A 144179-nucleotide genomic window follows, 5' to 3' on the forward strand; every position below is an offset into this window, starting at 1 on the left:
TTTGTGATGGCGGCTTAAAAAGTTAATAAATTATTAAGAGAAATTATTTATTATAAATAATTATTTTTAAGAGAAATAAATTATTTATTAAGAGAAGTTACTTAATAAAACTTGTATGTGTTTGGGAAAGATTTAGAGAACTTTAGTCTGTCAAAATTATCAACTAATTGAGCATTAATAACAAGAAGTGAGGGTGGGTATTTTTAAAATTTTAATACAAAGTATACTTGATTTATAAATGAACTAAAATTTGTAAGTTGAGCATAAAGCCTTCTGACAAAGGCTGCTATTGATTTCAAGGTTAGTAAATGAAGTTAGAATATGAAGTTAAACACAAATAGCATATTGTCTTCTCCCTTTGCCTGGTTAATGTCTATTTAGTTTTTTGCTTTCAGGTTATGTATTTTTCCATAAGGAAAGCATCTGTGTTGATTAGAAATGCATTTGGCTGGGAGTAAAATAAAATCAACAGCAACTTAAGATGTAATTGTTTTATTTGTCTCTCAAAATAACAAATACAGGAATGGTATAGTTGCTTAAAGATATTTATAAGGACCCTGGGTTCTTCTCTCTTTCTGCTCTGTCATCCTTAGGGTGTGCCTTTTGTCCTTAAAATCACTAGTCGGGAAGCAGCGGTGTCTAAAAGCATTGTGCCCCACTTCAGGCAGAAAGAAAATGATAAGAGACAAAGGGCAAAGAACAAAAGCCTCTTGTGAGACTTTTGTCTTTTTTATTCAGGAAAGATCATGTTTCCCTTGGGACTTTTGTCTGCCTCTTCATTGGCCAGAAATGTGTCACATGGTCTTCCCAAGCTGCTAGAAGAAGGCAAAGGGGGAAGAGATTTGGAGTGGGTGCTGACTGACTTTGTATCTCTGATCTCTGATCTCTGAGACTGGCTTAGATGCCCCCTTTTTTATTTTCTTCATAGCACTCAGTAAACGAAGAGACCAATTAGAATACCTTTGAATGCTATAATTAGTGCAGATGTGAAGAGTGGTGGATAAAAAAAATGCAAAGAGTATGTTCTATTATATTTTTATCAACTTAGGTGCTCTTCATATATATTAATAAGTGACCAGATTGAAAACTCCTTGAGAGCAACATATTGCATATATGATGGTTGCCTAGCCCCTTTTCTTTTTTGTTGCATTTTCTGAGGTATAATTGACATATAACATTATGTCAGTTTCAGATACACAACAGAATGATTTGATTTTTTTTCTTGTGATGAAAGGATTTCAAAGATTCACTTTCTTCGTGACTTTCCCAGCAGCTTTCCTTTTCTTCCCTTTCCTTTCCTTTCTTGTTTGTTTGAGAGAGAGGATACATGCTTGAGCCAGAGGTGGAGAAGGAAGGGGCAAATGGAGAGGGAGAATCTCAACCAGCCTTCTCTGGAACCCGCACTGGGCAGGAGTCCAACACGGGGCTCCATCATCTGACCCTCCAGTCACGACCTGAGCCAAAATCAAGAGTCAGATGCTTAATTGACTGAGCTGCCCAGCACCCTTTCCAGCACCTTTTTTTTTTTTTTAAGGTTTTATCTATTTATTTGACAGAGAGATAGAGAGAACCAGAGAGCACAAAGGGGAAAATGGTAGAGGGAGAAGGAGAAGCAGGCTTCCCGTTGAGCAGGGAGCCCGATATGGGGACTAGTCCCAGGACCCTGAACTCAAGACCTGAGCCCAAAGGCAGATGCCCAAAGTGCTGAGCCACCCAGGGGCCCCACACCTTTTTTTTTTTTTTTAAAATAAAGACTTTATTTATTTATTGGAGAGAGAGAGTAAGTGAGAGTGAGCACAAGCAGGGGGAGAGGGTGAGGGAGAAGCAGACTCCCCTGCTGAGAAGGTAGCTTGACATGGGGCTCAATCCCAGGACTGTAGGATCATGACCCAAGCCAGAGGCTGCCGCTTAACCGACTGAGCTACCCCACCACTCCTCTAGTACCTTTTCTTGAGGAGCTTGCTACTCAGAGTGTGGTCATGGACCAGTAGTGTCAACATCAGGGGCTTGTTAGGAATGAGGGGACTGTTGGAAATGTAGAATATCTGGCCCTTCTCACATCTATAAATCAAAATCTGTATTTTAAAAAATCTCTAGGTCATTTGTTTGGACATTTGCTCCCTGGACTTCCAGTTACTTAAGCCAATACATTTCTTTTGTTCTTAAACTTGTTTCTACCATTTGCAGTTGAAAGAATCCTGAATGATCTAGACAGTCACCATACACCATTAGGTGCTTTATTCTTTTCTGTGATTCATACATTATTGTTGATTTGGATTTATAATGGAATCAATCATTTATATGCTCTTGGATCACAAAACAGATACGTAAAGAATAGCAAACGCATTTTAACACTCATGCTAACCTTGGTCAATAGTTCATGGCTCCCTGGCCACACTCATTGTGTTTGCATAAGGGGACATTGATGGCACATTTTTTTTTTTAAGGTTTTATTTTTATTTATTTGACAGAGCACAAGCAGGCAGAGCAGCAGGCAGAGGGAGAGGGAGAAGCAGGCTCTCTGCTGAGCTGAGTGGGGCTCAATTCCAGAACTCCAGGATCATGACCTGAGCCAAAGGCTGTTGTCTATCTGACTGAGCCACCTAGGTGCCCCGATTCCCCCTTTATCTCAGGGAAGATTCACATTTCATAGTGTAGTGAGGGGTGGTAGTGATAGGTCAGCTTCAATGTTGCTCCTCATTCATGGATTCAACAGTTCATATATTCTCGTCCTGGACAGACAGGTAAAGCCTGTGCGTAGAATTGTAAAATGTGAAATCTGGAAGTAAACTTAGGACTCTTCTAGTCTAGTATTCTTCTGCTACCTGGATTTAAGTATTCTACCACTAAAGGTAAAAAATAATGTCATAATAAAAAGCTTTAAGCTAGTAGTCATCATCTTTCAATTTTATGTTTTTCTTCCTCCAAATGTTTACACAATTTGTGCTTCCTATTTTAAAAAATAGAATCCAGATAAGAGAACATCTGAATTAGAATAAAATTACATATTAACTGTTAAAATTATAAAAGAATTCTTTTATGGTGTTCTGGTAGGAACATCTTGATTTCCAGGTGCTGTGTCTCTTACATAAGTTTTAGCTCTCAACTCCTTACTTTCATGGGTAAGGAGGCTGAGACTTCCTTGGTTATGGGACTTGTCCAGATGGAAGCCTGTAAACTGTGTTCTGAATATGTTTCCTGCTTTTCCACTCTCCAGAGGGCTTCCTCTCCAACCCTCTTTTTCTTTCTTTTTACTGCCAGATACACATCCCCAGATAAAGACATTGTCCTTTACCATTTTCTTTGCTAAGGTCAACTGGTCAGAAAACACAGATGAGAGAAAAACTTCATTGAGAAAAGACTTGGATGAGAACCCAAGATGACAGGGAAAGAAAACAAAGTGATATAAAGGAATAACATGAAAGAGCTTGTTGGGGGTGATGGAACTCTTCTGAGTTCCAATTGTGTTGTGGCTACACAGATACTACAGGTGCTAAAATTATTAGAACTGTATACCCCTCCCCCAGTTTTACTGTGGTAATTTAAGATAAAAATAAATAAATGAAATCAGAAAACAAAGTGTTGGGGCACCTGGGTTGCTCAGTTGGTTAAGCATCCGTCTCTTGTTTTCAGCTCAGGTCACGAGATGGAACCTGCTTAAGATTCTCTCCTCTCCCCCTACCCAGCTCTCTCTCTAAAAACAAAAAAGAAAAGGAAACAAAGTGTCAAACAGTGCATAGAGGCCATGCCTTCAGTCTTTCCTATCTTCCTAAATAGTCATAAAGGAAATGTGATGATCTAGGCTACAAGATGAGTAACTAATTATAAATAGTATAGGTTACAAGATCTACTAAATTTACACATATGCTGATTTCTAAGACTATATATTGTGAATGTTTCACTTTTTAAAAAAAATTTTATTTATTTATTTGGCAGAGTGACAGAGAGAGCATGGGAGGGAAGAAGGTCAGAGGGAGAAGCAGACTCCCTGCTGAGCAGGGAGCCCGATGTGGGACTGGATCCCAGAACTCCGGGATCATGACCTGAGCTGAAGGCAGTTGCTTCACCAACTGAGCCACCCAGGCGCCCTGTTTCACTTTGTCTTTTTCTTTTTTTACAATATCTTTTTGTACCAAAAGTACATCTTTTTGGTAGAGAGAGGTTGGTAACTTTTTTTTAGTTTGGTGTGATATATGAATTGCTTTTAAAGTATGTTTTATTAAATAGTAAACTATTTTGCGATTCTTACTATAGTGTTAGTCTTATTTGCTTTCCACAGAGATCTGGCCAAGTAAATCATATGTTAATAAGGGTGTTTTTTGTTTGTTTGTTTCTTTGCTTACTTGACTCATGTATGCTATTTATTGGAAAAGGCATTGATGCCCAGCTAAGGCTCTTAATCTTGCCATACCTCAATACTCTATTTTAGAAATCTGGTTGCATAATCTTGCATAGTTCCTCTTTCCAACATTGATGCTGAACATGCTTAAACATTTAGGACCCACTTGCACAAATTAACAGTACTGATAGACCACCTTCCTTTGCCTGAAGGCTGTGTTGTTTAGCCCATCTACGCTTTCTCTAAATTAGCTTGCTTCCAGACTTGCCACATTTGATTTTCTCTGCTTTCTTTGTCCCTTTGTACTCAAATGGGATGGCCTACATTACTTATTTTTATTACGTCGCAAGTTCTCTCATCTCCATCACACTTTTTTGGGGCGGATCATGATTCATGTTCTACTCTTAGTGACATATGTATTTTTGATATGAGCTAACACTTGAGGAAAATGTCACCTCTCCTTCTTTCACCTATCACATATTATTTATTGTAATCCATTACTCAGATTCACTCTCCGATTCTGAGAAATCACCTTCTTAAATGTACTATCTCAAATCATGAAACTGAGTATTTCTGTAAAATGAGCTTTTAACACAGCTTTGTTCCTGTTAAATTACTTGTCCTAATGTGACTGCAAAGAAAATATAAAGGATTTACAGGCATTTTTTATTTTTAAAATTAAAAGAGAATGCTTTTTCTTTTTTTCTTTTGATAGCTTTCAACCAGAATTGTCTAAGGGAGACAAAGATATAACCTGTTCATCTGGATCCATCCTCCCATACAGGGATCTTACAGGCTCTTAGCTCTTCTGATTAGAAACCCTGTACCTTTTTTTTTTTTTAAGTGTACAGTTGTATGAGTTTTTTTTCAATTGATAGGCTTTTTATTTATTTTTATTTTTTTTAAAGATTTTATTTATTTATTTGACAGATCACAACTAGGCAGAGAGGCAGGCAGAGAGAGAGAGAGAGAGGAGGAGGAAGCAGGCTCCCTGCTGAGCAGGACCCTGGGATCATGACCTGAGCCAAAGGCAGAGGCTTTAACCCACTGAGCCACCCAGGCGCCCCTTGATAGGCTTTTTAAAAAAAGATTTTATTTATTTAACAGAGTGAGAGCGCACAAGCAGGGGGAGAGGCAGAGGGAGAGAAAGAACCAGGCTCCCCGCAAAGCAGGAGAAGCCCGATATGGGACAACCGGAGCCGAAGACAGTGGCTCAACCAACTGAGCCACCTCGGCACCCCATGGGCTTTTTTTTTTTTTTTCTCAATTTATTTATTTTCAGAAAAACATTATTCATTATTTTTTCACCACACCCGGTGCTCCATGCAAGCCGTGCCCTCTATAATACCCACCACCTGGTACCCCAACCTCCCACCCCCCCGCCATTTCAAACCCCTCAGATTGTTTTTCAGAGTCCATAGTCTCTCATGGTTCACCTCCCCTTCCAATTTACCCAAATTCCCTACTCCTCTCTAACGCCCCTTGTCCTCCATGCTATTTGTTATGCTCCACAAATAAGTGAAACCATATGATAATTGACTCTCTCTGCTTGACTTATTTCACTCAGCATAATCTCTTCCAGTCCCGTCCATGTTGCTACAAAAGTTGGGTATTCATCCTTTCTGATGGAGGCATAATACTCCGTAGTGTATATGGATCACATCTTCCTTATCCATTCATCCGTTGAAGGGCATCTTGGTTCTTTCCATAGTTTGGCGACCGTGGCCATTGCTGCTATAAACATTGGGGTACAGATGGCCCTTCTTTTCACGACATCTTTTTTTTTTTAAGAATAGTTTTAGATTTACAGAGAAACTGAGCAGATAATAGAGAATGCCTATATAACCTCTTCCCCACACCACCCCCCTTCAGTGTTCCCTGTGAACATCTTACATTGGTATGGTATGTTTGTGACAATTAATGGATCTATTCTGATAGACTGTAATTAACTAAAAATCTATATGATTCTGATTTCCTTAGATTTTCCCTAATGTATTCTTCTGTTTGAGGATCCTCTGCACGATACCACATTATCTTCAGTGGTCATGTCAACTCTCGGCTGACAATTTCTCAGCCTTAACTTTTTTTGATAACCTTAACAGTTTGAGGAGTACTGGTCAGGTATCTTGCAGAGTGCCCCTCTAATGAAATTTCTGATAATTTTTTCATGATTAGACTAGAACTGTGCATTTTGTGAAAGAAAATCACAGAAGTGTAGTGCCATTCTCATCACTTCACTCCAAGGGAACATACTACCCACAATGAGTTATCTTGTTAATGTTGACTTTAATCATGTGGCTATGTGGCATTTGTCAGGTTTCTCTACTGTGAAGTCATTCTTTATTTTTTGGAAGGAAGTCAATTTTATGGTACACAGCCAAAAAGTGGGGAGTCATGCTCTCTTTCTTTTAGGTGGACTATCTGCAAAATTTATTTGGAATTCCTGCATGAAGTAAGATAATTTCTTCTCCCCCATTTATTACTTTATTCCATCATTTTTTATATTAGTATGAATCCATGGATATTTATTTTATACTTTGTGTTATAATCCACTAATACTTTACTTTCTTGCTCAAATTGTTCAGGCTTTGGCCATTGGAAATTCTTTCACTTGGCTCTTGTGCCTTTGACATACTCCAGTCAATGTGGATGTTTTATTTTTGAGTTCTTCCTTCCTTTCTGACATGACAAGGTGCTCCAGGCTCATCTTGTGCATTTTCTGCCCCAGTCCTCCAGTCAGATATTTCTCCAAAGAAGAGCCTTGCACTTTGTAAGCACAAAGTAGCTCCTTAATCAGCCACTCCAAACATGAAAACTGTTCTCCAAGATCTCATGTTTTCTTATTTGCTAAAAACAAAAGGTGTAAAAATATTTAATAAATTATATAACCAGGAAATGCATATTCCCAGTAAAGATTTAAGGAGGGATGATTCAGATTGAGTATATATAATGTAAAAATGAGACAAATTGTTTGAAATAATAAATGTCCAGGAATAATAAGGCCTCTTCGGGTTTTATGTTATAAAGGAAGCTTATAAAGATAGAAGATGATTCTGGTTGGGCTCCTCAAATACTAGGTGCAGAGGGATTAGAAGATGAACTTGGAAAAAATTTTTTTAAAGATTTTATTTATTTATTAGAGAGAGAGGGAGAGCACAAGCAGGTAGAGCAGTAGGCAGAGGGAGAGGGAGACTCAGTCTCTTCACCAAGCAGAGAGTCCAATGTGGGGTTTGATCCCAGGACTCTGGGATCATGACCTGAGCCTAAGGCAGCAGCTTAACCGACTGGGCCACCCAGATGTCCCAGAACTTGGGAAATTTTGAAAGAGAAAATTATGTGCACTCACAATTGGGAATTGAAATAGACATACTTTTTTTTAAAAAACTGATTTATGCAATGACATTTTAAGATATTCTACCTAAAATATTATTCATTGATTTTCCTCTTTAAATACTAATTTATAAATCACTTTATCTAAGAATTATTTAATGTTCTCAGACCAAAATCAGAAAGATTTTGAAGTTTTCACTTTGTAGCTGCCTACAAAATAGCACATCTATAATATGATCTGATTTGCATAAACATTTTTAATTATATTCATGGAAAGCATTTTGAAGAGTATTTGTCAACTTAAATATGGTACTCTATTTCTGCAGTATTGGTAGGGCTTTTTCCTTTCTCTCTCTCTTTTTAAACATTTTCTAAAAATTTTTAGAAATCAAGAAAAAAATAAATGAAATCAACAAACATTTTACAAAGCCAAAACATATTTTTAGTGATACATGTAATTTCTGTTAAAAATTAAAACAGAGAAAGGATTCACAGATGACCTAGGGTTTGAGTTAGGTTTGAGGGTAAAGACCAATCATTGGTTGGCCAGAAACAATATCTTTTTTTCTGGAAGGAAGAACTAATCTCAATTTAGTATTAAAAGGCTTAGATACTATAAGTTTTTTCAAAATGTATTTCCCTATTATATAGGTTGGATAGCTCTAAAGGGTTGAGAGGTCTCTGGAATTTAGAAATTGTGGGTGTTAGGGGTGCCTGGGTGACTCATTTGGCTAAGCGTCTGCCTTCAGCTCAGGTCATGATCCAAGAGTACTGGGATCAAGCCCTGCAGGGGAGCCTGTTCTCCCTCTTCTTTTGCGGCTCCCTCTGCTTCTGTTCTCTCTCTCTGTGTGTGTCAAATAAGCAAATAAAATCTTAAAAAAAAAAAAAAAGAAATAGGGGGTGTTATAGTGATTCATGTTTGGCACCCTTCACGGTAATTCATATCTCCAGCTAGAGTTTAAAAGGAAAGTGGAAGGACGGGGAAGTTCATGACTTAGGGCATCTGTTCTCAGTCTTCTTGGTCTCTGGATCTCTTAACACTCTTCCAAATTATTGAGGGACTCAAAAAGCTTATATTTATGTGGTTTATATCTAGCACTAGTTACCATGTTAGAAGTAAGAAGAAATTTTAAAACCCCAATTATTAACTTAAAAAGTAGTAAATGCAAACAGTTTAACATACATCACATGTTTATATGAAAAATAACCATTTTTGGGCACTGGGTGGCTCAGTTATTAAGCATCTGCCTTCAGCTCAGGTCATGATCCCAGGATCCTGGGTGGGGCTCCCTGCTTCATGGGAAGCCTACTTCTCCCTCTCCCACTTCCCCTGCTTGTGTTCCCTCTCTTGCTGTGTATCTCTCTATCAAATAAATAAATTAAATCTTAAAAAAAAACAGAAAAAGAACTATTTTAAGATATTTAAGATATTAAGAACTATTTTAAGACTTATCTTGACATGGCTTTACATTTTTTGCATATGTCTTTAATATCTGACTTAATAAAAACTTCCCTATGATTCAAGAATATGAAAAAAGTAGGAGGCCTTTAATAGTCTTTCCCGTTAAATGTGGATATTCTTCTCTGATGTTACAGAACATTTGTTAAGTGGTAATTTCTTAAAGGTAATTTGCAATGAAGAATCTGAAATCATATAAGGGAATCTTTTGTACTTTGTTTCTATGTGTGTGCAACACGCATACACACATGCGTATATTGATCTATCCATTGGTCTACCTGGCACTTTGAATGCATCCTTTATCCATGCATGACTTTTTAATGGCCTGCATTGGTCATTTGGAAAATATTGGCTCACTGTGTCATGTAGACCTTTCGTATGGTGACATCTCATCATACATTAGCAAAAGGTCCCATTTATTAATAGAACTAAAGTCTTTAAGCGATTGTTAATCTTACAACTCAAACCGCCAGTTACTTTACCAGCAAAAGATAGGTTTATTTGATAATATCAGAGAGATGCAGTCATGGGCAAGCAAGCAAACAGGATTTTTAATGGACCTTAAAGGGTTGGTACAAATAGTTTTGAAAAAGAGGGTTGGAAAGGAGGAAGTTTGAATAACAAGACTCTAAGATCTTGTGGATATGAAAGCAAATAAGGAATAAATCCAGGCTTTTGTTTTCTGTGGCTCTGTGTATATGAGGAGGAGATAGGTGAACCTACATTTTTTTGAACATTACTTGTTAAAATTAAGGAATTAACACCTTTTAGACTGATGTGGTAGGGGTTTTGGGGAGGTGGGGACTCAGTGGTGAAGACTGTGAAGAGAAGTTCCTTTATTTAAAATATATTTATGTCTCAGTATTTATCTATAGACAGAAACCCACTAGAAAAGATGTATATCAGAGGGGAACATAGTTTTGCTAACATATTTTTGACAATTTGAAAAGCCCATGGTAGTGTTGGCAAGGAGGTTGTAGGTCTCAGAATATTCACATGGATTTCAAACAACTCAAAGGGAACGCACTTTTGTTGAAAACACCTTTCTGGTGTATTGTTACTAGTAGTGCCAAAACTTGGTAGGTATTGAGTCTCTTGGGTTCAGCGAACCGTGATTGTCTCCTTAACCGGGAATACCGCAAGAAGTCACTTTGAATACTGATTTCCGCTGCCCTTAGCAATCGCACTAAATCGGGCTCCCAGCGCTTGCCGTAACGCGGACTCTACCATTGCTTTCTGAGGGGGGATTTGGAGGTAGCGGAAGAAGGAGCCCGAAGGGTGTGTTGTGGGGGGAAGCCGGGTCTAGAGGCCGGTTGTTTTACGGATCCCGTAACCAGCCCGTCCTACTCCCTTTTCCCCTCTCCCCGCCGCCCCTGTCCCGTCCGGGAGCGGCGGCGGCCTTGAGCTTTGCTGTGTTCCCGCTGTGGCAGGTGAGCGGCCGGCGCGCGGGCTCCCCAGGCTTCGCTCCCCACCCCCGTGTCTCCTGGGCCGGTGGCGGCGGCCGGCCGGGGAGGCGGCCTCGGCGCACAGTAATGGCAGCGCTGTGAGCAGGGGAACGCGAGCTGACAGCCGCCGCCGCCGCCGCCCACCTTCCTCGCCGGGGGCTTCGTCCTTCACTCCTTCGGGCTGCCTCCCCCTCCCCTTATCCCCTGTCCCTTGTCCCGCTTCTGCAGAAGGTAACCCCGCTGAGGGTCGGGGAGCCGGGCTGCAGGCTCCGGGAAACTTCCCTTCCCGGTTAATGGGTGGCGGGGATGGGGCGGAGGAAAGGAGTTGGGGGCGAAGAGGGGGGAGGGGAGAGGGATGGAAGGGGGGCGGCGGGGGAAGATGGTGTCCCGTAAGTGACCCCGGCTCCCCGGAGCGCTGACCCCTAAGCCCGGCACCCCCTGGACTGGATCCCGGGCCTCCCCTACCCGGCCTTGGCCGCCCCTCCCTCGGCCCCATTTTCTTCCGAAGGAGGGAAGGTGAGAGTGCGTGTACTCTTCTGCTTGTTTACGAGCTCACACGCATACACAACTCTGTGTTTGGGGGTGTGTGTGGGGGCATCAGTCTCTTACATCCTTGCCACGAGTATTTTCACTTTTGTTTCCGCAGACAGCGAAGATTGATAGCTATGGGGAGGAGTAACCTACGTGCACTCCAGACCTGTCTCTACACTTAGGGTCTGGTGAAATAAGATCCTTAGACTTCTCAGAGCACTTACACTCTAGGGAGTCTGGACCATTCCCTACAACCCCACCGATATGTGCATGTAAATAAAACATCCGTGAATTGCACACTGTTATTGTCAAATCATCTCCCTTTCCCTCAGAGATTACTATTTCCAGTTGATGGGTGGTACCGTGTAAGTTTACATTTTGAACATAATTAGATTAGTAACTAGAATAGATAACATTTGAAGATATTAACATTCACTGTAGGAGCTTTGACTTGACAGTATAAAATTCTTTGAACTACATCTTTCCCAAATGTACATTCAGAGTAAAATATGGGAAATAATCACTTTGTTCTCATTGACTACTGACTACCTAATAGGTATTTAAAACACTCAAAAGGCTATACCCTGTCCTTTAGAATCTCAGATTCCTTTCCAAGGCAGACAGATTGATTATACTTTGCCTCTCTTACCCAAATACAGTGTTTGAAAGACCCTTCCGAAAGACTCAGAGGTGAAATTACAGATGTACACAGTGTTTTGAGTTACCCTTTTTTTCTTTTCAGATGCTGTGTATAATTTAGTTTCCCTGTAGCAGTGCCACAGTGTGCATGCACATAGTGTGTGAAAAATACCTTTTCTGTGTATTTGAATGTTCAGAAGCATCTGAAATAATCTTATTTCACTCTAGCCTCTGTTGATTTTCGGTATTTTATGGAAGTTAAGATGGTTTATCCATGTCTTTTATCCTCACCAGTTTGTTATTAAATTAAATATTGTGGACCTTCTTTAAAGTCAGTTTGCCTTCTCTATCAGTTAAATATTTAAGTACCTGGTTCATATATCAAGTATTATTGTGGGCATTAGGGATACAACAATAAGCAAGACAGGTGAAGTTTCTGTCCTTCTAGAGCTTCAGTTCTGGTGGGGGAGGAGAGACTGATAAGACATAAGGAATAAAGATAATTTCAGAGAATCATTAAGTGCAATAAAGGAAATAAAATGGAAAGTTGTGGTAGTGACTGAGAGAAGACTACTTCAGATGCTGTGGTTGGGAAAAAGACCTGTCTGAGGTGAGCTTTGACCTAATACCTGACAAGTAAGTCAGAAGGGTTTAGCCTTTGGAAGTCTGAGGGGAGAGTATTCCTTTCTGAGAGAACAACACAGGGAAGTTCTCAGAGGTGTTGTCAAGCTTGGGGTCAGTAAACTGAAGAAGCTCAGTGCATGTGGACCCTAGTGGGGGATAAGAAGCCAAGGGCCAGATCTGGTGAGGTCTTATTGTCCAAAGGAGTTTGGATTTTATTCTTAAAGTACATGGAAAAGCTATTGGAATTTTTGTGAAACTGAAATTGCTCTGATCTGATTGACAATCTGACTGCAGGGAAGACTGGATAAGAGGAGAAAAGAAGCAGAGAGATCAGTTAGAAGGCTATGGTAGATTACTGACTAGCATGTTAGATCAGGTTAAAGATTTTTGAGGTACATTTTGGAGCTAACGGCATTGATTGAACTTGAGGCTTGCATGAAAGTGTAGTTGGTTGGGACAGGGGTGATTCCTGGGGTTTGGACTTCAGCTAGAGGGTGGTGATGCTGGTATGGAGATGAGAAAGTGGTGAGGGAAGCATGTTATATGGGGAAAAGGTTAGATAAGACATGTTAAGTAGGACATGTTAGATGTTCAAGTGGAGTTAAGAAGTAGGCAGTTGGATATACCATCTGGAGTTTACTGAAGTGATTAAGAAGTCATTCATTCAACAAATGTTTTTCAAGCACCAGCAGTGGACCTGGCAGTGGGAATGTAGTAGTGAAAACATAGATAAAATCTCTGTCTTCATGGGACTTAAATTCTGGTGAGGAAAGAAAAAAGAGATCGGGCATCATCAGCACTTATCTGTTGGTTTATTTATGTTTTGATAAAAACTACATTCACATGATTCAAGACTTAAAATGTTTGATGAGGTACAGAGTGAAAATCTCCCCTATTTCTTGTATCCTGTAACACCCAGTTTTTGTGGTGCTAAAAAGGGTTCATGTTGTCTTACATACCTTTCCAAAGATATATTTATTTTATGTACATATAAAGCAAATATGTATATATTCTCCCCACTTTGTCAAAATGGTAGCATACTTCACCTGCCTTGACCCCTTGTATTTTTTTTAGAGTATGAAATGGTGTTTAAGTTAGGAAACAGGTTGAGACCAACTAAGGAAAGAATATAGAGAGAAGTGGAGAAAGCCCTGGAATACTGCAGCATTTTCTAAGTTGGTCCCTGCTGAGTTTTGGACCTACAGATGTGGTGTTGTTTAAAGAGCTGTTACTTTTTATGAGACTTTTTACAAAAGTTTGCACTGTTTCTTTTGTGTTCCACCTTTCTTATCTGCCTGTTCTCTTTATATATCGGAAAATGTCTGATTATAATTGAAGGCAGTGTTTTCATGTATCTACTGTCAATTAAATTCAAGAACATTGATGACAGGATCAGCCCTGGAATCTTAATATTATAAAGACTTTTAACTGGTTGTTGTTATGTTTAGGAAAAAAAAGGCAGAAATTTAGAATGTTAGAGATTTATAACAAGTTATTGATACTTGAGATGTGTGACTGAATCCTTGCTCAGTAATCAGCTAATCAGTGTATCTGTTCAGAGTGATCTGGCTCTTTGCCTGGGTTTGAATCTTAACAGTAATGTTTCTATTATATTGCAGATGTTAGCATAATCCTTGTATTATTATCTTTAAGAATATTTAGAGTCCTCCTCTGTTACCACTTTGTGTTTGGGAAGGCTTATTGGAGAGACTAGAACAGTGTAGGTCTTTTGATCCTTAGAAGTTTTGAGACTGAGTAGGGTTAAGATCATTAGCATCTGCTATAACTTTTGGGGTGTAGTTGAACCCTGTTGATTGACCTACCCAGAGGAGGAGAGAGGGAATATTTTTTAATGAATATATAATTATAATGCTTTATATGTTGGTTGACATTTTGATTTTCAGTTAGCTGTCTTTATTAGCCAGTCCCTTGGTATATAAATATATCTGTTTTTTTTTCTGAGATTGTTCTTTTTTTTAAAGATTTTCTTTATTTACTTGAGAGAAAAAGAGCACAGAGAGGGTGGAAGAAGCAGGCTCCCCTTTGAGCAGGGACCTGTTCATGCAGGGCTTGATCCCAGGATCCTGGGATTATGACCTGAGTCAAAGGCGGGTGCTTAGCTGACTGAGTCATCACCCAGGCGCCCCTGAGATTGTACTTGATTTAAGAATTGTTTTGTTCAGTTTGATTTTTGAGGTAATTTTTGTTATCTTTACTTCTCTTTTTTTTTTTTTTAAAGATTTTATTTATTTATTTGACAGAGAGAAATCACAAGTAGACAGAGAGGCAGGCAGAGAGAGAGAGAGGGAAGCAGGCTCCCTGCTGAGCAGAGAGCCCGATGCGGGACTCGATCCCAGGACTCTGAGATCATGACCTGAGCTGAAGGCAGCGGCCCAACCCACTGAGCCACCCAGGCGCCCTCTTGTATTTTTTTTTTTTTGCTGGAGATTAAGCTACTAGCTTTTTAGGTTGAAGAAATAGAATCTTTAATGGAAAATATTTAATAGTACTTTTTGAAGCATTAGACACTAATTACGTATAATACTACCATTTGAAATATGTGTAGTGAGTGTGTTAGGCTAACAAATTCTGTAAATGTATAGGTGTTAATGTTTTATTTGAAGATTTTAGTTATCTAAATTATTTTCATTTATATACTTTAACATCATAAATGATGTTACTCTTGTTATTTAATCATTGGATTGTAGCCTGATTGTGTGTCAGAATTTATCAACGAAGTTGACAATTTATTGTTTTTGTTTCTCTTACCAGCTATAAGTTTCTTGAAGATAGCATCTCTAGCACCTATAAATACATAAGTATCTCTTAATGACTAAAGTCTTGTTTCAACATAGATTGCTTTTCAGATATTAAAATGTTGGATTTACTTACTCTATGTAAATACTTATTGAGTTTCTCAACTTTGTTTTAACTCACTTGAGGGAGAAAATGTATAGGATACTTGAACAATTTTTTTTTTTTTTTAAAGATTTTATTTATTTATTTGAGAGAGAGACAGTGAGAAAGAGCATGGGCGAGGAGAAGGTCAGAGGGAGAAGCAGACTCCCCATGGAGCTGGGAGCCTGATGCGGGACTCGATCCCGAGACTCCAGGATCATGACCTGAGCCGAAGGCAGTCGTCCAACCAACTGAGCCACCCAGGCGTTTTTTTTTTTTAAATTTTGAAATCTGTACCTTCACCCAGGTACTTTTCACCCAGCTTTCCCTAATGTTAATAACTTATGCAACCAGAGTACAGTGATTAAAACTGGAAATTAACATTGGTACAATACTGTTAACTAAACTATAGACCTTATTTGAATTTTACTAGTTTTTCCAATAATGTCCTTTTTCTGTTTCAGGATTCAGTCCAAAATCTTACATTGCATTTAGTTATTGTGTCTCCTTAGTCTTATCTATAATAGTCTTTTTTTCTTCTATGACCTTCACACTTGTGATGAGTGTGTGGTCATTTATTTTGTAGAATGTCTCTCAGTTTGGTTTTGTCTGATGTTTTCCTGATTTATTGAAGTTTTGCATTTTTGACAAAAATACTATAGAAGTAATGTGCAGTGTAATGTTGAGTCTTACATTCAACATTGCTGATGTTGAGTGCAGGATGTCAGTATATCCTGTTGGAGGTGATGTTAATTCTCATATGGTGGATGCCATGTCTTTCAGATTTCTCTACTTGTAAAGTCTTTGTAATTACAAGGAATTTTTGTAATTTTTGTCCTCGTAATTTTTGTCTTTGTAATTACAAGGAATCTTGGGGAGATTCTTTGAAACTGTGTGTTTATCCCTTTTCTCCTCAAACCTTTGCCCATTTGTTTTCAGTATTCTTTGGTAGATCTTGCCTGTAACAATTACTATAATGGTGTTCACCTGATAGTGATCTTGTTTTTCTCATTTCCTTCTACATTCATTAATTGGAATTTTTCTATAGGGAAGACCTGCTCCTTCTTGTTTATTTAGTAATTTGTTTATGTTAGTATTGAGTCATAGATACTTGTTTTATTCTATGGTTTATAATTTAATGCTGTCATTATTTTGTTGTCAGATGGTTCCAGGTGTGGTCTTCAGGTTGACTCTTTGTTTTTTCACCATGCCCCCATTCTCTTTTCTTTAGGAAAGCATTTTTTTTCTGACATGATAACATTTTCTAGGTTTATCTTCCATTTTTCTGCTGAGACCTAGAATCAGTCATTAGTCCTAGGAGCTCTGGTTCTTGCTATTGGAGATGATATTTAGAAACCAAGATCTGGATGTGATGTGTGCTTATTGCTACTGAGGTGTGTCTTTGCTCCTGTTAGGCCTTCTTAGCAGACAGAGCTAGAGATATATGTGTATATATACACATTAACTCACACATACACAAACATCCATGTTTATTTGTGTATCTTTTTAATCCATGTGTGCATTTATTAAAAGCTATGAGTTCATACCGATAGCTCTGATTCCAGACACTACAGAGTTTATGCTAGCTGTCCCCTTTTGTTTATAATTACTATTTTCTGACATTGAGAAATAGAGCATACTTCAGTATGAAGTTACTAGAATAATGAATTATAGTGATGTTCAGGAAGATTCCCAAATAGTCCTGAACCTTAAAAAACATGTTAAGCTATCTTTCAGAATATTTCTTTTATTTGGTAAAAGTCTGTATAAACCAAAATTAATCATATTTTATCTTTGAAGTTCTAAGTATTGTTTAATTACATTTTAAAAATTTTTAGAAATCACTTTGCACTGAGATTTAGATATTTCTTTTGCATCAGAACTTTGTTGTCCATATGATCTGGATTTTAAACACTGAGAAGGACAGTACCTTTTTTTTTTTTTTTTTTTTAAGATTTTATTTCTTTATTTGACAGAGAGAGAGATCACAAGTAGGCAGAGAGGCAGCCTGAGAGAATGGGGGAAGCAGGCTCCCCACTGAGCAGAAAGCCCAATGCGGGGGCTCAAGATCATGACCTGAGCTGAAGGCAGAGGCTTAACCCACTAAGCCACCCAGGGGTCCCAGGACAGTACCTTTTTTTTTTTTTTTAATTGTGGTAAGATATACATAAGAAAATTTCCCATTTTAACCATTTTTAAGTGTACAGTTCACTAGCAGTAATTGTACTCAGAGTGTCTTCACAATGATCACCACTATCTGTTTCCACAACTTTTTCATTATCCCAAATAGAAACTGCAACCATTGAGCAATAACTCACCATTGCCTCTCCTGCCAGCACCTAGTAATCTGTTGTCTACTTTTTGTTTTTATGAATTTGTCTCCTTTGTTACCATATAAAAGGAAGATCATATCATATTTGTTCTTTTTTGTTTGGTTTATCTTATTTGACATACTGTTTTTGGGGTTCATCCATGCTGTACCTGGTATCAGAATTTACTGCTTTATTCTGAATTATTAATAATCCTTTTATGTGTATTGCATTTTGCTTATCCATTCTTCTGTTAATGGGCATTTGAGTCCTGTCCACCTTTGACTATTGTGAATAATGCTGCGGCGAATGTTGTAACAGAAGTATCTTTCCCATTCCCTGCTTTTCGTTTCCTTTGGGTAAATACCTGGAAGAGCAATTGGTGCTCTCATATGGTAATTCTGTAGTTAGTTTTTTGAGAGCGTACTGAAATGTTTTCCATGGTGGCTGCACCATTTTACATTTCCTACCAGCATTACACGAGGATTCCAATTTCTCCACACCCTTACCAACATTAGTTACTTTCCATTTTTGGCTTGTTTGAGTGCTGTGATAATAGACATCTTACTAGGTGTGAAGTGGCATCTCATTGTATTTTGGATTTACATTTTGCTAATGACTTGTGAAGTTAAAGATCTTTTTATGTGCTAGTTGGCTATTTGTGTATCTTTGGGGGGGTATCTATTCAGGATCTTTGCCCATTTCAAAATTTGTTATTGTTGTTAAGGTATTCTTTATATAGGATATTAATCTCTCTTCAGTCATATGAGATGTAAATGTTTTCTCTCATTCTGTGGATTTTCCCACTCTTGATAGTGTCCTCTGATGCATGAAAGTTAAATTTTGATGAAGACCAATTATCTGTGTTTTCTTTTGTTTCTGTTTTTGGTATCATATCCAAGAAATCATTCCCAAATCCGATGCCAAAGCTTTCCTGCTGTGTTTTCTTCTATGAATTTTCTATTTTTATGTGTTTAGATCTTAAGTATAGGCCTTTCTTCCATTTTGAGTTAAGGTTTGCATGTAAGTAAGTACAGTGTATTTTGTGTGGGTTATCAATAGATGGCTTTATGTTGGCACTTAGATATGTCCAAACTTTGGCTAGTTTGGAAGTTAAATTTTAGAGGGCTAAAAACTAGTTATAAAGAAGGTAATCAAGGATTAAGGAAATGGTGTGGCATTATGATGAAAGGAATTGCATTTTTTCCTATCTGAAATAGGTAAACATTAAAATGAACTGCTTATAAGAAAAATAGAGTGAAAGAAAGCCTGTTTAATTGATATATGGGAATAAAGTATGAGAAAGAGTAAAGGCATAAAGATTTCAGTAATGGTACAGTTTTGGTCTTCATTAGATTCAAAAACATGGGTGGAAAACTTAAATTACAGAAAACAGTAGAGAATAATACTACCTAAACTTAGCATTACCCAGCAAACTTGGAAAGTATTTATAAATATTGCCTTTTTATGTTGTGCAGATGGAGAAAATGAAATAGCAACTAGCCTGGGAGCACACTGTCATTGACAGAACCAGTTTAGCATACTAGTTTCTGGATTCACACTTTTTCATTTTTTGAGACCAGTGTTTTCCTTCCTTCTTTCCTCTCTTTCTTTCTCATGGATGGCGTGTTTGTTTTGTTTTGTTTTTTAAGTAAACTCTATTCCCAATGTGGGGCTTAAACTCTCAATCTGAGATCATGAGTTGACCCTGAGATCCAGAGTCACATGCTCTACTGACTGAGCCACCCAGGTGCCCCTCTTTCTTCATGTTTTGACATCTGGCAGAAACTTCCTCCACCATCTTAAGATATTCAGCCTTTTAGGTGGGACTTGCCTACTTCTAGAAGGCTGAACTGTCATCTCATCCACTTCCTCTGAGCCAACTCTAGTTTTTACAATGGCAAATAATAAATGCAGTAGAGGACAGGGGTAAGAGCTTCATCTTAAAGCCAGATGGATCTGGATTCAGATTCAAGGGTTGCTAGTTAACAGTTATGTATGTATTTTACCCAAATTTTCTAAATCTCTTCTTCATCTTTAAAACAGAGGGAATTATAGTCATTTTAGAGTTATTCTATGGAATTGATGAGATAATGTATAAAATGTGTTTAGCATGGTTTCTGGAATATATGCAAGCCAATAAAAATTTGCTATTATTATTATTAACAACTCTGTAGTTAGATGCTGTTATGATGATTATAAGTCATGGGCAAAGTACATCCTGTTTAAGGTCTCTCCTGTAGGAGAATTGGTATCATTTTTATTTCTTTTTTATAACTTGTGTGTTGGATTGTCTTTATTTTTTTTAAAATATTTATTTATTTGAGAGAGAGCACGTGTGCAAGCATGAGCAGGGGGAGGGGCAGTGGGAGAGGGAGAGAGAGAGAGAGAAGCAGACTGCCCACTGAGCACAGAACCCGAAATGGGGGGCATGGGCATGGGACTCAGTCCCACGACCCTGTGATCATGACCTGAGACCTGGGTGCAACTGACTGAGCCATCCCGGTGCCCCTGGATTGCCTTTATTCTTTACCTTAATGGACACTTAAGTGAAAGAATGGGATTGTAAGAGGTTGTGTTGTCCATGCTGTTTTTGGAATTTTAAACAGGAGGTAGTCAGCAAAGTTGTTGTGTACCCGCTGTAGCCGTATCACCTTTTCTTTTCTTTTCTTTTTTTTTTTTAAGATTTTATTTATTTGTTTGACAGAGAGAAATCACAAGTAGACGGAGAGGCAGGCAGAGAGAGAGCGAGGGAAGCAGGCTCCCTGCTGAGCAGAGAGCCAGACGCGGGACTCGATCCCAGGACCCTGAGATCATGACCTGAGCCGAAGGCAGCGGCTTAACCCACTGAGCCACCCAGGCGCCCCGTATCACCTTTTCTTATTCTCTCATGTCTGTGTCTTCTAGAGCTGTGTCAGGATTTAAGTGGGAATTAATATATAGCAGCTCCCAGGTATATTAATTTGAATGGAAAAAAAGGACCAGTTGAGAAATAGTGCTAAAGTTGGTAGGAATTGGGAGAGAAGCAAGGAATCTGAATTTTATTACAGCCAATAATAAACCAGTAGAAATTGATTAGTATGTGATTCCATCCTCCATAAAAACTATGTAACCCATAACAAACAACTCAGAAAAGCAAATTACTATTAATCTTAACATCTTAGCCTGTATTTGTGAGAAAAGATTTAAATCCAAGATTTTTAAATATATGGGATTTAATTTAGCTCTCAAAGAATAGGATAACAAATACTGCAATTCTTTGGGTAGTGCGAAGACAGAATGATTAGGGTAACCCTTTTTAATGTTTGGGTAGAAGATCAGGCCTAGGAAAAATTGTGCCCTGGATCATGTAATTATTTGTGAAAAGGCTGGTTGGTCACAGCTTTGTCTAGCATGCATGGCAGTGTGTGAGCTTGCCTGCCTTTGAGGGAATTAGACAAACTTAAGTTTTGTAACTTATTTGAGATAGGTATATGAGAATGGTTTTCTTTTCTTTTCTTTTTTAAAGGCTGGTTGGTGTCTTAAATTCCTTGCCTAAATATTAAGAAAAAAAGAGAAAGCAAGTAAAAGGGACATTAAACTGCATACTAATGAGAGCAGTGTGAAAAATTGAGATGTACAGTCTGTAGAGACTTGGGAGAGAATCTCAAGTTTGAAGAGAGAATGGACTTTAATTCTGGTCAGATGGGTTTATTTTGGAAGCATTTGCCTTCTACAACTTACATATTGTAGTATAAATACATTACTTACTCCCCATTGTCCTTCCTTTTCTTTGAGACTTAAGGGTTTTCTTTCTGCAATATACTTTTTGCCACCTGAGATTGATGAGAGTCTACTGTATTTCTCTTTACTGTTTTTCCCCTACTTCTGTCTTGTCTTTTTTTTTTTTTTTTAAACAAATGATGGAAATGACATTTGTGGAGTACTAAGAGCTCCATGGATCAAATCTTGTTGCAACAAAAAGCATTGTACCCCATGCCTCATCAGATAACAAAGATATCTTTTGACTCTATTGGTTCACTCATTTGAATACAGTAAGATGAAATTGTTTAGATGCAGCCTTGGAGCTTTTTTTTTTTTTTTAAAGATTTTATTTATTTGACAGAGAGAGAGATCACAAGTAGGCAGAGAGGTGAGCAGAGAGAGAGAGAGAGAGAGAGAGGAGGAAGCAGGCTCCCTGCCTAGCAGAGAGCCTGATGCGGGACTCGATCCCATGACCCTGAGATCATGACCTGGACTGAAGGCAGAGGCTAACCCCCTGAGCCACCCAGGCAGCCTCATGGAGCCCCGGAGCTTATTTTAATATGAAATGACAGAAGCATTTTTAGTCAGTGTGTAGTAGAGGTAGCATTTTCTATGCAAATGAAAAATACTGCAAGTTAATAATGTCCAGTATGGGGCCTTAAGTATTTTCTTTCAAATTATATTAATTATAATGATATTAATTAGAATATAACCTGCTCTAAGCCCACTAAATATCATTTGAAAAGCTAATTATGATATATTGAGTACCTGAAATTAATTGAGGTCCTAGTATTGTAATTTTTGGACTGGCCAAATTTTTGGCAGTAGTGATTAATACTGAAGTAAAAAGTCATCATTTGGTAGTTTCGTTTTTCTCTCTCTCTCTCTTTTTTTTTTTTTTTTTTTTGCTGAAAAGAGAGTTACAGGGCGCCTTCGTGACTTAGTTGGTTAAGCATCAACTGTTGCTTTTCACGCAGGTCGTGATCTGAAGATGGTGAGCTCGAGTCCTGCACGGAGCTCTACTCTCAGCGCAGAGTCCGCTCGAGACTCTCTCCCTCTCCCTCTGCCCCTTATTTCTAATGTATAAAGAAATACACCACCATGTATGTGTGCATGCACGTGTGGACTCTCTCTCAAACATATCTTTAAAAAGAATCACAATTTTAAGTGTCTAGCCTTTTACATTATTCGTAAATTATACTTTTGGAAGTCAACTGAAATGTGGCATACTAAAGCATTTATCAGTAATTAAAGTGTAGTCACCTTCATCAACATGTTAAACATGGTTATATGTTTTACTAAAATAGTTTATACTTCAGGTAAAATATTTATCCAATTGTGTATATCAGTTCTCTACCTAAAATGGAAAGTTTTGAGAATCTTTTACTGCTTTATCTGCTGAAATGTAATTATCCAAATCAGTTCTTTATATGAAAAATGTTCATGGGTGCCTGAGTGGCGTGGTTAAGTGTCTGTCTGGCTCAGGTCATGATCCCAGAGTCCTGGCATCAAGCCCCACATCAGGCTTTCTGCTCAGTGGGGAGCTTACTTCTCTTTCTCCCTCTGCCTGATGCTCTACTTGTACTCTCTCTCATCAAATAAATAAGTAAAATCTTTAAAAAAGAAAGAAAGAAAGAAAGAAAGAAAGAAAGAAAGAAAGAAAGAAAGAAAAATATCCAAATGAAGAACAATAATGCTTCAAATTAAGATCCAGCCAGCTTGGCAAAGTTATGCTTTTTATTTCTGCTATTATTTGTAAATTTGTTTTTAAAACAGTTTCGTCAGGCTGTGTTAACACATCGTACTTTTGGTAGTAACATGCTCTTTTGGAGCTCTCTTTCAGCCTCAGAAACCTAAAACTCACTGGAAAGTTAAGTGACAGGTCAGCTTTTAGTGTTCTGAGGAATGAGGTACGTGTAGTGAGGAGAAAAACTTAAAAAGAGATTTTAGAACATTTTTTTTACTTTTAAGATTTTATTTATCTGACAGAGAAATGGAGAGTGAGCATAAGTAGGCACAGCGGCGGGGAGAGGGAGAAGCAGGCTCTCTGCTGAGCAGGGAGCCTGATGCGGGGCTCCATCCCAGGATCCTGGGATCATGACCCAAGCTGAAGGCAGACACTTAACTGACTGAGCCACCCAGGTGCCCCGAGATTTTAGAACATTTCTATTGGAAATCTAGATAGATTAACAGTTTGATTTTCCTGGTTACTTTTTTATTCTCATCTTTACCGTAGGCTACTTAGCTTTTCTCTTAAAACTGATAACTTGTTTTAAAATCTTTGTCATCAGAATATTATTAAAATATTTACCAACTTTTATGGGAAAGATGTCAGAGTGATAAATTAGCACAGAATTTTTTTTATTAAACTATAAAATATAAGATACATGCTAAACATTGTAAGTTAGAGTCTTTGGAGGATTTTAAGCCAAGTGTATGAAGTAATCAGATTTGTGTTTTGGAAAGTTTACATTGGTCGTGGTATGTGACATGTATCAAGGGGTCAAAAGAGGATACAGGCAGGTCACTTAGGAAGCTATGGCAGTGATCAGGTAAGAGGTGGTGGGTTGGATTAGGGTGATATTAGTGAATTCATGAATTGGCTAGAAGATAAAGACAGGACTTATTGATTGGATTGATTTGTAGAGGAGAGTCAGATATCAAGAAAGAATAAAATTTCTGGCTTGAACTCTGGATGTTAATATTTGCTGAGATGTGGGATACTGCGGAAGGATGAACATCTTGTGTTTGAGAGGTTGGGTTTATGGAAGAATAACAGACATGGAAAAATGTTCTTTGAATTTTTCTTGTGTGTGTTCTTTGAATTTTGACAAATTTTTATGGTCCTGTAAGTACCACCACAATTAATATCACCCCAGAAGTTTTCTATTGCTCTTCCGTAGTCTTTCCTGAACCTCTGACAATTGGTGATCTGATGTATGTCCATGTGTTTTTGCCTTTCCCAGAATGTAATGTAGATTGAATCAAATATATTTAGTCAAATGAATCCTCCTTTCACTTAGCTAAAGCTTTTGAGAATCATCTATTGTCCATATATCAGTAATTTATACCATTTTATTGGTGAATAGTACATCACAGCGTGGAGGTACCATATTTTGTTTTTCCATTCACCAGTTGATGGGCAGTTGGGTTGTTTACAGTTTTGTGCAGTTACTAATTAAGGTGCTATAAAAATTTGTGTTTAGTTTAGTTTTTTTTTTTTTGTAAATCTGTATCTTTATTTCTAATGTATAAATACTCAGAAAGGGGATTACTGGTTAAACGAAAGGTGTATATTTAAGAGAAACTGCCTAAGTCGTTATTTTATTTTAAATTTCCATTTGCACAAATGAGAGTTTTTGTTGCTCCATGTCCTCATCAGCATTTGATTCTGTCGGATTTTTGACCCATTCCAATAGGTGTGTAGTGGTATCTTGTTGAAGTTTTATTTATTTTTTATTTTTTTAATTTTTTTTAAAGATTTTTATTTATTTATTTGATAGAGAGATCACAAGTAGGCAGAGAGGCAGGCAGAGAGAGAGGGGGAAGCAGGCTCCCTGCTAAGCAGAGAGCCCGATGTGGGGCTCGATCCCAGGACCCTGAGATCATGACCCGAGCTGAAGGCAGAGGCTTAAACCACTGAGCCACCCAGGTGCCCCTCTTGTTGAAGTTTTAATATGCATTTTTCTTTTTTTTATTTTTTATTTTTTTATTTTTTTAAAAGATTTTATTTATTTATTTGTCAGAGAGAGAGGGAGAGAGAGCGAGCACAGGCAGACAGAGAGGCAGGCAGAGGCAGAGGAAGAAGCAGGCTCCCTGCCGAGCAAGGAGCCCGATGTGGGACTCGATCCCAGGATGCTGAGATCATGACCTGAGCCGAAGGCAGCTGCTTAACCAACTGAGCCACCCAGGCGTCCCGAATATGCATTTTTCTAATGACTAATGAAGTTGAACATCTTTTATGTACTCATTTGCTATCAGTATTTCTCAACGCTTTGAGTCTTTTGGCTTTTTATTTGGATTGCGTGTTTTATTATTACTGAGCTTTGAGCATTCTTTATAGAGTTCTTTGAGAGTTCTGGGTAGTATTCCTCTGTGTGCGTATTGTGTATCTGTCCTATATCAATGTTCTATATCATACAACATAGTGCCAAGTGATTATCACAATATGTATAGTTAACATCTATTATGTAATCAGAAAAATTTGTTTTCTTGTGATGAGAACTTTAAGATTTACTCTCTTAGCAACTTTCAAATACATAACATTTAGTATTATTAACTGTGGTCCTCATGCGACACATCACATCCCCAGGACTTATGTATATTGTAACTGGAAGGTTGGTCGTTTTGACCCCTGTCACTCATTTGGTCACTCTTTACTCCCCATTTCTAGTAGCCCCCAGTCTGTTCTCTGTGTCTATGAGTTTGTGTTATTTTGTTCCATACAGATTTTAGCATTGTTTTTCCTATTTTTTTTTTTAAAGATTTTGTTTATTTATTTGACAGAGAGAGATCACAAGTAGGCAGAGAGGCAGGCAGAGAGAGAGGAGGAAGCAGGCTCCCTGCTGAGCAGAGAGCCCGATGCGGGACTCGATCCCAGGACCCTGAGATCATAGCATGGAATATCTTTTCATGTGTTTTCTTCAATCACTGTCTTATAGTAAGGTGTCTTAAAGTACAGGTTCTCCCAACTTTTTTTTTTTAATTTTTTAATTTATTTATTTATTTGTTTATTTTCTTTATTTTTTTTTAAAGATTTTATTTATTTATCCGACAGAGAGAGACTACAAGTAGGCAGAGGCGCAGGCAGAGAGAGAGAGGAGGAAGCAGGCTCCCCGCTGAGCAGAGAGCCCGATGTGGGACTCGATCCCAGGACCCTGAGATCATGACCTGAGCCGAAGGCAGCGGCTTAACCCACTGAGCCACCCAGGTGCCCAGGTTCTCCCAACTTTGTGGTTGTTTATTTCTAGGTTTGGGGGTTTTTTTGTTGTTGTTTTTTAATTTTTTTTTTTTTTATTTGACAGAGAGGGATGGAGAGAGAGGGAATACAAGCAGGGGGAAGTGGGAGAGGAAAAAGCAGGCTTCCCACTAAGCAGGGAGCCTGTTGCAGGGCTCCATCCCAGGACCCTTGGATCATGACCCTATCTGAAGGCAGACACTTAATGACTGAACCACCCAGTCACCCTTATTCCTAGGTGTTCTTTTTGATGCATTTGTAAATGGGATTGTTTTCTTAATTTCGATTTCTGGTAGTTAGTTATTGGTGTATAGAAATACAACAGATTTTTGTATACTGATTTTGTGTCCTACAACACTACTGAATTAGTTTATTCCTTCAAATAGGTTTTTGGTGGAGCCTTTAGGATTTTCTGCATATAATATTGTTACCTGCAAATACTGACAGTTTTTCTTCTTTTGTAATTTGGTTGCTTTTTACTTATTTTTCTTGTTTAATTGCTGTAGCTCAAATTTTCAGTAGTATGTTGAATAAAAGTAGTAAGAGTAGATATCCTTGTCTTAAAGCTTTTAGCTTTTCACTATTGGTTATAATGTTAGCCATAGGCTTTTAGTATATGGCTTTTATTGTGCTGAGGTACATTCCCTTTAAGCCACTTTGTTGAGAGTTTTTTTTATCATAAATGGATGTTAAATTTTGTTATGCTTTTTCTGCATCTATTTTGATGATGATATAATATTTATTGTTGATTTTGTTAATGTGGTTTATCACACTGATTGAGTTGAGGATGTTGAATAAATTTCACTTGATCTTGCTGTATGATCCTTTTGTATTGTTGAATTTGGCTTGCTAATATTCTGTTGAGGATTTTTGCATCTATGTTCATCAGGGATATCAGTTACAATTTTCTGTTCTTGTGGCATCCTTGTCTCATTTTGGTATCAGAATAATACTGGTCATATAAAATGAGTTTGGAAGGTTTCCTTCCTCTTCTGTTTTTTGAAAGAGTTTGAGAGCAATTGGTATTCATTATTTGAATGTTTAGTAGAATTCACCAGTGAAGCTGTTTGGTCCTGGACATTTGTTTGCTGGGAGGTTTTTGATTACTTGTGCTACCTCTTAACTAGTAATCAGTCTGGTTAAATTTTCCATTTCCTCGTAATGCAGTTTTGGTAAGTTTTATGTTTCTAGGAATTTATCCATTTTTTTATATGTTGTCAAATTTGTTTACATATTATTTATTCATAATCATTTCTTTAAAATCCTTTGTGTGTCCATGGTACCAGTTGTAATGTCTTCTCTTTCAATTCTGATTTTGAGTTCTTTTTTTCTTCTTGGTGAGTCTAGCTAAAGATTTGTCACTTTAGTTTATTTTTTCCAAGAATCAGGTCTTAGTTTCATTGATCTTTTCTATTATCTTTTTCTTTATTTCACTTTTTTCCACTCTGATTTTTGCTGTTTCCTTTCTTCCACTAACTTTGGGCTTCCTTTGCTCTTTTTTTCTTAGTTGCTTGAGGTGTGAAGCTAGTGTTTGAGATTTTTCTTGTCTCTTGGGGTAGGCATTTGTTGCAGTTTTCCATCTTAGAATTGCTTTTGCTGTATCCCACAAGTTCTGGTATGTTGTATGTTCTGTTTTCCATACTTTTCAGTCTCTTTTTATTTCTCTTTTGATTTCTTCTTTGACTCTGGTTGTTCAATAGCATGTTGTTAAATTTGTGAATTTTCCAGTTTTCTTCCTGTTATTGATCTCTAGTTTTATGCTATTATGGTCAGAAATAATGCGTGATAGAATTTCAGTCTTCTTAAATTTATTAAGATTTATTTTTTGGCCTACTATATGATCTGTCCTGGAGAATGTTCCATGTGCACTTCAGAAGAATGGGTTCTGTTGTGTTTGGGTGGAATGTTATGTATATATGTATTAAGTCCACCTGGCCCAACATGTTTAAGGTTGATATTTGCTTATTGATTTTTTTCTAAATTTAACTATCCTAGCTTTCTTTTTGTTTCCGTTTGCAAGGAGTATCTTCCATCCCTTCACCTTCAGTTTGTGTATATCCTTAAATCTGAAGTGAGACTCTTGAAGGCAACATATAGATGGGTTTTGTTTTTAAATCCATTTTGTCACTCTTTGTCTTTTGGTTGGAGAGTTGTGTCCATTTATGTTGATAGGTATGCACTTAACTGCCATTTTTTTGGTAAATTGTTATTCTGGCTGTTTTGCAGCTCCTCTTTGTTCCTTTCTTTCCTTACTCTCTCCATTTGTGGTTTGAGAATTTATTTACTGGTGCACTTAAATTCCTTTTTCTTTATCTTTGTGTATCTTTACCATTTGTGTATCTTTTGTTTTGCTTTGTGGTTACCATGAGGCTTACATATAACAACTGTATTTGTAACTGTTTAAATTGATAACAGCTTAAGGTTGAATGCATTCTAAAAAGCTTTACATTTTTACTCTCCCTCACATTTTATATTTTTGAAGTCATGTTTTACATCCTTTTGTGTATTGCTTAACTAATTATTATATTTATAGTTATTTTTACTACTTTTGTTTTCTACCCTTTATAACTAGGTTTATATATATTTATCATATATTTACCATTTTCTTGCCAGCATTATTCCAAGATCAGATGTTGTTAATTTTGAGGAAGTCCAGTTTTTTCTTTTATGATTCAGGCTTTTTGTGTTATAACTAGAAATATTTTCTTAAACTTTTCTTAGTTTTTAATTTAATCTACCTAAGTTATCCCCTGATTCTCCACCAGAGCTGCTAATTCCTTGCAGTGTCCAAATATGTTATGCAGTGAGAGGAGGGGTGAGAAAGGAAGGAGTCCAGGCAAAATATGGCCCAGGGGCCAAATCCTTTCCTCTCCCTGTTTTTGTAAGTAAAGTTTTATTGGAACACAACCATGCTCATTCATTTGCTATTGTCTGTGGCTGCTCTTGTGTTCCAATGGCAGAATTGAGTTAGTTGTAACAGAGGCTGAATGGCTTTCAAAGCCTAAAGTATATATTATCTACTCCTTTACAAGAAAAGTTGATTGCCACCAGAGACAATCTATTAGTTCCTCCTTCCCCTTTTCTTGGGGCAACTCTCCTGCAGCCCTTTATTCTTAAGTGTCTTTCTGGACAAATTGTTTTTAAGCTCTGCATAGTAGCTATTCTGAAAAATTCCTATTTCTCCTTTGTTAGATCCTTCTGTTTCTGGGATCCCAAGTCTTTCTTAATTTGTTTCATTCCCTCTTGATAGAATATATCTTCTATTTCCCTGTTTAACAAGGCTGCATGGGAAGTAAATTGATATCACTCTTAATAGAGAATTCTAGGTGGGTAGTCAGTTTCCTTGAGAATTTTGAAGGCATAGCTTTATATTACCTTCCACCTTCCAGTGTTGCTCTTGATAAATCTAAAGATTTCCAACTTAGGGTTTGCTGTAACCTGTTCTTCTTTTCTGAAAACTTTTGGAATCCTTTCTTTTTCCTCAATGTTTTAATATGGCAAAAAGAGGCGCCTGTTATTTATTTATTTATTTAATTTTTAGTAAAAGATTTTTATTTATTTATTTGACAGAGAGAGACCACAAGTGGGCAGAGAGGCAGGCAGAGAGAGAGACGGTGGAAGCAGGCTCCCTCCCCGCTGAGCAGAGAGCCCGATGTGGGGCTCGATCCCAGGACCCTGGGATCATGATCTGAGCTGAAGGCACCAAGCCACTAAGCCACCCAGGCACTGCTTGTGCTGATTTTCTTAGGATGCATATTGATTGCATGTTGGATCTCTTAGATTAGTATCTCTCAGAAACCGAGTTTTCTTTTTCTTTTTTTTTTTTTTTAAAGATTTTATCTATTTATTAGAGAGAGAGAGGGAGAGAGAGCAAGCACAGGCAGACAGAATGGCAGGCAGAGGCAGAGGGAGAAGCAGGCTCCCTGCCAAGCAAGGAGCCCGATGTGGGACTCGATCCCAGGACGCCGGGATCATGACCTGAGCTGAAGGCAGCTGCTTAACCAACTGAGCCACCCAGGCGTCCCAGAAACCGAGTTTTCTTAATTCTTTTATGTACTCCCCTCACCCCATGTTTATGATGATGAGGAGAAGGATTTTTATCCCATTCCTTTGGAAAATTGCAAATATATACAGAAAAATGAATAGTATAATAAACCTGCTTGTACTTGTCGCTCATCCTAAATATTCATAACCAAGCTGTTAATTTTTTTACTTTTTATTTAAAAATTTTTTTTGTTTGTTTAAAGATTTTATTTCTTGTCAGAGGGTGCATGCATAAGCAGGGCAAGTGGCAGGCAGAGGAAGAAGCAGACTCCCCTTTGAGCAAGTATCCTGATGTGGAACTCCATCCCAGGACCCTGGGATCATGACATGAGCTGAAGGCAAATGCTTAATCAGGCAAGCCACCCAAGTGTCCCACAAGCTGTTAATTTTGAAGCCTATCTCAGATTGCATTTCATTATATTCATAAATATTTTGGAATATGACCTAATAGACAGGACTCTCAATTTAAAAAACCTCATTTTATAATTATCATTATAAAAAGTTAAAAATTACTTATTTAAGGTTATCAAATATCCCATCATTGTCCAAGTGTCCAGGGGTGTCATAATTTAATACAAAAGATCATCTGCATCCAAACAAGTTCATTCATATTGTTAATTGATTAATGTGCTTTTTAGTCTGATTTAAATTCCTCCTCTATCTCTTTCCCTCTCTTTCTTTTCTTTCTTATATGTGTGCATATTTATTGATGAAATCTGATTATCCAGTATATATATACAGTCTGGATTTTGCTGACTTGTAGATTGAATAATGCTTGAATATATAATATATAAAGCATAGAATGCATTCAGATGACCTCTCTTTTTTTGAGCAACTTCATTCACTAAGTCTGGTTTTGTTGTTCATCCATTTTGTAACATCTATTAGTACTTCATTCTCTTACATTGTGGAATAATAATCCATTGTGTGGATATACTTCATTTATCCATTTATCTGTTGATAGACATTTGAGTTAATTTCTTCTTTTTGGCCTTTATGAATAATATTGCTGTGGACATTCATGTACAAGTTTTTGTGTGACCATGTTTTCTCTTGGGTATATATGTGGGAGTGGAATTTCTGAGTCATATGATGACTTTTTATGTAAATTACTTTTGTAATTATTTAATTTACTGTTGATAATCATACATATTTACAAATGGTTCTGAGAAAATCTAGTTAAATTGTTTTCATATATAGTGAAAATTTTGTAGGTATTAAAATTAATGTTGACATAATGTTATTTGGAAATGTAATGACACATGAATATTTTTTGCAATGCTTGCTTTTCTTTCTTTCTTTCTTTCTTTCTTTCTTTTTAGTATTTAGAGCCTGTGATTTGTTTTTAGGGTTCATAACACTCATGCGCCTTAGGCATAGTACCTGTGTACTGCCTAAGTGTTAAAAGTCCTAACATTGGGGTGCCTGGGGAGCTTACTCGTTAAGAAATCTGCCTTGGACTCAGGTCATGATCTCAGTTCTGGGATCGAGTCCCACATCAGGCTCTTTGCTTAGTGGGGACCTTCTTCTCCCTCTGCCTGCCACTCACCCTGCTTGTGTTCTCTCTCCTTTATCTCTCAAATAGATAAAAAAAATCTTTAAAACAAAACAAAACCCCAGATCCATAATGTTGCCTGGGTGAAACTCAGGAAAAAGCTAAGGTGGTAATATGAGAACTTTGTGGACACTCAGTGGGATGTAATCTAAGTGGGAATGGAAATTGTCTTGGCAGAATGTCAGGCATAGGACCATGATGGGGTCTTTAGTAAAGCACAGGGAAGAAGAAGACTCATTTATTTTTACGAATTACCAGACAGCTTGGGAGATGTAGAATAGTGAGGTGATCATGGTCCTATTTCTTTACTTGCTCTGTATCATTCTTATATAAATTCCTCATGAATAATTACATGTAAACAATTTTAATAAGACAAAGGAACTTAGATTTTTAATTATATGGGCTTTCTATTGTGTAAGCAGAGAATTGAGGAGATAAATCTAAAGATTTCCAACTTAGGGTTTGCTGTAACCTTTTCTTCTTTTCTGAAAACTTTTGGAATCTATGTTTGAATCTATGTTTCAACATACTTTCAGCTATTGGTTCATTAAATTCTAGTATGTTTCACTAAGCTAGCTCACCTTGACTTCCATATTTTCCATCCATCTAAAAATGGATTATCGGGCACCTGGGTGGCTCAGTGGGTTAAGCCGCTGCCTTCGGCACAGGTCATGATCTCAGGGTCCTAGGATCAAGTCCCGCATCGGGCTCTCTGCTCGGCAGGGGCCTGCTTCCCTTCCCCTCTCTCTGCCTGCCTCTCTGCCTACTGTGATCTCTCTCTGTCAAATAAATAAATAAAATCTTTAAAAAAAAAATGGATTATCACTGCACATATACCCACTCTACCATAAACCTGTTGGTTTTAGCAAAGAAGTCAGTGTCACTCTAATTCTGTCAAAATTTGAATAAAGGTAAAAGATAATCATGTAGCCATTAAAATAATTTACAGGTAGTGGGCACAATACCATTTTTATAAAGGGAAAAAACTATTATAAAGGGGACATTGACAACTTTTTAGTATACAGTAACAAAATAGGCCTTATCTTTAAGAAACACTCCAGTAGGGGTGCCTGGGTGGCTCAGTGGGTTAAAGCCTCTGCCTTTGGCTCAGGTCATGATTTCAGTGTCCTGGAATTGAGCCCGCATCGGGCTCTCTGCTCAGCAGGGAGCCTGCTCCCCTCCTCCCCCGCCTACCTCTCTGCCTACTTGTGTTCTCTCTGTCAAAAAATAAAATCTTTAAAAAATAAAAATAAAAAATAAAAACACTTCAACAATTACAGTTCAGGTTGGGTAATGCTCTAAGAGTGGTAAGTCAGAATTTTCTCAAGTACTACATAAAATAGGGCACCTAATCTGGTTTAACTGGGCGTAGGGGAAGTTTTTATTTATTTATTTATTTAAGAGAGTGATAGAGAGTTGAGCACAGAGGGAGAGTGAGAACGAGAAGCAGCCAAGCGGAGGGCTGACATGGGGCTCGATCCCAGGATCCTGAGATCATGACCTGAGCTGAAGGCAGATGCCTAACCTACTGAGCCACCCACGTGCCCCCCCAGGGAAAGTTTTTTAACGGCAGGTATACTACACCAAGGCTGTGATATCAGTAAGTTAGGTGAATGGGTAGAAAGAGGGAGGAAGAAAAAGAGAAGAATTTTAGGTAAAGAAAACAAAGAGTAAAGGCTGGGTGTGTGAATCAGCCTGCCGAGTTCACTAACCTCAAAGCAGAGAGAAGTTACTGGATTATGATGTCAAGGAAAGGAGTCCCATGAGAAGAGGAAGCTGAAAAGATGCTTATAAGGTCAAATCATAGAAGCTTAGTATGCCAGGTTGTCAGTGAGTTTAAACTTTGTGCTATCTATAGTGGAAAATACCAAATGGCTTTTAAGTATGAGTGACCGATTAACTTTTTGGTTTAGGTAGGTTATTTTTGTCTTTGAGTGCCTGTTCTGAGATTATAACTTTGAAGGTCATGAATTTTATTTATTGACCGCTGTATCCTCAGAGGCTAGAATAGTGCCTTGCAAGTATTTAAGATTCACCAAAGATGCTAGTAAGGCAGTGTAGTTGCAGATAGCAATTAGGAGGAAGGGATCCAGCACAGGTGAAAATCCTTTTGAGGCCACCATTAAATAGTGCTGTGACCTTAAGCAGGTTCCTTAATCACCCTGTGACTCAGTTTTTTTACGTGGAAAATGGAGACAATAGTTGGACCGACCTAATCAGATAGTTCTGAGAATAAAATGAGTTTGTATAAAGTACTTAGACTGATGCTTGGCTCATAGTAAGTACTACATAAATATTATAGGAGTAGATAAATTTAAGAAGTAATTCAGGAACACAGTTGAATAGGATGTAGTAAATAAGGGTGTGAAGTGGTTAACATTGATTCCCTTTGTAGAGCTAGTGCTTTAGGTCCTCCCTGTTTCTCCCCTACACCTACTCACAACATACATGCACTCAAACTCACCCACTCTTACTCTCACAGGTAACTGCTCATCCATTCTAGTTAGTACTGGAAGTTTAAATAAGTCCTGGTGGTTAGTCTGTGGTATGTTGAGGAAAGGGAGGAAAGGGTGGCACATCCTCCTGGATTTTGTTTGGTTTCCCACTGATTCCTTTTCTTTCTCTTTCTTGAAATCTCTTCCTTGGACTCCTTGAGTTCTTTACTTCTCAGAACAAAAATGTAAGCCACTTCGAGTTGGTGGGCTGGTGGTATGTAGCCACTTTCTTCCCCTTGTCTCCTTTTTCTCTTTATGCTTCTTCCCCTTCTGCCCATTGTTTACCTACTCCTTATTTTCCTACACAGTAGGAGACAAGAGAAAGGATTTCCTCCTTATTTGGCCTTGCCTACAAGGCTAGCTTGGTGTTCACAGTTCTGTGAAAAAGAAAGCTTTGGGGAGAATGTTAAAACACATGTCAGAAAAGTACTCTCTTCTTCAATTAAATTTAACTTTAAAAGAGTTCTCTTTTAATCTGTTTTTCTGATGTGATATTGCGAAGCATTTGGAATCTAGACTTAAGCCAAGTTTCTCTACCCTTTTGTTTCAGAAACTGGCTGACTTCTAGAATAGAGCTTGTCTGCTAGGCAAAGAAATCTTTTAGTTCACTTCTGGGCTGGTCAAGGTCACCAGAATCAGAGGTTTCATGCTAGAGCCATGCTTTCATTAGGTGTGTGGGACTGGATACTCTGAGAATCTAAGATGGAGCCTTAGCTCTCTGCTGGAACCCTGATGGTCTTTGAAATCTATACATTTTAAAAATCTTTTTAGGTTCATGTGGATTTTGTGTTCTACTCTGTGGTTCATTTGTTTTGATAGAAATGTAAATTTTCTCCCTAATCTTTTACCTAAACTAAGGCTCTGGGAAGATAAACCCTTTTACTTTCTTATGTCTTTTCATATTCCCACCTATCTCATTCCCTAGTTTAAAGAGTACATACAAGGATTTGGAGCCAAAACCTTTTTATTGAGTGTCTCTTGCATATTTCTTATGATGGGAGTTGTGTTTTGGCTAATGGGGCCTCAGCTTTTTTCCCTCAACACACTGAGTCTTCTAAATCCTTGGAACAACACTCTTGATTATAAATAACTTGTAGTAAAAATTTTCCATTTCCTAGAGTTTGTAATGAATGTAAATATTCTGTGTAATTCCTTGTCTGGATAGTCATGAGAAGATAGTGGCCAGTGTCTATTGTGTTTTTACTGTGCGCCAGGTTCTGTTCTCACCCCTTTTGTCTATTGTGCTGGTGAATTTTGTGATGCTTTAAAAACAAGTAACTTGTTTGTAGAATTCTTGCTAACGTTACTGTTGTTTTTAATTAACAGATTTCAACACTAAACTTGCACAATGTCTTTGAAACCAAGAGTAGTAGATTTTGATGAAACATGGAACAAACTTTTAACGACAATCAAAGCTGTTGTCATGTTGGAATACGTGGAAAGAGCAACATGGAACGATCGCTTCTCGTATCCTTTTAGTGGCACTGATAAATGTTCTTGTATTGATAGTGATATTGTATTAGTAACTCTGTCAGTGAACATTGGTAAATGCCCTAAAACTGATAAACTTGTTGAAAAGTGAAAACAGGTTTATGCTTATGTAAATGGAAGAGAATGCCATGTGACTGCTTTCACATATATTGTTTACGTTTCCAAGTTCACCTCTATGTGTCAGTCAACAATCTGAGAACCTTTCATTTGACCGTACTAATTGAGCACTTATGTGTATGTCAGGTACTACTTGAGGCTTTGGGAATACAGTGTATACAAAACTACTTTCCTTTCATTCTACTAAGGGAAACAGACAATAAACAGGTATTTTTAAAAAATATAATGCCAGTGCTTCTACTAGCAGGTAGCAATGGACTCTCTAGGGAAAAATAAAGCAGGGTAAGGGCATGGAGAATGGTTAGAGTATGTATGTACTCTCTTAAGTGGGATGGTCATGGAAGATTTTTCTGAGGAAGGTGGTGATATTTGAACAGAGACTGGACCAAAGTGAGGGAGCAAATCCTATAAATATCTGGGGGAAGAATGTTTCAGGTAGAGAGTGAGTGGCAAGTTTAATGACTTGACAGCTAGAAATGTGTTTTTTAGTTAAGTTTTCTATATTTGTGAATTATCAGTTTTATATGAAAATACATTTGTGGTTTCTCTAGAACAATCTGAATCATGGTGTTCTGCATTCCCACATGACAGCAACCCTTTTTAAAATATATACATACTGTATATATTAATTATATATAAAAAACACTATGTAACCAGGGCATTATGTATATAAACTCTGGCACCAAGAAAAAGCCCCCCAATATTAAAATACTTCAGCTTCTTAGTATTTGTGAGGTTAAAGGGGGTTTCTAGGAACCCTCAGCCATAGGTACCTGGGGCAAACTCATGGATGGCAGTCTTACCAATTCTGCCATTGTCTTCCAGGGACCAAGGCTGGGTGGGCATGGGACAGTATAGGTACATTGGCACATGTTCACTGGCAGACTTCTGAACTGTCTCAGTCTGCCATAGGACACACCATACATGTCCTTTCTTAGGGTAAATAAAGGGGATAGGATTGAGGCCTGGTGTCTCTGGGTCCAAATGGCAAGGTAGTGCCAGGGCCTTGCAGGAGGCCTTGAGTACTAGCTGGATGCTGTAGGAACCAGAGATTCTTTCTCCAGAAAGGGAAGTTAAGATGTGAAGATATTAACCAAAATGTGTGTGGAGATTTAGTTTTTTCCAACTCTGTGCTGCCCTCTAGCAGTCTTCTGGGACTAAGGGATGGCTACCTTCATCCTGTGGGCATATACGCTTTAGAAAAGCTTGGATTTTGGAATTGGTCACTTGTAAGTGACCCAACTTGTTCTTAATGCCTAATTCAGGTTTTTTTTTTTTTTTTAAGATTTTATTTATTTATTTGACAGAGAGATCACAAGTAGGCAAAGAGGCAGGCAGAGAGAGAAGGGGAAGCAGGCTCCCTGCTGAGCAGAGAGAGCCCCATGCAGGGCTCAATCCCAGGATGCTGGGATCCTGACCTGAGCTGAAGGCGGAGGCTTTAACCCACTGAGCCACCCAGGCGCCCTGCCTAATTCAGTTTTTAATATTAAGCTGACTGTTGATGTTGACCATTCTTAGGTAAGGTTCTTTTAGACCAACAGCAGACCATCTCATTCATTACATTTGCAGTCATTACTAAGAAACATACTAGGTTACCCATGTTCTAGCCACTAAAGATAAATAAAATGATAGTAACGTTTCTGGAAGCCTTCATAGTTTCCAAGGGTGTTTTATATTTTTTTATATTGTTTAGTACCTCAAATAAGCCTGTAAGATTGGTGGGGCAAAAAATTGTCTTTATTTAACAAAGGAGGAAATTGATACTCACATCATGCAGGTAGTAATTGAAGTAGCACAGACTTGAATATGAGATTTCTAACATCTAATTCCCAATACTTGCCAGTGTATCTAGAGGATAATTGATATAGATTCTGCCTTTGAAGAACTTATTATTGAGTTAGTCTAATTTTTTTTTTATGGAGCATCATTGATTGTTTTTGCAAAGGACTCTTTTTCTTTTTTGCATAGTAATCTTAATAAAATGGAAAATGTTAAGTTACTTGTGTGTTAATGAGGTTTCACTAAACAAGTACATAGGTAGTTTTAAGGCTATTTCAACTGAAATATGAACAGAGAAAGGAGTTGGTCGTAGAAATACCTTCCTTGGAAAGTGTCGCTTCAGTCACTGTTATTTCTAAGATGTTTATTGTTTGATTTGTCCGAGATGGTCCAGTATAATACCTGCTCACATATTTTTTCTTCCCTTTAAAGTAAAGAATATCTGCAAAAACAATAAAATTAAGAATGGAATTTCTTACTTTAATTTCTATTTTGAAAAATGAAGTACTGGTTACTAATTATTCTGAAGTAAAATCCTTTTCCATGTTAATTTGTCCAAGAATATGAGGTTGACTTCTGAGCCTTAGGTATCTTAGATAGAAATTTTAGAGGCTATAAAACTTGAATCTTTTGAAAATGAAAAGAAGCCCCTCCCATTGTGTATCACCGTATGTGATAGTAATTGATTTTTTTTTAAAGATTTTATTTATTTATTTGACAGAAATCACAAGTAGGCAGAGAGGCAGGCAGAGAGAAAGAGAGGGGGAAGCAGGCTCCCTGCTGAGCAGAGAGCCCCTTGCGGGGCTTGATCCCAGGATTCTGAGATCATGACCTGGGCTGAAGGCAGAAACTTATTAAAGCACTGAGCCACCCAGGCACCCCAGTAATTGATCTTTTATAAAGCATTTTTTTTGGGTGTGTGAAATGTAATGTGGTTTACCCTTGAACACAGTTGTGAACTATGTGTATATAAAAAAGGTGTTTTGGGAGTGCCTGGGTGACTCAGGGGGTTAAGCCTCTGCCTTCGGCTCAGGTCATGATCTCAGGTTCCTGGGTTTTCTGCTTGGCGGGGAGCCTGCTTCCCCCCCACCCCCCTGCCTGCCTCTCTGCCTACTTGTGAGCTCTCTCTCTGTCAAATAAATAAATAAAATCTTTTTTTTTTTTTAAGGGTTTTGTTTTGTTTGGAAAGATTTATTTTATCTATTTTAGACATTTTAGGGAGCGAGAACTGGGGTGGGGAGGGACAGAGAGGCAGAAGGAGAGTAGAGAATCTCAAGCAGATTGCCCACTGAACATGGATCCTGACATGGGGCGCTATATCAGGACCCATGAGATCATGAACAGAACCAAAATGAAGAGCCAGATGTCTGACCAACTGAGCCCCAGGCACCCTTTTTTTAATAAATTCAGTACTGAAAATGTATTTTCTCTTCCTGATGATTTTAATAAGATTGTCTTTTCTCTAGTTTACTTTATTGTAAGAATACATTATCTAATAATATACAGAAATGTGTTAACTATTTATGTTTCAGGTAAGGTAAAGTCAACCCTAGGCTATTAGTAGTTCAGTTTTGGAATAGTCCAGTTATACGTGGATTTCCTTCTGCTGGGGGTTTGGCACCCCTCACTCCTTCGTTGTTCAAGGATTAACTGGTACATATGTGGAAAAGTTGGTAAGGTGTACATATGGGGTTAAACAGATAATATTTTTTATTTTTTATTTTTTTTAATTTTAAAATTTTTTAATAAACATATAATGTATTTTTATCCCCAGGGGTACAGGTCTGTGAATCGCCAGGTTTGTACACTTCACAGCACTCACCATAGCACATACCCTCCCCAATGTCCATAACCCCACCCCCCCTCCCAACACCCCTCAGTTTGTTTTGTGAGATTAAGAGTCACTTATGGTTTGTCTCCCTCCCAATCTCATCTTGTTTCATTTATTCTTTTCCTACCCCCCAAACCCCCGCCCCCCATTGCATCTCCACTTCCTCATATCAGGGAGATCATATGATAATTGTCTTTCTCCAATTGACTTATTTCGCTAAGCATAATACCCTCTAGTTCCATCCACTTCGCAAATGGCAAGATTTCATTTCTTTTGATGGTTGCATAGTATTCCATTGTATATATATATATATATATACCACATCTTCTTTATCCATTCATCTAAACAGATAATTATAAAGCGGACACCTGTATAATCAGCACAGGTTGAGAACCAGAACACTGCGAGGATCCACCAACTCTCCCCTCACTACATGTCCTTCTCAGTTCACAAGCTCACTCCTTATCTTGGAGGGAGCTACTATTGTGACTTTTTTTTTTTTTTAAGATTTTATTTATTTATTTGACAGAGATCACAAGTAGGTGGAGAGGCAGGCAGAGAGTGAGAGGGAAGCAGGCTCCCTGCTGAGCAGAGAGCCCGATGCGGGACTTGATCCCAGGACCCTGAGATCATGACCTGAGCCGAAGGCAGCGGCTTAACCCACTGAGCCACCCAGGTGCCCCCACTATTGTGACTTTTGCATCTATTATTTCCTTGTGTGTGTGGTTTTTTTTTTTCTTTAATAGTATAACTGCTTATGTATACAGCCCTAACAATAACTGGTTCTTTCTGTGTTTGGAACTTTATATCAATTGAATCATGCTGTGTATATATTTCTGTGTCGTAATTTTTTCCTTCAACATATATATGTATGTGATTATAACTAGTGACTGTAAATATGTATTATTAGTCCCATTTTATAGCTGAGGATGTCATGGTTTATTGATGGTATAAGATGACTTACCCTAGTAGGACTGAATGCTGAAGTAAAATGCTCAAGTCTGCTTATACTCTTGAAGTGGACATTAAGAAAGCTTGTTCGGTCATTTGAAGTGTTTAACGTGTATAAGTACAGAATTTATGGAACCCTGTCCACAACATTTTTTACTAAATATAAACTCCGTAAGGGGCAAGGCAAATACTTGGGGGAGTGAATAGCTACTATCAACTAAATGTCATTAAGCATATTGTACAGATGGAATAAATAACATTAATATTTAGCTAGTTCTCTTGTGTTGATAAGCAGGTTTCTTAACACTGATCCTTCATAAACGTACTGCATCCAGGTACAATGCAGGGCATTCTGGTTGATAGGTAATGTAAATAAAAGACATCAGTTTTTTAATACATAAAAAATTACCACAAATTTTTGAGAGATATCCTTTTATTATCTCACAGTTCTATGGATCAGAGGTCCATGATATGACTGCATTCTTTCTTCAGGATCTCATAAAGCTGAAATTAAGGAGATGGCTGGCTAACTCATCTAGAGCTCAGGGTCCTCTTCAAAGCCCGTTGCTGTTAATTGGGAAAATTTAATTCATTGCAGTTACAGGTCTTAGGTCTCCATTTTCTTGTCTCTCTCTTGGTGACTTGGTACACCTCAGTTTTTGCATGTGACTCCCATCTTCAGTGCCAGCTGTGGCATGGCAAATCGTCCTGTGTTCTCTCAGACCTCCCCCTCTGCAATTAGTCACAGAGGGCTGGAAGCAGATGGGGATCTGCTTTAAGAAGCTCATTCGATTGGGGCGCCTGGGTGGCTCAGTGGATTAAAGCCTCTGCCTTCGGCTCAGGTCATGATCCTAGGGTTCTGGGATCGAGCCCTGCGTCAGGCTCTCTGCTCCGCAGGGAACCTGCTTTCTCCCCTCTCTCTCTCTGCCTGCCTCTCTGCCTACTTGTGATTTCTCTCTGTCAAATAAATAAAATCTAAAAAAGAAAAAAAAAGAGGGAAGCTCATTCGATTGAATTAGGCCCACCTGGAAAGTCCAGGCTACTTTCCCTCTTGCGGTCAGCTGATGAGTAGTCATAATTCTGACTTTTTGCTCTGAGTTCCTTTTGTCACATAAAGTAGCAGTCGCAGGTATTAGGGTGGAAAATCTTAGCAGGTCATTTTTAGAATTCTGCCTAACACAGGTAATAATATTTCTAACAAAAGCTTTACAACAGCTTAGTGTGGTTTGGGATTTGCCCTTTACTAAGGATTTCTATCAAGTGCAATGAGGTTTGGTGTAGATCTAGATTTACTGTTGTTTTTTTTCTGGGTTGGAGTTTTTTGGCTGTTTTGTTTTACTTTTATTCATGGTTTTCTGCTTTTTGGCGGCTGTTAGGACAATTCCCAAACCCTGCAGTATAATATAGATGCTCTCCTACTTAAGGGCAAGTTAGATTCTAAATAGTTTTATGTAAGTCCAAAGTGATTGAGGGGAAGTCTAAAATGCCTTCATGAATGTAAAACCAGGTTTTAAAACCAGTTGTACCATTGTCCTCACTTCTAATATATCTTTTCAAACATAGACCAGTTTTGACTACATTGAAAAATATTTAAGTAAGTCATCTCCATCCCTGACGATCCTCACAGATGTTAGTAGAACTTACTAACCTTGGCGCCTGCATTAGTAGGCCATCATCTTTTCTTTGATTGTATAGATTGGGAAAGGTTTTATCTGTAGTTTTCTCTGCTTGAAGCATCAGTAACATTTTCACTCTGCTCCAAATTAAATCAGACAAATATTTGATTATTGTAATTCTGTAGCTATACACTTTAAAGTTTTTCCATTTAACCAATAATTTGTACCCTTGCTTGCTAGTTGATGATTTCATAGATACTGCATCTTTTACATGTTGCATGTTTATTCTTTTTCTTCAGAAATGTCAATAAAGATCTGTATTTTTTTATTGTCAATACTTTTTTGGTCATTGTACCATTTTCAATTTTAAGATAACCTTTCCTTTTCTTTTTTTTTTAAACTTACCAGCACTGTTTAAAATTTGTTTCCTCTTAGATGTAATATACATAACTTAAAAGCACATCCATATAAATCTCCTGCAAGCTATACCCTCATAATAAGAACCCATAAATATACAATGTATACTTCTTTTCCCATGGCTTGGTTTTCTGCCCCTGTTCCACCCCCCCCCTTTTTTTTTCCTTTTTGCTTGTTTGTCTTAAAGATTTTATTTTTAGGAAATTTCGACACCCAACATTGGGCTTGAACGCACAACCCTGAGATCAGGAGTCTCATGTTTCACTGACTGAGCCAGCCAGGTCCCCCTCTTTTTCTTGTTTCTAATGAGAGGCATCTGCAGTGACCCTCAGCAGGACCAGGACACACAGGATGAAGGCCTAGGGTAGTGGAGGGGAAGACGAGAACCCAGACAGAAAAAGACTAGACAGGAAGAGTTGAGGGACAGCAGAGACAGAAGAAAAGAAGGTAGATTTTGTAGCCTGGTGTCAAGACACCCAAAACAATAATACTGTGTTACTTCTCATTTCTGAAGGGGGAGATTTCCTAGAAAATGGTTGATGGTGTATGTCCTGCTGCTGTGGATAATCTTTACATCCCCATTGTAGAACTCATTGTTTTAGAACCACTATACAATAAACTTGATAATGTTAATATTCAAAATTAAACCCAAGCATAGGTAACACCTTTATTTATTTATTTATTTATTTTAAAGATTTTATTTATTTATTCGACAGACAGAGATCACAAGTAGGCAGAGAAGCAGGCAGGGAGTGAGGAGGAAGCAGGCTCTGGGCTGAGCAGAGAGCCTGATGTGGGGCTCCATCCCAGGACCCTGGGATCATGACCGGAGCCAAAGGCAGAGGCCTCAACCCACTGAGCCACCCAGGCACCCCTAGGTAACACCTTTAGTAGAGAAAATAAAATAAATGATTTTGCTTCTGGCCAATACTGTCTTTTGGTTGTAACAGAGTATAAAACTTTTGCTCTGAACAGTTTTGTTTTTTGGCTATGAGAGTTTTTATAAGTGGAAAGTTCATAATAGAGGAATTTTTATATCCTGGCTCCCTAAAGAGTAACATAAGGAAAAGATGACTTTGGAAAAGAAAGCGTTTAAATCTAAAACTGGCCTTCTCCAGTTATTTCCCATTTTTTGTTTTTTAAAGTGCCTTCTCTAAAACCAAATCATAATTGGATCATAGAGGGTTGGGTGCTCTTCTCAAGGCTTAAGTATTTCCAAGGTGGTTAGATATTTGAATAGGTTAGAGAAAAACAGCACATTTAGGAATATGTTTTAGATAGTTAAGTGACATTATACAGTGGTTAACTGAGACCCCAAACTGTGGTGAGTTAAAAAATTGAAAGATTTATTAAGGCACACTCCATTAAAAAAGACACAAGTACATCCTCATTCAGGATGTCAAACAGTATATAAATCCTGTATATGGATTGAAATGGGAAAGTCTCCTTGTATTCCCTGCCCTGCACAGATCCTTTTTCCCTAGGTGGAAGGAAGGTAAATCCTGTAGCCTGAGTCCTTTTAGCCAATTTTGTTTACATGTGCATGCAGGGGATATTTTGAGATACTAGGTTTGGTGATACAGAACGTTTGGGCACATAATTTAGCATATCATACTGAAATTATGGTATTGAATCATGTTAATTTTTCAGTATCAAGTTGTGTATTTTAGAAATAAGTGTATTGTGGCTTTAGGGGAAAAAAAAGGTAGTGCAAATATGATAGATGAAAACTCAAAGTAGGTATTCAGAACTTAAATATCTTAAGTGCATCACACCTTTGCCAAAGGTATTGATCTGGATCCTGTCTAAGTTTAGTCTTTATTAAAAAAAAAAATACATTTAAGTTTAGTATACACACTGACACAGTAGCATACAGGTGGATTTTCATAACATGAACATACCCATGTACCCAGTAAATAGCACTCCTAGCATCCCAGAAGTACCCCACATTCCCCTCAGTCACTAGGGGTAACTACTCTCTTCTAATATGTTTAATTCTGACAGCACTTTTATATCTGTTTTTACTAGGGTAAGATTGTGATGAGTAATTGAGATTGAGTATAAATGTATGATAAAACTCTTATGTGGTGCATTAGCCGCCCCCCCCCCCCCCGAGGACTTTATAGCTAAAACCTCCAAGCTGGATCCAGGAGCTCATTTAGTACATTATTTTGGAGCACCTTTCTTTATTCATACCTTGCTCCTTCTCCTCTCCCCAAACTATTGTCAGTTCTCTACAGAATTTCTGTCCGGATAAATTTCTAAATTTTTCCTTAGGTGTATGTTAAAAAATTCTATTTTCTTTGTAATATAGGTTAATATTTTTATGTTATTGTTAGTAAATAGTTCTTATGTACTATTTTACTTAATCTGTTTTATAGAGGTTCATGATATCTTGACTGATTTAAAGTAATCGTAATAGTGTGTTTCTTTACTATGTATTTTTTTCTAAAAAAATAACTGGCACAGGAGCACCTGGGTGGCTCAGTTGGTTAAGCATCTGCCTTCAGCTCAGGTCATGATGTCATGGCCCTGGGGTTGAACCCCGAGTCAGGCTGTTGAACTGAAAGTTTGTTTCTCCCTCCCCTCTGCCCCCCACTTCATACTCTTGGTCTCTGTCTCTCAAATAAATAAATCTTCAGAAAACAAAAAACCTGGCACAGCAACATTACACTGTATGGATATTTTTGCTTCTTTGTGTTTTTTAACTGTAAAAAGTTTGTTTATATTTAGCAGTAGTATATTGAAGAATGTATACATATATACATTAATATTTTATTATTTACTAATTATGTATAATGAAAACAAATAAAAGGATTTAGAAGGAACCTGGAAAAGTCTGGTCAAAATCTACCCATCCATGACCTCATAATGGAGAGGGCTGCTTGTTCTTTCTGGAGTAAATACTAGGTAAATACTAGGTAAATAGATCACATGATGTTGATTCCCTACCTCATCACCAAGTGCCTCTTATGTGTTAGGAATTGTGCCTTGGATCTATGAATCTAAAGATTCATAGATCTAAAAAGATTCTAAAAAGAATCTAAAAATGATTTAAGAACAGCTAGTGTGGATGACAAAGGTATTCATAATTTCTATTGTATAAAAGTACTATAGAAAAAGAATATATGAAATGTTATGGAGATACAGAAGAGGAACTGTCTTCATCCTACCTCTATATCTTTTTATAATGAAAGTTTGTTTCTTAAAATTTTTTGTTTACTATTTTTTTTTCAGATTTTTACTTACTTACTTGACAGAGATCACAAGTAGGCAGAGAGGCAGGCAGAGGGAGAGGAGGAAGCAGGCTCCCCGCTGAGCAGAGAGACAGACGTGGGGCTCGATCCCAAGACCCTGGGATCATGACCAGAGCCGAAGGCAGAGACTTTAACCCACTGAGCCACCCAGGCACCCCACTATTACTATTTTTAGTAATCTCTACACCTAAGGTGGGGTTTGAACTCATAACTCTGAGATCGAGAGTCATATGCTCTTCCAACTGAGCCAGCCTGGCGCCCCTACATCTCCGTATTTTTAAGCAAAATTTTTATTTTGAAATACATTCCAATTCTTATATTAAGTATGCTGAATATATTTATAATATAAATTAAAATTATTAGGTATATTAAGTACTTGACTCCTCCCAAATAATCAACCTTATTTTCAGTTTTTATCTGCATCTCTAATTAAGCTGTTCTCAGATTGCTTCACGTATGCTTCATCTTCAACATCTGGTCAGTGATGCACAGTTTATGTATGCACTTTAAACTGCACTTTAACAGTCATGAACTTAATTTGGGTCTTAAAGGATTCTGTAGAGATATCAAAAGAGGATTTATTATCTTTAACTTAGAGATGAGGAAATGGCAACGCAGAAGGGTTGAGAGGCTTGGTCAAGATCACTGGCTAGTAAAACTAAAGTCTCAATCAGATCCCATTTCCTTTGACTTCTGTTTAAGGACTGTCTGCTACAGCATATCTCCCACTGTGATACTTAGCAAGGTGGTACTCAAAAACTTAATTGATTAATTGATATTTCTATTCATAGTATAATTCTTTTAACGGAGTAAATACCAAAGGATAGTGTGTGGGTTATAGGATGTTCTGATGAGTGCTGTGGTGTGGGAAACTGTGTCAAATAAGTAATTTCTGTAATTGTTTTGTTTCTCACAACTGCATAGACATACCTGCTTATGATATTCCAGAGTCCTTTGTTGATATTATGCTTATGTCCATTCTTACATAAGCCTTATTTTGTAGGTTTCTGCTGTAATTTGATTTTACAGAATGCTGCCCTGAATTTTAAGCTCTTTGAGAAGAACCATTTTTCTTACAATGCTGCCTAATTCTCAAGTAATATTTGCTGAATGAGTATGTGAATAACACAGGGCTTTTTAAAGTAAGATTGGCTATATATATTTTACTTTTTCTATATCTGTATAATCTTAAATTGCCTGAAAAACCTTAAATTGCAAACTTGAGTTAAATCTCTTGTTTTAAAGTAGTATCTCCAATATAGAATATGAAAACCTTAACAATTTAACTAGAGATATCTATGCTTTATGTGTGGCCTATCCTGAACCCCTTGGAGAAAGACTTTATACAGAAACTAAGATTTTTTTGGAAAACCACGTACGGCATTTGCACAAGGTAAGAAGTAGTACATACATGATATAAATATGTTTGTAGCTGGGTAGTTACTATTAGGCTAGTTTACTGTTTTCCAGTGCAGAACTTATATCAGGTTAAGGTTATTTGCTTTGTTTCCTAAATAGCATTTTTTTGATTATATATATTTAAGGTTTGTGAGTTAAGCATTATGTTAGATTCTCCAAGGGAAATCAGTTTAGTTATTCAGGATCATATAACTAGTAACTGAAATAGTGGAGTTTCAAATCAAGGTTTGTTCAACTTTAAAATTTGCTTATATGTCCTCTGGATGGTGTTTATTAGAACCGTTTTCTCTTACTCTTGCTTCCCACCTCTTGGTAAATCTCTGTCTTTATTATTTTTAGCCATTTAGCTGCCTCTTCATATCCTACATAAAGTCTTAGAAAAACCTAAAATGAAAAAGGGAAATGGTAAACTAAAAAGCATGATAGAGAAGAATGAATGAAACAAGATGGGATTGGGAGGGAGACAAACCATAAGTGACTCTTAATCTCACAAAACAAACTGAGGGTTGCTGGGAGGAGGGGTGTCAGGAGAAGGGGGTGGGGTTATGGGCATTGGGGAGGGTATGTGCTGTGGTGAGTGCTGTGAAGTGTGTAAACCTGGCGATTCACAGACCTGTACCCCTGGGGATAAAAATACATTATATGTTTATAAAAAATTTTTTAAAAATGAAAAAAAGAAATAAAAAGCATGATAGAAACTGTTCCTGTGACCACTTATTTTAGTTAGTATGCCATATGTACAAGGGCAACATCACGGGCTTGATCTGTGTATGAACAATGAATTTGTGGAATTTGGCTATAGACAGTATTTCTTATTTTGGACTACTGGTCTGATCAGGAAGAGATCACTTATTGTCTGGGCTAGAAATGACTCTAACCTTCATTAGCTGTGTGACCATGGGCAACTCAATCTTCCTATGGATTGAATTTTAAGTTTCTTTATCTTTAAAGTGGAGACACGCTAGAGGATATTATGCTAAGCAAAATAAGTCAGTTATCATATGCCTTCACTCACATGTGGAATTTATGAAACAAAATAGAGGATCATAGGGGAAGGGAGGGAAAAATAAGATGAAATTAGAGAGGTAGGTAAACAATAAGAGGCTGTTCTAACTCTAGGAAACAGGGTCGTTGGGGGGAGGGGTGGGGGAATGGGGTAACTGGGTGATCATTAAGAAGGGTACTTCATGTAATGCGCACTGGGCATTACATGCAACTGATAAATCCCTGAACTCTACCTCTAAAAGTAATAATGTTAATTAATTGAATTTAAATAAAATAAAATAAAAATTAAATGATACAATAACACTGTATAATATTGTGTCTAACCTTGGATTTGGCTAGGTGCAGATAAATTTTAAAGTGGTGATAACCCTAGAGCACAATTGATCATGTGATGTTTCCCTTTTAAAACTTCAGAAGGAAATGCTCTACTTTTTATTATACATGGCAGATACATTTTAGTGTTCTAATATGTGCAATAATTTATCAGCTCATGAAAGCAGTTTTGATAATAGATACTTGAAATTGTTCTTATAATGTTTCATAATTTAAAGTTCTGCTATGATAATCTAGTGAACTTTGGTTATCCCATAATTGTTACCTGTGTAAGGCACTTACAAATTTTGCAAATTTTATATTTTAGCATGGGTTGTGTTTTTTTTTTAAATGTTCTATTTTGAAATACTTTCAGACTTACAGGAAAGTTGTAAAAGTAATACAAATTTCCTATATCCTTTTTACCAGCTTTTTAAGGTTAACAGCTCATATAACAGTGGTACAATTATTAACACTAGGAAATTAACATTGGTGTAATTGCCTTTTAAAGTAATGTGAAATAGTTTTATGAAAGTTTAGAATACTTACATAATTGTATACCATATGTTTTCTCAGATCCTGTGACAAAAAAGAAGTTGGCTAATAGTTGATGACAAAGTAAACTATTAACATAGCCAACAGATTTGAAGCAGTTTCACCTGTGAGAAGAAAATTTTGTTTGATTGGGGGAGGGAACTTTTTTAATTACTAAAGTATTGCATTGCCGTTTTCAGAATTAACTACTGTGAATATTTTTGAATATCTATACTTAAATACATCTGTTTTGGCATATGTTGATAATATATATAATTTGATATTTGTCCTTTGCCTATTTTTGCTTTGTGTGGACTTCCATTTTTATTAGAAAATGGAATCATATTATACACTTTATAATCTTTTTGATTTTAATATTATTATAATACTCTTTGTCATTAAATGGACTTTTATAATCCTGGCAATGATTGTAAAATTTTTCATTGTGTAGAGATAATACAATTTGTTTAAATATTCTCATACTGCTGGGCATGTGGATTATTTGCAATATATATAATTTGTTTTTATAAGCAGTACTTCTGTGAATATCTTGGTAGCTAAATTATTTTTGTGTAGCCGAGTTTTTTATAGGATAAACTCATGGACATAGAATTATTAAGTCATAGGTCATGAACATTTTTTTATTGTTTTGACAAACAGTAACAAATTGTTCTCATATTTATTCACCCAGCAGCAGCAGTTTCTAAGTGTGCTTTTCCCCCCAGTGTTATTAATAATAGTTGCTATTTTTAATTAATTTATTAAAATGACAGGCAAAAAGTACTATTTATAGGTCATTTCTTTCTCCTGAGCCTTAATTATTAAAATTCCACATTTTAAAGCATAGCATTTCAGCAGAGAATTAATTAGATGGAAATTAAGGTCATGACTTGCTTAAAGTCCTAGGGACAGTTTATGAAAGAACTGAGATAAAAGAACCTGGTATCTTTTGAATGTCAGTCCAGTGTATTTTTACTGAGACTAGATTTCCTTCAAAATTAACTTTTAAAAAATTAGATCTCAGGTTTAAGTTTGATATTTTTATTTTTTAAAAAGTAATAGATTTCTGTTAAGTAAATATAAAACAACTTATTTGGGGAATATAGAAAAGGTGTAAATTTTCATAAATAGCCTAATTAACGTAAGTGAGTAATTCAGAGTGATGATATATTTATATAACTAGCAGGATGACCAAAAGTGAGGGATTTGAGGAAGCACACAGATACATGGCAGTAGAATTAGATCTTCTTTTAAACTGATCTTAGTATAATATTGTAGCCTAAAGATACCTCACACCATTATCTTTTTAGAGAATGGAACTGTTTACTCTCTAGTATGGATGCTTTATTTTCATATCTAAGACACATTTTTTCCTGGTAATTTAAGTTTTACTAAAAGTAGTTAAATTAGAATGTAATTGTAAATATAGAATACTTTTAAAAATAATTTTGATAAATTTCATAGCTTACAAATGAAAATGATTAGCGCTTTCCAAGTAAAAATGTATTTCTTCTTTATATAGAGAGTTCTGGAGTCTGAAGAGCAAGTACTTGTTATGTATCATAGGTATTGGGAGGAATATAGCAAAGGTGCAGACTATATGGACTGCTTGTATAGGTAAGTATACCTTTAAACTCTTGAAAACCCAAGCAATGTTGCGGGTATTCAGTGATTGAAGGACTTTTGCGTTTTGGCTTTTTGTTTTTAAATTTTTAAATAAATGAACAAAACTAAAGCATTCTCTGCTCAATGGGCTTTGTCTGCTATGGAGAAAGGTCTGTAGTCTGGGTCATGTGGGTCTTTGGAAGCCAGGCAGGGTATGGAAAGTTACTCTCTGAAAACTAAAACTATATTTAATTTCATAGTTCTATTTTTTTTTTCATATTGTCTGGGACTCTTTTTCTCTCTCTATATAGTACATGTTAAATCTTGACAGAGTTCCAAAGTGCAACTTCAGCTTGGATGAAACTTGGTGAAATAAATCCAAGCCCATGTTCCCCTCCAGTATGTTCTTATTTGACTGTAAGATCCAGTATTTTATGTTTCATGGAAACACGTTGTTCTCTTGAAGTTCTACCTTATCCTTTAGGCATTGTATTAAATTACCTACACTGTCATAATGCCTTCTCTCACATTTTCCTGTCTCTCCTTGTACTCCCGTATCTGTCTGGATTGCTTGTCTGAATTGCTTGTCTTCCTTTCTCTAAGTGACTAATTCTGATGTGTTTTTCTGCCATTCCTGTCTCTGAACTTCCCTCTTCCTTGTTCTACCCAGTCTTCTACTTAGATCTTTTGTGTTAACTGTCACTCTGGCATATTTCTGTGGTGCTCTCATATTTCTGTGTGCTCCTCTCTAACCCGTTCACAGAGACAATGGAAATAAATTCCTGGGTACATAAGGAAGAAACCTATTTATTGAAGAAAAGTGGATAAATAAGGAATAGTATTGTTAAGTCACCTGGGCTTTTTACCCTTGGAATGAGAGTGACTACTCGTGAAATGGTTGTGGCTTATGATGAAGGCGATAATTTTGGCCTATGCATTGTGGCCTGGGCAGAGATGGACCCCTGCCTCAGTTTCTCACTGGGGAGAAACTCCTCACTTCTCCCCAGTGAGAAACTCAGGAGTGAAGCTGGCTGGCAGAGCATTGTCTGTATAGTTACTCCATGCATTGCTGGAGTACCACACTGAGGCTAGGGCTTGGTTCTCTTTGTGTGAAATGGAAGGAAGAGAGGTAAATGTTTGTTCTTTTTCAGTGGTTCCTGTTCCTGTAGGTTTTTATAACAACACCGAAGTTTACTTTAAGTTGCCTCTGTTGAAAACTGGAGTTTATTTCAACCACCATTAGCTTTTTTTTTCTTCTTAGAAGAGCCAAATGTAATAAAATCAGAAGCTAGCAGTTTCTGACAAGCACAAGGTTTACTGTGGCTTTGGCTTTTATAAAACAGTTTTTGCCATACATTAAACGTATTGACATGGTATTTTTTTTTTCCCTTTTCATCCATCAAAGTAAGATAGTCATAAATAGAACTTTCAGGACTACCCTAGATAAATTGTGGAGGAGAATTAGAGGAATCTTAAGGATAAGAGTGAGAACACATGCATGCCTTTGGCATTGCTGAGAAGCTTGGGCCACTGGTATATAGATGTCTAAGAGAGTAGTTAGACTGTATGCCAGTGCAGTATGCTATGTGCAGTGTGTTCCCTCTTGAGCTGAGACATTTTCATAAAGATTTAAATTGTTTTTTTTGTTTTGTTTTGTTTCCTAGGTTCTCCTTGCATCTGTCTGTATCTCTTATTTGCCAAAATCAATAACTTGGTACTATTTAAATAAATACTAATATTAATAATAAATTGGTACTGTTACTGAGCTTTTATTAAATACATATGATATATACACAAATGTATGTGTGTATATAAACCATATGAGGTAGTTGGTGTCACCAGATTTGCAGCGGAGCAAACTAGGCTCAAAGAGGTTAAATGACTTGACTCAGCGTTACTCAGCTACAAAAAAAAAAAAATCACAATTTAAACCCAGATCAGTCCAATTAAGCCTATTTAACTTCTTCATTTTACTTTAGTCTCATTCTAAATACACTCTTTTAGTCATTTAGGTAGATTCTGTTCTCATAACTTATTTTAAACTGTGCATTCTTTCTAGAATGATTTCAATTTCTCCTGGTTTTAGCCACGACCTGTATACTGCTAACCACCAAAATATGGGCTTATCCCAGGTGGCCTAAGTTTCAGAGGAGTATTTTTTACCTAGCCTGCCTGTTCCTTTAGGGTATTCCATGGGTACATTGTAGTATTGCAGATTTCAAAACTGAGCTTATTATCTTTTACATCCACACTGTCCCCAGTATTATTAATTTTATTATTTTTTATTATTACTTTTTAAGTAGGCTCCATGCCCAGCATGGAGCCCAATACAAGGCTTGAACTCACGACCCTGAGATCAGCACTTGAGCTGAGATCAGGAGTTAAGATATTTAACCAATTGAGCCACTCAGGCGCACCAGTATTACTAACTTTAATTGAAAATAATACTGTATATCCATACGTAGATGCTGGAAGCCTCAGTTATCCTTTCTTCATTTACGGTTATCCTCTCTACCTGATCCCTATTGGTCAGGTCCTCCAAATGTCTCTTAAATTCATTATTTCCTTTGCATTGTAAGCATTTTGTTGTTTCTCTTATTAATGATAAGTCCCTATAAGCAGTCTTCCAGCCTTTGATTTCAAATTTTTTTTGTTTACTGAACTCATGTTATTTTTTCTAACATGCAGATCGGATCACTCTGAAATCACCTAGTAACCTTCCACTGTCTTTATCAAAGACTTAGAATTGATGGCTCCTGGGGTTCACTTATAGAGAATTTTATTTGACCACTGTGGCTGATCATCATTTATTTAATTATATTGGTAGTATAGATGGTAAGATCCTTTTCATAGAGGATATAGTTGGCAGTAATTAGATGAAAACTGCTTAATGATAGTTTTTAATTGTGGGGTACTGAGGTTATCAAGGCTAGCTATCATTTTTAGTCATACTCTGTAAAGAAATCTGTGTCAAGAAATAAAAGAAAAATTCATTTTTGTTTCAAAAGTATTTTTTAATATTTTTATCAAGTAATTTCTAGCCTCTTCTTTATTCTGACTGATTTATAAAATGGATATGCATTAGCATAGGTAGTTTAAGGATTCTGACTTTAAAGAAAATAATGATATTCCTGCCTCAATGTTTCCCACTACTCGATACGTCTTTAGATCCTGCTGGCTCTTGAAGTGGAGTACATAAGATATTAACTGGAGAACTAAAAACTCTTGAAATCCCAGTAGGTATTAGCATGAGAACAATTTTGTAATGGAATTTCCTAAGACAGATTGAAATGCTTGGTTTCTCTGAGGCTTCAAAGTTACTTTTGGCTATTCCTTATTATCAAGTACTATTTAATTTTGTCAGTGCTAAGATTCCAGGAAAGCAAAGGATACTTACTAAATACTTTGTTGATGAAATAAATTATAAAAACCTTATAAAAATTATAAAAACTACTGCATTATATGTGAGCAGAACAGCAAGATATTGCCTGTGTGGTAGAGTATAAAATATTTTAAGAAATTATTGGAACCTGATTTCTTTTATGATTTCCTAGAATGTATGTCTTAATTTAAAAACAAATGTATGATGAGTAAAATTGACTGTAAAGTACTCCAATGACAGAAATTAAGAATTGTATCCACACATCAAAATGAAAAATTGTGCTGTTTACATTTTAAGTTAAATCTTTAAATTATTTTAAAAGCTTATCTATCAAGCTTAAACTTAACATCAAGAATAGAAATCTGGAGGGACGCCTGGGTGGCTCAGTTGGTTAAGCAGCTGCCTTCGGCTCAGGTCATGATCTCAGCGTCCTGGGATCGAGTCCCACATCGGGCTCCTTGCTCGGCAGGGAGCCAGCTTCTTCCTCTGCCTCTGCCTGCCTCTCTGTCTGCCTGTGCTCGCTCTCTCTCCCTCTCTCTCTGACAAATAAATAAATAAAATCTTTAAAAAAAAAAAAAAGAATAGAAATCTGGAATGAGAAAGATAGAGTTAATTGTAAGTTTGTTTTATTCCATGAGGTAAAGAGAATAGTGACTTATCCTATCCTGTCAGATATCAGACATAAAGCTCCACTAAAGCAGTATGCTGGCTCAAGAATATACATACAGATCTTTGAAACGGAATAGTGATTCCTGACCTCTGCAGATCTAGCAGCTGGTTGTTCAGCATTAACAAACTGCTATCCTCAGAAGTTTATACTTACTCTATAGGTATAAAGGAGCTACTCAGGATTCTGAATAGCTGAGTAATTTTTAGATGAATTGGAGATGGCAGAAACAGGAAGTAAGACCAGTCATGGGAGTGTTGCACATGATCCAGGCAAAGAGGCATTGGAAGAGAGAAGGAAAGTAATGGGAGAGTGTGAGTAGCAGTTTAAGAGGACATGAAGAGCAGCTGATTAAAGGAGTGAAATGGAAGGAAGAGAGGTAAATGTTTCTAATCTCTTAGTGAGATTACTGGAATGGCATGGTACCACAGACCAAAAAAGAAACTTTTTTGGTGTTGGTTTGGTGCGACAAACTTGGTTTGGTGCAAAGGATGCATAAAGGAAGGCACATATAAATGGTAAAGATATGACAAAGTCCCACTACTCAGGGAACACATGTCACTGTTGAAATATTATATTTGTTTATGTTTGTATATTCTACCAGATGTGTAAACTCTGTGCAGGAAGCCCACATTTTTGTTTTTCATCTTTCTCTCCCTGGGGCCTGGCACACTACCTGATTTAGAGTTCATGCTTGGTCACTACTTGTTGAATGAGTGAGGGAGAACTTGTGAAATTTCTGTGCCAGCTCTGCCACTTGCTAGCAGATTTACCCTCGGCAAGTTCTTTAAGCTTTCTAAGCTGCAGTTTTCTTACATATAAAAGGAGGATCTTACGATAATACCACACTTCTCTAGCTCATAGTATGCAGCCATATAAAATGCTTATAGGTATGCCTGACACGTGACACGAACTCAGTAAATGTTAGTGATTACTTTTATTTCCTGGCATTTGTGTTTTTATGATCTGGCTACAGGCTGCTTTTCTAAGTTTGTATTCTAATATTAGCTTTTATTATCCCTGCTGTCTGGAATTTTGTCCATTTATGTATTCAGTAATTCATCAAGGAAGTATTTTTTGAGGACTTCATATTTACCTGCCACTGGTTCTGGTTGCTGTGTAAGCAAGGTCTTTGCTTTGTAGTTCTTATATTCTGGATAGGCAGCAGATGTACAGAGCAAGTAAGCAAATGAGAGAATTGGATTTATTTCACAAAGTAGTAAGTACCGTGAAGAATATAAAACAGTTATATATAGTTACTTAAATCGGAGTAGAAGTTAAAGTTCATTTGGCTTTGTATTAGGTCAGGCCTGAGAGAAGAGAAGCTGAGACCTGAATGACAGAGGCCAGAGGTTAAAATATCTCTTCAATTTATATATTCCTGTTTGAGGCCAGGTAGCCCAGACGTTCTCTCTTTAGCTCTTATTTCTGTCTCAGTCCTGTTCCCTTTCTTCAGATGAAAGGCATGGTTGAAAACCCAACATGGAATTAGGAGGATGAACTACTGGAGAGGATGGGAGGAAGGATGAATTGGCATTTTGGAGGAAAAATGTAATAGGACATTGTAACATGGGTAAAGGAGACTAAGATGTCCAAGGGAGTTACCAGGGTTTTAAGCCTTGGAGTTTAGAGGCTTGTAGTCAGTCGGTGTCGGAGTGCAACTTGTGTAAGTGGTATTATCTATACAGCTTTGGCGTTAATTCCAAGAATTGTGTTTTTCATTGTCTCCTAGAGTTGTTTGTGAAGTTACACAGTTGAAACTTTTGTTGTCTTTGTTTTCAGTTTCATTTGTCTGCAGACATGAAGTAGACTTCTCATTTTGATGAAGTGAACGCTAGAAAGTGTTTTACTTTAGAGATTTTGTGGTTATTGCCTATTTGTGTTGTCTATAGCTATTTACACATGGCAGAACCTTTCAAATCAGTACTTTTAGGTGGTGAGCATTATAGGCATTATAGTGAAATCTAAGATTGCGAAAAGTGAGTGCTATAATAACATTTTGAGCCCTTTCTACACATTTTATTTCCTATAAAGAACTCTATATTCAACTCAATAATTTGTGGAGTTCAATACAGCTATTAGTCTTAGAATATGTTGAGACATTATAAAGCTGTTTTCCTCTGGGTGGACGAAGTGATTTTACATTTGTCAGTTTTGGCCATACTACTTCCTGTATATAACAGTCTATTTTATTTTCTTACCTACTAATTGTGATCTCTTTTTGTTGTTGTTTAAAAATGAAAAGTTACATCTTTTCCTGGTGATAGATATAAATTGAAGAATGGACTTGAGTTTTACCTTTAACTATTTCTTTGTTTAATTCCTTGCGAAGTGAACTATCCTGACTTACCAAGAAGAATCTGGGAATGTGCAAATTATATTGCAGAAGGATTGTAGAAGCATCTTGGGTACTAGCTGTTGGGTTATATGAGTACTGGAAATTTTTAGAGCAAAACCCTTGAGTTATTAAAAGTGAGACTGAAGTAATAGGCTTTTCCTCTACTACTCTAGAGAGTGCTCTTAGCCTTTGGCTGATACTTTTTGATCCTTTTAAATTGTATTTCTTACTTCTGCATAATTTCTTTGGATATGTTACCACACTCTTCTATAGTTGATTTATATAACCCTAAAATTGTTATTTTCAAGTTGCAAGTTACTTGTTTTCCTCCTGATTTTAATAGAGTGTCCATGGTACTATATTTGTTTTTCAGGTATCTCAACACACAGTTTATTAAAAAGAATAAATTGACAGAAGCTGACCTTCAGTATGGCTATGGTGGTGTAGATATGAATGAACCACTTATGGAAATAGGAGAGGTAGGAAATTCTTTACCTGACTGGCAGATGTGAGAGCATTTTAATATATATATTGCGGGAATTTGATTTTCCTTTATTTTAAGGACACAATGTTGACTGTCTTAAAATTGTCAAGATTTAAAACATCATAAATGTTAATAAAATACTGCAACGATTTCCCAAGAATCTTTACATGGATGAGAACGGAAGAGATATGATTAGTATTATTTTAAAAATTAGTAATAGATGAATAAATGACAGTTTAATAGTTCCACTATGTGAAAAATTAATAAAAAGTCTTTAAGAAAATATTTTCCAAGAGTATTTAGAACATACTCTTGAGATTGTTGTAGTTACAAAGTGCAAAGGTCAAGGCGCCTGGGTGGTTTAGTTGGTTGAGCATCTGACTCTTGATTTTAGCTCAGGTCATGATCTCAGGGTTGTGGAGTTGAGCCCTGTGTCAGGCTCCATGCTGGGTGTGGAGCCTGCATAGGATTTTCTCTCTCTCTCCCCCTCTGCTTTTGGCCCTCCCCCCACCTCATGTCCTGCATGCTCCCTCTCTTTAAAAAAAAAGTGCAAAGGTCCTAGGCTTAAAAGAGATCCTAAAAGAGAAGAAATACAGATTTATGGATATAACAAATTTATTTTAACTTTAAAAAGTAATTAAAGAAGTTCAGAGTAAAACAATGAAGCGTGGAGGTCAGGTATTTCTTTCAGATTCTTGAGGTAAAATGTAAGTTTAAATGTGGAAAGTTACAGAAAACATATATTGGTTGTAAAAGAAATACTCCAGTACAGTATTTGTTTATTCATCAGTCAGTAAATCATCATCAATCAATAAAGATGTATTTATTGAGTAGTCACACACTGGTGATGCAGTGGTGAACAGACAGAAGGTCTCTGTCCTCATGTACTTATCATGCCAGATAAGTACAGAAATTCATGTGAAATTGTGGTGAGTGTTAATAAAAGAAATAAACAGCTAAGATGTGGCATTAGTACAAATTTTACTTAGAATAATCCTGTTGGAAAGAAATTCATCATTATCTTTCTTTTTTTAAAAGATTTTATTTATTTATTTGACAGAGAGAGAGAGACACACACAGTGAGAGAGGGAACACAAGCAAGGGGAGTGGGAGAGGAAGGAGAAAGCTTCTTGCTGACTGGGGAGCCCGATGTGGGGCTTGATCCCAGAACCCTGGGATCATGACCTGAGCTGAAGGCAGACCCTTAACAACTGAGCCACCCATGCATCCCTGTCATTGTCTTTCAGTAGACTTTAAAATGTGCAGTACTGTTACCCAGATAGTCCCATATCTGGTAATCTGTACTGTGAAAATAATAAATAATGGGGAAAAAAGTTTAAATACTTAGAAGTATTCCTTGTGGGGCACCTGGATGGCTCAGTTGGTTAAGCATCTGCCTTCAGCTCAGGTCATGATCCCAAGGTTCTAGAATCGAGCCCTGCATCTGCTCTTGCTCAGCAGGGAGCCTGCGTCTCCCTCTCCCTCTTCCTGCTGCTCCCCCTGCTTATGCTCACACACGTTCTCTCTGTGTCAAATAAATAAATAAATAAATAAACTATTTAAAAAAAATAAAAGTATTCCTTGTGATCATTGTTATTAATAAGGGTGACTAATGGATAGGCAGTCTAAATGTGTAATATCCAATAGTAAAAACCATACATAGATGAATACGTACAGTACAATTTTGTTATGAAGACAAAAAATAGTTCACAGGAACCTTAATAAAGGAGAAAATATTTAATGAAAAAATTTGGATAGTACATTAATAGGAATAAAACTATAAGGGAAAAAGGATGTAGAATAACAGTTCAGAGGGAAATAATAATTGCTTTAGTTTGTAGGATTATAAGTGAATATTTTAATAATTGTCCCTTATCACCAACTGTCAAGCTCACTCTTCCTTCCAGAGGAAATCACCATAAACAATGTCTTCCCTGAATTTTGCTTGTGCATTTACATATAAATATTTATACTATGCATGTAATGGTTTAATTTTATATTTTAAACATTAATGGTATATCCTATGTACCCTAATGATAGCATACCATATATCTTGCAACTTGTATTTCTTGCCTGTTTTGTTTTGTTTTTTGGCTAATGTGTCTAGTTCTTTGCACATAAGTTTATTTTTCTGAGAGTTCAGTATTCTATAGTAGGGATATAGAATAATTTCTTAATCATTTATTAAACTATTTTTCTTAGTTCTTTGTTGTAATGAACAATACTGCTGTGAATATCATTGTTCATTTATTCATTTATTAAATATATTTTTAATCCCTCTGTGTCCTAGGCACTTTTCTGTATGCTGAGAATACAGTAGTGAACAAAGTAGACGCAAATCTTAATGCTTAAGGAGTTAACATTTATATATAAATCTTTGTACATGAGCAGAAATTTTCTTAGAGTGAGTACCCAAAAGTGGATTTTCTGGGTCCAAGCACACACTGAATTTTGATAGCCCCTCCAGTTTGCTTTCAAAAGGCTTCTTAGTTTGTTCTCCTACTGTAGCTATAACATCTCATTTTCTTTTGTATCACCTTTTTCCCTGTTTGCACGATTTAAAAAACAAAAAATAAGGGAAAACTTGAAGAATGGACCCTGTGGGATGGCAGATGCTTTTACTTATTTGAAATGGAATTACCAATTGATCAGAATAAGGTTACCCCAGGGAAATAGAATAAAGGGGCTAAAACCAGACTAATGGCTGTATAGATGCAATTATGTTGGAAACAGAGGAGCAATCAATTTTTGATACAGGAATAATTTATACTCTTTATGGGAAAAATATATTGGAGTTTAAATATGAAAGGCAAAACATAAAAACTTTTGGAAGGCAATATAAGAGCACACACATCCCTGACATTAGGGTAAGGAGGTTCTTAAAAGAAGAAAAATACAGACAATAAAGGAAAAGATTGATAACTTTGAGACATTAAAATATAATTTATTTTTACTCAAAATAACACTATAAAGGAACTCAAGTCAAGTCACAAACTATGTCTGCAATATATAAAACTGTCAAGGGTTTAATTTCTATAATAGATGAAGAACTCCTAGTTTTTATTAAGAACAAGATAAATACGACTGAATGATGGGCAAAAGAGATGAATTGGCATTTCACAGAAAAAAACTAAGATGTACAATAAACGTATGAAAAGATACCCAGCCTTAAACAAGAAGATGCCAGTTAAAACACAAGGATATACCAAAACAATCTATAAATTCATGGTAATCCCTATCAAAATACAAATAGCATTTTTCACAGAACTTGACTTTGTATGGAACCACTGAAGACCTGAAATAGCCTAAGCTGTCTTGAGAAAGAAGAACAAAACTGAAGGTATTACAATCCTGGTTGTCAAACTACCTCACAAGCTGTAGTAATCAAAACAGAATATTACTGGGACGCCTGGGTGGCTCAGTTGGTTAAGCAGCTGCCTTCGGCTCAGGTCATGATCCCAGCGTCCTGGGATCGAGTCCCACATCGGGCTCCTTGCTCAGCAGGGAGCGTGCTTCTCCCTCTGCCTCTGCCTGCCATTCTGTCTGCCTGTGCTTGCTCTCTCCCCCTCTCTCTCTCTGATAAATAAATAAAATCTTAAAAAAAAAAACAACAGAATATTACTAACACAGAAATAGACACATTGATCAGTGGAACAAGATAAAGTACCATGCATTCAAACCCATGCTTTTATGGTCAGTTAATGTATGACAAAGGAGGCTAAAATATGCAATGCAGAACAATCCATTCAGCAAATGGAGTTGGGAAAACTGCGCAACTACATGCAAATGAATGGAACAACCCCTTTCTTATATCATACACAAAAATCAACTTAAAGTGGGTTAAAGATCTAAAAGTGAGACATGAAACCATAAAATGTCTAAAAGAAAATGTAGGTAGTATTCTTTAGGACATCATCCTTAGCAACATATTTGTGAATGTATTTCCTCAGACAAGGGAAGCAAAAGCAGTATTAAACTATTGGGACTACGCCAACATTAAAAAGCCTTTCTTCAGCAATGGAGACCATCAATAAAACAAGGCAACCCAGTGAATGGGAGAAAATATTTGCAAATGGCATCAAATAAGGGGTTAGTATCCAGAATATGTAAAGAATTTATACAATCAACATTAAAAAACCCAAATGATTTGATTAAGAAATGAGCTGAGGACCCGAATAGACATTTTTCTTTTTCCAAAGAAGAGATACAAATGACCAACAGACACATGGAAGAGATGCTCAAATCACTAATAATCAGGGAAATGCAAGTCAAAACCACAATGAGATATCACCTCACACTAGTCAGAATGGCTAGTATCCAAAAGACAAGAAATAGCAAGTTTTGATGAGGATGTGGAAGGGAACCCTCATGGGCTGTTGGTGGGAATGTAAATTGATGGCCACTACTATGGAAAACAGAATGGATGTTACTCAAAAAATGAAAAATAGAAATATCCTATAATCCAGTAATTCTACTACTGGGTATTTACTCAAAGAAAATGAAAACATGAATTTGTGAAAACATATGCACCCCTGTGTATATTGTACCAAATTATTTACGTAATTTACAATATAAATTATGCAGGTAGCTTAGGTGTCCATTGATAGATGTATGAATAAAGAGGATGTGGTCTATATCTACAAAGGGATATTACTCAGCCATAGAAGAAATGAATCTTGTCATTTGCAACAACATGGATCTAGAGTATATAATGCCATGTTAAATAAGTCAGAGAAAAAAACAAAAGCAAAAAAAAAAAACAACAGATTTAATTATAGGGAATGAACTAATGTTCATTCACTCCCCAGAGGGGAAGTGGGTGAGGGGATGGGTGAAATAGGTTAAGAGTATTAAAAGTACATTTATCTTGATGAGCACTGAGTAATATTTAGAATTGTTGAATCACAATGTTGTACACCTGAAATTAGTGCTGTGTGTTAACTATATGGGACCTAAAATTTTAAAAAATTGTGGGGATATGTACACATTTGGTAGAATTATAGGCAAGGGAATGATTTTACATAATATTCGAGGTTGTGGTAACCTCTGAGGGGAAGGTAGGAGGACATTCAGAGCACTGGTAATAGGGAAGTTGTGTTTCTTAAACTGGGTTGTGAGTACAGGAATGTATTTTATTATTCTTTTAATTGACTTAACCCTTTATGTTTGTATGAGAGGTTTTATAATTTTAAAAATCAGCCAACATGGGACGCCTGGGTGGCTCAGTTGGTTAGGCAGCTGCCTTCGGCTCAGGTCATGATCCCAGCGTCCTGGGATCGAGTCCCACGTTGGGCTCCTTGCTCGGCAGGGAGCCTGCTTCTCCCTCTGCCTCTGCCTGCCATTCTGTCTGCCTGTGCTCGCTCGCTCTCTCCCTCTATCCCTGACCAAAAAAAAAAAAAAAAAAAATCAGCCAACAGCCAAATTATTTTAACATAATTCCTTTGTTTCTCTTAGTCTTAGCATTTATACAACTTTTCCATAATATCAGGCATTTAACAATCAATAAATTAGGATTTATAAAAATCAAATCAAGTATTTCTTTAAGATTTTCAGTTAATTCAGTTAAATTCAATTCAGATTCATTTAGTTCAAACCTTAATTCTGTTCTTTGTACAAGTTTGATACTCATTTTCAGTTTAAATTAGAAATTCGTTTAAAAAAAAAAGAAATTCGTTTTTTATGTATATTCAATTTTCATTTGACTTTTGAAATATTAGTTTTAAATACTTGATGTGTCTTTTTGCTTTAAAAAGTCTTTCAACATTTTAGTAAATGTTAAAAACAAATGATAGGTAATTCATCCTTGATTATTTTTCCTGGCAGCTAGCATTGGATATGTGGAGAAAATTGATGGTTGAACCACTTCAGACCATCCTTATCCGAATGTTGCTCCGAGAAATAAAAAAGTGAGTACTGACATTTGTCTTCTTGAGTCAATTCTATTTTCCTATTTGAAATGGTTTTAAATAGTGTACACTTGCATGGTAGTTAACTAGACGCAGGCCTTGGTTTACTTAAAGAAGCCTCATTTTCCATCTTAATGCCAATATTTTAAAATTGTTTTATAATCTTTTTTTTGGACAGGTCTTTGGTCATTAGCCCAAAATGCTTAGTAAATAAGTAAGTCCCTGAAAGAAAGTGACATGTTATTTGTTGTTGAAGAAAGTGACATGTCATTTGTAGTTGAGCTACCTCTTAGATCTTCTAGGGCATAGCTGAATTGTTTTGACATATTCTTTCAGTTTAAATCTTAATAAGGATAACCTATTTGGGAAGACAAATTACCTCTTAGTCCCAGTGTTAAATTAGTAACTTGCCTGTATGTGAGGTTTGTTTGTGGGAAAATGGCTTTGCATTCTACTCATGGCCCAGCATGGTAGACTCTTTACCTAATTTCTGTGTGAATAGAATTTAAGAGAGTAAGTTTTCCTGCAGAGTCCAGAGTAGAAGATCCTAAAAAATTCTTACTGGACTTCACTTTTGGGTAATTAGAAGAACTAAAAGTCAGTCATACAGGTGTGTGTAAAATAAATGTCATTTTACTGGAACTGATGTTATAGGAGTTATCTAGACCAGTGAATTGCAGTATGATAATGGCCACTCCATCTGAAAATGCTTTCCTTAATACGAGTTTTTTATGTGAGGGAAAACAAGGAAATCATTGTTTTTTCTATGGGCTCCTCATAGTACATTTAAAAAACCCAAACAAACAGAAACAAAAAAACAAGCCACCAAAGAGGAGGATAGGGGAATATTTAAAAAATTAATGTTAATACTAAATAGCAGAAAGTAGATGATAGCAATTAGTAACTTGGTTTTAAAAAACTGTTACTCGTCCTTTTAATGATTCCATTTTATCCAAAGATAGGGAGATGGAGAAAAAAGGATAGTGAAGCAGTAGGGTGGGACATTTTTTATTTTTCTCTTTTCTTTACTAAACCATAATTAACTGAAAGAACACTTCCAGTAATATTTGTAGGTTCTAATGTATTTATTTTGCTGTGAAGTATTAACTTGTTTCTTGACTTGGAATTCAGCTATTTTACATTAAGTTTATTGAAAATACTGTTAAAATTTTCTAAATGCAGTTTTTTGAAATGTCTCTTTTAATATGTTACTCCCAACCTAGTAAATTTTCTGAAGTGTGATTGTTAGTTTGTTAAAAATGAGTTTGATGAAAAATGAAAGAAAATCTAACTGTATATGAAAAATAATAGAAGAGTAATAAAACAATAATAAAATTAAAGTTGGGACGCCTGGGTGGCTCAGTTGGTTAAGCGGCTGCCTTCGGCTCAGGTCATGATCCCAGCGTCCTGGGATCGAGTCCCACATCGGGCTCCTTGCTTGGCGGGGAGCCTGCTTCTCCCTCTGCCTCTGCCTGCCATTCTGTCTGCCTGTGCTTGCTCTCGCTTCTCTCTCTATGACAAATAAATAAATAATCTTTAAAAAAAAAATTAAAGTTAAAAAATAATACAACAATACAGGATGTTCTGGAAAAGACAGATTATTTGGTTAGAGATATTAGGACAACGTGTCTTAATTTTGTTGTTATAGTCAGCTTCCATGAAAGTATTATTTGAATGCCCTACTAATATTTTACTTATTTTCTTGTATACTCTATTAAGTAGGTATTACCCCACATTTTACAACTAAAGAAACTAAGGCATAACAATAACAACAATAATAATAAAATATGGGAGCTATGTGTCAAGAAGTGTTGTAAAAGCTTTACCTGCATTATCCTATTTGATCCTCACAACTCTGGGATGTTGGTGCTACTTCCATTACCATTTTACAAATGAAGATGTCCGTGGTGCCCTAACAAAGCTAATTTGACTCCAGCCCCATCTTCTTACTTCCAGGGATTCAAATATGGTTTCAGCTAATTCTAAAGTGTCTGTTAGTTTTTTCTTTCTTAAATTTTTAAATTATTATTTATTTATTTATTTTTTAAAAGATTTTATTTATTTGACAGAGAGAGAGAGTACAAGTATGTAGAGCAGCAGGCAGAGGGCGAGGGAGAAGCAGACTCCCCACCGAGCAGGGAGTGCAATATGGGGCTCCATCACAGGACCCTGGGATCATGACCTGAGGCAAAGGCAGCTGCTTAACTGACTGAGCCACCCAGGCACCCCTTTTTTTTTATTTCTTAAAGATTTTATTTATTTATTTGACAGAGACAGCAAGAGAGGGAACACAAGCGGGGGGGAGTGGGAGAGGGAGAAGCAGGCTTTTCCTTGAGCAGGGAACTTGATGTGGGGCTTGATCCTAGGAATCTGGATCCATGACCTGAGTTGAAGGCAGATGCTTAATGACTGAGCCACCACGCACACCCCTGTGCCTGTCTTTTAAATTCACAGAACATTTCTTCCATTCCTAGTTCTAGTACTTTGGCTTTTATATACATTGTAGTTTTATAATGCTTTGAATATTCTAGTAATTTCACACATAGTTCTTTATTTGATCATAAGAAAGCAGGGCAAGTTTTATTTATAAGTAAATAAATTGAACTTCAATAAGTAGAAATGACTTGCTGAATTTGAAATAGCTAAGGAAAGAGATTCCATACCTACAAACTTCCAATTTGGGTATTTTCACTGCATTGCTTTAATAATCTATTTATCCATTATCGTTAAAGATAATAAGGCTTATAACTTCCATTACACGGACAAGTGGTTCTGGTAGGTATTCCCCATTGGTAAAACTGGCTGACCCTTGTAATGGTACATGATGGTGAATATTGTCATAGGCTCATTTTACAAATGGGGAAATTGAGGCTTGAAGAAAATAGCTTACTCAGGTCACATATCTAGTATATGGCTTAATGAGAATCAGAAGACTGGTTATTCTGGTCCTTGAGTTGTGGTCTTACCCATATATTACATATTCTTAGCAGTGGTTTGTTGAAGTTGCATCTCATTGCCACTGCTGCTAACAGAGAAGTATTTTACTATGTGTACCTACAACTTCTTTGTGGAAAGAGGTCCACCAAACTTACAGAATAAAATCTCGGATCTAGCAGAGCATATTACAAATTTGATTTCCTGTCAGTTTATTCACAATTTCCTTTCCCTGCTTTCATCCCTAGGTTGCTAGATATTCTCTACAAGTGTCTAAAGGGCATTACTGTGAACTTGTGGTTTCTCAAATCTGGCCACTGAAAATCAAGCTTACACAAAGGATGTTTAAAAGCATTATCTTTCTACAAAAAAAAATTATAAAAGTAAAATGTGTTGATTGTATACAATTAAAAATGTATAGAAGGTTAAAAAGAGGAATTAAAAGACTTTTACTTTTCCCTTGATGCCTTCAGTTCTGTTATTTGAAGCAAATCCCTATTAAGGATTTAAAGTATTTTCTAATAGAAATTATCTGTGCATTTAAGATCGTATATATGCACGTATATATGTGTACATATATTTATATGGATGTGTGTATGTATATATCTACACACATATATTACATATAATATACACATATGTACATGCACTTAGGGAGTTTACATAAATATTAAGAATACTTAAAAATATATTTTTCTTAAAAACTAGAACAGATTAGTGGTTGGTGTGAGACTATAAAGTGGTAGTATGAGGGAGTTATGGTTATAAAGTAGTTGTGTATCTTGAATATAGTGGCAGTATTAGGTATGTGATAAACTTGCATAGAATTACATATATACAAACAAATGACTGTATAAAAAAACAAATGATTGTGTATAAAAACTAAATAAGGTAAAAAATCTGAGTAAGGTCTATAGGTTGTATCCATGTTGATTTCCTGTGATTGATGTATCATAATCATGAAGGATGTTACCACTGGAGAAAACTGGATGAATGTTTTCAGGACCACTCTGTATTATGTTTACAACTTCCTATGAATCTATAATTATTTAAGAATTTAAAGATATATTTTTAAAGTTTAATTGGCACATAAAATGTGAATATCCGCTTTCTTCCTTTTAGCTGAAACTTTTTTCTCTTCTCAAGTATCTACTGGTGATAATTTGTTATACCTAAATATTTGTTTACTTAAATATAGTGGTTTTTATTTATTTGTGTGTGCGTGCGTGTGTGTGGAATCTTTATGGTCCTTTAGGAAGATAATGCAAACTCTGGAGCCTCCCCACATAAAAATACTGATTATGTATATGCACTCAGAACATTCTTTTTGTACTTTTATTTGTATTTTTGTAAGATTTTATTTATTTGACAGAGCGAGAGCACAAGCGGGGGGAATAGTAGAGGGAGAGAGAGAAGCAGACTCCCCGCCAAGCAGGGAGCCCGATGTGGGGCTCAATCCCAGGACCTTGGGATCATGATCTGAGTCGAAGGCAGATGCTCAACCAGCTGAGCCACCCAGGCACCCTTTACATACTTTTTAGAAGGTTTATGGATTCCTATGATCAGAACAGCTGCTTTAGCATTTCTATGGTAGACTCCTTTATTTCCAAGAGAATCATTTAGCAAATTATAAACTGAAATAAGTTTCTATGCTTAGTACTTGTTGAATTGGAAAAGTTTTTATTTATTCTGAAATTACAACTCAGCAGCAAAGCAGTCATGACTTTTTAGCATCCACTTTCTGTTGTATAATCATAAACAAAGACAAGTGACAAATGGAAAAAAAATTTTTTAACTTCATAGCTCCTGGTTTTTTTGTTTTTTAAATTCTTCCTACTTTCACCATTATTCTAACATCATGCCCTATTAGATACCAAAGTTTCCTACAAGTGTGGCTCCCTATCATGGTTCTTTTCTATTCCACTTGTTTGTTTGTCTGTCCTTGGGCCCACACCTCACTGTGTTTATTATTACAGCATAATAAATCTTGATATCTGGTAAGACAGATTTGCCCTCCATAAGCCAGAAGTGTTCTTGCTGTTAGTTGGTCCTTTATTCTTTCATATATAGGTTATAATCATCTTTTTTTAAAGGTGATTATAAGTTACCTAGAAGAAATTTTCTGTAGGATTGAAATTCAGTTGAAGATATAAGTTAGTTTGGAGAGAATTTACATCTTTTTTTTTTTTTAAAGATTTTATTTATTTAATTTGACAAGCAGAGATCACAAGTAGGCAGAGAGGTAGAGAGGAGGAAGCAGGCTCCCCACTGAGCAGAGAGCCCGATGCGGGGCTCGATCCCAGGACCCTGGGATCATGACCCGAGCTGAAGGCAGAGGCTTAACCCACTGAGCCACCCAGGCGCCCCGAGAATTTACATCTTTATTAAATCTTCCTATTAAGTTATTCCTATTAAATCTTCCTATTACCTCCTAAATAGTTTTTTTTTTTTTTAAGATTTTATTTATTTATTTGACAGAGATCACAAGTAGGCAGAGAGGCAAGACAGAGAGGAGGAAGCAGGCTCCCTACTGAGCGGAGAGTCCAATACGGGGCTTGATCCCAGGACCCTGGGATCATGACCTGAACTGAAGGCAGAGGCTTTACCCCACTGAGCCACCCACCCACTCAGTTTTAGCCACTGAGCTAAAAACTATTTAGCATCCCCTAAATAGTTTTTATATATTTGTAAAGATTCTTCATGCTTTTTGTTTGATTTCAAGATACTTCATATTCTCTGATACTGTTACAAAAGTTTATCTGTATAATTAGCCATTCTATTTGTTTTCTGCTAGTATATTGAAATACAACACTCAATATATAAATCTTATAGTCAGCCACCTTGTTAAATTCCATCATTTCTAGCTTCATTTGCAAGAAAAAAAAGTGTCATTTCTAATAATTTGTGCTTATTTTTGTGCTTTCCATGTAAGCAGTCATAATCTGTTAATGATAGTTATATTTCTTGTGTGTGTGTGTGTGTGTGTGTGTGTGCGTGCACATGCTTGCTGTGCACATACACACACCCCCACTGACCAGGACCTCCACAGCAGTGTTGAAGAGGGGTGATGGGTAATGAGCATCTTTGTCTCATTCCTAATTTTAAAGATTACACATGTAACATTTCCTCTTTTAAAATGATGCTTCCTCTGATTTTTTTTATTAGATACTCTTTATCAGAATGATTAAATTAATTTGAATTTGGTATTGAGTTTTATAAAATGATTTCCATTTGTATTGAGCAATCATGTTTTTTTTCTATTAATCTGTTAGAGTGGTGGGTTACATTTATGGATTTTTTAATATTAAACTATCCTCATATAACTAGAATAAAACCCAGGTTGGTGGTTGTTTATAATAACTTTTATAACGTTTTTGCATTTGATTTGCTAAATAATATTTTATTTAGAATTTTGAATGTATATCCATGAATGGAATGAGCCTATAACTATTCTTTCTCATATGTCTTTGGGTTTGGTATCAGGCTCATCCTTGTAGGATGGATTGGGGCTGTTCCTCTTTTTCTTTTAAGGAAAAGAGTGTTTTAAGAGTTGTAACTGTGGGGGACGCCTGGGTGGCTCAGTTGGTTAAGCAGCTGCCTTCCGGCTCAGGTCAGGATTTCAGTGTCCTGGGATCGAGTCCCACATCGGGCTCCTTGCTCAGCAGGGAGCCTGCTTCTCCCTCTGCCTCTGCCTGCCATTCTGTCTGCCTGTGCTCGCTCTCTTCCTCTCTCTCTCTGACAAATAAATAAATAAAATCTTTAAAAAAAAAAAAAAAGAGTTGTAACTGGGGTAATGTTTTTTTTAAAAATTTCTTTAAATTAGTTAATTAACATACAGTGTATTATTAGTTTCAGAGGTAGAGTTCAGTGACTCATCAGTCTTATATATAACACCCAGCGCTCATTACATCACGTGCCCTCTTTAATGACCATGGGGTGATCTTTTTTTGTGTTTAGTAAACTCCCTGCAAAACCATCTGGGTCTAGAGTTTCTTTGTAAGAAGAATTTTTTTTTTCACATTTACAAATTAACCTTTGTCTTTGTTTTCTCTTACTGAAGTATAGGTGCCATACTTTGTTATATTTGTTTCTGGTGTACAACATAGTGATCTGACAATATTATACATCTGCTCACCACAAGTATAGTCGCCATCTGTAACACCATCATATGTTATTAATATTATAGACTATATTTCCTATGCTGTACTTTTCATCTCCGTGACTTATTTATTTTACAACTGGAAGTTTATAACTCTTAATCCCCTTCACCTATTTTGCCTATCCCCCCCAACCACATCCTTGCCAGTAGCCACCGGTTTGTTCTCCATATATAAGAGTCTGGTTTTTTTTGTTGTTGTTGTTACTTGCTTTGTTTTATAGATTATACGTCTAAGTGAAATCATGTGGCATTTGTCTTTTTCTGTTTGACTTATTTCACTTAGCATAATACCCTTTTGGTCCATCCGTGTTGTTGCAGATGACAAGATTTCATTCTTTTTTATGGCTGAGTAGTATCTATTGTGTATGTTTACTGCATCTTTATCCATTCATTCTATCAGTAGATGCTTTGGTTGGTTCCCTCTTTTGGCTATAGTAAATAATGCTGCAGTAAATACAGGGGTGCATATATCTTTGTGAATTCATGTTTGCATTTTCTCTAGATAAGTACCCAGTAGTGAAATTACTGGATTATAGGATATTTCTATTTTTCATTTTCTAAGTAACATCCATTCTGTTTTCTGCAGTGGCTGCCATCAATTTGCATTCCCATCAACAGCCCATAGGGCTTCCACATCCTGACCAATGCTTACTATTTCTTGTCTTTTGGATACTAGCCATTCTGACTAGTGTGAGGTGATACCTCATTGTGGTTTTGATTTGCTTCTCCCTGATGATTAGTGATTTGAGCATCTCTTCATGTGTCTGTTGGCCATTTGTATCTCTTTGGAAAAATGTCTATTCAGGTCCTCAGTCCATTTCTTAATTAAATTGTTTGGGTATTTTCTTTTATGTTGATTGTATAAATTCTTTATGTATTCTGGGTATTAGCCCCTTTATTGGATATATCATTTGCAAATACTTCTCCCATTCACTGGGTTGCCTTTTTTTGTTTTATTAATGGTCTCCTTTGCTGTGTAAAAGCTTTTTATTTTGGTACAGTCCCAGTAGTTTATTATTGCTTTTGTTTCCCTTGCCTGAGGACATATCAATAAATCTGTTGCTAAGGCTGTTCCTGCCAGTATTTTCTTCTAGGTGTTTTGTGGTTTTGGGTCTCACATTTAGATCTTTAATCCAGTCTGAGTTTATTTTTGTATATGGTGTAAGAAACTGATCCAGTTTCATTAAATTGCATATAGCTGTCGAGTTTTCCCAGCACCATTTATTGAAGAGACTGTCTTTTCCCCATTGTGTCTTCTAGCTTCCTTTGACATAGATTAATTGACATAGAAGTGTGGGTAGGCTCTCTATTGTGTTCTGTAGATCTATGTGTTTGTTTTGTGCCGGCACCATACTGTTTTGGTTTCTACTGCTTTTTAAAAATTTTTTATTTATTTATTTTAGAGAGAGAGTATGTGCAAGTGGGGGAAAGGGTAGAGGGAAAGGGAAATAACCAGACTCCCTGCTGAGTGGGGGACCTGATGTGGGACTCAATCCTAGGACCCTGAGATCATGACCTGAGTTGAAATCAAGAGTTGGACGCTTAACTGACTGAGCCACCCAGGCACCTTGAATACTGCAACTTTTTCGTTTATCTTGAAATCTGGGACTGTGATACCTTCAGCTTTGTTCTTTCTCACGATTGCTTTGGCTATTCAAGGTCTTTTGTGGTTCCATAAAAATTTTAGGATTATTTGTTCTGTGAAAAATGCTATTGGTATTTTGACATTACATTGAATTGGTAGATTCCTTTGGGCAATATGGACATTTTAACGATAGTGATGTTTCTAATCCACAAGCATTTTTTGTGTCATTTTCAGTTCATCAATGTTTTATAGTTTTTAGAGTGTAGTAGGTCTTTCACCTCCTTGTTTACTTTATTCCTAGGCATTGTATTCTTTTTGGTACAGTTGTAAGTGGGATTTTTAAAAAATTTCTCTTTCTGCTCCTTTATTATTAGTATATAGAAACATAACATTTCTGTATATTAACTTTGTATCCAGCAAGCTTACTGAATTCATTTATTCTAATAGTTTGTGGTGGAGTCTTTCGTTTTTTTTCTATATATAGTATCATGTCATCTACAATAGTGATAGTTTTACTTCTTTCTTACCAATTTGGATGCCTTTTCTTTCTTTATTATGTTTGATTGCTACAGCTAGGACTTCCAGTACTATGCTGAATGAAAGTTGTAAAAGTGGACATTTTTGTCTTGTTCCTGATCTTAGAGGAAACGCTTTCAGTTTTTCATCACTGAATATGGTATTAGCTGTTGGTTTTTCATATATGGCCTTTATTATACTGAGGTATGTTTCTCTAAACCCACTTTGTTGGGAGTTTTTATCATGAATGGATGCTGTATTTTGTCGAATGCTTTTTCTGCATCTATTGAGATGATCAGATGGTTTTTTCTTTTCTCTTGTTATTGCAAGGTATCATTGATTTGTGAATACTGAACCGCTCATGCATCCCTGAAGTAAATCCCACTTGATTGTGGTGATTGTGGTGAATGATCCTTTTAATGCATTGTTAGATGTGGTTTGATAATACTTTTGTTGATGAAATTGGCATCTGTGTTCATCAGGGATATTGGCCTGTGGTTTTGTTTGCGTACCTGCGTGCGTGTGTGTGGGTCTTGGTTTGATATCAGGGTAATGCTGGCTTTGTAGAATGAATTTGGAAGTTTCCCTCCTCTTCTAAGTTTCTTGGAATAGTTTGAGAAGGGTCAATATTAAGTCTTCTTTACATGTTTGATAGAATTCACCTGTGAAGCCATCTAGTCCTGGGCTTTTTTTTGTTGGGAGTTTTTGATTACCTGTTCATTTTCAATACTAGTAAGCAGTCTGTTCAAGTACTCTATTTCCTCCTGATTCAATTTTAGAAGATTACATGTTTCTGGAAATTTATCTGTTTCTTCTAGGTTGTCCAGTTTGTGAGCATGTAATTATTATTAATAGTTTCTCATGCTTTGTATTTCTGTGAGGTGGGTTGTTATTTCTCCTCCTTCATTTCTGATTTTATTTATTTGAGTTCCTTTTTTTGTTTGTTTCTTGTTTTGGGTAAGTTTGTCTAAATGTTAGTCAGTTTTATCTTTGAAACAAGCAGCTCTTGGTTTCATTGTTTTATTTGTTTTTGGTAAGGTTTAATCATTTGTGATTTTTCTTGTTTTTTGAGGTAGGTATCAATATGTACTTCTCTCTTCGAACTGCTTTTTTCTGTGTGCCAAAGATTTTGGACTGTTTCATATTTTCATTTTCATTTGTCTCCATTTATTTTTTTTTAGTTCTTCTTTGATTTCTTTGTTCACCTATTGGTTGTTTAATGGCTTTTTTTTTTAGCCTCCATGTGTTTGTGGGGATTTTTTCTCATTTTTTTTCCTTATAATTGATTTCTAGTTTCTTACTGTTGAGATTTAAAAAGATGCTTGATATGACTTCAATCTTAAATTTATTGAGACTTGCTTTGTAGCCTTACATGTGATCTGTCTGATAAAATGTTCCATAGGCATGTGAAAAGAATGTGTGTTCTGTTTGTGGAATGTTCTATATATATCTGTTAGGTCCATCTGGTCTAATGTGTTGTTCAAAGCCATTGTTTCCTTATTGATTTTCTGTTTGGATTATCTGTCTATCCGCTGATATAAGTGGGGTATTAAAATTCCTTATTACTAATGTATTACTGTGAATATCTCCCTTAATGTCTGTTAATTTTTGCTTTATATATTTAAGTGCTCCTATGTTGGGTGCATAGATACTTAAATTGTTCTATTCTCCTTTTGGATTGACCCTTTTATCATTTTGTAATGATCTTTGTCTCTTGCTACAGTCTTTCTTTTAAAGTCTGTTTTATTTGATGTTTATATTTCTACTCCAGGTTTTATTTTCACTTCCATTTGCGTGGAATATTTTTTTCTGTCCCTTCGCTTATAGTCGGTATGGGTCTTTAGGTCTGAGGCGAGTCACTTGTAAGCAGCATATAGATTGGTCTTGTTTTTTTATCCACATCACCCTATGTTTTTGTATTTAGTCTTTGAAAATTTAAAGTAATTACTGATAAGTATGTACTTATTACATATTATTTTGTTCATTGTTTTCTGGTTGCTTTTGTAGCTCTCTGTTCTTCCTTGTTCTCTTTCCTTATGGTTTTATGGCTTTCTTTAGTGTTATGCTTAGATTCTTTTGTCTTTATTTTTTGTGTATCTAGTGTAGGTGTTTGATTTGTGGTTGCCATTGTATTCATATATAACATCCAACATGTATAGCAGGCTATATTAAATTGATGGTTGCTCAAGTTCAGGTACATTCTGAAAGCATTAAATTTCTACTTCCTCCCTCCACATTTTACATATATGATGTCACATTTTACATCTTTTTAATTGTTTATCTCTTGACTGATTTTTATAGATATAACTGATTTTACTACTTTTTTGTGTTTTAACCTCCTTGTGTTTTTTAAGTAATTAATCTACTATGTTTACTATATGTTTGTTTTTATTTGTGTAATTAGATACCTTTTATTATTTTCTTCTAGTTATGCCCATTCTTTCCATTTAACTAATTTCCTTTAACATTTCTTATAAGGCTGGGTTAGTGGTGATAAACTCCTTTAACTTTTGTCTAGGAATCTCTCTCTCCTTCAGTTCCAAATGATAACCTTGTCAGGTAGGATATTGTTGGTTGTAGTTTTTTCCCTGTCAGTACTTTGTACATACTATGCCACTTTCTTCTGGCTTGCAAAGTTTCTACTGAAAAATCAGCTCATAGTCTTGAAGTATTTCCCTTGTATATAGGTATTTCCTCTTGCTGCTTTTATTTATTTATTTTTTAAGATGTATTTGAGAGAGAGAATGTGTGAGTTGAGGAGAGGGGGAGAGGGAGAGAATATTCAAGCAGACTCTCCACTGAGTACAGAGCCTGACCCAGGACTTGATTTCATGACTCATGAGATTGTGACCTGAGCCAAAACCAGTAGTCAGACAGTTAACTGACTGAGCAATCCAGGTGCTGTTACTCTTACTTTTTAAAAAATTCTCTATTATTACTTTTGCCATTTTAGTTATGGATCTTGGTGTGTGGATCTCCTTAGATTCATCTTGTTAAGGGTTGTCTGTGCTTCCTAGACCTATATGTATGCTTGCTTTCTCAGATAAGGGGAATATTCATCTACTGATTCTTCAAATAAATTTTCCAGCCCCTTCTCTCTCCTTTTTCAGGGATCCCTATCATATGAATGTTGTTAACTATTGATGATGTTGCAGAGTTCTTTTAACCTATTATTTTTGTTTTTCTTTTTGTTCCTTTTTTTTTTTTTTTTCCTGTTCAGCTTGGTTACTTTCCATTACCCTGTCTTCCAGATCACTGATCCATTCTTCTGTGGTTTCTAATCTGCTGTTGATTCATTCTAGTATATTTTTTTCATTTCAGTTATTGTGTTCTTCAACACTTTTTAAATTATTTTGTATCTCTTTGTTGACGTTTTCACTGAGTTCATTCACTCTTCTCTAAAGTATCTTTATGACTGTATCATTATGACCGTTACTTAGAACTCTATGAGAAATATTGTTGATCTCCATTTTTACTTGGCTCTTTTTCTTGTCTTGTTCTTTCATTTGGGTTGTATTCCTCTGCTTTCTCATTTTGTTTAACTCTCTTTGTTTCTCTGTATTAGTTAGGTTAGCTGTATCGTGGTCTTGAAAGTGGTAGCCTTGTGTAGAAGTCATGTGTTACCCTGTAGCACAGTCTCCCCTGGTAACCAGAACCAGGTACTTCATTGGTGGTCCCTGTGTGAGCTGCATGTGCCTTCCTCTTGTGGCTCAGCCAGTTGCTTTGGGCTTGCTGGTGGGTGGAGTTGACCTTCAGCCCAGCTGGCTGTTGTTGGGATACTGGGCAGAATTTGCTCCCTACACTGTTGAGAGGCCCAGCTGCAGCTGGTGGTTGTTGGGGCTCGCACTCAGCCTAGTTGTCTACAGTTAGCCTCTGCCACCGCTGCAAGTGCACTGAAGGGCAGGGGCTTGCTATGTGTGCAGTCAGCTAAGGGGCCTGGCTGTAGAAACTGTGGGTGGGTTGATGTATGGTGTTGTCTCCCCAACTTCTCAGGGCAGGAGTCACTTTGGAGTGGTACCAGTTTTGGCAGGGGCAGCCTGATTGGGGAACACTGGGGTGGGTAGCAGTATAGATGGGAGAATGTTAGAACTATATCCAGTTATCTAGACCAGAGAGTGGGAAAGAAATGGCACCTAACAACAGTATAGTTCCTTAAGAAATCTCCTATAGCTCCAGACCCCTCCAGCATATGTTCTAAGATTAGTCAGTAAATCTTCACGTACACCCCAAGTACTTTTCAAACTGCTGCTTCTCTGCTTTGTGTCTACCAAGTTATTTAGTGTCCTGGTTCTTTAAGGGCAGGGACTCAGTTTCTTATTGCCTTCCAGCTTTCCAGAGATTAAGCTCTGGTGATTTTTAATGCTCTGGAAGTTAAGTTGGGTAATTTTCAAAGCCATACATTATGGGGACTCATCTTCCTCGTGTGAGTCCCCAGGGCCGGGAGTTCCTTATAAGGTCTCATCCCCTCACTCGTCTTTGCTTGTTATGTCCCTCCCACATTTTTTGTTGGGGTTTCCTCTACAACTAGGTGTGGAAGATTTATTCTGCCAGTCTTCAGATTATTTTCAGAGTTAGTTGTGTAGATGTAGTTGTTGCCTTGGTGTGTCTGTCCATGGGATGAGGTGAGCTCATGATCCTCCTACTCTGCCATCTTTCCAGTCTCTAACCTTTTGCCATATTTTAGAGCACTAGATTCCAAAGCAGAATCTTTTGTCTCAGAGTTTTTTAAATAAGATTTTTACACTGCCAATAGTTTTTTTGGTAATATATTTATTTCTTCTAAATCAGTTGTGGATTATTTTTTCAAAATTATTGGAAGTAGCTACTGACAGTATTTTCTTTTAAAAACATGTTTGAAAGAACTTTTAAGTTTATAGAAGAGTTGCAAAACTAGTACAGAAAGTTCCTGTATTATACTCCACTCCTGTTTTTCTACTGTTATCATCTGATAACCCATGGTGTATTTATAAACATTAGTACAGAACTGTTAACTAAACTACAGATTGTATTTGCATTTCCCCAGTTTTTTCACTGATGTGTTCATTCTGTCCCAAGATTCAGTCAAAACCACAGCATTGCACTTAGCTCTCATGTCTCTTTTGGTCTCCTCTACTTGCTGGAGAATTTTTTTCATTGTCTTTGTCTCTCATAAGTTGACACTTTAAAAAAAAATTCTGTAATATGTCAACTTTGATTTCTCTGATACTTTGTCATGATTAGACTGAAATTATGGCTTAGGGGAGGAATTCCACATGGTGATATATATGCCCTTGTCATCATATAATATCAAAGAGTAGAGAATATCTATAATACTTCTTAAATTGTGGTAAACTTTAATAACTTGGTTAATGTATTATTTTCTTTTTAATCCCCATCTGGAATAATTTCTTTCATAATATTACTTATGTGCATCTTTTCTTGATGACTTTTGTGAGAGGTTTGTGTATTTTCTTGCATTTTTTTCAGAGAATCAATTGTATCTTATTGATCTTCCCTGTTGTTTCTTTTTTTCTCTTTTACTATTCCGTTCTTATATTTTTTTTCTTTCCTCTTCTGGGAGACAAGAGTGTTTTTAGATTGGTCTGAAATGGCCATGACTTAAAAGTCTTTTACCAGAGTATTTTTTTGTTGAAGAGCGGTACTTTTTTTTTTTTTAAGATTTTGTTTATTTATTTGACAGACAGAGATCACAAGTAGGCAGAGAGAGAGAGAGAGAGGAGGAAGCAGGCTCTCTGCTGAGCAGGGAGCCTGATGTGGAGCTCGATCCCAGGACCCTGGGATCATGACCTGAGCTGGTGGCAGAGGCTTTAACCCACTGAGCCACCCAGGTGCCCCTGAAGAGGGGTTCTTAATGTGAGACAATATGTAGAATTCCTGATATTTTAAAATTGTTTTCTACATGGTAATCTCAGTTAAAGGAAATGAAGACATTAATAATTTGCTTAGCTTACTGTAGCTTATTGTAATTACTTAGAGCTCTGTTAATAATTTTTTAAAATATTTAAGAACAACAAGAAATATTAGTTCAATAAGTGCTCATATTTCCTACTGCAAATAATGAAATTTATGTTTTAAAAAAGCGATTAGAAGTAAAAAGTAAGATAAAATGAAAATTGATCGAAAATTACGTTTACCAAATGCCAGAGTGGAGTAATTTATTCCCTAGGGAATATCTTTTCACACTTCTGTGATTTAGTTGCCAACTATTTTTCCTTTGAGGCTGAAACAATTTTGTCTAAATCAGTTAACTAAAAGAGAGTGTTAACAATACCCATTTTATATTGCTGTTGTGAAGATGAAGTAATATGTTTTGTATAAAGTATTTACTACAGTGCCTAAGGCATAATAAGATACAATAAATGTCAGTAAAATTAGTGTCTAAGTATAAACTTTGTATGATAATTCCCCAAGGCAATCCAGCCTGTGTAGTATTCTTTTTTTTATTATTATTAACATATAATATATTATTAGCCCCAAGGGTACAGGTCTGTGAATTGCCAGGTTTACACACTTAATAGCACTCACCATAACACATACCCTCCCCAATGTCCATAACCCAACCACCCTCTCCCTACCCCACTGCCCCCAGCAACCCTCAGTTTGTTTAGTTTGTTTTGTGAGATTAAGAGTCTCTTACGGTTTGTCTCCCTCCCATCTTGTTTCATTTTTTTCCTTCCCTCAACCCCCAACATTGCCTCTCAAATTCTTCATATCCAGGAGATCATATGATAATTGTCTTTCTCTGATTGACTTATTTCACTCAGCATAAGTAGGTATTCTTCTTTAAACAGGTTCTTATGTAGAGTTTGTCAAGACAGCTTAACCTTTTAACACTTGTTAATGAATGCAGAAAACATATCTGTTATTCTTCAAATCTGTTTTATATATATATATATATATATATTTATTTATTTATTTATTTAAGGTTTTATTTATTTGATAGAGACAGAGAGAGAGGGAGAGAGGGCAAAAGAGCACAAACGGGGAGCAGCAGAGGGAGAAGGAGAAGAGTACTCCCAGCTGAGCAGGGAGCCCAATGCAGGGCTCCATCCCAGGAACCTGGGATCATGACCTGACCTGAAAGCAGATGCTTAACTGACTGAGCCACCCGGGCTCCCCAAATCTGTAATGTATTTATCAGGTTGAAATGCCTTTTGGATTATTTTTTTTCTCCTCACCCTTGGGGGTTATGCTGTTCTACTTCCCAAATTCTTGACAAAGTGTTCATAGAGGTATTCAGAAAAAAGATTATCAGCCTCCATGGTCTTATTCTTTCTTGATTTCTTGACCCCCACCTCCTTTTAAATTTTAATCAACCCTGTCTGAATTATTTGTATGAACAACAGACAAATTGGTGATCAGGGCATTCTAATTTCCTTCACATACTCTGTTTCCTGAGTAGATTACTTCATTGGATTCCTTACCTGTAAAATAGGGAAGGTTGGATCAGCTGACTTTGGAGGCCCCTTTCAACTTGAAATTTGTTTTCCAATATATGGTTTTATATGAGGTCTAATTAGATTTAAGCTGTCATAAACAGGATGATGAGAAAACATGATAATAAATACTCTGTGACAAGAGACTGGTAAATTGCCAAGAGGGCAAGGAAATGTTAAAAAAAACAAGTGCAACTGAAGAAAAGATTGTACAGAGAAAAGATTTCAGAGTAGAGAATATTAGTGAGCAAGCAATCCTTAACTGATAGAACTGGTTTTTTTTTTTTTCCTGTTTAGATGGTTCTCACTTAGTGCTAAAATTATTTAATGTAGTCTGAAGGGTTATTTTTATCATATGGCCAAGAGTTGCTAAAATAAAAGAACATGTGTTTTTCTTAATTCTTGAATACTGAGTATTCAAGATGTTTGCATTTAGATATTCAGCATTTATTAAGTACTGGTACCTTAAAACTGTGTTCCAGCAACTGTCTACATTTCATTTTAGCCCTCTGATTCTTAAGCACTGTTTTTTAGCTAGAATGCTTGCTTCTACCACACAGTTAGTTATCTGATACTAATGTGATAGCTCTTTCCCTACAATTTGGGTTAGATAATCTCCACCTCCATTAATTTTATGATGATTATAATTTTTTTAACCACAGTTACGTACTTTCTCCCTCATTCAATACTGTAGTCTTAAACTCATCAGTAGATAAACAAATTTGGGTGGTACCATTAAAGAGAAGATTGCTTCCTAATATAAGTTTGGTTATATGAAGGTAGGTGTATTTTATGCTATACCACCACCTCTGTCTATATCCTATCACCTGTATCATTTTTTATATGATCATACATATAGAACTATCTTATACTTCCTTATTGTAAGAGAAATATATAAAGATTCCCACCCCCAGGGTACCTTCTTGGAGGATTTCAGAAGATTGAAGGCTATTTCAGCCTTTAAAGAAGTAAAGTTACCTGTCAGGCTAATGGAGGATTTTTCCTTTTGGAATCAGTATCTTCCACTAAGTGATAATTCTTGTGGAACATGAATGCTGAAATACTTAGCAAACTACAGTTAGGATTTCATGTCGTTTGGAGAAAAGTTGTAATTGGGTGCAGTGGGATTTCTGCAGGAAAGACAAGAAGAAGTCCTAAAAGAACACAGAAAAAACAGCAATGTAAAATGATGTAAAGGGAGAAAAGGAGGAGGTCATTGTTAGCTTAAAGATCATGGATCATCTGCTTTTAAGCTATAAACTAGGACTGGTCTCTTTTTGCTCAATTATGTTCTTGTAAAAGATGGCTTCTCTTGAAAGATATAAACACTATAGAAATAATCCCATAGAGGGCACAGCTTGCATGGAGCACTGGGTATGGTGAAAAAATAATGAATAATGTTTTTCTGAAAATAAATAAATTGGAAAACACACACACACACACACACACACAAAGAAATAATTCCAGTTTCATGCATTTTGAAAAAAAGTGTTTTAGAGAAATAATAGATTTACAAGTGGAATGTATGTTGTAATTTTTTTGTTGTTTTTGTTGTTAAGAGGTTCAGTGTAACAGTGGTTAATTTTTTTCATGGTAACACAAAATCTGTACGTACAAAATATAATTGATATTCCTTAAGTAAAGGGCTCTTATATAAGGAAGAAAACACCTGATGTAACCATAGATTGTATATCTGCGTATTTTTCAATGTTTATTTCACTTGGAGAGATAAAAGTAATTTTGGGGCCTGGATGGTTGAGTGGGTTAAGCCTCTGCCTTCGGCTCAGGTCATGATCTGAGGGTCATGATCTCAGGTAATGATCCCAGGGTCCTGGGATCGAGTCCCACATCGGGCTCTCTGGTTAGTGGGAAGCCTGCTTCCTCCTCTCTCTCTCAGCCTGCCTCTCTGCCTACTTGTGATCTCGCTCTGTCAAATAAATAAATAAAATCTTTAAGAAAATAAAATAAAAATTTAAAAAGATAAAATAATTTTATTCATATGCTAACTTACATTAATATAGTAGAATTGCCAACTGGGACTTTTAGTGCAGTAACAATCTAAAGTTGTTTATAATTTTAATAAATAAAAATTGTAACTTCATGTATCTAAATGTCACAATGTAAGATTTGAATATTTTCAGTGGTATATAAGAAGGCAAGCATAACCAAATAATTGGAAACATAAATATTGTGGTCTAAATTTTCTGCAAGAACTTTAGTTTTACTTAAAATTAAAATTGGAGGGGCACCTGGGTGGCTCAGTCCATTCGGTTTCCAACTCTTGATTTCAGCTCAAGTCATGATCTCAGGGTCCTGGGCTCAAGCCCGATGTGGGGCTCTGTGCTCAGCGTGAAGTCTGCTTGAGAGTCCCTTTCCCACTTTCTCTCCCCTCCCGTACCTCACCTGCTCATGGTCCCCCTCCCTCTCTCAAATAATAAATAAATCTTTAAAATTAAAACTGGATATATGAAATTATAAAAATGAACAAAATAGATATATTTTTAAATGCTGGTAAAAGGCATTGATTAGATACTTAAGGGTACTATTGAAAACACTGCATTTTTAATGTTAAAAGGATTCAAAATTATGCTTTCCAGTAATTCTGTAGTTAACTTTCTAGTTTGAGTACTCTTTGAACAAAAAGAGAAATTAAAATGAAATTATTTCTTCCTCTTTAAATTTGGAACACTCTGTAACATAGGCTGCTGTGGCTGATTTGTGTTTTCTCTGATATATCCATGTGTTTGTTATTTCTATTTCTAAATTGTATAAGTGTTGGAGATTTCATGAGATTTCATTTCATTCTACAGTCTTAGATTAGTTTCGTAGTCTTTGCTCTTCTATCTCTCAATTCCTGAGAAGATGTTTTAAAATTTCCCAGCTTATTTTTAGATTTATTAACTTTTTTCTTTGCAGTTGTTGGTTTTTGTTTCACATCTCTGTTGTTGAATAAATATCAAGATTGGCATTTCCATAGTTATTTTTATTGCTTTTTAGTATTTTTGTCCATCTTGTACTCTTTTTTTTTTTTTTTTTTTAGTTGTAGCACATACTAATATTGTTATATCAATTTTCTTTGTACTTTTGGAGATTTTGGTGTATGTGTTTAACTTTTTAGTGTAAAATATAAAATAGAGAAAATGATAGAGCATAGTTGTACAACACAATTGTACAACCTGATAAATTATAAGGTAAATATTCTTGATCTTACACCAAAGTCAAGTAATAGAACCATGTCAGCCACCCCTGAAATCTTTGCCTGTGTTCCATCCCTTTCCTTTCTCCAAAAGTTTACCACTATCCTGACTTTTAAGGCAATACCTTTTTTCTTTTTCTTAGGGCTTTATCACATATGTGTATATTCCCAGATTCTGTACAAGTTTTTAGTCTTGTCTATCCAAAAGAACTTTATATGTCTTTTAATCAACAGGTTATAAGTCTTTTAATCAACAGGTTGCTTTTCTGTCCTTTTTCCCTCCTTTTACTTTGTTGGTGAACCCTGGCCCTTTGATCTTTTGGACTTTCCCATCCTCTGGATTTTGCTGATTTGCATGAGACACATTTAAATATGTTCCTTTGTTCTCTCTATTTCCTGCAAATTGGTAGCCCAGAGGATTACTCAGACTCATTGGTTCCCTCTGGCAAAACTGTAGATATTCTTCCATATTATCTGTTTTTTCACTTTTTTGGATGTAAGCAGCCGCTGATGTTGAATACCAACATCTTTTTGTTTATTGTGGTTTGTACTGTCATTTTAATTCTGCCATTTAATTTTCACTTTTACCTGGAATAATCTTATAAAGACATGCTTCCCTCTCATCTACTATTTGGTCACCCATTGGATGGTTATATAGGAAGGATAAAATAACTACTTGTTTCTTTCCTTTACTTACTTGTTAAGGTAACGAGTTGGTTTGCTGTTATCCTCAGAAAATGACTAACTAGCTTTTTTTCTCCATTATATTCTGATGTACTTACAGATTTAAATACATTAGATTCATTTCTATTCATTGTTTTATCAAAGTTTAAATTGCCTTTCTTTTTTTTTTTTTTAAAGATTTTATGTATTTATTTGACAGAGAGAAATCACAAGTAGATGGAGAGGCAGGCAGAGAGAGAGAGGGAAGCAGGCTCCCTGCTGAACAGAGAGCCTGATGTGGGACTTGATCCCAGGACCCTGAGATCATGACCTGAGCCAAAGGCAGTGGCTTAACTCACTGAGCCACCCAAGCGCCCCTTAAATTGCCTTTCTTTGTTTAGTTGGCTCATGGTCTTTTTTCATATGACTTTAGTCATACTTGCTATCTAGTGTGTCAAGATGTTCCAGACTTACCTTGTACATTTTCTTCCCCAGACCTTATTATTAGCTACTTAATGAAAAACTTAGTTTTAAATACACAAGTGACACGTAAATGCTCTCTTGAAAAACTTTGAATGAACCAGATTCTTTCCTCAGTCCTTCTCTATCCAAAGGTAATCCCTTTTACTATTTGGTTAGCTGGCTTTACAAACTCTTTCCTATGAATTTTTATGTTTACATACAGATGTAAGTACAGTACAGATATCATATTCTTTTTTCATGTGACTGTTTTGTAACTTCAGACAATCATAAATGATACTTACACTTACTAACTTCTTTGTTTATTCAGTTATGTATCTTGATAATTTTTCTGTTAGTACATAGTACATTCTTTTTAAATTGTTACTTAATATTTGATATGGTTCCACCTCATTTGATTAACCTCTTCTCAGAGTATATTTGTTTGTTTACAGTTTTACCACTAATATAACCCTTTTTTTGTGCACACAATGCAGATGTTTGTTTGGAGTTATAAAGTATGTGCATTTAGAATTTTGCCAATTTGCCCTCTGAAGTGCTCATTCTTCCACAAACAGAGTCTGGGAATGCCTGTTTCTCTACCACTCAGCAATCTTGCTCTTATGCAGTCTTGCCAGTCTGAAGGGAAACCATTCCCTTGATTTCCCAGTGCCTTCCTGGCGTGGGAACAGGGGTGGGTAGGAGGTGTTCTCCAATGAGGGCTGCTGCAAGTGGTCTGGTAGCAGAGGTCTCCCTTCTCTTGGGCTTCACTATCTCTCAGGCGCACCACTTACTGCTCCAGTGGGGACACAGACACATCTGCTGCTGGGTGCCTCACTTCACAGCCTGGCTTGTGCTCCTGATGACCTAGTGGGTTTGATCATTCGTTGTGTGCCATCCAGCTTGTAGGCTCTGCCACTTCTCTGCCTGTCTGCCTCCACTCTCTTCCCACCCTCTCCTTGTCACATACTCTTGTGTATTTTGGTGTGTCGTTTTATTTTCCTACATTATTCAGTCTTCTTTCTATCTTTTTCAGTTTCTTGAAGTCCAAGGGCTACTGCCAACATTGGGGTGTTAAAAAGTATCCTTCTTGTCATTTCTCAGATTTAGAGTGGGAGCAGGAGACTGCATTTAGTTTGCTGGAACCCTAGTCTCATTTTAAACATAAGGGGAAAGGAAGGTTTCACGAAAAGTTTAAGTTGCCCATTGTCATATACCAGTATCAGGACTTTTCAGAGTTCCAGCCTAACTTTTGATGACTATCACAAATCCAGTCTGCTATTTGAATTAACAGCTCATTTAATTTTCTTTAAAAGCCTTGATTTTAAAGTCCCAATCAATGATTGTGGTCTCTTTTGGTCTCTTGCTTTATTCTCCTCTGTAATATATTAAAAGTGGTTCCATTTTTCTCCTGTCAGTACTTAAAATAATAGGTGCTGTTTATTGTTTACTCAGGTACCTGGGACTGTGTTACATGCTTTCTTGGATTATGCTTAGTCTTCACTACATCCTTGCAACCATGAGGTTTAGGTACTTTTATTATCCCCACTTTACAGAAGAGGAAATCTGAGTACCAAGAGGTTAAGAAATGCTTGCCCAAGGTGACATATTAATGTAGCCAGAGCTCAGACCCACGCAGTCTGACTCCAAAATCCTGGCCTTAAGGTCTATGCTAAATATTCCTGTTAGTCCCCATCATCCCAGCTGAGTGGTTTCATTATATTGGCAATTTCATCATGATTGCTCTAGGCATTTTCCACACAGTCCTGTTAGGATCAAATAATAAACCATATTTCTAAAAATTCTTTATATTCTTTTCTCAAAGTTTATCTCTTGGGACCTCTGTTCTTAGATGATATTAGAGTTTATTCAGATGACCAGTTTAGTCAGTGCTTTTGTATATTTCTAACAACATCATTTCACGGTTTATTTTCATTATCAGTCAGTCCAGTAGAAACCCTGTATATTTATAATGTTTTTATGCAGTTATAAAAATATGTAATGATTGAATAATTATGCCGTAGAACTTCTGCAGTTGTTAACTTTTTAGGGAGGACAGCTTAGTTATTAAACACTGGGAATATCATTGTTTCTTTTAGACAGTATGTTCCCTGATTCCAGCTTATCTGGGCCTTTTGGGATCAGAAGCAAATGGCAGGTGTGTTGAGAATATCAGGAATGGAAGTTATCCTGGTGCTGAGCAAGAAGAATAGGATTTGGTAATGAAACAAATTCTAGGGGTACCTGGGTGGCTCAGTCATTGGGTGTCTGCCTTCGGGTCAGGTCGTGGTCCTGGGGTCCTGCGGTTGAGCCCTGTGTTGGGCTCCCTCTTTGGTGGGGGGCCAACTCCCCCTCTTTGTGTTCCCTCTCTCGCCGTGTCTCTCTCTGTCAAGTAAATAAAATTTAAAAAAAAAAAAAAAGGAAAAGAATTCTAGGTAACCTGATTTTCCAAATATTCACATGTTTCTCATTCCTGACTAATTTTTATTTGATCCTGCACAGTTGAAAGGGGAAAAAAAACCAGTGTGTTTCAAATAGATAAGATCGGTTAGATCATTATTTCACCAGGTTTAATTTGGGTTTAGGAAGGTACTAACAGAAGATGAGTAGAGGAAATGAGTTCACTCTATTTGGCCTTAGGGAAACTCATTGTTTTTATTAGTAATATCAGAATGTAGACTTTGTATCTGAGATTCTGTGTACAGAATTACTATACCCATATTAATTCATGTACAAAAAACTTTCTCCAGGCTATCCAGATAATTGAGGAATGATCCCGAAGCAAGGAGGGACAATGTTAGAAAGTCTATATCCTACCTATAAAGAACAAGAAGTTTTTACTATGAAATAGTGATAATATACTTCTTGTTGCTCTCTTTGTAAAATAATCATTAATTCAGAGGAAAAAAACATTTTAAAGTGAGATGAAAGATTGCCAGTAGGAAGGTTAATAACTGCATAGTGGTTTGATTAGAGCATTAGTACTGGAGTCAGAAATTCCCAGCTTGGGGCCAGACAGTAGCTTTAGGCAAACTTTTTCTCTATTTCATTTTTCTCTTTCTGTAATTAGAAAGCCTGATACTCAAGTACATTTCTTATAGTGATTAAAACTTGCGTTACTCATAGTGCCTTGGCTAAGTAGGACTTACCAAATGTCACATGAATAATTGAGATGACATTAGGTTCCTTTGCAATACAGAAACATACTATTAAATTTCTAAAAAGAAAAATACCTTCATGTTTGAGTGGGAAGCAGCTCAGTGGCTCTAGCAGATCTCTTAAAGAACAACAGGTATTAGTCCCTTCAGTGAGTGGTAATATATAAAGTGTACCTTTGAGGAATGTGTACTGTTAGATTATAGTGGTTCAGACTGAATTCTCAGACCAAATCATCTAATAATAGAGTTTTGGTAAATGAAATTCAGATATTCTTAACTTACTGGACTCGTGTCTACTCTAAAATCAAGTAGGTATCATTCTAGTGTCAATATAACCAAATGTATCAGTGTAACAATCAAAGCTATTATTTATTGAAATGACATATAATGAGTATGTTAACTATCATAAGTATTAATTCAGCTCTGATATGAAAAATTATTTTTAAGCATCAAGCATGCATTGACCTTTAAAATGCTTTGTAATTTGATTAGATTAGTAGAATAAGCAGCCGTATTTTGGCATACTTTGGTATTTTTCCATAGATAATTTGTATTCTCAATTTTTTTTTTTGTTATATCTTGTTCTAGTGATCGTGGTGGAGAAGACCCAAACCAGAAAGTAATCCATGGGGTTATTAACTCCTTTGTTCATGTTGAACAGTATAAGAAAAAATTCCCCTTAAAGGTAAAAAGCCTCCTTTAAAAACATAATCAGACCTTTAATTTCTTAAACTACCTGTTTTTAATTTTTTAAATGTGATTTTAATTGATTTATTTAGTTTTATCAGGAAATCTTTGAGTCTCCCTTTCTGACTGAAACAGGAGAGTATTACAAACAAGAAGCTTCAAATTTATTACAAGAATCAAACTGTTCACAGTATATGGAAAAGGTAAGAAAGAACACATTATGCTAACTGCATCATCTCATATATAAGACATGGTTTTTATTTAACATTTATTTTCTTAGGTAATACATTTATTTGGTGGAAAAGGTTTCTTTTATTTGATCATTACTCTGAATTATAGTTAATATGCAATACCTATTGATAAGTCATTGTTCTTGCTATGGCATTCTCCATGGGAAAAAGTTCTATCCAATTTTGAAAATGGTTGATGCTTCTTGATAAATCCTGATTACTTGATTGGCTTGTCTTTAAAATTAATACTCACATTCTTGGCAAGAGAATAAATTATATCTGTGTTTAGCATAGAGGCTAGGTGTTTGGGTTTTTATCTTTCCTTCTTTTTATTTTATTTTATTTTTTTTAAGATTTTTATTTATTTATTTATTTGACAGACAGATCACAAGTAGGCAGAGAGGCAGGCAGAGAGAGAGGAGGAAGCAGGCTCCCCACTGAGCCACCCAAGTGCCAGGTGCCCCTATCTTTCCTTCTTTAAAATGGAAGGAAAAATTTAATAATTCTGAATACTTGGTAGGTTACTGTTTTGGTCTGTTCAGTTTTTGGAAGACTGAGAAAAACTCCACAAGATATTTTAATTACTCCTTAAACCTACACATACTGATTACTATTTAAAAATTCCATGTATACTTTTTTTAGTAAAGAAATAATTATGTTATAAAGTCAGTCATCGTAAAGATGTATTAAATTTTTAGCCAAGTTTTTAAATTTACAATATTGAATTCCAGGCATTTTATTATACAATGATTTTTGTTAGTTTGTTTAGCCAAGAAGATAAATGTGTTTCAAGTGGAATAGCTGTAGACTGGCCTCCATAGATGACAGGTCAAGAGATAACAGTTCGTTGTTATATATTCCACAAAACCCAGATCTAGAAGTCTGAGTTGTTTTAATTCTTTTCTGCTATTGTCACTGATTAGCTCTAGGACCTCAAGTTAAGCCTTCTAGGACATTTTTCTCCATCTACTAAGTACAGGTTACACCAGGTTAGTGACTCTTAGCTTTAAGCCTTTTTGCTTCTTAGACTCTCATTAAAGGTTCTAGATCCAGTCCTGAAAAGTGCACATGGATTATCAGTAATATATATATACATATATACATACACACACACACACACACACACACTCCTTGTTATATTTGGCCCTCAAAAAGAGGCCCTTGACAAAAGTATTATATATTCCACTTATATGGAATTTCTCTTTAGAATATGGAATATCTAGAATAGGTAAAGACAAGAAGTTATTGGGAGGAGAGAATGAGGAATTATTGTGTAATGGTTACAGAGTTCTTGTTGGGTGTGGTGAAAAAGTTTTAGAAATAGACAGTTGCACAACATTATGAGTATAATTAATGCAGTTGAATCACACACTCAAAAATGGTTAAAATGGTATATTTTATGTTACATATATTTTACCATAATTTTAAAAACACTATAATGTAATATACCCCAAACCATTGAATTATATTTTTAAGTGGGTAAATTCTACAATAAATAAATTATATCTCAAACTGTTAAAATGAAGGCCACTGGAAATTATGTTTGGGAAGTAGCATTTGTAAGCATAGTTCATTTAATTAACAGACTAATGTAGTCTTCCTACTTCTCTTTCTCTATTTTACCTGTAGTTTCAGCCTGTTCTCCCCAGCTGTAAGTGCTTTTATAGCTCTTTGAAGCCCCACATTGAGACACTCCACTCTTGTCTACCTTTCTTTTGATATGCATCCGTCCTCTTCCATTATCATTAATTTTTTTCCTTTTCTCATCCTCCATCACCTCCCCACTTTAATTCCTGTTGCATTTAGTTAATCCATAAACATTAAATCTGTAAATGACTAATAGGCATAATCCTTTTAAGGGATGATTTTCTTTTAAAAGCAAAAGTTTTTGACAAAAATTACTTCCTTAGTTGATTAAATATGCACTGAACATATTTTAGTCCAGATAGCTTCTTGCCTGCCTTTGGTTTTTGTGACTTTGTCCTAGACTACTGGCTCCACAGGGGAGCGTAGTAGGAAAGATAGGATGGTGAGTCTCTCTTCAGTCTTTGCCTCATTTTCATCAAAAGGTATCTGAGAGGTAACCAGGAATGATGTATCATTTCCCCTTTCAACATCACCTTCCTTTCCAGTATTACTTTCTTATGCCCCCGCAAACTCAGCAGTATTCTCCAAGGCTTAACTGTGCATAGTTCTCTGGGACCATTTGAGTTCAGAAAGTCTAGTTACATAGCTTCAAGTTGCAGAACCTTTTCCAAGTCTAAACATTTGTATGTATATGTGCTATACTAGCTGGTTTTTATTGTGAATGTTGTTTTGTTTTGAGGTAGAAATTAGCCAGATTCTCTAGCTCTTATCTTCATTAGCTCATTCTTATTAATATTAATCAGTGTATTATTGGTAGCCCAGTGTTTCTTATGTAGGATAAGCTTTACTAAAGCTCTTAATTGACATATTTAACTATGACTAAATATAATTGACTTTAAAAAATGTTAATGAAATCTTTAATTTGATAATCATGTATATACTGTTTACATTTACATTTTATGAGACAAGGAACCAACATAAAATAATTAGATCAATCTACTTAATCCAGTTGATGTAAACTGTTTTTTAGTTTGATAGTTAAATATTCATAAAGTGACCACCTGTTCTGGTTTTTTAATAATTTTTACCCACTTTTCCTGTTGCATGTTAGGTTACCTATATAATAGCATGATCAGGGTTATTAAATGAAGACAAAATGCAGGCCACTTAACTTGAGTTCATGTTCATGAGATTTTGGTAAAATGTAGGTGATAACTAATAGCCTAAATAAAATTTAAAATGATTTATGGAATGTGGGTTTAAATTGGTTATATAATCCATATTTGTTACCTGGCCATCTTTAATTGAACCATTAAAATTAGGCTATCTACATTACTTACTGGTATTATAGGTTTTTCCTCATAGTAGTTCATGACTGTAAAAATATATTTCTAAAGGTTCTAGGTAGATTAAAAGATGAAGAAATTCGATGTCGAAAATACTTGCATCCAAGTTCATATACTAAAGTGATTCATGAATGTCAGCAACGAATGGTAGCAGACCACTTACAGTTCTTACATGCAGAATGTCATAATATCATCCGACAAGAGAAAAAAAATGGTAAGTGATATGAAACAGTGAGTACGAATAGAAATTAAATTATAAATCCACTTTATACACATCTCCAAGCTTTCTTAGATTTCAAACATTTTTAGTACTAGTCTAAAATATTCAATATGCCTTTTTATCAATTCTTAATAATCTGTTTTAAAAGACTGTTTTGGAAAGGTGTGTTTTCAAAGTGTATTCCAAAGTGAAAAGAAAAACTAGGAAAAAGTGTTTGTACATTTTTACATATCACAAGGCCTAATTTCCTTAAAATATTAAGAGTTTCTACTAAATTGCAGGAAAACAAAGATGAAAAGGAAATAATACATTTTAACCAGCTGAGCCACCCAGGCACCCTTGAAAAGGAAATAAACATTTTAAATATGTGCAGATACTCAATCTCGTTCAGAATAGAAGAAAATACAAAATAAAGACATAGTGAGATACTAGTTATAAGCAGTAAAAGAATGGAGCTTGTTTTTTTAAAGATTTTATTTATTTGTCAGAGAGAGCACAGGTGGTGGTGCAGCAGGCAGAAGGAGAAGCAGTCTCCCTGCTGAGCAAGGAGCCGGATGCCAGGCTCTACCTGGGATCATGGGCTGAGCCTAAGGCAGACACTTAACCTGCTGAGCCACCCAGCTTTCCAAAGTGGAATATTTTTTTAAGATTTTATTTATTTATTTGACACAGAGAGAGAGATCGATCACAAGTAGGCAGAGAGGCAGGCAGAGAGGGGGGGTAGGCTCCCTGCCGAGCAGAGAGCCTAAGGTGGGACTCCATCCCAGGACCCTGAGACCATGACCTGCACCGAAAGCAGAGGTTTAACCCACTGAGCCAACCAGGCGCCTGAATTTTTTTTTTTTTAAGGAGAAAATAGCACTAAAAGTTTTCAAATAACAGGGAATAAATGTAACAAGATATTTGCAAGACCTACACAGAAAATGAAACATTGTTGAATTGAAGGTAGCATTGATTTATAGATCCAGGAGAATCTACTCAAAACTAAATGGTTTTTCGTTTGTTTTAATTCTGAAAGTTAAACTCTTAGACTAAGAAAAATCAAGACAGTCTTGAAGACTATCATGGGAAGACTTTGCAGGATAGCATGACTTAGGATAAAACCACAGTAATTAGGACAATGAGACATTGGTGCAAGGGTAAACAAATAGACCAATGGAATAAAAGAGCCTAGAAATAACCCGTGCATAATAGGTACTTGATTTGAGACCAAGGTGACACAGTAGAGCAGTGGGTGAAAGATGAGTCTTTTTAGTATAATGCTGAGTCTATTGGATGTTCTCTTGGGAGAAAATAAAATCTGATCTCTACCTCAGACACCATATACAGAATCAATCAATACGTTGTTGGCTTTTTACCTACATGTAAAATAGTAACACTTTGAGAAGATAATATAGGAGAGTAACTTCATGACCTTGAAGTAAGGAAAGATATTTTAAATGAGACACAAAAAGCACTGGCCACAAAGGGAAAGATTGATCAAGTGGACTGCATTTAAAAAAAAAAAAAAAAACAACTTTTAGATCATTAAAAGACCATTAAGACCATCAGAAGACAATCATAGGGTAATATATTTGCAATCACTGAAAAAGGTTTATGTCCAAAATATAAAATGGTCAAGAAATTTGAATAGGTACTGCAGAGTAGAGGATATCCAAGTGGCCAGTAAACATATACAAAGGCCCTCAATCTTATTAAAATAGGAGAATGTGAATTAAAAGCCGCACTAAGATACCAGTACTCACATTTTGATATAAAATTTAAAAGACCAAATATAATTAGTGTTGTGAAGTATGTAGAATAGTAAGAAGTTGTTATATACTGTGGACTCAGAGTATAAATTGATGCAACTACTTTGAAAACTGACATTAACTCTTAAGGTTGAATGTATACATATCTTCTGATCCAGCCATTCCAATCCCGATACATAATGCCGTGCCCAAACTACATGCAAATATACACAAAAAGGTACAAGAGTGTTTATAGCAGTATTATTTGTATTAGTTCCAAACCAGAAAGAACTCAAATATCCAATAACAGTAGAATAAAGTACAGTATACTCCTATAATGGAATATTATTAGAGAACTGAAAATGAACAATTACAGCGCCATACAGAATGCAGATGAGCCTTATAAACATGTTCAACGAAAGAAACCAAACATGAAGGAATTGTACGATTGATTCCATTTTTATAAGTAGTTCAAAACAGGCAAAACTAATCTGTGGGTTGGTAATCATTATAGTGATTACCTGTGTAGAAGAGCAAGAGGAATAGGGATTGGGAGGAGGTATGAAAGGAGCATTTAGGTGTGGGAAATGTCTCTTTCTTACTCTGTGTGGTGATGACGTGGGTATGTATGTTCACTTGTGATAATTCATTGAGATATATACTTACAGTTTGTACACTTTTTATGTATGTGTTATGTTTCAATAAAAAGTTTAAAAAGCATTGCACTGAGACATCATTTTCATTTCTCAATGGGAAAGAGCAAAATGTTTGATTACATGTTGTTGGCAAGAGAACTTCCTATTATTGGGAGCTGTTTTATAAGGATCTGTCTATAAGATGAAGCTCTTGACACAATACTTCCACTTCCAGGAATTTATACCACAGATATCTTTGTCCATATACGGGATTATTAATTGTAATATTGTATTACCAAGGATTGGAAAAAAGCAAATTTGCATCAATTTTTAAGAAATTTTAATATAGCCATATAATGGGGGTGCTAATGCCGTTGTAAAATTACCTTTATATGATGACATAGAAAGATCTTTAAATGTTCTGTTCTGCAGTTGCAAATAATACATAAAATATGCTACACTATTTGTGTAAAAAGGTAGAGGGAAGACTATATTTGTTTGAATGTGTGTGAAACATCTTTGAAATGTTATTAACTGTAATATTGCTTTCCTGTTGCTGGTCAGGAGATGGGTGTAGGGCCCTTTCTTTGCATTCTCTTGTAATTCTGCATTTTGAACCAAATATTACCAAATACATTAAAATATTTTTTGAACTCTTTGGAAATTTGATAATCAAACTTCTTTTTCTCTTCAGACATGGCAAATATGTATGTGTTACTTCGTGCTGTGTCCACTGGTTTACCTCATATGATTCAGGAGCTGCAAAATCATATCCATGATGAGGGCCTTAGAGCAACCAGTAATCTTACTCAGGAAAATGTGAGTGATATAAGGAACTGGGTATTTTTCTCTTAATTAGATTATAATGGAATTTTTCTTGACTTTACTGTTTTCAACAATGCCAGAGAAAAATCCTGCCATGATAGCAAATGAAACATCTTTTTTTGTTTGTTTTAAGGTTTTGTTTATTTATTTGACAGACAGAGATCACAAGTAGGCAGAGAGGCAGGCAGAGACAGAGAGAGGGGGAAGCAGGCTCCCAGCTGAGCAGAGAGTTGATGTGGGGCTTGATCCCAGGATCCTGGGATCATGACCTGAGCCAAAGGCAGAGGCTTTAACTCACTGAGCCACCCAGGCACCCCAGCAAATGAAGTATCTTTATTAAAATGTTTTAAACCTGTAGTTGAAAAAAAAAATAATTAAACCTGTAGTTGGCCTCATTCTGGAATTACCACATTATTAGGAAATCATTGAATGAAATAGGTTTTCTCTTAGTCATATTGATGTGTTCATTGGGCAGTTGTTAAGTAACTTCTCACAGAAAAATATGTTTGCTGCTTCTAAGTGATTGTGTTTCTATGTAATTGGCATTAATAATTGTAGTGGTAATGGTATTAATCAGGGGTAATACAGGCAAGTTACAATTTGCTTTCTTTATATATGCTCCAAATTTGATAGCCCAGGAAACAATTTAGATTAAAACAATCTTCCCTAAATATATGCTTGCTACCCAAAATATCCAGCAGTGATCCTCATGTCCCTCATACTCATCTTTCTGAAGAGTTCCCTGCCAATTAAATGACTGCTTACAGCAAAGTATCTTTCCTCTCGAAATGTGTTACTATTGTCAAGTCTTGCTGTATCACCTTCTTTGTTATTACTTTAGTGATGGCTTAACCAGTAAGATAGACATGATGTGAAATGTTACTTCTCTTCCTGAAGTAGAGCTTTGGCTCTTCATTTCAGTAATTTCTATATGGACATCATTGTTCAGGAGCATTTATTAAATGCTGATCACTTCAGTGATTTTATGTTCTGCCAGTAGTGCATAAACAAAACCATTATTTTATGTTATTAGTCTTTTAGGTTTAGGGTGCTGAATGATACTGAGCAAAGAGGCATAGGGCGTGGTGTCAAGGATGGGGTGGGTGTATAAGAGAATACATCTGTAATAGACTCAAATAATTTTATGACACAGTTCCCTCCATTAAGTTCAAAAACTCACTTTTGCACTGCCACATACTTCTTACCTCTGAGATGTGGGAGAATTGGACTGCTTAGGTCAGGGATCTCTCTCTGTTTTCTCAGACTCTGGCTTTTTAACTCTTCTTTCACTCTCAGCCTTCAGTAGCTTTGAAGGCAGTTTTGGTTTATATAATCTTCTCTGAAAGTGGTAGGCCTGGTAGTTCGTTCAGAGGCTGTATCTTGTTACCCTGAAGATACGGTGTTCCAGTAGAGAGGAGTGTTTTTAGTGGGTTCTTCTGGCAGAATAACTCCAATCCTACATTTCTCATGTTGAATGACAGGTTAATTTCAATATCAAAGTTTTAGACTTTTCAGGTCATCTTAGCTAAAAACATTTTTGAGGGTTTGTGTGTGTGTAACATTAATTTGGGGAAAACTTTACACATAAACAATTTTTTAGTAAGCCTCATTTTATCCTTGAACTTCTTAAAAGGTGATCTTGTACTTTGTATTTCATATTTTTAGATGCCAACACTATTTGTGGAGTCAGTTTTGGAAGTACATGGTAAATTTGTTCAACTTATCAACACTGTTTTAAATGGTGATCAGCACTTTATGAGTGCATTGGATAAGGTAATTTTTAATACATAAATACATACAGTTTTCTTTAGGCAGTTTCAGAATAAGGGCTCCTAATTGTGTATATGATTTCTAATCGAGACAAAGTCAAAATAGAAATACAACTTTTAGATTAATAACTGAGTGATTAAATTGAATGCTTGAATTATATGGGAATTGAATTTCCCATGAGTATGCTATGTAGGGGGAAATTGCTAATAAATTAGTATCTTCTAAAAAAATGCTTGTATAATTTTAATATTCCTTAGTGCTGGTTTTTCCTTTGAATATAATACTAAGGTACTATACTGAATAATATTTGAAAAAGAAAAAGTATGTTTTCTAAATTTTTGGATTTTGGTATACTTTAAAATAAATTTTTTACATGGTTTTTGTAAGATTTTTAAAAATGTAGTCTCATTTTATCTGTGTTCAGATACCAGTAATGAATTATAGAGACTGTCTTTCGGTAGGAACAATATATACAATTTTTTATATAATTATTATGAGGGATACAGTTAGAAATTTAACCTGCATTAAATATGAAAACAGGAACACACTACCATTAGAATGCTGTGTTTTGTGTAAGACAGTAACTTTTAGATATACAGATTATAGCATACTGTATTGAACCAGCTGTACTTTTACCCCATTACTGGGGGCTAATTACTGGTCTGTTTTCTAATTTAGGCCCTCACATCAGTTGTAAATTACAGAGAACCCAAGTCTGTTTGCAAAGCACCTGAACTGGTAAGTTTTGATGGTTGCTTAAAAGTAATTTTATGGAAAATCAGTATTAGAAAAAGAAAACTGAGGAGAGCATCAAATTAATTTGGTTTTGTGTATCTTTCAGAAAAATAGATGAAATTAAATTATTAAAAATGATTGTGGACCTTGTATACACAAATTGTATAATTTGGCATTTATTTAAGGAATGCAATCGACCAGGTACTAAAGGAATAACTGACAAGGAAAATACTCCATTTCACAGTGTTTGGCATTTAAAATATGTGTGCTTTGGAGTAATTTGCATTACTTCTCCTAGGGATTTTACTGATTTTATTTGAAATCTAAAGGAAATTGTGCAGTAAATTTTTGATAGCCTTTACAGGAAACTGACATACCAAGGTTGTTGTAAGATTTTTAAAAAGTACTTATTTAATATAAAAAACTATCAGAGCTTCTCAAAACTCATCTGGGTGTTCTTTTGAAACTTTTATTATTATATCAGTGCTTTATTGGGCTCTACACATTGATTAGTTGTTTTTTGTTTTGTTTTGTTTTGTTTTTACCTTATAGAATATATTTTAAGTCCTTTGGGGCATGTTCATAATTTTTAAAACGGCTTTAGGATGGCAAAGACCCTATCCATTGATCTTACTCTGTATTGTTGCCACTTTGCCTCCTTTGAGGCACGATATGTACAGAAGGGCCCTTTCTAAAATTTACTGTCAATTTCTACTTGAGCTTGCTAAGTACTGTGACAACTTATTAAAGAAGTCAGCGAAGGGGATGACTGAGAATGAAGTGGAGGACAAACTCACGAGCTTCATTACTGTTTTCAAGTATATTGATGATAAAGATGTTTTTCAAAAGGTAAGTTATTAATAGAAAGCTTTGTGTTTTAATCAGCTTTGACTTAGTTTTGAACTTTAAATCATCAGAAAGAAGGTAATATTTAACAAAATTTTTTAATGCAGTTCTACGCAAGAATGCTGGCAAAACGTTTAATTCACGGGTTATCTATGTCTATGGATTCTGAAGAAGCCATGATCAATAAATTAAAGGTAACTTAAGCCTTTGATCTGATAATGTCCTAGAAATTATTCCATGAGCACATAAAGATATTCATTGCAGCATTATATGTAGTAACGAAATATTTCATTACTAGGTGACTGGTTAAAAAATAGAGTGTATATTTGCATGGTGGGATTGCAAATACTGAATTGAAAAGACAAAATCTCTCTCTTTATATTGATTTAGAATCATCCACAAGATATAAACCTGTGAACTTTATAAGAGACTTGTATTTACTTAATGAATGAATACACCTAAATTATTCCGTTCACAAGTTTTAGAGTGCAGTTGAATTTCAGGTCATTTTTACATCATTTTAGTGTACACACTGATGAGAGAAATAGTAATCGATTCATATTTATCCTGAGTTACTTAGTAGTTGATAATTCCTACATAGTAGTCATTAAATATACTATGTGGCCCTTTTTAAATATACCATTCAGTAGTTACCTTTTGATTTTTAAAAAATAATCTAAACACAAAACATTTTCTATCCCAAGATTAAAGATCCAGATTTTCTGACCTGCTGATGATACAGTTGAAAAATTTCAAGGAAGTGGATTTCTTCATTATTCAGTGGATAGTATTAAAAATATGCCTAAGTACCCTCCTGAAACTGACTAGTGATTCAAATATGCCTAGTCATCTTTCTAGGTATTTGATACTATAATACCTCATAAGGTATCTTACTTAGGGTAAATGGAGCATTTTGTAGTGTTGAAATAAGAAACATGAATTTATAGAAAAGTTTTTGTTTTAAAGGGAAATTTACTGTTTTATAAATCTGTGTTTTCATTTAGTCTGCATTGAAGAAGAAAAAATCTTTGTAAGGTTTTGTTTTGAATAGCTGCTTTGGATTATGAATAATACAGGCTTTTGGAGTAAGTACATAAGCAGGACCTTTGACCATAGGCCTATCGGTAGAAACACATTCTTAATAATCGATATGGTTTTTTATTTTTCTTTTTTAATCATGTATTTTTGAAAACTTTTTTCTTTTCCAGCAAGCCTGTGGTTATGAGTTTACCAGCAAGCTACATCGGATGTATACAGATATGAGTGTCAGTGCTGATCTCAACAATAAGTTCAACAATTTTATCAAAAATCAAGACACAGTAATAGATTTGGGAATTAGTTTTCAAATATATGTTCTACAGGTATGAGTATGTGTTCCATTCTGGGCATTTATTAACCATTTCAAATACTCTGATGCAGAGAATTAATGACTAGACGACTGATTACATTTCTTTCAATCAGTGGATGGTAGCTTCTAAAGTTACATGTTCTATTGAATTGAAATGAAATGTGTCACGTTAGAAATATTGATGGGTTTTATCAACATTTCAAGGAAGGTTAAAAAAAAAAGGTGCTTTAGTCACTTAAATAATTTTACAAATTGTTACTTTTAATTTAGATATTTATCTGTTGAACTTTTTTCCTTCTAGGCTGGTGCATGGCCTCTTACTCAGGCTCCTTCGTCTACATTTGCAATTCCCCAGGAATTGGAAAAAAGTGTACAGATGGTAAGTTTGCAGGAAATATGTTAGAAGACCAAACAAACTGTAATAATAGTCTTCATGTTATATTACTTTAAGTATAGTTCCAAAGTCTTAAGGGCTCATATGATATAAAAGTATATGCACAAATGATAGTTTGTCTGCTTGTAGGAAGAATGTATATTGTAGTTATTTAATACTAAAACTACAATGCTAAGGGTGTCATACAGTTCTTTGTCAAAGTGTGTCTCTTATTTTTATTAAATCTGCTCTTAAGCAGTTTTAAACTACAGAAATTATTAGAAGAAAGTTTAGAACACAGGACTTAAAACAGTCACTTTCTAATTTTTCATTTGAATTTGGAGACATTTTTATGCCTCCACATTTATCCCTTATAATAGTTATTTTTATTTCTGGCCTGTAATTTAGGTAAGTATATATGGAATGTGAAATAATCTAGAAAAAATGCTTTAAAGTGCAACTGAATATAAACCTTACTATAAATGCCTACTATAAAACATTTAAAGAGACTGTATCTTTACACTTTTATTGGGATATGGTTAATCTATCAGATGTCCTAGTCTGTTCAGGTTGCTCTAATAAAATACCACAGACTGGGCAGCTTATAAACAACAGAAATCTATTTCTCACAGTTCTGGAGCTGGAAACCTGAGATCAGGATGCTAGCATGGTCAGGAGAGGGCCCTCTCCAGGTCACAGACTTCTTGTGTCCTCACATAGTAGAAGGGGCTGTGGGGTCTCTTTTATAGTAAGCACTAATCTCATTTATGAGGGCTCCACCCTCATGATCTGAGACCTCCCAAAGGCCTCACCTCCTACTACTAACATATTGGGCATTAGGATTTTAGCATATGAATTTGGGAGGGACACAAATGTTCAAACCATAGCATTATATAATTAATTCATTTAAAGTATAGTTTCAGTGGTTTTTTAGTATATTCACAGTTGTGCAACCACGAGACACACACACATAGTATCAGAACATTCTTAATTGCCCCAGAATTGCCCCTCCAAAACCCCTACCCATTAATAGTCATTCTCTGTTTTCCCCCAGCACCCTTCCCCACCCCTCCCAGGTCCTAGGCAATCTACTTTCTTTCTCTGTAGATTTGCCTATTCTGGACACCTCACGTAGAGTCTTAACATTTGTAACTAACTTAATTCACTTTGCATAATGTCAAGGTTCATCCCATGTTGTCGCATGTATCAGTAGTTCTAGTGCATAGATGTACCACATTTTATTTGTCCATTCATTGGTTGATGGACATTTGGGTTGTTTCCATCTTTTTGGTATATGAAAATGCTACTATGAACATTCATGTACAGGTTTTTGAGTGGACATTTTTCACTTCTCTTGAAACTGACCCTTGATTTTCTAACTCACCAAAAGAGGTTTCTTATTTCTTGACTCGATGGAAGTTTAAATAGCAGTTTTTCTAGAGAAATTTTCATTATCGTATTTGGGCAGTAACTTGAGGTTGTGATCCAGTGAATTACGCATACATTATGAAGTTTAAAATGAAAATGGTATTTTATTACACTGTTCCCTAGAGATGTTTGCAGTTATTTGAGTCATTTTTTTTAAAGTGTGTTTTTTGTTTCTTTTAAAATGAGGATTATAAAGAAAATAACACAGTGTAGACTCTGAGTCATCATTTCCGATTTCCTATGTCTATTCTGCCATTTTCTATGCTCTTTGACTTTGGGCAAATACCTTTCTGATATTTCTGATGATAGGACTACTCAGTGTTGATACAAAATTAAAATGAAATAATGTAAAGCACTTAGCCTGGTATATAGTAAGTACTCAATAAATGGTAACTGATAGAGAGGAAGTAATAGTTATAGTAGTAGTGGTAATAGGAGAGTAGAGAAGTATAACAACCAGGTAGATTTCAAGATACCAAGCATTAGACTTTCAGACCAGAGAGTCTAACTTAAGGACTTCTTGGGTCTTATTTAGAAAGGCATGATAGCATGATCATCTTAAAAACTATTTGAAGAAAAGCACTCTGTTATGTGGGCAGGTTATTATGGGTTTTGCAAAAAGAATAGATGCAAGCTAGAGGTAGGAGATAGGGTAGCCAGGTAAGGCATTTTGATGTACTCACCTTTAGCAGTACTAAAACTTACTTCTTAAGAAGTAAGAATTGCAATTAAGGCAGAGAATAGTTGCTGCCAGAAATAGTTTCCTTCTGACTTTATGTTGTTGTTCTCTCCCCCCTTGAAATAATCATTTTCCCATAACACTTTTATTAACCCCTTCAACTTTTATTAATGTATAAACCTTCATCAGGATTCAATTTCCTCATTTGCAAACAAATAGTGGGTTCTTTTCTGACTATGAAATTATGATTCCAAGAGTATTATCCTCTCCATCTGGATTTTCTCTAATTACCAGTAGAGGGAGTTTGTCCTTCTATTTTTTCCTAGTAAATGCAAGTGTTCAGTTACCTAGGACTCAGAATCCATTGGTGTACTTAACAGAGTACATTTCCACATGTAAATTAATTCATCTTGCCTTAATGATCATTTATATATCTATCTTAAATATAGCTGTGTATTAAAAATTACTTCATTTTACACATTTGAATCTTAAAACTTGGAAATTAAGCTTTAATTAAAAGTAATTTATTTTGCATATTAGACCAATAAATCTTCATTGTTGTACTTCCTTTGTACCTGATCTACAAATCTGAATAATATCGAAGAAATACAAAGTATTATGTATTAATGCAGCTCTTTATTAGAAGTGAATATGAATTCTTTACTTTTTAAGGCCGTTTGAGGTGGTTTTTTTTTTTTTTTTTTTTAGATTTTGTTTATTTATTTGACAGAGAGAGAGAGACAGCAAGAGAGGGAACACAAGCAGGGGGAGTGGGAGAGGGAGAAGCAGGCTCTGCCAAGCAGGGAGCCCGATGTGGGGCTCGATTCCAGTACCCTGGGATTATGACCTGAGCTGAAGGCAGATGCTTAACAACTGAGCCACCCAGGTGCTCCCAAGGGCTTTTGAGTTCTAATTAATACCCTCACATGGTATTTAAAGGATGGTGTCCTAGCCTGACAGTTATTTATTTTAAAATGAGAAGTTTAGGCAAGGTATATATTTTACTAATAAACTTCGATAACATAATTGTTTAATGATAGAATGAAGCAAGGTTTTATAGCATTTGTCTTTGAATACCAGATGAATTTATAATGTTTCCATTTGGTGCTCAGTCTTTTGTTCTTGCGTAGTTATAGACATGAAAATCTTTGTAATCAGATTTAAAATTTAATGGTAAAGGAATGTTTTCTGCTGGCTTATCTATATCATTATCATTAAAACTTTATTGATAGTGCTAGTTGCTAGGAGTAGAAAGAGGCAAAACACTGCTTTCAGAGCTTGGAATATACATCGCGACGCAGGGCTTGATCCCTGAAATATACATCCTTGCGCTTAAATAATTTAGAAAATTTGGTTTTCTCAATTTCAAAATGTTTTATTTGCTTTTGTCCACAAAGTCATTATAAAGGTTTCATAATTAAATTAGGAGTTGCGGGGCGCCTGGGTGGCTCAGTGGGTTAAAGCCCCTGCCTTCGGCTCAAGGTCATGATCCCAGAGTCCTGGGATCGAGCCCCTCATCGGGCTCTCTGCTTAGCAGGGAGCCTGCTTCCTCCTCTCTCTCTCTGCCTGCCTCTCTGCCTACTTGTGATCTCTATCTGTCAAATAAAATAAATAAAATCTCTCTCTCTCTCTCTATATATATATATATATTAGGAGTTGCATAGTAGTAATTGAATTTTATTGACACCTTTGGAGGTTGTTAATTAGAGCCAACTTCTGGGTTACTTTTATGACATAATTTTGACTTTCATTTGTCTAGATTAGAACCATGCAGAAAATCCTAAGTATTTCAGGTGTCAGTCATTTCCTGTTTATCATGCAAGGGGGTTGGTGGATTTGTACCATTGGAGGGAAAGCATGCTCAGCAAGTTTCAGCTTACGAGGACTAAGCAAATGTGGAATGGACTGCTGAAAAAATTCACTAATTATTTTGGCTGGCAGGTCAAACATTGCTGATTGCTTTATTGAAATTTTGTTATGGGAGTACTGGATGTTAGGTTTGATACACAATTAAAATCTTTAGTTGTAAATATTACATGTGGCACATCATTCTGAAAGTATGCCCACAATTTTGAATTGTGACATGATGTGTTTGCTTATTTTTCGGTTTTACAATGATATTGAGTGTTTCGGTTTTTTGTTTGTTGTTGTTGTTATTTTACATTTCAGTATCATTTTCTCACTATGTATTTATGTACTGACTCTTTGAAAGATATGTTTTGAATTGATGTCCTACAATTACACATTCAATTCAAGGAAGGAGTTTTTTTAATTTCAAAGCAACATTAATAGAATGTTAAATTTTTTACAATAATGTCAACAAAAGATGGTACAAAGATGAGTACTTTGAAGCTTTGTTTGTATTAGTGTTTGGCTGGATATGGAAATTAAATTGTAGTTATCACCTTATAGGTAATCACAGAAATATTAACCTGTCACTTCAGCAAGGGCATATGTTGGCAAATAGGAAAATAAAAATGAAGGTATGATTTGCATTTTCATATTGAAATTTATATGATGGTATTTTGGGTCAGTTATTAGTATTTATAAAGTCCAAATTGCTGTCATTCGAAACTGATAATTAAGCATTGACTGTCATTTCTGAATTTATACATAAAGTCAAATGTGGAGGGTTGTAGTTTAAGGGAGAGAACCCTGGACAAAATTGTAAGTGAAAAGAGCTGCACTAATATTTGTATGATCTTGGTCAGGGACTTGCATGGATATGTTTTCTCATCTATAAAATGAGTAAGTACACCAGATGGGTTATAATGTCTTTTCTAACATCAACTTTTTTTGTATAGTAATAGCTAAGTAAGTTATATTACAGTAGCTGAAAATAATTAATTTTTTTTCTTTTTTACAGTTTGAATTATTTTACAGCCAGCATTTCAGTGGAAGGAAACTTACGTGGTTACATTATCTCTGTACAGGTAATACACATTTCATTATATCTAGTGAAATTTACTGATATAAATATCTTAATAATATAGGAAAGGATTTCTTATAGCCTAATGATAGTTTTTTTCCCTAATGATGGCTTTTAATCTCTTTTTCTCTGTCTACCCTGCTAGTTATTATTAAAGCAACTATTAATGAAGTTTAAGTTCAGCACTTTTTTTTTTTTAAGATTTTTATTTATTTATTTGAGAGAGAGCATAAGCAGGGGGAGGAGCAGAGGGAGAGGGAGAAGCAAACTCCCCACAGAGCAGTGTGCCCAAAGCAAGGCTCAATCCCAGGACCCCAGGATCATGACCCAAGTTGAAGGCAGATGCTTAAATGACTGAGTCACCCAGGCACCCCAAGTACAGCACTTTTTAGTAGTGCCTTGTAAATTTATGCTGCTTATATTTTATTACTGCTTATTAAGAAAGTTTCTGAATTTTATAATAGTTTATTACATTTCTGTAACACACCAGTTTATCTAGACATTAGAAATTTTATCTAGAAACCAAGACTTGACAAGTCAGATACTCCTAAAAAAACTGTTTCCCTAAATATGTCAGAAAACCTCAGAAAAAAAAATTTTTTGTCATCATTAATCACCTTTATTCTTGGCTCAGATTTTTCACCCTCAAAATAGTGTACATTTTTCCACTCACTTTTTTTTTTTCCTCACCATAGCACATACCCTCCCCAATGTCCATCACCCAGCCACCCCATCCTTCCACCTCCCTCCCTTCCAGCAACCCTCCGTTTGTTCCCTGAGATTAAGAGTCTCTTATGGTTTGTCTCTCTCTCTGGTTTTGCCTTGTTTCATTTTGCCTTCCCTCCCCCTGTGATCCTCTGTCTTGTTTCTCAAATTCCTCATATCAGAGAGATACGATAATTGACTTATTTCACTAAGCATAACACCTTCTAGTTCCATCCATGTCGTTGCAAATGGCAAGATTTCATTTCTTTTGATGGCTGCATAGTATTCCATTATATATATTTTTTATATATATATATATATATATATCTCCCATCTTTTTTATCCATTCAGATGTTGATGGATATCTAGGCTCTTTCCATAGTTTGACTATTGTGGACTTTGCTGTTATAAACATTGGGGTATACGTGCCCCTTCAGATCACTACATTTGTATCTTTAAGGTAAATACCCTGTAATCCAATTGCTGGGTCAATAGCGTAGCTCTATTTTCAACTTTTTGAAGAACCTCCATGCTATTTTTCAGTGTGGCAGCACCAGGGAAATTTCTGTAAGCATTATAGCATTGTAAGGAGATCTAACCATTTGATTTTTATTTGTGGTGCTGTTGTGCACTGCAATAGCAAATGCTTTTCCCAAAATGTCACAATTAATTTCCAGTAGTTTCTAATTTTAGAAAAGTTTAGTTAGAATCCAGTCCTTTGCTTCTTTCTGGAACCGTTGTACACTTATGTGATAGTAGGATTACTACATGAATGATTATAGACTGTGTGCAGTTGCTCTGAGTTGCCTGAAGATGTTAGCCAAAGCAAACACTCAAATTCTCTTTCCTATTGTTAAAACTATGCTTTGAAAATGCATTGAATCAACTTAGCCTTTGTATAAGGAAAGGAGGGTATATGTATCTCTTAGAAATGATGTAAGAAAATTTGATCAATCAAGTGCCATTAACCTTTATTAGGAAATTCTGTTCACTTACATAAGAGAAATTTCATTATGAGAAACTTAATTTCTTTTCAGTGCCATTTATTTGACCAATTTATATTTGTAATATAATGTGTCATTATGTTGGTAATACATATCAGTACATAATTGGTACATGGTAATACATACTTATACAAGTTTATCTGTATTAAGTAAGTTGGGCTTTTACCTTTTTTCAGCAGTTTGTGAAATAGATATGATATTCTTAATAAGCGGGTCAGTTTGTACTTGACCTTTCATTTTACATCTGTTGTGAATTTTTTCTACTCTCATTTATCAAATATAATTGGTTTTAAGGAAAAAAATTGCTCAACCAGTTTTATTTGTATTTATTTATTTTTAAAGATCTGTTTATTTTAGAGAGAGAGAGTGCACAAGTGGGAAGGAGAGAGGAAGAGAGAATCTCAAGCAGATTCCCTGATAAGCAGGAAGCCCAACACGGGGTTCAATCTCACAGCCCTGAGGTCACGATCTGATCTGAAACCAAGAGTTGGACGCTTAACTGACTGCACCACCCAAGCACCTCACTCACCCTGTGTTTTAGATAACTAAAAGAATTTCTCATACATCTTAATGTACTTGAGTTTAATTTAGTTTTACTTCCCCTGAATGTCTTGCGGAGTTTAAACTCTCCTTTTTTCTCTCATTATCTCAGCAATAATCAGCCTGTCTCCTAAAGTATTTTGTGAGGGGCTCATTTTTTTGGTGTTCAGCAATTAATTGTATATAGAAATAAAGAAAAGACTATGTATATAGTTTTTGCCATTGGAATTTGACCTGAAAAGTATTACCATTAATACCTAAATAGGAAAGAAATCAATATTCTTTTCCTGTTTTTGAATAGTACTAAATTCCTAAGCTGGTCCATAATAACCAGATTTTTGGAACTTGTCGTTTGTTCACTTTTTTCGGTCTTACTTTACTGTTGTGTATATGTGTCTTAATTAAAGCCAAAGAGTTTATTCCTTTGCAAGAGAGATGTTAGCCTTGTATATTCATCAGTTATTTAGTGTATCTAGTTTAGTTATTTAGTTTTGTTTCTCATTCATTTACTCATTAATAAAATGTTCTCAAACACTGTCCACCATTAAGCTTCTTGTTCTGGTGTCTTCACATTTATCACAAGGTTCCAGAGCTCCTTTAAAACCTTGGCTCTGTTTCTGGACTGATTACTTAGAATTCTGTTTCTCAAGAACCCCTAACGTTCATATTTACACATATAATCAAAATTACTCTTTCCTAGTCCATTTCCACATTTCCAGGTATTTTTTGTATTGTAATCCAGGAGTCTTTACAAATGGTTGGAGATGGGGTATCAAGTGGTATTTGGAGGAAGTTAGAATCAGAAGATGTAGGATTATTAGCCTATTAAGTCTATAACCTTGAGCTTAGTCTGTAACCTTAACTTCTTTGAGCCTATTTCTTCATCTTTATCTTTGGAAAATTCATTTATCAATTCAGAGGATCATCTTCTTTCTTTCTAGTACTGCTGTATGCCAAGTACAGATAAAATATAGAGCCTCAGCCCTCAAAAAGCTCATACATGGGAGAACAGACAAGTAAATAATTATGGTAAATGTTTTGGATATTATAATCGAGAGGCAAGCCCAGGGTAAAAGTTTCCCACAGATTGGTGGTAGCAGACAGTCACTGGTAAAGGAAAGCTTCTGAGTAAATAACATCCAAACTTGGTTTTCAAGGGTGAATAGGATTTAGCCAAGATAGGCAAAGAAGAATGTTGAGAACATATTACCAACAGAGGTAAGAATTTTAAGAAGTAAGCAACTATGTTATGAGATGTGATAGAATGAGAGAATGATGAAAATGCTACTGGAATGTCTTTTTAAAAAATTTTATTTATTTATTTATTTTTTAAAAAGATAATTCCTTTTTTTTTTTAATTTAATTTATTTTTTCGACAGAGAGAGATCACAAGTAGGCAGAGAGGCAAGCAGAGAGAGAGAGGAGGAAGCAGGCTCCCCGCCAAGAAGAGAGTCTGATGTGGGGCTCGATCCCAGGACCCTGGGATCATAACCTGAGCCGAAGGCAGAGGCTTTAACCCTCTGAGCCACTAAGGGGCCCCATGAAGTTTCTTTTTTTTTAAAGATTTTATTTGTTGGGGTGCCTGGGTGGCTCAGTGGGTTAAAGCCTCTGTCTTTGGTCATGATCCCAGGGTCTTGGGATCGAGCCCCGCATCGGGCTCTCTGCTCAGTGGGGAGCCTGCTTCCCTTCCTCTCTCTGCCTACCTCTTTGCCTGCTTGTGATCTCTGTCTGTCAAATAAATAAATAAAATCTTAAAAATATATATATTTTATTTATTTGACAGAGAGACACACAGCAAGAAAGGGAACACAAGCAGGGAGAGTGGGAGAGGGAGAATCAGGCCTTCCGCAAAGCAGGAAGCCCAATGCTGGGCTTGATGTGGGGCTCGATCCCAGGACACTGGCATCATGACCTGAACCAAAGGCAGACTCTTAACTCTTAACAACTGAGCCATCCAGGTGCCCCAAGAAATACTGTCAGTAAACCACAGCTTTATACTTTAGGAAGCAGTTCATTGACTTGCATTAGCTTTTTATTTTCCATGCTATGTGTGCATTCATGTTTGTCATACTGTTTTTTATAAACTTTTCAGTGTGCTGTCTCCCTGGGATGTTGCAGAACCATAAGTGTGCCTAAACCTGCTGTATCCTTCATAGCTTTCAGGGTAGTGTAGAATCTAGAACTTTTTTATTCTGTCAACTATTTCAACAAAATAATGGATCTGCCTTTTTGTCTCTCCTTCCAATTGTTTGCCCCTAGGAAGTTACTGGGAGGATTAATGTTTGTTTAATGGGACAAAATAGCATTGTTAAATTTTAGTAGAAACTGTGGGTTAGAGCCATTGGAGAAACATCTCCTATATGCTTGTAGACCTCCCGGAGTGCTTGAACATTGCCAGATAGAGAAAGCACATGAGGTGATTATGGGTCACAAGCTGTCCGTCTCCCGCTTTGTCTATCTGCCCATTTCTCCTCCTACCCTCACCTCCTCTTAATTGCTTTTTCTTGCCTAAGTCATAGCTTTTCTAGTAACATTTAAAGACATTGTTACCTACTGGTAGAGGTATGGTAGTTTAATTGTGATTTATACTACACACTGAGAACTAATAGCCCTCTCTCCATGCCCCCCAAACAAACAAACTGATTACACTGCTAACAAGAATGGCTTCATAACAATTTAATAAGTCCTTGGTTCATTCTTCCAGGAGAAAGTAGCTGAAATAAACAGTTATTACTCAAGTAATTTTGAAATGTTTCTTTGAATGATCAGTTTATTGTTACAATTTTGTTTTAATTGTAGGTGAAGTTAAAATGAACTATTTGGGCAAACCATATGTAGCCATGGTTACTACATACCAAATGGCAGTTCTTCTTGCCTTTAACAACAGTGAAACTGTCAGCTATAAAGAGCTTCAGGACAGCACTCAGATGAATGAAAAGGAACTGACAAAAACAATCAAATCATTACTTGATGTGAAAATGATTAACCATGATTCGGAAAAGGTATGGGGGTGGTATTTCAAGGAATTTAAGCATTATTAACATTATATCTTTTTCACGAGATGTTCTGAGTTTTTAAAGTGAGGTTATAATTGGTAATGCCTTTTGTACTTTGGAAAGCGCTTGAGTCAGCTAACAATGCTGCAGGCTCCTTATAGCTATGAGTTTCTGGAATCACAGAGAAGTTGGTGCCTATGTGCACTTTATAGTTTGATTTCATTTATCCTGTACTGTGACAGTGTACTGAAAATTGTGAAAGAATTGCCATCAGGTGGATTCTGATTAACTGATGTTAAAAACTAGTGTTTGACTTTTTCATGTATTTAATTGATATTTAATTACATACTTCTGTAATAGGAAATGACCACTATTGATATTTGTATGCATAGTTAGCTTGTGTGACCATCCTAAATGCTCTCACTCTCCTGTCCCTTCATTCCAGGATTTAACTAATAACCACCATATATTTGTACTGCCTGTCACAAGAATAGCAAGCTAGTAATACACTTCTTTTCTTTTTAGCTTTTTTTCCTGATAACAAGTTTTTGTTATTGTTATAGTATATCTTGGATATTTAAGTGGTTCAGAAGCAACAGATGTGAGTTAAATCTCCTAAAACAAATTGTGCCTATAAGAAAAAATTCTTGTAAATGAGGTGTCATTTTTATTTTGGTGAAGTTAATAGCCTACTATTGCTGTCCTCAGTTCATTTAATTGATGATATATTTTTTTAAGATTGATTTATTTGAAGGGGGTGGGAGGGGCAGAGGGAGAAGAAAATCCTAAGCAGACTCCCTGCTGAGTGCAAAGCCCAACATGGGGCTCAGTCTCATGACCTGAGTGAAACCAAGAGTCAGACACTTAACTGCTTCATCCAGGTGCTCCTAATTGATGGTATTTTGTAGCCTATAACTGAACAGCTTTAATGGCGTATATTCTGAAATTCAAATCAGGCTTTTCTTAATACTGAGAAATGATTAATTTTTCTGACTTCAGAATCCTAACAAAATACTAAATTCTTAATATTTTAATTAAGTCAAGTAATTATAAGTTAAGCATTTTTTTTAAAACCTGAAGTTTGTTAAATTTGTAAGCTAAATTAAGTATCTAAGAAGCTGTATAGTTTTCTAAAATGTATTACTTTAACTGCCCAGAAATGTACAAAATATAGATTCTTGTTTGCACATTAAATTTTAATTATGAATCTGCCATTCCTTAGCAGAACTTGTAGCTTATTATTGAGAGTGAGTTCATTTGCCAGGTGCTTTTTGATCCTGCTGATAAGAAAACTCACTGTATGATCAGAGTGGCTTTTTTAAGCCTGATAAAGAAGTTTTGATTATAAAAATTAGCTTAACAACTTTAACTTGAGAAAAGGCCACTTGCTTCAGGTAGATTGAATAAAACATGAGTTCAAGGGTAAGCTTCATCAGAACCACACAGGGTCACGTGTGCCACTGGAAACTACTTCCTTCTGTCGTCCGGTTATTTATAATCTGTATTTTGTTATTACAATACTTTAAAAGACATTTGGTTGCTCACTTTTTCAAAATGGGGTGATAGAAAAACTATGAGCCTAGTAGTTCATAAGAATTAAAATGTTAAATTCTGTTTAAACCAATGAGCTATGACTGTTTATCCAATGCTTATGTATAATAGTCGGGCCAAGAAATAGCTTATTTCTAAATCTAAACAGATTAAAATTCAAGTGTAAAATTAGAATTGATTTTAGCTTCTTTTCTTTCCTTGACAGAAGACAGTTACTTTTCTCTTAAATAATTCTTTATAATGTGAAATTAGTCTTCCTTAGTCATTTAAGTTTATGGCACATTATTTACAGCAACTCTTATTTAATTATTTTAATTTTTATAAACATAAATGAATTATTTTTAATTGTAGGAAGACATTGATGCAGAATCTTCATTTTCATTAAATATGAACTTTAGCAGTAAAAGAACAAAATTTAAAATTACTACATCAATGCAAAAAGACACACCACAGGTAAGTGATTTTTAATGTCATTTCTTTTGGAAAGATTTGAGCACTGGACTTCACAAGTGGTAACTGAGATAATGCAAAACTTTGCACATCAAAATTAATAATGCGATGCATTTTTCTGGTTTATTCTCTGAATTTACTAATCTTGCAAACAAAACTGCTGCCAGTATCTTAGATTATAAAAATAGTAATATAATGGGTATCTAAGGAAAAAGGTGTTACACTATACGCATACTTACTTTCAGACTATATTAAAATGTGGAGTGTTGCTTGGATTCTTCACAAAAATTTTTACCTTGAGTAGTAATATAATGTCGCGTATCTTTTATTTGTAAAATAAGGGAAAGCTTTATCACATTTTTTCAAAGAAGTCTTTAGAAGTGTTTCTCAGAATTCATGTGCAAATGAACCACTTGGGATATTGTTAATGTTCAGAGTGTGATCTAGTAATGTCCAGAGTAGGGTTCAAACTACCAGATGAGCTGGTTTGCAAGGTGAACATCTACTGCTGATCTTTTTTTTTTTTTAAGATTTTATTTATTTATTTGACAGATAGAGATGACAAGTAGGCAGAGAGGCAGGCAGAGAGAGAGGAGGAAGCAGGCTCCCCGCTGAGCAGAGAGCCGGAAGCGGGGCTCGATCCCAGGACCCTGGGATCATGACCCGAGCCGAAGGCAGAGGCTTTAACCCACTCAGCCACCCAGGCGCCCCTCTTTTAACTCAGTAATGATTATTGCTTTGTTATGGGATAGCCTGGTAATGTCACTTAAGTTTCTCGATTACCTTCTATGTGCCACCCTATCCTTGGTCAGAATGTAAAGTTACATAAGATGTCAGTCACTCTTCAGGAGCTTACTCCCTCACGGGGAGACCAGTGTCAGCTAATCGTTAATTAAATTTGAACCCTAAAATGTTTGCGATCCCATTATTCTCTATACTAGTGAATACTAATTTGTAATTTGTGGATTGTATTTTATCTTTTATTTTATTTTTAAAAAAGATTTTATTTATTTATTTACTTATTTGAGGGGAGAGCAGCAGAGGAAGATTGAGAGAGAATCTCAAGGAGAAATCTTGAAAATTAACTGTTCTATGTCATTTAGGTTCTACTTTATTGCTTGTTTACTTGAAATACATTTTACAAGAGCGTTTTTTTTTATAACCTTCCAACTTTAACCCAAGAAATTATAAATAACTCACTGTAGATACTCATTTGGTAATTTTTATGTGATAATGGGCATATGATAACTGTATAATTTGATGCTCAGTATTGATGGGAAGTTTATGTAAACTCACTGATAAAATGAATTATGAAAGATTCAGTGACTTAATGTCTCATTTGCTTTTCCCCCTGTGAAACAGGAAATGGAGCAGACGAGAAGTGCCGTAGATGAGGACCGGAAAATGTATCTCCAGGCTGCTATAGTTCGTATCATGAAAGCACGAAAAGTACTTCGGCATAATGCCCTTATTCAAGAGGTAAAAGGAGGGGAAGCCCTCAAGGCTTTGTGAGATAACCAGTATTATCAATGAATGGATTAGGAATGTTTCTTTGTCAAATGGTACATAAATAGTAGGATTCCAAAAGAGCATAAAGAAATGCCTCATTACTTAATGAAAACAGTACTTACTTATAATTTCAGTATTAAGTTCAAGTTTGCTTTGGCTCAGATTTAGAGGCCTGAAGTTCACCAATATTTTGAGTCTTTTGTCCAGTTATTGGAGGAAATTGATGATTTCAAATATTCATTCATTCCATAAATATATGAGTGTCTACATGTGATATAGTGCTGTGCTAGTCATTAGGAATGTGATGCAGAGTAACCCAAGATGTGGTTCCTGCCTTTTTGAAGTTCACCTTCTAATAGGGAAGAACTACATTATTGAAATAGTATGCAAGCTAAATAAAAAATTACATTAACATGCACTGAAAAAGAGCTACAGTAGTATAAGAATGTACACAAAAGTATTGACTCAGGGGATGTTGGGGAAAGCTTTCTTGAGAAAGTGTTTCGTTCAGCTAGGACCTGGAAGGTAAGTGAGGTTAAGTAGGAGCTGGAGCATGTGGATGTGTATTTAGATAGATGAATTAATTTATAGTTTAATTTAGTTATGGATGAATATTACTGGATTTTGCTCTGTGTTCTGCTTTGTAATTCCTTCACAACAGAAACATTAGACTTTTTTCTTATTTTGCATTAAATTTTTTTTGTCATCAAACCTTGAGCTCATTGTTTCCTCTCTCCTTGTGCACTGCCATACGAGCTTAAAAAATTCAGGACTGTTCATGGGATTCATTTGCTTGATGTATCACATCCATCCATTTAGGATGATTTTATTCATTTTAATCAGTATGATTTCATAACTACTTTAAGTACATTTTTCCCATATGGGTTAGGTCTGTTTGATGGGACCTCAGTACATCTGAGGCACTTTCACAGCTGATTGGTTAAAAGTAATTATTTATAGCTTACTAATTAGCAGTACTTTGACATCCCTGTCTCTCTTACACAGGTGATTAGCCAGTCAAGAGCTAGGTTTAATCCTAGCATCAGCATGATTAAGAAGTGTATTGAAGTTCTGATAGACAAACAGTACATCGAGCGCAGTCAAGCGTCAGCAGATGAATACAGTTACGTAGCGTGATGTCGCTCTCCTCTAGTGTGAGTGTGAGAAGATCATTGCCATCACCATTTGGTGTGTTCCTGTGGGAAAAAGCAGGCCTGTGCCTCCATAATTTGGTCATTTGGCAGCCCCTGTTTTTCTGCTGTTTACAACATCACCAGTGCCACGTCATGAGCGTCAGAGAAAATGCCTAGAGATATTTCAAGCTCATGTCATTATGACATTTCTTAAAACTTTATTAAAAGAATGAGTGAAGTATTGCTGAAATGTGGGAATTTGGTTGGGTACCATGCTTTTTCTCCCCTTCACGTTTGCAGTTGATGTGTTTTTTTTTTTTAATGTATCTTAAAGAACATAAAATAAAAAACTTAAATATTGTAATATGACAGATAACATAATAATTGTATCTACATTAAAATGACAAACATGATATTGCTGCTTGTCAAATAAAAAAAATAAAGAAATAGAATGCCTTTTTTATGTGGATGGAGTATCACATCTAATAGTATATGTATAAATGTTTTCATGAGTCATCAAAGCAGCTAATGCAGCTTTAGTTGCATTTTTATCTGAATGGTTTAATTCACTTTTACTCCTACTTGAGTCCTACATGAAAAATGTCTAGATTGTTGTACTTGAATGCATAAAAATGCATTCAACATAAAGAATGTTTTATTTTCATGGATTGGAACTACGTTGGATATGAGTGTTTTGGATGTTGAAGATTTATTCTATCAAGAGTTTCTGGTGATACGCTAACACCACAGAAATAAAGGATGAGGAGAATATGTGGTGGCCTCAGGTCTGGCATAGAAAGAGTTTCTCACTCAAAATTTGTCTTCTGTTTTCATAATACCTTAATTCTAATATAGACAAATACCGCAGCTCTCTTACCTCCCCTTCTACCTTTCTCTGAGTTGTAGGAGATCCTGGGATACCCATGTATTCTTTCCATTTTCCTACCTATATATTACCCATACAACCCTAACATTTTGACACTAGATTGACTCTCACAAGTCACAGGTGTGCTTAGCAGTGCATAACCTAAGTACTGTTGGGGGGGGGTTTGTTTTTTTGGTCTGTATGGTGCATTACACCAGGTGCCACTTATATAGAGACATGAAATTCCACTATTTTGTTTATTATATATATATTAACAGCAGTATTAGAATACTCTGGTCTATTGTATTTATTACCTCTCTACCCCACACCACTACGACACACATAATGTGATTTTTTTAAGCTGGAATATTTTAATGCATTTCCACATGAATCATTTTACTTATAATACTTAAGTTTGTGTCTCTGACCAATAAGATCTTTTTTAAAAAACAACAAAAACACAACTATAATGGCGTTTTTATACCTAACAAAAATAATAATTACTTAATATCATCTAGTATGTGGTCCATATTCAGATTTGTTGCAAAATGGCTTCTGCAGTTGGTTTGTTGGATTGCACTTTCTCTGACTCGTGTCTCTTTAAGTGTTGAAAAAAACTACCGAACTTCCAACGACTTACTTCTATACTGTATTTCTCATTTTACCCTTCTTCCTAGAGAGGAAGTAATGGCAAACCATAGAATATTGTACATGCAATGTCGAAAAACAAACCTTTGTTTTGATAACTTGTTGATAAAGTTTCCAAATTGATTCTTTTTTTCCTTAAATATTTATAAATGTTAAATTTAAGTCTTATCTTGGTATCTAAATTGTCAAGAAAATATATTATATTGAAAAATGGACAAAATAGTTGTGCTAAGGTCTACAGAAATGACTGACAAGAGTTTTCTTCACATCTTTTGCTCATTTTACTTGAAAGAAACAGTAAAGCTATGCTTGTGCATGAGGCGGAAGAGGCCAGATACATTTGACCAAGTCACCATCTGAAAGGGGCAGTGTTTCAAATGAATTCTAGCACACAACTTCCGCTGAGGAGAATGAAGGGAAGGTTGCAGTTTGGTCAAGTTAGGTCAAGTATTTGAAGTCATTACTGCAGAAGACCCTAGCACACAGCCCAGAGCACTAACCTGGCAGGCCCTGTGTGTGGTCCCTAGTGCTCTCATAGGCAGAGAGGGTCAGAGCTACAAAAGAGAAAGAGGAGGAAAGAGAGGAAAGGCTTCTCTGTATTTGATCTTGGAAAACAAAAATAATGTGAGCAAAACTTTCAGGAGCTTTTAAAAAATTAGTATTAACACTGAGATAGTTAACACATATGAGTCCATGATAACCTTTTCAGCCAGAGGGCATGCAGCTTTTGTGCGCACTCATCCTCCTTGAAACCAGATTATTTTACTTCCTGCTGTAGGTTTATTCTAGGGTTTGGGCCAAGATTTTATGACAGATTGCTTTAATATAAACAAGAGATACTCTAGGATTTGTGTTTTATTTATAACTTAACTACCTTTATAGAATTTTATAACCTGTATATGCTACTGCTATAAAGTTTCTGTTAATTTTTTTTAACCTTTACCAAGTACAGACTGTGACTGGTGCTTCCTTATATGTTACTTTGTTTGAAATTCAGATAGTCCTGTTAACCAGGCAATGCTCCTCTCTCCTAGATGAGGAAACTAAATGAGTTTTCTAGGAGTCATTGCCAGAAACTGCAGAACCTGAATTTAAATCCCAGTCAAAATTGTGGGCCTAATAAACACAGTGTCTCTCTCTCTTTATCTCTCTCTCTCTCTCTCTCTCTCTCTATATATATATATATAAATAGCCTGTAAGATAGAAGTAACTTCAGTTTTTACATAAAGAATAGTTTCTCCTGGCTTTAAAGAATAAAAATTTGTTTCTAGGTGATTGGGAGAATCAGTGCTTCATGTTTTAGTTTCATAAGATACTTATTTAAGAAGTATATATACATTGTTAAAAACTTGGCTTATAGTTGATCCATGGCAAAGGATACTTGTAAATTCAATATTTTACATTCAAATTTACAGCTATAGAATATTTACTTAAAGTATATATACTTAACGCAAACCTGTGTTCAGTTAAAATTTCTCCAACTTTATAGTAGCAATAGATAATTTATTGAGCTCTTAATTTTGGTTCCCAGTACACCTTCTTGGTTGAGCGAGGTCAAAGTAAAGATGTGAACTTTTAAAGTGCTAGTCCTAAGGGCAGTTGTGCATAGACTGTAGCTAAATGAATAGAGATGATACGGAGAGGCCCACTGGTTGAAGTTCACGAAGCATGTCTAAAGCTGATGCAATCAAATTAGGCAATTCTTATGATACATATACTATGCCATGGGCTAGAATTCATTAAAAGTAGGATTCACTGATGGGGAGAAGCCCCTTTCACATGAAATGACTCTACCACACAGGAAATTCTAAGGATTTTTCCTTCCCCTGTTCTCCGCCCATAGTTCAACCAATTCACCTTTCATCGTCTAACAAACATTTACTGGTGCCAGTGTATTACGTGGGTACAATCGTTGCAATGACAAGCAAAAAAGATTCAGTCTGTCCCAACACAGAGCTTTTAGACTTGTAACAATCAGTCATAAATATGCCATTTCTAGTGTAAGTGCTTGTGAAGGAAAACCCTGGGTACCCTGGGGAGAGTTGTGTAAGAGAAGTTAGGAGGACAGAAAATGAAAGCAGGAGAGCATATTTAAATAGTAACATCGAAGATCTTCAGGTAAGAAGTGGCAGCCATAACCTAAGAACCAAAATACCTCTGTGGATGAATTACGTGGATTTTATGCAGGGGAGTTACATTTGCTCCCCCACCCCCCCAAAGTGTAGGTGCATGAGTAAAATGGAAATACTCATTTTATTATGCTTTATAGTGTATGCGTTTATTTTTTTTCTTGGGTGTTTGCGAACTATTTCAAAGTACTGTTTGCAAATTTGAGTGGAAAGTGAATAACCTGCATTAATGTGAAAAATAGACTCTAGAGGACTGTTGATGGTTAGTGTGGATACTTAGGAGACCATGGTGAGGTGAGCAGTTGTGGTGGTGGCAGTGGCCATCTCCAGAGTAATGAAGTAGATAAAAACTGATATGACTTGATAATGGGTTGGGCTAGGGTGAATGAGGAAAGGGGTGAGTCAAAGATGGCTTGTAGATTTTTGGCTTTCACAACTAACACCATTTAGTGAGTTAGAGGAAGCCTGGAACAGGATGAGGTTGGAGCAGGAACATGATGAACTTGGTTATAACACCTTACATTCAATGTGCTTTTGAGATAACCAAATGGAACAGGTAGTTGGTTCTACTGTCTGAAACCGCTTTGTAGAGGCTCCTGCCCTGAATCTTAGAAACCATTCCCTAGAGGCTTTTTGATGCATTCTCATTTCATTGACTCTTTTGCCATGAATTAACAGGGTCCAGGTTAAATGTGATTAGAGGTAAACATTTATTACCACACGAATGTATACATACATTTTGAGTCATAAAAACGAGAATGAAAAGAGATGAGAATATTTAGTAGTTTATACCCATTCTAGGGTTTGTCTTTCTATACTTTGGTGGGTGATCTTTGTTATCCCACTTTGAGGCAAGGGCACATTTATGGAAGTGGGGTAACTGAGCCAGAAGGGAATCTGTATGATTATTTCTTATATTCACAAATCTTTGTCAGCTACTAGTTACACACTTCCCTTTAGGAAGAAATGTGTTTTGCATTCTCCTGACAAGCTTAATGATACCATTTTTTCAGCAAGAATTAGGAACCTATGGGAACGAATTTGTAGAAAAGAACTTGAGCATGAAAGGAAGGGTTTTTCCATTTTTATTTATTTTCTTTTTCTCCATTGTTAGTGACTTACTATTTATAGTTACAATAGTTGAGGAACTAGAGGTTGTGTTGAAGTTAGCAGTCCTGGGAGCAGGTAAAGTTAGCGGGTTAACCAGATTGATATTTTCCTTGGAAGAATTTTGGTGTTATAGGGAAGAGATGAATAATGTCTGGTTTTATCAACTAGCTCATGAGACTATTCCTAGCACTGCACTCAGTCATCTGTTGAGAACCTCAACTTCTTCAAGTAGGCAGGTTTTACCTATTAGTTTGTCTCTTAGGGAGGAAAGGACAGACATGATAAGCAAAGATCTTCTTTCAGTAGAAATAAACTGGGTTAGCATAAATTGTACCTAATATTTGGCCCAAGGAGGCAACTGATGCAGCAGAAATATTCTGACATTAAAGGAAAAGTTGATGCTGAAAAGAAAAAACAAAAAAGGTGTTTTAGTATTTTAGTTTATATGGTGCTGAAGTGACAGAATTCAAATCTATGCTATGAGGTAAATATCTGGGATTCCTTGTTTGGATTGTGTATTTCAAAATAACCATGTCTACATGTTGACAGCCAAGATGAAGATCTCCAGCCACTTGGTAAACTGGAAATACTGGGTATAAGAAGACATCAGAAAGGAGCATGCTCTCCCACTTGCAAACTATGTGCTTGATCCTGGTTGGGGGCACCCTACCCACTGCTCCACATAACAGGGAAGAGTGGCACTCAGAGTAAGGAAGAGGTATCCATGGCCTAACACCCAACTTTTTTGTGCTTTCTCTTGCATTGACCCATGTTTGAATGGAGGGAGCCAGTTTGCATTCCATAGGAGATTGTCCTTTAGGAGGCCAAGCATAGCTCTGAAGAAGTTAGGCTCACTGCTATCCAAGCTGATTAGATCCAAAAGTTCAGAGACCAGGGGAAGAGCTTGAGGCAACTAATCTGGGATTCTGTGTGAAGCAGAGATAAAGGAAGAAACAGAAAGCTACCTGATTCATTTTTGGCCCTAGTAGACTATCAAAACTATCAGGGATGACTTACAAAAGGGCAAGCAAGTGGCCAACTAAGGAATCTCATGAAACACAGTGGAGCACAGTAGTGGAGTGCTATGGTTTCTGAAAATAATACGAGAGAAATACAGTCAAGTGTGATATGAACTGGGAATTAGGGTAAATCCTCTTGTGTGTTTACTTTGTTAACTGTTCTGCTGTGAGCATATATGCTCATTTTTATGAGAATGATATATTGTATTTTGGCTACATATTGAGTAAATTCAACTCACTCTTACTCTACTGGGTTGGATAGTGTCCGCGCCACCCCCCCCCCACCAATTCCTATCTCCCCAGAATCCAGAATCTGTGAATGTGACCCTTTTTGGCAGTAGGGTCTTTGCAGTTGTAATCAAGTTAAGATGAGGCCATCCTGGGTTAGTGTGGGCCCTAATATTTTGACTGGTGTCCTTCTAAGTAAATGGAAATCTGGACACAGACACACAGGAAATAAGACCACGTGAAGACAGAGACAGAGATTGGAAGGTGAAGCAACAAGCCAAGAACATCAGGGATTGCTGGGGACCACCAGAAACTGAAAAGACAAGGAAGAGAGCACCAACACCTTGGTTTGGGCTTCCTGCCTCTAGAATTGTGAGTGAATAAATTTTGTTGTTTTAAGCCACCAAGTTTATGGTGCTCTGCTTCCCTTTTATACATTTTTTCAAATGGGTTTGTTTAAGATTGTTTTCTGGGCTTTTAATATTTTAAATAGTTTACATTTTAGCTAGGAGATAATACATTCATATAAAAGCTAACTAAACACAATTTTTTTCAATTTTTCCTTAAAAAGAGAGAAAATAGTTCCCAAAGAATCACCATTTACCAGGTGATGAATCTATATACACAAAAAGCCAAATGTTCACCTGCAGATATGATTGATTAGCATATTTGGGTAGAAAGGTGTTCTTAAACCTTTTATTCCATCGGATGGGACCCTATAAAACTGCACTGCTCTCTAGACAGAGCTTCACTTCTGCTTCTGCTGCATGTTCATGGAAATCACAGTACTGATCCCACACATACCAGGAGAAAATAAAGAGGACTTGGAGCAAATCCAAGTCCATGATAAGAACTATATAAAAAAGGCCTCCACCAATGGTATGTGGCATCCTATTTGTGTGTAAAGTGAGGCACATTCTGTGAAGAAACAGAGGAAGAACTCTGGTTAGATCTCAGCATGCATCTATGGTCATGTATACTAATTATTTGCTGGAAAAGAGCAACCAGTTTTCCAGAAAGCAGTCTTTTTTGATTCTTCCTCTTCTCCTCAATCTCTAATGTAGGAGTGTCTTTTGGTTCAGTTCTTGGACTTTCTATCTACATAAACCTTTTTAGGTGATCTCACCCAGTGCAATGGCTTAAATGCTGGCTACATACTAGTGACATCCAAAATAATAACCTCCAGTCCAGGCCTCTCTCCCACGTTCCAGAAATGTATGTCCAGTGACCAACTCAGTCTCCGTAGCTGGATAGCCAATGAACATCTCTTTGTCAGCATATCCAAAACGGAACTTCTGGTCTTCCTCCTGCAATGCCATGCATGTTCTACTTACAGCTCTTCCTGTCTCCACTGATGGCAACTCCCTCCTTCTAGTTTCTCAGGCCAAACCTTAAGAGTTTTCTTTACTCTTTCTCTCATGTCCCACTTGTTTGTCTCTACGTTCAGAGCATATTCCGAATCTGGCAGATGGGTTGCACTAGAGACTGACAGTATGCCAGTAGAGCAGCAGGTATATGTATCAAGGAGTAGGCTGCATATCAGCATGGCTGGAGGCAAGGGACACTCAGCAGTATGGAAAGCAGAACCTGCATCAGCAAAGGAGTCAGCAGATATCAGGGCCCAGCTCTGGAGACTGGAATGTGCAAGCCAAGTCCTAGCTTTTTTTTTTTTAAGACTTTACTTAGTTATTTGACAGAGATCACAAGTAGGCAGAGAGGCAGGCAGACAGAGAGGAGGAAGCAGGCTCCCTGCTAAGCAGAGAGCCCGATGCGGGGCTCGATCCCAAGACCCTGAGATCATGACCTGAGCTGAAGGCAGAGGCTTAACCCACTAAGCCACCCAGGCGCCCCAAGTCCTAGCATTTTTATAACAGAGATTGTGTACAGGAAGCAAGACAAAACCTCAGTTAACCCAAGTGGAGCCAGCCTAAAAGTCTCAGAAATAGGAAGAAATTCACTCATCAGATATGGGCACCAGACAAACCTGAACTAGCAGTGCTGGACATAGATCTCTTCTACCACAGGGATTTGGTTTGGAGGCTGGAATGGGGCTACATCTGCAAAGAAAATGAAGAGGCCCCAGTTTGAAGAGACAGATACTGGGGTGATAGTAAAGCTGGTCTAACACATTCTAACAAGATCACCAAGGAAATTTGTTTCTGATACGCTCTGATTCCAAACAAGGAGGACAGATATTTGAGTGTATGTACTGAGGACCTAGAGATAGTAGTTCCCAGGCTTATATCATATGAGCCTCAGTAGGCTTAATGCACAGTTAGATTGGCCTTAACAGTAAAATAGTTAAAGCTCATACTGAAAAATCCCCTTCCGTACGTTTTTGGCTTAAATGAAATAGCTTTGTCTCTTATGTGCAGCAGAAATACCCAAGGAGACACCTCCAGTTCTCCAGGTTAGACTGTAAACATTCTAGATGTTCCTTTTTAAGCCAAATGAAAGGAACCTCCAGAATCTCTAGAAGAATTGGTAACATGAGAGACAACAAGTGCTGCCTAGTTTGGTTTCTCTTTCCTAGAAGGAAAAAGGCAGAGAGCATCTTTTTCTTGACACCAGGCTGAAATTTGGTTGCTTGGACAACCAGAAATCTGTTTTTCTAGAACTAACGAAGTGTTACAGTTTCTATGCCACTGAATTGAGGGGTCTGGAAAAATCTCTGGCCAAAAACACCTTCAAAACATCACCCTCACTTCAGTGCCTAAAATTTCTCTATTCAAGTCTCCTTTGGATTTGAGTAAAAATTCCTGGTTATTGTGCAAACTGGTTTTCAGGGAGGGCTCATGTATTTCAGAATGCCTCTGCTTTTCCACCAGTTGAACACAGCAAGCTATATTTCTGTCTGCATAAAGGAGTCAGGTCACAAATCTTGAGCTCTGGTGGAAGTAGACCATCTGAAGCATTCTAGAGTTGGGGTGAGACTGTCAAGAGACTGTCAGAAAAAGGCAGGGACACTGGGAGAAAGCAGGAATTGGGGAAACAAATGTTTCCCAGAGACGCTGTTTGGGAGCAAAATGAATTATGGGCATCTGTGGCAGGAGGGAACTAGGGTCACAGTGAAGGGCAAGAAACAGACTGTCACACTGGGGAGCCACCTGGGGAAGATGAATCCCCATAACATTTAGCTTTGATAGTGAGAAGGGCTGAATTTTGTGAGTTCTTAAAACGAGCAGGACTTAAAGCCTGGAATTTTAAAAAATGTGTGTACTCAATCTAGGATAGTCTGGAGGGCATTATGAAGTGGAGCCCTGCCCTTAAAAGACAGCATGATACAGAGTCAGCAGAGATAAAGAGATGCAGCGTAGAAGCAGCAATTTGAAAAACGCCTGGGTCACATGGGAGAGAGAGTGATTTTCTCATCTCAGGGGATGTCCCAGAGAGATAGGACCATGAGACTGCCTCTCCAGGAACAAAGGATCTGACAGGTATCATTCCCCACCCCTGCGGCATAAACATATGGCCACCTGCAGGAATCACTGCAGTGCCCACATTGCTGCCTAACTTGCTTACACCAAGTCCCATGCCCCTGTGCTTCACTGAGTTCTCCCTTCCCAGTCATGCTCACCTCTGCTGTGGTACCATGGGGCCCTTCTCATAGAAGACTGACACAAATCTCACCAGCAATAAGTGTCCTGATCCATAACTTTTGTGGGACCTCAGTTCCAGCAGTGGTGGCATCAGGTCTTACTTAGTAAACAGACCAGTGCGCACCTTGTTAAAATTTCTCCCACTCAGCCGGGTTCCAAACACTGCCCAAAACAGGCAGAAAGAGCTTCTGCAGATGAGTGGACTGAAGGAAAAATCAGCCAGAACTCAACAACGAGGCACATACAACACACATAGGAGACACTTCCTGAAGTGCCAGGTCCTAGGGAATGGGACATTGCACTGCAGAGTACTACAGGACATCTTCATAAGGACATTCAAGAGCTGGAGGCTTAGCTGACATTTCTAACACACAGAAATGGACACAGAGTGTTGGACAAAATGAGGAGACAGAGGAATATGTTCCAAATGAAAGAACAGGACCACACCATAGCAAGAGACCTAAGTGAAATGAATATAAGTAATACACATGATAGAAATTCAAAGTAATGATCATAAAGATACCACACTTGAGAAGAGCAGAGGACATCAGTGATACCCTCAACAAAGAGATAAAAAGAAACCAATCAGAAATTAAGAACACAATAAATGAAATTAAAAATACACTTGATGGAATAAATAACAACTTAGAGAAATAATGAATTAATGACCTGGAAGAATGAGTAATGGAAATTAATCAAGCAGAGCACTTGTCACTTAGGGAACTCAGTGACTTCATCAAGCATAAAAACATTTGCGTGATAAGGGGCAAAGAAGAAGAAGGAGAGAAAAGGGAGGGGAAAAATTATTTGATGAGTTAATAGTTGAAAAATGTCCTAATCTGAAGAAGGAAACAGATATCCAGATCCAGGAGGCACAGAGATCCCCCCAAAAATCAACCCAAGGAGGTCCACACCAAAACACACATTAACTAAAATGGCAAAAAGCAGTGATAAAGAAAAAATAAAAATAAAAGCAACAAGAGAAAAGAAATCAGTTACATAAAAGGGAAACTCCATAAGGCTATCAGCAATTTTTCAATAGAAACTTTGCAGGTCAGAAGGGAGGGGCATGATCTAGTCAAAGTGCTGAAAGGGAAAAGTCTGCAGCCCAAAAAACCATCCAGCATGGATATCATTCAGAATAGAAGGAGAGAGAGTTTCCCAAACAAAAGTTTAAGTTCATGACCACTAAACCAGTCCTACAAGAAATATTAAAAGTAACTCTTTGAGTGGAAAGGAAAGACTATAAATGAGAGTATGAAAAGTAAAAACCACAAAAGCAGTAATAGTATTTCTGTTAAAAAAAAAAAAAGTCAAGGGATTCTTAAAATAAAAGACATAATATAGGATACCATATACCTAAAACATTAGAGTGGGGAGTAAAGAATGGGTTCAAATTTAAGTGACCATTAACTTAATATAGACTTCTGTATGCAGAAGATGTTATATACAAACTGAAAAGTAACTACAAATCCAAAGCCAGTAATAGATATGCAAAGAATAAAGCAAAAGGAATCCAAGTATACCACTAAAAAAAAGCCAGCAAACCATGAAAGAGAGTGAGAAGAAAAGATCAGAGAAAAACTACAAAAACAACTGCAAAACAAGTAACAAAATGGCAATAAGTACATACCAATAATTACTTTGAATGTGAATGGACTAAATGCTTCAATCAAAAGACATAAAGGTGATGCTTGGGTTGCTCAGTCAGTTAAATGTCTGCCTTTGGCGCAGTCATGATCCCAGGGGCAGGGGATCAAGTCCCTCACTGGGCTCCTTGCTCAGCAGGGAGCCTGCTTCTCCCTCTGTCTGCTCCTCCCCCTACTTGTGTGCTCACTCTCTCTCTCTCTGTCAAATAAATAAAATCTTAAAAAAAAAAAAAAAAGACGTAAGGTGACAGATACAAAAACAAGAACCGTCTATATGCTTCCTATAAGAGACTCATTTCAGACTCATTTCAATCTGCAGGTGTCTGCAGACATTGTTCTAAGGGGGAATTTTATAGCAATACAGACCTACCTCAAGAAGCAAGAACAATCTCCAGTAAACAACTGAAAGTTACACCTAAGGGAACTAGAAGAAGAACAACAAACAAATCTCTAAACCAGGAGAAAGAAGGAAATAATAAAGATTGGAACAGAAATAAATAATATAGAAACTAAAAAAACAAGGAATGAAAAATCAATGAAACCAAGAGCTGTTTCTTTCAAAAGATCAACTTCTAGCCAGACTCAAAAAAAAAGGGAGAGAGAGAACCCAAATAAACAAAATCACTAATGAAAGAGGAGAAATAACAACCAACACCACAGAAATACAAATAATTGTAAGAAACTATAAATGAAAAATTATATGCCAGCAAGTTGGACAACCTAGAAGAAATGGATAAATTCCTAGAAACATATAAACTACCAAAACTGAAGCAGGAAGAAATAGGAAATTTGAACAGACCAATAACCAGCAAAGAAATTAAATCAGTAATCAAAAAAACTCCCAAAAAACAAAAGTCCAAGACCAGATGGCTTCTCAGGTGAATTCTACCAAACATTTAAAGAATAATTAATGCCCATTCTTTTCAAAGTTGTCAAAAAAATAGAAAGAAAAATTCCAAATTCATTCTATGAACTTGGTATCCTGATGCCAAACCAGGAAAGACACACACAAAAGGAGAATTACAGGACGGTATCTCTGCTGAACACATGCAAAAATCCTCAACAACATACCAGCAAACCGAACCCAAAAACACATTGAAAAATCATCCACCACAATTAACTAGGACTTAATCCTGGGATGTAAGGGTGTTCATCATTCACAAATCAATCAACACAATACATACCATTAATAAGAAAAAAGATAAAAAACATATTATCATTTCAATGGAAGCAGAAAAAGCATTTGACAAAGTACAATGTCTATTCATGATTAAAGACCTGCAACAAAGTAGTGCTAGAGGGAAAGTACCTCAACACAATAAAGGCCTCATGTGAAAAACCCACAGTGAACCTCATGCTCATTGGAGAAAAACTGAGAGCTTTTCCCCTGAGGTCAGGAACAAGACAAGGATGTCCACTCCCACCACTTTTATCCAACATAATATTGGAAATCCCAGCCATAGCAATTAGACAACAAAAAGAAATAAAAGGTATCCACATTGGTAAGGAAGAAGTAAAATTTTCATTGTGTGCAAATAACATGATACTTTATATAGAAAACCCTAACCTCTCCACCAAAAACTACTAGAACTAATAAATCAATTCAGTAAAGTCACAGGATACAAATTCAATGCACAGAAATCTGTTGCATTCCTATACACTAAAAATGAAGAAGCAGAAAGCAAAGTTAAGAAAACAATCCCATTTATAATTGTACCAAAAAAGATACCTAGGAATAAACTTAACCAAAGAGGTGAAAGACCTGTTTTACTCTGAAAGCTAGAAAACACTGATGAAAGAAATTGAAGATGATACCAAGAAATAGAAAGACAGTCCATGCTCATGGATTGGAAGAATAAATATTTTTTAAAAGTCTATGAAACTCAGTATCTTACCAATTTAATGCAATCCCTATCCCTATCAAAAGAGCCCAAATACCCAAAGCAATTTTGAAAAATAAAAACAAAATTGGAGCTATCATAATTTCAGGCTTCAAGTTATATAACAAAGCTGTAGTAATCAAAACAGTATGGTCCTGGCATTAAAGACAGACACCTAGATCAATTGAACAGAATAGAAAATCCAGAATAGAATATAAACTCACAGTTGTATGATCAATTAATCTTTGACAAAAGAATAAAGAATATACAACGAGAAAAATTCTTTTCAACAACTGGTGCTGGGAAAACTGGATGCCTACATGTAAAAGAATGAAATTGAACCACTTTCTTCCACTGTACCCAAAAATAAACTAAAAAATGGATTGAAGACTTAAATGTAAGACCTGAAAATCATAAAAATCCTTGAAGACAGCACAGGCAGTAATGTCTCTGACATTGGTTGTAGCAACATTTTTTCTAGATAGGTTTCCTCAGGCAAGGCAAATAAAAGCAAAAGTAAACTATTGGGATGACATGAAAATAAAAAGTTTCTGCACAGTGAAGGAAACCATCAACAGAACTAAAAGGCAACCTATGGAATGGGAGATGATAATTACAAAGGACATATACAGTAAAGGGCTAGTGTCCAAAATATAGAAAGAACTTACACAATACTCAAAAAACTAATAATACAATTAAATATGAGTAGAAGACATGAACAGACATCTCTCCAAAGAAGATATTCAGATGGCCAACAGACACATGAAAAGATGTTCCACATCACTCAACATCACAGAATGCACATTAAAGTATAATCAGATACCATCTCACACCTGCCAGAATGGCTAAAATAAATTTGATAAGTAAAATAAAATTTTAAAAAACACAGCAAGTGTTGGCAAGGATATGGAGGGAAAAAAAGGAACCTTCATGCGTGGTTGGTGGGTGCAGCCTCTGTGGAAAACAGCATGGAGTTTCCTTAAAAAGTTAAAAATAGAACTACCATATGATCCAGTAATTGCACCACTGGGTATTTACCCCAAAATACAAAAACACTAATTCAAATGGGTATATGCACCCCTATGCTTATCGTAGCACTCTTTACAATAGCCAAATTATGGAAGCAGCCCAAGTGTCCATCGATAGATGAACAGATAAAGAAGTGCTATATATAAAAAAAGAAGTGATAAATATATACAAAATATTATTCAGTCATAAAAAAGAATAAAATCTTGCTATTTGCAACAACACGAATGGAGCTAAAGAGTATAATGGTAAGCAAAATAAGTCAGTCAGAGAAAGACAACTACTGTATGATTTCACTCATATGTGGAATTTTAGAAACAAAACAAATGAGCAAAGGAAAATAAAATAGAGAACAAACTGATGGTTACCGAGGAGGGGTGGGTTGGGGTGGGGGTGAAGTGGGTGAAGGAGACTGAGAGTACACTTAGCATGATGAGTGCTGAGTAATGTATAGATATATATTATATAAAGAACTCTTACAACTCAATAATTAAAAGTCTACTAGCCCAATTTAAAAAGGGCACAATATTTGAACAGACATTTCTCCAAAGAAAATATACAAATGGCCAATAAGTACATGAAAAGATGCTCAATATCATTAGTCAGTAGGTAAATGCAAATCAGTGAGATGGGATACATCCTCTATGCGCTAGGATGGTTATGATAACAAATGTTAGTAAAGACGTGGAGAAACAGGAACCCTTCACATGATGAAATGTAAACTGGTGTGCCTGCTCTGGAATATTTATCAGTTCCGCAATAGTTTAAAGACGGAATCCCCATGTGATCCAGCAATTCCCTCCTAGGCATATACTCAAGAGAACTGAAAGCTTATATTCATACAATAACTTGTACACAAATGTGCATAGCAGCAGTATTGTGAATTAACACTGCATAAAAGAACAACCCAAACATCCACTAACTGAAAAACGGATAAATAAAATGTAATATATCTATACAATAGAGTGTTACTCAGTCACACAAAGGAATGAAATTCTAGCACAAGGTACCATGTGGATAAAACTTGAAAACATTATGCTAAGTGAAAACAGTCACAAAAAAACACATTAAGTGAAATGTCCAGAATAAACACATCCATTGTGACAGAAAGTAGATTAATAGTTATCATGGGCTAGACGAAGGGGGAATGTGGGGCATTTTTTAAAAGATTTTATTTATTTTTTTGACAGAGATCACAAGTAGGCAGAGAAGCAGGCAGAGAGAGAGGGAGGAAGCAGGCTTCCTGCTGAGCAGAGAGCCTGATGTGGGGCTCGATCCCAGGATCCTGGGATCATGACCTGAGCCAAAGGCAGAGGCTTAACCCACTGAGCCACCCAGGTGCCCCATAAAAGAATTTTTTAATAGAAAGTTTCCTGGCTATGTTATCTAACCATAGCAATTCAATTTAGATAATAATAAAAATAGATAATACAAAGATGTCTAAAGTCATCTTAAAAACTTGGAAACTAAGAAACACTTTCCACCATAGTGATCAAATAGTACTAAATGCTGGCGAACATGCAGAGCTGCTGGAACTCTCCTACATTGCTGGTGGGAACATCAGCCAGCACAGACATTATGGAAAAATTTTTGGCAGTTTCTTATAAAGTTGAAAAAATACTTGCCACATGAGCTACTTCTGGATATTTACCTAAGTGAAATGAAAACCTATGTTCACAGAGACCTCTGTGGGAATATTTCTGACTGCTTTATTAATAATTGCCAAAACCTGGAAAAAAATTAATTGCCAAAACCTGGAAACAATCCAAATGTCCACCAACTGCTGAGTGAATAAACAAACTGTGGTACATCCATGCAGCAGAATACTATTCAGCAACAAAAGTAAATGAACTATTGATACAAGCAAGCGGCAATGTGGATGAATCTTGACTACAAAGTGGTAACACAAGGGAATTACCTGGGGAGACAGGGTAGTGTGATGAGCTGTTCTGTATCTGCATTATGGTGATTGTTAGTGGCACTTGTCAAAATGCATAGAAAAAGAGAGTATATGAGAAAGAGTGAATTTTACTAGGTAAATTAAAAAATGAAGAGAAACATCCTCCAAAATAACCCTTGGATCAAAAAGAAATAAAAATCAAAATTAAAGATTCTAGAATACTTAGTGCCAAAATACATAGGACAGAGTTAAAACTTTTCTTTGTATCCCAAAGAAAGATTATAACCTTAAATGCCTTCATTATTGAAGAAAAAAAAAACAAAAATAAGGAATAACTTAACACTCATTCTTATAAGTTAAATGAGAACAATAAAATTAAAAGAAAGTACAAGGAAGGAATTAAAAGCATTAAAGCTTAAATCAATAAAATAGAAAACCAAATTTTTTTTACAAGGACAACTAAATCCTAGGGCTATTTGAATAGCTCAATATGGAGAAATCCTTCACAAGCCTGACTACAAGCTGAGAAAGGAAAAAGACATAACCACATATACACAGATATTAAAATAATTTGAAGAAACTGTTGCTTGCAATTCTTTGACAAAAATTGAAAACTTAGAGGTAATGGCTATTTTCTTAGGAAAAATACAATTGTCAAAATTGACATATGAATAATGGAACAATTACTATAGAAAAAATCAGAGAGGCAATTGACAATCTGCCAGTCACACAGCATGATTTCACAGTTGAGTTCTATCTAATTTTTAAAGAAGAGTCCATTCCAATGTTGTTTAAATTATTCCAGGCCATAAAAGCTAGTTCATCCACTTATTTATGAACCTTGCATAATTCGTATCAAAGCCTGATAGACAAATCAAAGAATGAAATTACAGATCAGTCTCCTTTAGGAATACAGATGCAAAAATTACTGAGTAAAATATTAGCAAATTCATTCAAAAAGCGTATCAAGGGGCACCTGGGTGGCTCAGTCGGTTAAGGGTCTGCCTTCAACTCAGGTCATGATCCCAGGGTCCTGGGATCGAGTCCCACATCTGGCTCCCTGCTCAGTGGAGTCTGTTTCTTCCTTTCTCTCTCCCTCTAATACATAAATAAGAAAAAAAATAAAAAGCATATCAAAAATAATAAATTCTGCCTAGTAATGCAAGTTTGATTCAATATCAGAAAGTCTATTGATATAATCCAATCACAAGTAAAGAATAAAAAATCTCTATAATCATGTCAGTAGTTGTTGACAGTCATTTGATAATAATCAGTATTTATTGTTTTAAAAACTCTAAATAAAATAGGAATAGAATGAAAGAAAACTACTTGAATGTAATGATACCAAATTTATCTGAGCTAAAAACAAAAATCAAAACCTAACAAAAAGTCTATTTCTATTATTGATACCTTATACTTTTGTACTCCTACATTCTTTTCAAAACTCTTTCCAAAACATCTCGCTTTGTTCTCACATCTCCGTGAAGCCAGTTGAAGAACAAACTTCAACTATGCTGCTCCTTAGTTTTCATGTTTGTGAAAAAAATGTGGTCTCTGCGATCCCCGCAGACCCACACAGTGATTAAAGTCCCACTTCTGACTGAATTACCAAGCTGGCAAGCAGCAGGGCAACACCGAAACTTGGTCAAAGATTCCAGCTCTGTTCTCTTCCTTGAACCCGGGAGAGAAACCATCACCCTGAATCCTTCACATTCCAGGGAAGAAAAGACTCTGGGGATCTAACTGCTGAGTTATATTTTTGTTGTGATCTAATTCTCTTTGAAGGAAGAAAATTGGGAAAAAAGATCATTTGTTCAAGGTTTATCCTTTTTCAGTGAATTTTCATCTTCTTGTAATTTCAAACATACAAAAATGTCGTGAGCGTAGCATAGGGAACATCGTGATGCCCCTCTCTCAGATACGCCAATTATTTACATTTTGCCCAATCTCCTTTATTATTTTCCCTATGTAAACATTTTCCTCCTGAACAGACTGAGAATAAGTTGCTGACATTATCCCCCCTCCCTAAATACTTCAGTGTGTTCTCTCTCAAGGAACAATAATCAGAAGCCAGAAATGTAACATTTATATACTACTATCTAATAAAAAAAAAAAACCCATATTCGAATTTCATACTTTTCTTACCCAGAATCAAAGCCCAGGTCATGTGCTATCTTTTCTGTTGAGTCTATTTTAATCTGGACACCTGTCTCAATCTTCCTTGGTCTTTCTTGACCATATTCTTGAAGGGTAGGCGGCAGTTTGGAGGGGGTCTCTGAGAAGGAGAAACGGAGCCCGTGCTAGCCAGGGGCCGGCTGGCGACTCTCTGTGAGGCCCGGGTGCTGTTCGGAGCCGGCCGCACGCTCACGGGAAGGTCTTGGTGTTCTCCTGTCGAACACCAGCAACCTCCCAGAACACCCGCAGCCCCGAGGCCACTCTGTGACCGTGCTGGATTACGACAAAAACAAAACCAGCCTATAATCATGTCCAAACACAGACAAAACATGACCATTGCCAAAACCACAAAGCACCAAGCACTTCGTTCTCCGGCCAGCATGAAGGACTGCTGCCTGGCCCATTACAGCGTTAGCCTGCCCTCCTTGGAGAGAAGATTGTTGAGACGCCCAGCTATAACTCACCCCTGCTTCTTGACAGTGTGCAATCCAAAGCAAGGCCCTGCTTCCTTGAGCCCTCCTCCAAGCCTCCCTAGGAGGCTCAAATCCCACAAGCCCTCTCTGACACTCCCTGACTGAGATCCCCCCGCATCCCAGGGTGTGTGTTCTCTGTGGCCCGGACTATGAGGAAAGCCAGCTCATTCCATCACAGACGTGCTCCTGTCAGTCTCTGACGCAGGGCATTGACCCCCCCTCAACTGCTCAACTGGGGCTTGATGTTTCCTCATGATTGGATTCAGGTTCAAGTGGGGTCTGCCAGGCTGTCTACTCTAGTTATTATTTTTCCCTTTGTAATGAATTAAGAAGCGGTTTGTGGGGACCTACTCTGAGACCATGTCAAATACCCTGTTACTCATTAAACTGTCGTCCACGGGTAGGCTTGATTCCTCGCCGTCGTGACCCTGGGTGCAGGCTCTGCCGAACGCATAGCGTGATCTGCTGAGTTTCTTTGTTGCACTGATGAAGTTCTAGAACCTAGGTGAGGTTCGGTGGGCTGAGGTCCGGAGCTGATGACCAAGAAAGAATTCTTGAGACATATTTGGTGCAAAATGGTGTTTATTAAAGCATGGGGACAGGACCCGTGGGCAGGAAGAGCTGCTGCCCCGGGTTGTGAGGGATGGCGGGTTCTGTACCCTGCGGTTGGGGGAAGGTGAGGGGAAGGGAGGTTTCAACGGAGTTTTCATACGCTAAAGAGGGCCTACAAGGTGCCAGGATGTCCAAGGCCTACCGCAGGCCTTGCCCGTGCGGCTGGATCAATGTTGTCTTTGGACCAGCCATTAACATTAAGATAGTTGGGAGACTTTTTGGTGGGATGTCACAATCCTGCTATCAATCGCCTTTGTTAGTGAGATTTAGGACATTTGTAAGCCAAGGGAGACTCCTGTCTAGCAGGATTGTGAGCTCTGCAAGTTAACTATTTGCTTATTGTTCATGGCAGTCAGGGCTGCCTGAGGGATGTTACACATATGACAGAGGGGGAGCGGATGGAGAGGGGGGTGCAAGGCGCCAGCTTTTGCATTGTCTTCAGCCAGCCCCGTGCTCCCTCATCAGCAGCAATATTGCTGTTCCCGGTGCGGTGATTGATTCAGATTTTGGAGTCTTATAAAGGTGTAAGGTCTGACTTCTGAAAGGAGCTGTGTGGTCTTAGGCCCAGGAGCCCCAGACTCGTTTGTGCAGTTTCCGGTCAGGATGAAACTCACCTTAAAAAGAGTATTTGGTGTAGATCGTGTCTTCAGGGACTCAAGAGTCTGAAAGAAACCTCTTCTCGAATCTTCTTCCCTTTAGCAGGAGAAGAAAACAGTGTGCACTGCCCGGCAAAGCTTCCTAGACAGCCGGGCACGGAGATCCACCCAGTGCCCCACCCTGAGTAAGGGGAAGTTTCAAGAAATAAGTTTTACCAGGATGGGTATATCACTTAAGGTGGGCCCGAAGCAGAGGGTCTTCCCAGGCCCAGCATCAGGTTTCCCGGCTGGTCGGTCTGTTGCTTCACTCAGCCCCCCAAGCCCTTTTTGCAAAGGCAGCTGATGAGAAGGGGGAGATGGTGCAGACCTCAACTGGCTATTCTTTTGTCCCCCCTCTTTCCAGCTAGGCAGGAACTGCTAGACTCCCACAGCTGACAGCTGGGAACTGCTGGAAAGTGCAGGGAAGAGCCATTCCAGGGGACAGCTGGGCCTGGGCAGAGCCAGCATCCCCCACCTGTGCAGGCTTAGGAACCCTCCCCCAGCCCCAGCTGCCCCAGTCCAAGACCAGCGACCCTTGACCCCGCCACTGGAAGAACTTGTCGCTCTTTGCTGTAAGTCCCACCACTTCCCAGGTGGGGTCCCAGGAATTAGGAACATTTCTTCCTCCATTCTCATCTGTCAGTCATCTGGAGCTGTTCGCTCTCTGCTTTTACTCCTGTGGTGACTGCTAGAAGATGAACAGAATAAGGAGGGGACTGACCCTCAGTGGTCCCTTTAGTTAATGTCACACCTTGGCTTAAAATGTGAGTCAAAACACGGTGATTACAAATTATATGCTAGGCGTGCTATGTGGACATTGTTTTCCTTTTTGTTCTTCGTTCCCTTCACAGGGGCAGAGCATTGTCATCTGTCTGGCTTTCTTTCTTCCTTCCTTTCTTTTTGTCTTTTTCATTTATTTGAAACAATCTCAAATTTACAGGAAAGCTGAAAACAGTACAAAAATCTCTTTTTTTTTTCCTCAATAATTTGTGTTGCTGACCTGATACCCCATTACCTCTAAACACTTTAACATGTGTTTCTCACGAAGGGAGATATTTCCCTACACAACCTCAATAATCCCCTGGAAATTAGGAAATTAACATTACATGTTCCTACTATCTAATCCTCAGCCTCCATTTAAGCATGACCCGTTGCTCCAGTACGTCCTTCACAGTGGAAAGATCTACCTGGGATCACCTGGGGCACGTTAGTTACCACGTCTTTAGAGCGTCTTTCAGTCTGAAATAGCTTCTCAGTCTTTCCTTGCCTTTTAAGACCTTGACACTTTTGAAGATTAATAGACCAGTTATTCAGTTACTGAATGCTCTTCAGTCTGGGTGTGTCTGATGCCCCCTCATTTGTTGTATCTTTGGTTACTATGTATCTTTGGCAGGAATGTTGCACAAGTGACGCCATGTTTTCTTCATGGCAACCCATCAGGTGGACCATGATTCTGATTTTTACCAGGGGACGTGGCCTTTGATCACTATGTTAGCATGGTGTTACGGATTGAACACCCCGCCTGGCTCCCCAGGATTATGTTGAACCCTACTTCCAATGTGATAGTATTAGGAGTTGGGGCCTTTGGGAGTTTATTAGGATTAAATGAGGTCATGAAGGTGGAGCCCTCATGAATGGGACTGGTGCCTTCATGAGAGTCTCGAGAGGCTTTACTTCATCTCTTTGCTCTCCTCTAAGTAAGGAAACAATGAGAAGTTGGCAGCCTGCGAGAGGTTTCTCATCAGAACCTGACTGTACTAGCACCTTGATCTTAGACCTCCAGCCTCCAGAACCGTGACAAATGAGTTTCTGTTGTTTATAAGGCACCTTGTTTATGGTGTTTTGTCCTGGCAGACTGAGCTGAGAGTGGCCATTTGCTTCTTTCCCTTTGGAATTAAAAAGCATGTTATGGGAAAGTATTTTGAAACTACGTGAATATCCTGTTTCTCACCAAACTTTTATTTATTCCCTTACTTATATCAGCATGGACTTGTGGTTTCCTATTCCATTCAAAGAATTATAATTCACTCTTAGTGTTTATTTCGATGCTCAAATTGTCCCAGATTTGGCCAGACTGAATTCCTCCAAACTGGTCTCTGTGTCTTTTTGACGTGTTCCCATCATTTTTAGAGCACTTCTTTATTTTCTGGGACAAGAAGACATTTCAATCTCAGCTGTACTTTTTCCTAATCATTACACTGGGACTCAAACTCTCATGCTGGCTTTGAGGTTTCCAGTTCTATTTGAAGAGAACAAAGAGAAAGCCGAGGGTAAAGCCTAGTCTGATACGCCCAAGTGGAGGTAGTGTTAAGACACAGCTGTAGAGAAAGAGCTGAGTCAACAGATCCATAAACAACTCAGAATCATCCTGCAGGCACCTTCCTAATGTGTGGAATACACAAGCTGGCCGATCTAGGAGGCTTTGATTTAATTTTAGAAGATAATTTGGCTTGGGGTGACTTTTCAACGACCAGTGGAATACGCCAATACATCCAAGAGTTCTCCTGGGCCTGAACCTTGGGCTAGAGGGACCCTAGAGTCAGTTTGGTCATTCTTGGACCAGACCATCCTGCTACTGAGAAAACTGGTGTAATCTGGCCCCGAGAAGACAGGCTTCTGGGCAGGGAAAATAGCAGGCACCACCCTGGAGCGTTCTCAGGCATCGGCTGCAGCATCCTGGAAGCCACAGGAACAAGACCTGCTTTGCAGAAGTTGTTGCCTCTAAGACTGTCTCCTCGGTCACAAGTCAGTGTCCTGTGGGAGCAGAGCCTCTGCCCGAAGATCCACCCCCTTCCAGGAAGCCTGGCCCAGGAAGCTATACTCAAATGTTCCATCTCAAACAGATTTTTATATTTTAATATGTCTACGAAATGTTCTATTTCAGGGACCTGTTTTAGAAATCGGGGCTAGGGATTTCATTTTGACAAGGAAGCTCTTCCTCCCGAGAGTCTAGAATGTTTTCCCAGGCCTGCACTAGGAATGCCAGTTCCTCGTTCATGATGACTCCCACGTGTTTCCTTCTCTCTGGAATGCCTGTTCTTACCCTTTGCCTATTGGGTTGGGTTTTCTTTACTTGTTGGTTTTTAGGAGGTCTTTATGTATATTTGGTAGTAATCTTTTGTGAGTGATGTGTACTGCAAATACGTTCTTCCAGTTTGTAATTTGTCATGTTTTTATTTTCTTAAGGAGATTTTTCACTTTCTTAAGGAGATCTTTTTTGTTTTTTTTTAATTGTGTGATTTTATTTTTTTATTATGGAAAATTTAAACACATGAAAGTCTAAAGTATAATATAACGACTCCCCAGATACCCAATGTTTAATAATACTCCACTTGTTAACAGTCATCAATGAGTGATTTGAAGTATTTTGGATAAAAAAAAAAGGCATTATGTTTATTGACATCAAGTTGGCCAATATTTTGTTTTATTGTTAGAGATTTGGGGGTCTTCTTTATTTTTAAAATAGAATTTTTCTTTTGTGATAATTTTAGGTTTATAGAAAAGTTTCAGGGATAATGAGTAGTGATTTCCCGTATACCCCTCACCAGTGTCCATTTTCCCTACCATGATCATACATTACGACATTACCATGTTAACTCGGAGAAACCAACACAGGAATGTTACTATTAACTAAGCTCCAGACTTTATACAGATTTTGCCAGTTTTCCCATTAATGCCCTTTTCCTCTTCCAGGATCTTAGACAGGAAACCACAATGCATTTAGTTGTCATGTCTCCCTAGTCTGTGGTATAGGACAGTGTTTTAAGTCTGTCTTTGCTTTTCACACCCTGACAGTTGTGAGGAATACTGGTCAAGTATTTCGTAGAGTAGGGCTTACTTTAAAATTATCCTTTACTCTGAGGTTCAGAAAAGTCACCTATGGTTTCCTCTAAATGTTACATTTTTTTTTCTATTGACATTCACGTTCTTAATCTATTCGGGATTTATTTTTATGGTAAGGATCCATGTTTCTTTTTTTTCCAGATGGATAACCTGTTTTCTGTCACTGAGTAGTTTTCCTTTCCCCTGAGGATTTTCCATGACCTCCTGGTCATATGTTAATATTCCTCATATGTACAGATCTGTTTCTGGGCTCTATTTCATTCTCTTGGTTGTTTTGTCTCTGTGCCAATGACATCCTGGTCTTAATTACTGCAGCTTTCTCGTAAGTCTTTATATCTGGCAGAGCTAAGCTCTTCTCCTTCCTCTTCTTTTCAGAAGTGTCACGGATATTCTTCTTTATACATTTTAGAATATACATTTGCGCTTCCTCACATAGTTGTCATGTTTTATAAAAACAAACACGTAAACTCTGTTTTGGATTTTGATTGGAGTTTAGTTAAATCCATGGATCAGTGTGTGAAGTATGACTTTTTCGGGTTAAAATTTCCTGGCCATAAACATGCTACCATTCTCCTTATTGGGGTCTTTTTAAAGTTTTCAATAAAGTGGTACAATTTACTCTGTATAGGGTTCGCATATCTTTCATTAGTCTTATTTCTAGGTTTTTGTTACTATGAAACAGCGGCTTCTTAAAAGTGCAATTTTCTAATTGGTTGCCAGTGAATAAAATGGAACTACACTGTATATGCAGTTATCGATCAGCTTGCCAAACTTTCTCCTATTTATTCTAGTAATTTGTTAATTCCTTTCAGTTTTCTATAAAGACAATGATATCACCATGAAATATTCTAATTTTCTTTCCTCCCTTTCAGTGCTTATGACTTGAATTTCTTTATTGTGCTGGCCGGGACATGTTGAATGGACCTGGTGATCATGGGCATCTGTCCCCTTTCTGACTTTAAAGGATACTATTCCTACTATTTTTTTTTTTTTTAATTCAAAGCTCTGCTTGTCTTATGAAGTGAGTTGGAGAGTAAGCTTTCTTCTTTGTTCTCTAAAAAAGTCTTTATAAATTAGAATGATCTATTCTTCAAATACGCAGACTTGCCTGTAGAACAAACTGAGCTTGAAGTTTTCTTTGTGGGGAAAGAACCCACTTCTGACATCCATCTTACCATTTATTTTGTTTTATTATTATTATTATTTGTTAAAGTAAGCTCTATGCCAACATGAGGCTTGAACTCATGATCCCAAAATCCCAAGAGTCACATGGTCACATGACTGAGCCAGCCACACGCTCCCATCATCTTTTTACAATTTTACAAATGAATACCTATTTATGACATTCATTTTTCTAGTAAAAAAAGACTCTCTTATTGATCAAGATATATACACACAGACACACACACACAGAAAAAACTACAGAGAGAATGCATATGTGTGGTGAAGGTTTTGTAGTAGCTAACTGTGTTGTGTGGCTCTGAGGTTAAATGTTAATTGACCACTTTTGAAGAGCAAGTTTCCTGATTAAAGAAACTGACTTCTGTTTATGTGTGTCTTAACCCACCCCCAACTCACACACATTTACATATTGTCCTTGCCAAAATACTTTAAAGAAAATTATGACATTTTAAAGAAAATTCATTCTCTGTGTGTGGATTTTTTTAAAAATCCACTTCGGGATCCCAGGCTGCCTTCTTTTTGACGCCAAGTTAATGTCTAATCATTTGCTTTCTGACTTGCTCAAACATGAATACCTGGAAAGAAAAGCTCTCGGTGGAGCAGAGATTAGCTCTATGAGAAAAAGGAAGAAAGACAGGAGTCTACAGCAAGCCTGAGCAAGTTTCTTAGCTCTTCTTTAATATTCAGTTGTTGGAGAACAGATTGAACTCTTGCTCCCAAGGATAAGATCAGCACTTTGGAGGAAATGTCAAAAACTTAAGAAATCAGAACAAAGCCATTATTAATCATTCTTTCACTCCCGTAACAGTTACTGAGTGCCTCCCATGCGCAAGGCATCATGATAGACACCAAGGATATGAAGAATAAATATGAAACTGTTCTTGCCTTCAAATAACTTGTAGCCTGATAGGATTCAATAGGTAATTAAGAATGCACAGGTTGTTATGGAAGATGAGGTGGGGGGGGGATTTCCTCTGGGGAAATGATGCTTTTGAGTGTGAACTAAGCCTGCAGATGGTTCTTGGTTCAAGACTTTGTTTTCAGTAAAGAATAAATAATGGCTCTTTTACTACTAGGACTGAGCTAAACTACCTAATACCCCAATCTTGCTAAAGCCAGCAAAAAAGTTAGAGAACATATCTTTTTAATCTTTGTTTAGAAATGTTTTACTTATTTGAGAGAGAGTGTGAGAGCATGTGAAAGAGAACCCAAGCAAGCAGAGGGAGTGGCAGAGGGAGAGGGAGAGGGAGAGGGAGAAGCTGATTAGGGAACCCAATGTGGGGCTCAATCCCAGGACCCCGAGATCATGACCTGAGCCAAAGGCAAACATTTAACAGACAGAGCCACCCAGGCTCCCCAAAAAATCTTTCTAAAAACATCAAGGAACTAAAAAGATAGTGGAAAGTTACAAAGATAAGATCCAAGATGAGATAGGAATCCAGAGAATTAAGTCTAGCATTTGGGGCTGTTTTTGCTGAGGAGACATTTGCTGGGCCAGAAGAAGTGGCTGGGTATCTGAATAGCATTGCAACAGACTTCCAGGGCTAGAAGAACAAACACCAGGCTTAAGTGATGATCAACGGTGAGGACTTCATGTAACTCCCTGTTCTCAGCACTGGGCTTTTAAAAGCTGCATCTTTAGATGGAAAATCTAAACTAACCCTGATATTACCTGCAGTCTGCTCTTAAGTCCTTTGGATTGTCTAGAAAATGTCAGTTGTTATTATATTCAGGTAATTTTGTATTGTCAGTATGTTTAAGACCCTGGCAGAAACTTAAATAAAACATGCCTGAAGGAAAGTAACATCTTTGCTTTGTCACAACTTGTGACAACTTTGTCACAGTTGTATCTGTCAGGCTCCAAATAGGAGAAAGAAACCACACGGTAATTTCTTTATTTCTTTCTTTATTTATTTGACAGACAGAGATCACAAGTAGGCAGAGAGGCAGGCAGAGAGAGAAGGAGAAGCAGGCTCCCTGCTGAGCAGAGAGCCCAATGCCGGGCTCGATCCCAGGACCCTGAGACCATGAGACCATGACCTGAGCCGAAGGCAGAGGCTTAACCCACTGAACCACTCAGGTGCCCCACCACACAGTAATTTAAACAATGAAGAATCCAATATCAAGAATTATGTACTATAACAAAGGATCAGAGTAATGAGAGATTGGCTTATAAGAAATAATAAGAACTCTAATAATATTGAAATAGCAGATTAAGGAGAAATCACTAACCCTAGGGCTGAGATAGAACACCCAAAGAAGGGTCTTCTCCTGCTCCAAGACTGAGATTCTGAACTTTTTGAGAGGCATTGGCTAAATGTGGCTCAATGGATAACAGAAATCCCTGTGGTGATGCATTGGTGGGACTTGTTGGAATTATGCCCTCTGAAACTTGCCAGAAATCTGCTCTTTAGGGTGTTGGGGAAAGCCGTCCTCAGGGAAGGGTCCCACTAGAGATGCTCTATTACAAAACTGCCAGGATGGGGAGGACTGGACACACTGCAGGAGCCAAGGGCTAGGGAAGCAGCTACAGTCATGGTAGAATCCTAGAACTGGAAAAGCTGTGTGCTCTACCAGAGCTTGCTTATTAGCCTAGTACACTGGAGGCAGGAAGAAAAACCCTTTCCCTGCAGTGTCTCTCTAGCACCCTCCACTAAGAAAAGCTCAGCACCAACTGACATGAAAAAAAAAATAGTTAAAGGGACAAGATCTATTTTCACAGAGCAGCCCAAAAGAATAAATCTGGAGTTGAGCGGTAATGAAATCAATAACCAGAGTAAGAAACAAGAAGAAATTTTATAACTGAAAAAGAAAATATCCAAAGCTAAGAAAATAGATGTGTGTAATAGTGCATTAAGTACAACTGAAGAAAGAATTAGGGAACTGGAGGACAGATCAGAAACAGGTAATATACAGACGGTAAGAGACATTTATGATAGAGTTGAAAGGTTCTAAATACATGCCATCCAATGTGATGGCCAATAGCCAAGCAAGGATGTTTAAATTGAAATGGATTACATGTAAACAAAAATCTAAAATTCATTTCCTCTATCACAATAGCCACACTTCAAATGCCCACGAGCTCCAGCACAGATATAGAAAAGTACCATTATTGCAGCAGGTTTTATTAGTGCTGGATTAAATGTTGTCTTAATTAAAACCTCATATAGGAGAAAAATGGAGCAGAAACAATATTTGAGGAGGGTTGGCTGAATAATTTCCAAAACTAAAAATAGACATCAAGCCACAGGTTTTAGAAAGCCAACAAATCATAAACAGGGTAAGTAAAAAAGAAACCCCTTACTCAGACCAAGAAAATCTTTAAGAAAACCAAAGCCTTAATGGTAAAGACTTGAAAGCTTTCCCTTTGATGTAAGGAACAAGGCAGGAATGACTGTTCCCACCACTTCTAGGTGACATCTCTTGGCCAGTGCTGTAAATCAAGAAAAGGAAATCAGAAATATAAGAACTAGAAGGAAGGCCAAGGGGTCACTTTTGAAGGCCACATTATTACGTACTTAGAAAATCAAAGAGAATTTATAAACTACTAGAATTGGTAAGTTCGTGAATGTAAAGTTAGCGTTCAAAGATTGAAAATTAAATTTTAAAACGTACTACTTTTAATGACAAAAAATGATAAACTACCTAAAAACAAATATTACAGAAGATATGTAAGATCTCTAAATAGAAACTATAAAATTGTATTACAAGTAACTAAAAAGAGCTAAATAAATGGAGAGATGTGCCATATTAAGGAATTAGAAAACCCAGCTATCATAAAGCTATCACATCTCCCTAAACTGATGTGTAGATTCAGTTTGATTCCCTCTCAAGAGATGTTTTTGACAATCTGGTCTTAAAATTGATATGGAAATACAAAGGACCCACAATAATCAACACTCTGCCCTGAAGAACAACATGTGGGGAAGGTTTGCTCTTCCAACTATTAAGACTTATTATAAAATTATACATTAAGTCAATGTTGTATAGATATTTAGTAGTAGAATAGACTAGAGATCCCAGAAACAGATCCTGGAATACACAGAAACGCAGGTTTTGACCAAATGTCAATACAAAAGAGTGGGAAAAGATTCACTTACAGATAAATGATCCCAGGACAACTGGTCACCCGTAAGGAAAAAATGGAACTCAACTCTTACCCCAAACTGTACATGAAAGTCCATCCCATTGAGGTTGTCAGCTAAATGTGAAAAGCAAAGCAATGAAACTTTTAGAATAAAACATAGTAGAATATCTTCATGACCTTGCCCTAACACTAAAATTCTTTTAAAATATTGATACATCTGTGTACCTTAAAATTCAGAACTTCTGTTCATGAAAATATACTATAAGGAAAGTACAAA

The 144179-nt window shown here is 36.6% G+C and overlaps 1 protein-coding gene across 3 annotated transcripts; it reads left to right on the forward strand.

The window, feature by feature from the left end:
• The first annotated feature begins 10384 nt into the window (after positions 1-10384).
• CUL2 (cullin 2) lies at positions 10385-115644 on the forward strand. 3 transcript variants are annotated; one of them, XM_044229229.1, is made up of 21 exons: positions 10385-10558; positions 35696-35836; positions 47119-47221; positions 50621-50715; positions 57464-57569; positions 63398-63480; positions 88175-88271; positions 88366-88476; positions 91488-91650; positions 94716-94840; positions 96512-96619; positions 97295-97354; positions 98072-98200; positions 98305-98391; positions 99406-99558; positions 99847-99924; positions 104892-104958; positions 110003-110205; positions 112102-112203; positions 113563-113679; positions 114715-115644. In XM_044229229.1, exons 2-21 carry the CDS (start codon positions 35718-35720, stop codon positions 114844-114846), a joined length of 2238 nt encoding a protein of 745 aa, XP_044085164.1. In that variant the 5' UTR covers positions 10385-10558; positions 35696-35717; the 3' UTR covers positions 114847-115644. The 3 variants fall into 3 exon arrangements, with proteins under 3 accessions (XP_044085164.1, XP_044085163.1, XP_044085165.1); XM_044229228.1 differs by lacking the exon at positions 10385-10558 and adding an exon at positions 10649-10804; XM_044229230.1 differs by lacking the exon at positions 10385-10558 and adding an exon at positions 30655-30673.
• The last annotated feature ends 28535 nt before the right edge of the window (positions 115645-144179 follow it).

Source organism: Neovison vison, chromosome 12, assembly GCF_020171115.1.
Source record: "Neovison vison isolate M4711 chromosome 12, ASM_NN_V1, whole genome shotgun sequence".
In the NCBI taxonomy this organism is placed as follows: Eukaryota; Metazoa; Chordata; class Mammalia; order Carnivora; family Mustelidae; genus Neogale; species Neogale vison.

Excerpts from the sequence above, each read along its gene's own strand:
- CUL2 (XM_044229229.1), top strand. The coding sequence starts at position 35,718 with ATGTCTTTGAAACCAAGAGTAGTAGATTTTGATGAAACATGGAACAAA. Across the intron at positions 88,272-88,365 it reads AGAAAAAATTCCCCTTAAAG|TTTTATCAGGAAATCTTTGA; the intron begins GTAAAAAGCCTC and ends TGATTTATTTAG. Across the intron at positions 94,841-96,511 it reads GTAATCTTACTCAGGAAAAT|ATGCCAACACTATTTGTGGA; the intron begins GTGAGTGATATA and ends TCATATTTTTAG.